The sequence below is a fragment of the Diadema antillarum genome, unplaced genomic scaffold, assembly GCF_040938485.1.
Source record: "Diadema antillarum isolate AM-2024a unplaced genomic scaffold, OU_Dant_1.0 seq00000754_RagTag, whole genome shotgun sequence".
Classification (NCBI taxonomy): domain Eukaryota; kingdom Metazoa; phylum Echinodermata; class Echinoidea; order Diadematoida; family Diadematidae; genus Diadema; species Diadema antillarum.
The window spans coordinates 861,189-1,005,367 of NW_027271647.1; the positions used below are offsets into that span (position 1 = coordinate 861,189).

Sequence of the window (144,179 nt, forward strand, 5' to 3'; positions counted from 1 at the left end):
ATCAGGGGGGAAAAGGAAATTTCAATTTACCCAACTTGAATTTTCAACTTGTATGTCACAATTTCAGTCCCAACCCCATGGAATTGCCCTACTACAGTGTACAGATGTCACATGCGTACAATAATACAAAGAAAATAAAAAGAGAATTAACAAAACTTTACTTTTCGAATAAAGTGAACATTTCTTCAACTTGTTACTGACGTATGTTAAGGGTAATATTATTCCCCCTGCCTTTTGAAAGAGAGAAGTTGAGAGTTCTTTTGTTATGCGAGAAAATGGAAATATGTTGAATTTCCTTTACTCTTTCTTTATATTGTTGGACACATGTGACATCACAAACTATAATAGTCTTTTCATCCAGCCGTGACTGAGCAGACACTTCAACAATTCATAACTTTTGAACGAAGGGTCCGATTTTCCTCAAACTCTCACTGATGCGTTCTACTAGTATGGCTGCATTAACTCAACCCACATGTCTATGAAGGTGAACTTGTCCTTTAAATTATCAGGTCCTTGATATTGTGGTGGAGGTATTAAAATGCTGAGAGTGCCTGGATGCTGGAGACTAGCAGTAAAAATGTCAACTTGTTGACAACCTTGGAATGTGTTATTATCAAGCCATCCAGTTTTTCACTGCAGACAGGTGTGAAAGACAGGATGTGTTTGTGTTGATCAATATCATATCCCCTTGAATGAAGTCTAAGTAGCTTTCCTGAAATAGGAATAGATCTATTCACATGCATTATGGTCTCCTTTTTGCCTTTAAAATATCATTCATCATTTCATTCTATAGCATACCTCTGAATATGTGTTGATTGAGAAGGAGTACCAAAACATTTCTGACAGACTTAAGAGCAATAATTGCTAACCTTGATCAACAAAGCCTGCATACCACATGATGATGAAACATGCACTTATAAGCGTTAGTGTGTAAAAGCTGAGCACATGCACGTAGATGGTTACCATGGTAATACCACATATATTACCATATCAAGGTTGAACATTCAACATATCATACGGCTGGCAACTACATTGTATCTACTGACATTGGTGTGGTTCAAAATTGGTGGCATGTTGGGCGGCTTGATTTATTACACTCCTGCCATTTACCAACATAAAAACTCAATTGCATGGTTGTTGAATGCAAGTCTTCATCCACATCATGTTATTTGTTATCAACACTTAACAAATGGTGCAAATTTTCCCCATTTGAAAATTGGCGATATTTCTTGTATTTACATACTCTAAAGCAGAAAGAACAAGAGTACACAATGAGGAAAAAAAAAAACTATACTTGGGCATCCAGTATTTTAAGCAGTTATGATCATCTTAATATATTTGAATGTATTTTTCTTTCTCCTGGACTTTATTCTAAGCTTAAATCAAGGGCTATGAAAAAAGTTCTGTAAAAAAGCATTTTGATAAAATGGAGAGGAATTTACAAAATCAAGTGTTGTTCAAAATGATATCATTGCATGCAGGAAAAGGAGTTAGAATAGCAATTTGATCATCAGTGAGTGAATGTTTTGTATGCTACTCGTATCACAGGCACCCCAAGATGGCAGATCGTAGGTGCAGTGTCAAAGTATATTTCTATAGTCATGTATCATAAAGATTATAATTTAGGAGAGCAATCAATTATGCTCTTTGAGGTGATATACAGATAATGATGTGAGTTTATTGCTTGATCACTTGCTTACTTTCCTGTAATGCACATTCTACTGATCTGCTGCTTTCCTTTAACAACTATGGGACACATCTCTTGTTTAGTTGACCTTTGTCCTCTACAACTTGCTCAGAATTGTACTAGACTAAATGAGGGTTGTAGACATAAGAGAAAACAAATGTAACAAACTGATAATGGATCTAAAGTTATCAATTGATTTCTTTTTTTAGTGTGTACTGCAAATTAATCCTGCATGTACCAATCAGGTAAACCTAGACTAAGTTAACACTTAAGTGAATTTGTGGTAGTGTGTCGGCCTCTTTTTTTTTCTTTTTCTGCTGTTGCCCAAAGCAACATTCTGCATCCCACTGAGTTAGAGCTCTGGATAAGATTACTGAGAATATGCTATACATGAGAAGAAACATTCGTGCAAAATGCAAAATGCGAAGAGAGTCGGCATGCCTAATCTATCACGGGGGCACAGTTCAAGTCCCATTGCGACACACTGCCTCCAAAAATTTAGGGGGCTCATTTCTCATTTCTCCCCCTCTCTACATTGGATGCATGCATGTAATATTTGGGGGCACCACTTTCTTTTCTCTATCATCTAACAGAGGTTAATCCATGTGAATTCCATGAATACACTTAACAGTCATAGTGCTGCAGAAGAGGGGGAGTTAGACCCCATTTACAGTGCTGGGCTGGGCCGAGCCGCGGCCGAGCCCAGCCTCAATTGCGAGGCCGGGCCCCGCAATTTTGTCCGTTTACGCTGCCGGGCTCGGCCGCGCTTTTGATTTAAATCTTTCAATATGTTGTCGTAGTGGCTCTCTGCATGTAAACAAATGCAATTTGTTATTGTCTGGTTTTCAGACCCTTTGCCAAATGAATTCCGTGGCGATGAAGTCGCCGTTCCGGCAAAGGCCTTTGCTGAAGGAAAAAATCCTTTGCAGGACAAAACCACCTTAAATTATACTAGTTTTCGATGTTGAGAGGGTTAATATCCTGAACAGCAAAATAGTACAGGCAGAGGGTTTGGAAGCCAGACTAAAATTGGCCGCGCATTTGGCCCAGTTTACGTTTACACTGAGAAAAGGCCGAGACCACCTCCAGAGCGAGGCCAAATGCGAGGCCAATTTTGGCCTCGCATTTGGCCTTTTGCGCGTTTACACTGAAGCGGGGCTGGGCCGAGCCGTGGCCGAGCCGTGGCCGAGCCTCACACTGTAAACGGGGTCCTACAGCAGCAAGGAGGTGGGGTGGTATACACTCAGCTTTTGAAATAGCACAACAATATACATGTACATCATTCTGTATTGTACAAGTATATCTGTTCACAATAATCTGCAGTGTTGAAGGAGTTAAATCAGAGTTTACCCAACATATTTACAATACACTATCATGAAAAGGCTGAATGAAATCAGGCTGTCATTGAGTCATTTTGGTGACATTACATTGCTTGTATAGGACATACAAATATACCAAGCCTGAGAGGTTCTATTAAATTAATGCCATTAACTATTACCATGGCAGTGGAATATATCTTTTTTTTTCCAGCTATTTCCCTTGGGAAATAGTTGGAATTGGATTTTCGTGATGCAAATTTTATGTTTTATCACTTTAAATGCTCTCGACCAATCAGAGGACAAGAAATAATTTGTGAGGGATATAATAAAATATAATGTGAATAAAATATAACATAAATGCAGTTCATCATCATCATCATCGACTGGACACCGACTGTGTGAACATAGTGCAAATCATGAGTATGATGTCTCTTGCATCATGCTCTCTGGTACAAAACCACTAAAACACATATATGAATACATTTTAGCAGCAGATCCAAAGGGGGGCGCATCGGGCACACGCCCCCTCTTTAGTTTTGGTTAAAACAAAAGAAATAAAAAGAAAAAAATGGGGGGGGTGCGTGCACCCCCTTTAATTTTGCAAAGGGGCCCCTTTAAGGAATTCCTAGATCCATCTCTGCATTATATGGGGAAAAAAAGTTGGGCACGAAAGAACTCAATTTTCAGCAGGACAGATGAAAATTATTTGCAAATCTATGCAGCTAGAGCGGGCCGGGGAGCATGGTGATGGGAGATCTCCTACCAAAAGTCTGATCTGATAGCATAGGCCTCTGCATTTGATTAAAAAAGTGATTAAAGTATGATGAAAAACTAACTCTACCAAGCCTGGCCCAAAGGTTTCCACTTAAAGGACAAGTCCACCTTCATATACATGTGGTGTGAGTGAATGCAATACCTAATATTAGTAGAACACATCAGTGAAAGTTTGGGGAAAATCTGACAATCCATTCAAAAGTTATGAATTCTTAAAGTATTTGTGCAGTCACTGCTGGATGAAAAGACTACTACAGTGTCTGATGTCACATGCGTACAACGATATAAGGAAAATAAAAAGAGAATGTCACAAAACTTTACTTTTTGAATAAAGTGCACATTTCTTCCACTTGTTACCGACGTATGTTAAGCGGTAAGGGTAATATTATTCCCCCTGTCTTCTGAAAGAGAGAAGTAGAGTATTCTTTTGTTATGAGAGGAAAGTGAAAATATGTTGAATTTTCTTTATTCTTTCTTTATATCGTTGTACACATGTGACATCACAAGCTATAGTAGTCTTCTCATCCAGCTGTGACTGAGCAGGAACTTCAAAAATTCATAACTTTTGAACAGATTGTCCGATTTTCCTGACATTCTCACTGATGTGTTCTACTAGTATTGCTGCATTCTCTCAACCCACATGTCTATGAAGGTGAACTTGTCCTTTAACCCATTGAGGACAGTTTGATTTTGCTACAACACGCATTTCCCATAGACACCTGCCCGAGTATACTCGGGACTCGTCCTCAACGCCCAACGGGTTAATGATGCTAAGCTGACAGTTGTGTCAGTAACAGTAACTCACACCCCTTGCCCTAGATCACCCCCCCCCCCCCCCCCCCCCCGTGATGTACAGCTAATTTTGTCCAGCTCAGATACCAACAGGTGTCTATCATTAAAAGCTATAGTCTAGACAGTTTGTCATTGTCAAGTTTGTCAGTTGTCATTACGGAAACCAGCAGCCCACAACCAACACCCACAAATACCCTATCACACAAGCAAAACCGTAAAGAGAAACACAAACGAACTCATACCAGTTACAAGTGTTGCTAAAAACAAGGCTAAAAACAAACACGGTGCGATTTGTAAAAATGGTGGAACATGCAATAATTACTCCAGTCTCTAGTCTACATACACTGTCACTGTAAGCGTTCTTCGCGAGTATATTCTCAAACTGAATGAAGCTGACGAAATTCCAAGAAAAACACATGATATTAAATCTCACCATTTGTTAAGTCACTTCAGGTTTTAATGGTTGTTGGCAGCAGATCTGTCACAACACTTTCAGTACTCGTCGATTGTTGGAGGCTGTTTCGAAAAGCGCGCTGATGTACGGAGCAAGGATACACACATAGCATATCCAGGGGTTGTGGATCGCTCTCTTCGTTTACTCAACGTACTGGGTGCACCACGGTGTGTATGGTATACGGAGTAACGAGGGAAGTAGAACACACCCCTCTGAATGCCGTCTGCCAATGCGCTGTAATTTCTAGCGCCGTGATGCGCCGCAGGTGGTGGTAGCAGTCAAACATTGGTGGCATCAATAATAACACAAGCAGAGCTACCAGCGGCGGCTGGTAGCGGATGGCGCCCTTTCACGTAGCCATTGGGGGTAATTATTGATACTTGAGTAGAAGTGGCGAGCGGTGGTACCCGGTGAGTTGCTCCATTCCAAATAATCAGAGAGGTGCGACTCACCCCTTGCATTAACATTACAGATCCATAAGTGGCGTGGAGGTCTGAATCAAGGAGGTGAGACTCACCTCCCCGAGGTAATCATCTGACTATCTATTGATTTGTTTATCTTTTTATTTATTTGAAGAGTTTTAACACAAAATGAGGTAACTCCATTCTTGTTACATTGAGATATTTGTGATTAAAGCTGCTAAAAAAAGAAAATAAGAAGAAAATACAAGATATTTTTAATCAAAACTTCTAATATATTCCTTGATGTATTTATGTATTCATTATGCATGCATGTATGTATGTATGTATGTATGTTTGTATGTATGTATTTATTTATTCATTCAATTATTTGTTTATTCATATGTATATTCATTTATGCAATTATTTGATTCTTTATTTATGTTTGTATGTATTTATTTATCTTAAAGTTTGGCTCAGGTATAATAGTCTATGCAAAGGAGAGCATGGTACAGTAACATCTTATTTAGAACATCATTCTCATGCTAGAAGTATGTATTTGAATACATTATTACAAAATGAAGAACTTATTCCTCGGGCCTGCAAGTGGAGCCATATAGGGTTCACAACTGTATGTGGAGGTAGACTGTTAATATACTCATATGCAGACACACACCTAAACTCACAAATGTAAATGTTTTTTTGCATTTTGAAAATAATGTTAGTATATGTATTTATGTACATATATCATACATAGGCCTACACTCAAAAATATGTACATACACTCAAGCATATACATATATATATATATATATATATATATATATATATATGTACCGACATCAAAGGACTTAACCACAACATGGCGGGGCGGTGCAAGGACAGTATATCTATTGACAGCAAATCTTGCAAATATGTTATTTTTTTGAGATTATTAGAATATTTGTTAGATTATTTGAATGTTAGTATATGATAAATATGTTATTGTTTGAGAAGGTTAGATATATTTTAGTTAGATAGAATTAGTGATTGATGTAAATGTAGGTAGATATATAATAGGTAATGTAATAATGGTATATATATTTTTGGGATAGTTGAATTGTAGTTAAAGTAATGTGGGTGTAGGTATGTAAGTATTTGGATAAATAGATTTATGTGTATGAATTATATTATGTATGCAGATATGTATGCTTGTATGTATTATAAGAGGTGTATTAATATGTAGAAATTGTAATGGTAATTTGGAAGTTTTTTTATATTGTTGGATGGTGAAAAAATGTGAGTATTGGTAGTTTATGATTGATTAAATGAGAACGAGCCTTAGTACAGGAACGCCCCCCCCCCATATATACGCAAATACATATAAGATACACCCGACCATAACTTTCACACAGACAACACTGCAAGACCACACTCAGCACCAACACAATAAGTTTTGTTTTGAGATTGTATTTAGTAATAGTATGCTGATTAGTTTTTTGTTACAAAATGCGCTGAATAGAGGTATGTTTTATGTTGAGTATATTTTGAAATGTATAGTATATGAGGTTAGTTAAGTTTAGTATGATTTTATACCTAGGTTGATTTTATCTATACGTTGTTGTCATTGACTGTGTAGATCCTGAAGAAGGGCTTTTCGCCCGAAAGCTCGATGATTAAAGGGGTGCTACCCAACACCAGCCACGTCTATATGTGCAAGATTTGCTGTCAATATATATATATGTATGTATATATATATATATATATATATATATATATATATATATACATACATACATACAAAATATATATATACATACATGCATACAAAATATAAATCATAATCAATATCATTCCAGTTCAAAGCAAGAAATTGGAGCCACTAGCACGGGATTGAAGTTTGGAAAAATAAGTTGGGGTCATTTCAGAGACAACGTTATTGTGAATGAAAATGGTGGAATCGAGGAGACCCTTAAAATATAAACAAAAAGAAATAAACAGGCAAACACATTGAAACTGTGATATCAAAAAAATGTACTCTCAATGATGTTCTCAATCTTCTGGTACTCAATTTGGAAATGTCCATATCATATTGTCGCTGGGGCAACAAGACCTCGTATCTACAAAATGTCAAATGTTCAGGAGAGCCAAAAAAACATGGCAGCCAAAGCACTATAGGGCTCACACCTGTAAATAAAATGGACTGTCCCAGACCCCTTCACAAATTCGTACCAAAGATACCAAAATAAATGAAGAAAAAAATTAATTAAAAATCAGTGATGTAGTTTGGCAAAAAACTGAATAGCTGTAGATATTGAGTATGAATTCCTCTACAAACTGCATTTTGGTTGGAAGATGAAAGCTTTTCTGATGGAATTTGAGGGGACTATATTTCATTGGGTACGTGTACGGAAAATAGGTGATTTTTTGAGTGACAAGAACTCGTAGTCTGGCTTTGCGGACCCCTGGACAGAATTAAAGCAGAACAACCCACCCTGGCAATCTGATGGATGAAAGGTAATATCTCACTTATTTAGGTTAGTGAAGATGAAACACCTCATTTCTCCCAGCTATTTTACAGAATTTTTTGAAATTTGAATTTTAACACACGTCTCTATGGGGAATTATTTACCCGTGTGAGCCCTATAGAGAATGCACGCAATACATGCAAGTCTATGGGAAGTATTCATCCCATACAAGCTCTGCTGGTTTATGTTGATCTTGTATTGTGTCAGATCTCTCTTCCTCCCTCCCCTTCTCCTCCCTACTCCCCCCCCCCCTCCCTCTATACCTCTCTCCTCTACTCCCCCCCCCCCAACTCTATCTTGCTACAATTTCTTTTCTTAATATTATGTTCTTGTGGTACTAGATCTTAGTAAATAGCAGTTATCATCTGAGTATCACACAACTTTGAATGACTTCTTGTATTGTGTATCTTGTATTGTGTCAGATGTCTTCCTCCCTCCCCCTTCTGCTCCCTACCCCCCTCCCTCTACCTCTCTCCTCTACTCCCCCCCCCCCCCCCCACTCTTCCTTGCTTCAATTTCTTTTCTTAATATTATGTTCTTGTGGTACTAGATCTTAGTAAATAGCAGTCATCAGTACCAGGTATCACACAACTTTGAATGACTGTGTTAATCTTGTATTGTGTATCTTGTATTGTGTCAGATCTCTTCCTCCCTCCCCTTCCCCTCCCTACCCCCTCTCTCTACCTCTCTCCTCTACTCCCCCCCCCCTCCTCAACTCTGCCTTGCTACTATTTCTTTTCTTAATATTATGTTCTTGTCACTAGATCTTAGTACATAGCAGTCAGTCATCAGTATCACACAACTTTGAATGACTGAGTTATTTTAATGTATTTCTTTGTTTTGGCTACCACTGAAACAGCTCAAAATACATAAAGTTAGTCTGTTTGACAAAACAAAGTCTTATCAAGTACTTTGTAGGCTATAAGGTGATGATGACACACCCACAATCAAGGATAACTGCCTGGATCTATGTATTCATCTTATGAAGAACTGATCAAAACTGCAAGATTTATTAAAAAAAAACCCTAAAGGGCATGATTTTCTAAAAGTGTCCCTTTGAGAAGCTTTATAATCCTTGAAAGTGTAATTTCTCATATGATGTAGGGGCAAATATCATAAAAAACACAATTATGATGTTTAAAAGTCAAATAGGAAATATGACCTCCACTATAGGGCTCACACCTGTAAATAAAATGGACTGTCCCAGACCCCTTCACAAATTCGTACCAAAGATACCAAAATAAATGAAGAAAAAAATTAATTAAAAATCAGTGATGTAGTTTGGCAAAAAACTGAATAGCTGTAGATATTGAGTATGAATTCCTCTACAAACTGCATTTTGGTTGGAAGATGAAAGCTTTTCTGATGGAATTTGAGGGGACTATATTTCATTGGGTACGTGTACGGAAAATAGGTGATTTTTTGAGTGACAAGAACTCGTAGTCTGGCTTTGCGGACCCCTGGACAGAATTAAAGCAGAACAACCCACCCTGGCAATCTGATGGATGAAAGGTAATATCTCACTTATTTAGGTTAGTGAAGATGAAACACCTCATTTCTCCCAGCTATTTTACAGAATTTTTTGAAATTTGAATTTTAACACACGTCTCCATGGGGAATTATTTACCAGTGTGAGCCCTATAGCGAATGGGATAGCCTTTCCTTTGACATGCCATGGTGGCTTCATTTTTGGAGTAAGACAGTTTGGATTTGGACAGGACATCAATTAGCCCATTATTTGGCCATTAATCGAAAAAAGTCATTTTCATCAAAATTGCAGATAAAGGTCTTGTCACCCCAGCGACGATATACTGTTCTTGTACATCCAGTGTTTGTACTGTAAAGGGACATAAAACAAAGTTTTGTCTCTAGAAGTGTGGAGATAATATTATATTTGTGCGTTTGTTTTTAAATTGCAATACGCTGCACTCCCGTTACAACATCAGTTCCCAAAATTGTTACCTATTTATCTTTATATACTTTATTTGGCCAGCTAGAATGAAATTTCAATAAAATGAAAGAAAATTGCTGGTCCCCAGTCATAACAACATGCACTATGAACAGATAGTCAAACACATAATCACACACACAAACACACATGGTGGAAACCGAGGACCTGTTTTACCCACAAGAATTTTACCACATAACCGAGGACCTGTGCGTTAGTAGGACTCTTGTCAACCGAGGACTCGTTCGTTTATTACCATCCAACCGAGCACTTATTACAATAATGCTAATCGAGGACCTACAAACACGTACCCCAACATGCAAAAGCAGACCGTTTGGAATGGTGTGCAAAGCGAGGATGTCCTCGGTTCTCTGTGTGTCCTCAGTTTAAATGTAAAGTTTTTGTGTGTGTCCTCGTTTTCCACCATGGGTAAGTGCACACACACACACACACACACACACACACACACATATATCTATACATACATGTATTTATATGCAAACAATATAATACAAAGGAATTGAAATAATAACTAGAAATGTCGCTATGGCGACTGGTATGCCTCCGCCATAATACATGATTCTCCTAATAGGTCTGTAGTACATGTGGACAATGTGTGATTACATTTTCACAAAATTGGCAAAATATTAAAATGACATGTTTGTCACAAATGTATTGAATGTTCACCTTCCTTGACCTATGTTTAATTGGATGAATAGGAGAGCATGTATTTGAGGATTTAAGAACTTTAACTTGACTTTGACCCTTTCATAAGTTTATGCTCTGAGTAATTTTCAAGGTATGTGGAAAAAGTGCAATTTCTGTATTGAACAGTAAATTGTTATCATTTTCATCTGGCCTTTGATTTATAACAGAATATAAGAGAATCACAGTCAGGCAGAACATACATAAATATGTACTAAGTTTCAAGATAACTTGAGCCACTTCCGAGATATGGAGAAAGAAGTAAGTTCAGCACTTTCACTTGATCTTTGACCTTTTGACCTTTGACCTTCTTGGCAAAAAAAAAAAAAATCCCAGAGAATCTCTATTGGGTTATACATGCATACATAAAGTTAAAAAAAATAATCCTGCTGGCATTGCATAAATATAAGGAAAATAGTAAAATTTTGAAGTATTGACATTGACCTTTGACCCCTGACCTTTGACCCCATGAACCCCAAATTCCCTAGATAACCACTGCCAGTCAGTACATGCATATATACTATGTTCTATGAAGATACCTTGAACAATTTCCAAGATACAGAGAAAAAAGTGAAATTCTAACATTTTACTTGACCTTTTGACCTTTGACCTTTTGACCTCATGACCCCAAACTTTCACCAGAGAATCTTAATTGGGTAATACATGTATACACTAAGTTTCAAGAAAATATCTTCAGGCATTGCATAGATATGGGGGAAATAGTGAGATTTTAAGCATTTGACCTTGACCTTTTGACCTTTGACCTTGAGCATGTGCACCCAAAAGTTGATAGGCACAACTTCACCCCCTAATACATATACATGCCAAGTTTCATTAGGATACCTCAAAAGGTTTTTTAGTTACGCTGTCCACAAAATTCATTACGGACGGACGGAAGGACGGACGGACAACCCGAAAACAGAATGCCTCCAGCACCACTTCGTGGCGGAGGCATAAAAATGTAATTAACAAACAAAAACAAAAATAAACATTTCTTCCTCTTTTTTGTGCGCATGCAGAATTGGCAAAAAAAAAAAAATGAGACAAGCAAAGCTGAATGTGTGTGGTTCTCTTTTTGACCAAGTTTAATCTCATTCCTATGCTATTGCACACAGTACAAAAGAGAAGCAGATAATATATGGGTGGCACACTGTTACCAGCTGCACTGAGAATCTCACAATGGAACGAGCTGGGTTACATAACACTAACACGGGATCGATGACAGGCTGCTTTGATAAAAGTCATCACACATGGTACTTGCAAAAAGGAGCTGCACGTGAATCATAACATACAGCTCCCACAAATACTGGAATGTTTCTGTGAAGAGGTTGAGGGAGTGGTACAAAATGTATAAAGCATTTACCTGGATGTAACAGAAAACTAACATTAAAAGTTGTACCATGACAATATTTTGAATACAAACTGATAATGCATCGACATTCGTGCTCCCCTGAGCCAATATCTTTGACAGCAATACACAAGGATATCACACAACTGCAACTGACCTAAGATATGACAAATTTCTTACATAAAACCAAGGAGGTTTAAGAGTTGGAGTTCCAACTGGCTGTAATTATTCAAACAGTTGTCAGATTTCTATTGATGTACAAAAGAATTTCACAGGTGCATTTGTGCCTTTGATGATCGATGTTCGAAGCCGCCGTCTTGCTGAGCAATCTGAAGATTCATTTTGAATGTTAACATAATATTGGCCATATTTTGCTTATTTATTTATCAAATGAAATGAAATTTCACTCACTGATAAAGCATGTAAAACAAAAATCAATCCCGTGCAGAAATTTGTGCAAAAGTGTAAATCAGAGCTGTATCATGTGAAAATGTTTAAAACTGTACCATACTGGAAAGCCGGTTTTATCACTTTTCCGCTTAATTCCGACAAATAAAACTGACCTGGAATAATCTTCAAATATAATTCTTTATTGATAGATAATTCAGATTAGTGCCCGGGTATGCCCAGTCGAGTAATTTTCATCTTTATTTCAGCATTTTTTGCGCAATTTCTATTCGCACATCCTCGTGTCTGTACCACCTACCTTGTATAAGAAGGGATAGCGAAAAGTAATTACCATCACAAAGACATATCTTCCTTAGAAAGTGGCTGGTGATTATGTAATGAGACACGAGTCAATTGTCTTCCTATCTGCGTGGCAGATCCTGTTTGGCACATGCTTCAAATATTTCTGAGCGGCGGCATCGAACATCTAGCAAAGGAAATAAGACAGTTGTGACTCCATTCTCTTGTACCTCCTTGATAAAACCAATGGATTACAAGCACCAGATCTACTTAGTATAATACTATGCCTGTCTTCCAATCATGTGCTATGTAAATCTCAGAGTCCATCGTGATCTGTAGCCATGTTACCGCTGAACTAGTAACAAATGATAGGGTGGCCATACAGGTACATGGTGTACTTCAAAAATTAACAGAAAGACAAAAAAAAAAAGGAAAACAAAAAGAAAGAAATGATCTGGTAGATGTCTTGCATAAAATCACTCCAACATGTCTGGAACAGTTTGAACAAAAATTCTGACAAATAATATAAGAACATTATGATAGATACAACAGTTTGGTGTCTTCGACATCACATGACTATCATATTGCTTTGTGTGATAACATCATCAAATGTTTGGCACAGGCATCAATCAATATAACTATTTTCTGCTTTTAAAGGCGAAAAAAAAAAGACTTTATCTTCTTGGTTATGCAATATGACCTGATAGCTTTACTACACTTTGAGGACAGTTTGTCAAGACAAATGTTATGTAGAATATGGGACATTTGGTACATCTGAGGTGTGGTAAGTCCCTACAAAATTCATAAATGGTACCCCTGGTTCCCCTCACCGTTATTATGATGGGTTATAACTTGTATGTGCTGAATTTGTTCAAACTTTCCCTGTGCAGTTGCTCATACATTTCTGCATTCAGGCTTCACAAATCTCTTCCAGGGTAAATATTTTCAATGATGTAACGGACGTAAATGAAACATATACCTCAGAAATTAATGCACAATCACACAAATATAAGTATAGAAACTGAATGTTTTCCTTCGAGAATCGATTTCAGTGAATTATACCACAACGAGTTTAGGGACCTTTTCCATTTCCTTCATCCTTTTCACTACCATAGACAAAATAACACAGATTTTCTATGATTATAATAGCTGTCACCTCACACATTGCAGTTTATCTAGATATTTCTCCGCAAACTTGTAGATCAATGTATTGTCAGTAAAAGAAAGCTGCCATTACTTTCACCAATTGCTTCATTAGAGTGGCTGGTCTCCTGCAACAGTTCAAAACTCCTGGTTCATAGATTACTGAGCTGACATTGCCACTACCTTTTCTGCAAGCTTTTTTTTTCAGAATGGGGCGACATTCAGAAAACAAAATGATTCTCCACTCTGACATTCTACAGCCCTCACGTTTCAAAATCTTGTCACATAGCTTACTGTCCGGCTGTCTGCAAAATCATACCTTTACGGTGTCTCTTTGCCATCTCAGGAACAGATCATTTCGAACTTTGCCATGACTATCAAAGGTATTGCTTACTGTATACGCCAAATATTTCGCGAGGTTTTTATTTTCGCAAATTTTGCGAGTCAGGTGCTATTCGCAAAATTAAAAACACGCGAAAATATTGGCTCTGATCCCGATGTGGATGTGATGTACGCATGTACATTTCTCCGTTCATTACAAGACTCCACGATCGCGAATTTAACCACTCGCGAAATCGTCGGGAATTCCCGTTTCGCGAATATTTAGACTCGTGAAATATATGGCGTATACAGTATTCCCTGACTAGTAATGAATGACGTCAAAAGACATTTTGAAGGACAAAGAATGAAGTATTGCAATGACTTTTACATCATGCTATGTTTTGTTTATGGTCTGCTTACACCAATATAATACAATTATCATATCAAAATTTTGATATGACATTGTGACATGAACACTTGCTTCTGCAGTTGGTTTTGCTGGCTGTGAACAGATACAACCATCTGCTGCAAGAAGAAAGAAAGACCTGAAAGGTAATAGAAAGGTTAAAAAAATCACTAATCTGTACCTAGAGATATACCTTTGAATGTTTGCTTGCGAAAAACAAAGTGTGGTCTTGCCTGTTACATGTACAGAACAAATGAATTTTGTTCACATTTTCTTTATATTGTTCTTCATACGTGATGTCAAAAACTGTAGTAGTCTTCTCATTCATCGATGGCTGCAACAAAATTTAGAAAACTCATAAACTTTCGAACGGATTGTCTGATTTTCCTCAAACTTTCATTGATGTGTTCTACTAATATTGCTGCATTTACTCAACCCACAAGTACAGCATATTTGGGTTCCATTTTCCTTTTAATGCCAGTAGCATGACGGAGAAACATTGTTCTCCGTTCAACCATCGTGACAGATGAAAACCATTTGCAAATCTACAGCCACTCTCTTGTGTGGTAACAGCTCTATGAGCGAAACGTCAAGACAAAACTGCAACAAAAAAACAACAAAATACAAATAATCATCATTTAAACAGAACCTGGAAGGAGAGCATGTCACATGCTCTAATGCATATCACATTCATGTTGGTAACAAAACAACCTAAGTATACAAGACATTTCTACTGTGGCCTTTACAGTTTCTATTCGATACTTTTTCTGACGTACATATGTACATTATACTTTTCTATAAATATTTTGACACATACTTTTTATTTAAACAATACTTATGTCTAACACTTAAAAAAAAGACATTGTCATACAAATATATGGATAATGGGATAAGATAGCCATACAATAGGAATTACATTACACAAGGTCAAAAACAATGTGGTATTCGGCGATTAAATATAATATCTTGGGTAACTGGTGGGCTACACTGCACAATGTTTCACATTTACATGTAGAGATGTATCATCCCAATCGCTATAAGTACTACCTTTGCTTCTTCCTTGACTACGCAGTACTACTACTGCTCACTGATCAATTCCTACAAACTTGATAACACTTGTCTGAGAGTATCATTCAGATTCCAAAGTTGCCAATTTGGCAAAGCTCCAATAAATGGATCCCTGTACAGGAACTGTATTTGACATATGAGTAACAAGTATGCATGCTTTTTATCTTTCATTTTACTAAATGCTGAAAAAAGAAAAACATAATAATCAACTACTATGACTCCATATTATGCATAAGCCTTTATTATTTCATTTATTTATTTTTTTATTTTTTTTTTTTTTTTGATAGCACAGAATAGTCCATGTACTGTTCTTGCACAGATTAGCAAATTCAAACAAAAGCCCTGGTTATAAATATGGCACCATCAAAGTTAAATTTCGACCTTACTTATGATGATACTTGACCATTGCTTCCCAGGGAAATCAACCTCGGTAAAGACAAATAATGTTTAAGACAGTAGTTTCTCTTTCTTTTTTATTTTCATTTTCATCTATTTATTTATTTTTTCAGATATGTTTTCTCAACACTGTGTTTATTTGAATTGAAATGTGATTTCAATCCTTTATATGATTATAATGCTTGAACACATATTACAGAAAATTGGCATGTCTAATCTCATGCATTGTACATCACCTCCATACTACACTATAAAGAGCATTGCATTTTCACTTTCAAAAACCTCTTGACATCAATGCTGTCAAAGACAACCAATAGGGACTTTTCGATTTCACCTCCCGAGCGTGGCCGTCGCAGAAATGATGTCATTTAAAGGAACTGTGCATGCTCAAGGTGCTCCAGCACGTCCAATGCCAGAATCTCTAACACGTCTTCGAGGGATTTCATGGCCACCAAGATTCACGATGTGATGACGGCATCGCATGGTGCAACCAATCGCCAGCTCGTTGGAGGGGACGGGGCCCCGACGTCATAGCCGTACGTCGTGAACGGCGTGTACTGAAAATCAAAATGGGTTGATAACACCACAGACGTGACGAATGGACTGCAGCCATTAGGAGCCGCTCTCGTACGAGACTGGCGGCCACGTCGACACAATCAAAAAGTCATTATTACCTGCTCAGTACATATGCAGTTTCAGCTACAACTTTCAAATTGCAAGTTTTGGTAGGTCAAATTCTTTCGAGAAAGCTACAAGCCGTAATTATTCTGGTTGACGTCAACTGTTCTTGTCACAAATAATTCCTTGACTGCAACTCATTCTGCCTTGGTAGTTTCATCCTCGAAATACATCCCTCACTTCTTGCATTGCATGCATGAACTACTGAAGGAATAAAATTGTATGCTGTATCTCATCTTCAACCCGAGACAAAAGAGGGGTAGTTCTATTTTTGGCAAAGCCCCAAAACAGTTTGGTCTTCTTATCTTCCTTTAAAGGTCCTGTTTACCTTTGGGAACAGTGATTTTAAAAATGTTCAAGATATCACATTTGATGCATATGTGTAGGTCTGTTGTATCACAAAACATCCTACCATATAAAATTTTGGCAATAAAGCCTAAAATATAAGGAGATATCAGTATTTTTCTCATTAAACCATAACTGTAGACGGTTTAGTCTGGAAACATTTTTATTATTACTATTGTTCAAATTTTGTGTATTGAACAATACTTAACATTGATTATACGGATTCAAATTTTTACAGTGGTTGTTTCTATCCCAAACTCACATTTTAGAACTACTTTAAAGAACTACTGCTGGGTTTTTGTTTCATCTGCAAATGGTAAATTATGCCTTTAAACACAATTCTATTTCACTTGACTGGGAACGAAAAAGCTCCAGTATCATGCACCCATTTCATCAGCAAACTTGTAGAATTCACACATCATGCAACCGAGTGGATCCCGCAGCTTGAAGATAAAGCAATCTCTAGGGAGGGTCACTTTTTCCTCTGGGGGGACAGCAAACTTTCCATGGAAACATTGGTTGAGAAAATGTTCCATTTGGGGGGGGGGGGGGGATGCCCCCAAAAAGACTGATCTTTCACATAATACCAAATATGACGAATTATGCATGGGACTAAATACATATTGCATTTGACATTAGATCAACGGTAAAGTTGCATGCGTGCATCTCTTTTCCAATGCTTGTGTCCTGTCTCTTTTCGGAGCGCAGCTCAGAGATTCACACGATGGGAGGAGAACAGTAGATAGACGCCGGGCAAGGAATGTGTGTGACTACCAAGTTTAATTCCCCATGTCTCCCCTCACAGCTCAAGTCTGCAGAAAGAAATGAGAGAATGCGAGAAAATGAGTCCTTTGGCAAAATCACATTGATAGGAACACAAGGAAACATGTGACCCTGCATCACAAAACCGACAAAAAGTCGCCAGGTATGAATCTTTACGAAAGCACAGATTCTGAATTTGAGCAGACTCTAAGCTTTAAAATGATGTATAACTCAATACAAATGGGCTTTCCTAACTTATATAAATAATGGAATGAAGGTACACAGTCTGGAAAAGTGTTTACAGAGAAAAGAGGCTTCAAAGTCTGTTTGAGTACTTGACCATAACATGCTGTCCTCTGTGAAACGAATGGGACAAAAGACAGGACTTAAGACACTGTAACAACCTTAATGAAGGGATTATCAGATTGTGCTGGAATTTAGCACTCTATTAGCACGGTCTATTAATGACCAATACTAACTTTCAGAGCAGTAGCATCATCCTTTCAAAGGTTATAGAGTTATAAAGTGTGTGTAAAGGGTTTTTAAGAAATGAACACAGCCTCTCAGACATACCTTATCACACTATTCTAATAAAAACTAGAAATGTTGCTATGGCGACTGGTATGCCTCTGCCATAAAGCATGGTTCTCTAAATAGGTCTATAGTACATCTCGACAATGTGACGACAGTTTCATACGAGTGGCAAAAAGTTGAAATGACATGTTTGTCACAAATGTCAATTATAATAATTATGTAAAGAGTGATGATGTAATTACCTCATAGCGACAGGGAAGAGAAAGAGAAGGATGAGGAGATTGACAAATTATGGTAACAATAACAAGATGATGAAAAGAGGAGAATGATGATGATGTTGAAGAAACAATCCATGACAAAGGAGGAGGAGGAAGAATATGACGATGTCTGAATTAATTTACACACCCTCCTTCTTCCTCCATGAGGCTGAGGAATTTGGGTATTCTGTAGGTCTCCTCCGTCTGCCGGACGATCTCCAGCAGGACCAGAAGTTTCTTGATGCCAATCATCAGGGACTTCCCCTCCGTCTTGGTCCGAATTCTCTGCCGCTCCTCAGGGGTGAAGACTTGCAGCTCCTATAGAGGTTTGAATTCAAAACATATGCGAAATGAACTGATGAGCTCCACTACTTCTCCAATCTCCAATGGGTAAATTACATTCAAGATATTTGTAAATACTGCTGAACTTGTCATCTCTCTTTGTTTCCATCTTTTAAAAGGATGGAGGGGGGTAGGGGATGAGGAGCGAAGAAGGCATGTGTTTTCAAAGTAGTATCATCAATACTGGAATCCTCAGGGAGATTGATGCCTTTTCTGGTCTTGTTCTGACAAAAGCAACAATGCACACCCATGAAAAGATAATAAACAATTATACTAACAGCACCAGTATATTCTAGCGGTATTGATGATCCTGGAGAGCACCCGATATGAGTTTTGTTACACCTCATGTCATTTCCTACTTTACAAAACTTGCAACTGATTGAGAAATAGCCCTACATCGACATAAAATAAGCACTGCATTGATCAGTGTTTTAGGAGCAGCCATGACAAAAGAAATCATGGGCATGCATACTCGAGCAGGTTTCCTGCCTACGGCCTCATGATCACTGGACAGGCATCTTATCCACTAGACAATTGAGCTTCGCTGAACAGCAAGTGCTGGTTCTAATCCTTATGATGTTTAAAGGACAAGTTCACCTTCAAAGACATGTGGGTTGAGTGAATGCTGCAATATTAGTAGAACACATCAGTGAGAGTTTGAGGAAAATCGGACAATCCGTTCAAAAGTTATGAATTTTTGAAGTTTCTGCTCAGTCACGGCTGGATGAAAAGACTAAGTAAGCTTGTGATGTCACATGAGTACAACGATATAAAGAAAGAATAAAGAAAATTTAACATATTTCCATTTTTCTCGTATAACAAAAGAACACTCGACTTCTCTCTTTCAGAAGGTAGGGGGAATAATATTACCCTTAACATATGTCAGTAGCAAGTTGAAGAAATGTGCACTTAATTCAAAAAGTAAAGTTTTGTGAAATTCTCTTTTTATTTTCCTTATATAGTTGTACGCATGTGACATCATACACTGTAGTAGTCTTCTCATCCAGCAGTGACTGCACAGATACTTAAAATATTCATAACTTTTGAATGGATTGTGCGATTTTCCTCAAACTTTCACTGATGTGTTCTACTAATATTGCTGCATTCTCTCAATCCTAATGTATATGAAGGTGGACTTGTCCTTTAACAACAGATGGAAAGGGTCTCATCACATGGGAGCCCCTACCTACCTCGAGCACTTTGCAGAGGTGTTCGGACGTCGAGAGGCTGGACACCCTGATGTGTGTGTTGAAGATGTCCGTCATCTTCATTTCCTGCAGCACGTCGTGGGTACTTGTGGTGCCGATTATCAGCAACTTTCGACCCTAGGGGGCAGCATATGCGAACGTGGACCCCAAATCGGAAGCAGGAAAAGTCATCAAATGAAATAAGATTAATAACTATCAGCAGAGGTAGCACTGTCTTGGATTAAAGATGTTGGTACTGCTTTCTAGCAATGGAAATACTGTATACGCCATATATTTTGCAAGGTTTTTATCTTTGGGATATTTGTGAGATGGGTGCTATTTGCAAATTTAACAATGCACAAAAATATCACTTCTAACCTGATATGATGTGATGTGCACACATACATTTATCCATTCATTTACTGTACTCCACGATTGTGAATTTTACCACTCGCAAAATTGTCAGGAAGTTTCGATTTGCAAAAAAAAACCTCATTCTAATATTCTAACATTTCTTGGCCTCCTCCAGTAAATCTTCTGTGAAGATTTCTCAAACATAATTTTTCATTATGATACATGAAGTGACTGCAAACCAACCATGCAAAGCTATTTTGTACATCTGAGTGGAAGTTGGATATGATATACTGTGGCAACTACAATGTGAAAGCTTCTGTTACATGGTGACACAAAATTTTTCCTCAGCAGCTGTGGCAACATGCTCTGTGGCATGGACACTTGGCTGAAAAACTGCTTTTTGGGCTTATACACTATGTAGGTCTAGGCAAGGCTGCACAATAACCCATTTTTTTTCTACTGGTCCAACCTGTCTGTTGGACTAGTAGGCACCCAGCGTTTCTACTTTTTACTGGTCCATTCCTCGAAAAGTTGCTGGTCAAACAGTGATTTTTACTGGTCAGGGACGATCGGACCAGTGCCAGTGTGCAGCGTTGGTTTAGGGCTGGTTGATTCATTCAAGTACAACATATAGCAAGTTTGTGTTCATCTAATTATTCTGCATTTTGTGTGTATTCTGCTAAGTAAATTCTGTTTATATCCTCTGAATATAGGTATAAAATCCATAAGAAAACGATGCAAAGATGAAGTATAAGGATTACGGTGGAAAGTTGCATGTGTGCAGGTATATATGGTGTCTTGCACCATTCTTCTAAGATTGCCCACGTTGGACCAAACAGCAAAAAGATGAATTGAAGAAGAGTGATTCTTACCTTGGGAGGTGCTTTCTTGAGCAGGACAAGCAGTGCTTGTAGAACAAGATTTGAAAAGCGAGGACCTATAGGAACATAGTCTAAGAAAGGACCACAAAAAAAAAAAAAATAAACGAGAGTTAAGCCATGTCTGCTTTGGATAAACTGCAATGTATACAAAAGAGTAGCATTCTTTATTGCTCTAAAGCAAGCCACTGTCCACTCCCTCTCTCCCAAAAGACTATAAGTAGAAGACAAAAGCATTCACAGAGCACTGTTTTGAGATACATATGACAACCATACATATGTAATACTGTAAAACATGATATATTCGCGGCATGAAATTTTCGCGAATTGGAGCTGACAACCTTTTTCGCGGCATGAAATTTTCGCGAATTGCCACTGGCGTTCAATGCATGTAGTGTAGACAAAAACTTTCGCGTGCATTTTAATTTCGTGAATTTTGGCGCTCGCGAAATTCGCGAAATTCGCATGCATGCGAAAATTTCTCGTTTTACAGTAACACATAAATTGGATGACCTACTTGTATAAATAGAAAAGTGGCTTTATTGTCTAATAACTCAAATAGATATATGCATTTTTTAAAGACATAAAACAATACTTATAATTTTGTGGTCATGCTTTCATGGATGTGTTATTTTCTTTTTATCAAAGTCCTTTCACATGTCTCCTTCTTTCTTTGAGACAAATTCAACTTGCAAAAACTAAATGGTTTCTTCTTAAGGCATACCAGGGAGGCTTTTGATATCACATGCAAACAAAAAATTAATCTGAGGAACAAATAACTTTGGTGCAAAACTGCCAAAACACTTCACATAATCTAAACACTTCATACCACCTAAGAATGGCAGTAGACAGATGTGATTAGAAAGGGAAATTACCTCTATTAGAGTTAACACATTGTCCGTCAATTCTCCAAGTACTTACCCAGAAGTCGTTCGATGTCATCGACCACCACACAGCTGACCTGAGATTTGTATGCATCCTCAAAGATCTACAAGGCAGAACATGTGACAAAGTTATGTGAAGAAAACTAGACATCAGTGACATGGCGATGCAGGAAACTGAATAATGGCTGGAAACTGAAACTCGGTGACAAATCACAATTATGCACTTGTGTATGGGTCAATATGGGTCAGATATGGAAAGGGAGGTTTACGATTCTTCTACAATTCCAAAGACAATATCCTTCTGGTTCTGAATACTGGATTGTATTTGATGTCACAACATGATTAACATTGTGGAATTTCATGGAAGTTACTGATCATTTAGCACGAGTTCGATGATGAAATGTACACATGAAGTGATGACATGCTCAATAATTGATACGTGTGAGACACATCACTAGAATAAAACTGATGCACGCTTATCTAACAGTCAGAAACAATCATGATGGAATTGGACTAGAAGGCTGAACAATAACACAAGGTTTGACTTTTTTATAGCTGTGATATCATCAAAATAACTTCACTGCTAAACCTCATGAGAAATTTGTCACATAAAGTCCACCATTCACTAAAGCTGAACAGCTTTGTAGCAACTCTTTTCTCTTTACACCGCCCCACACTCCCTTCTTAAGCATGTAGGGTATAGTGTGACTGAAAAGTTCCAGGTCAATGATGGCACACTTACCTTCTTGATTGCCTGGCATTTTGCCGACTCAGAAAATCCAACCATGTCCTCCGGTGAGCAGATTTTAATGAAGGGAAAGCCTGATTCCAAGGCTAGCCTTGCTGCTAGTGCAGTCTTTCCACTGCCTGGACGGCCTGTGGGTGTGGGTTCAGAAAAATTTCATTAAAAGTGTACATTTCCTCAACTTGTCACTGGCGTATGTTAAGGGTAATATCAATCCCCCTCCTTCTGAAAGAAGCAAATCAAGTGTTCTTTTATTATGCGAGAAAAGTGAAAATATGTTGAATTATCTTTATATCGTTCTACACATGTGACACTCCACCTATGGTAGCCTCTTAGCCCATTGAGGGCGGTTAAATTTTGGAACATGTATTTCCCATAGACACCTGCCCGAGTATACTCCGGACTCGTCCTCAAAGGGTTAAGGTTAGCACTGCCCTTGCTGTATTAATTCTCACCATTATCAAAGGGTACTGTAAAGCATGATATCTATGGGAAAGGACCTCATTTCTGCTAGACAGATACATATCTTACCCCTAGGTATATATCACAGATATTTTCATCTCCACATTCCTACTGACTCCACAAAAAGATAATTCATGCAATTATTTGCCGGGTTGATGGTCTGTAACAATATATCGCTCGATGTGAGTGATGCAACATAGAGCAATAAATCGCTGGCCATTGCATGTGCCCAGTGTGCTAATCGCGCACACGATGAATGAATATGTGTGCAGCCGATGCTTTACTATTATCGCTATGGTGGACAGGATAAATTACAATCAATGAGAACTGAACATATGCGTATTATGAAACCTCTTTGGTATTACCTGGTAGTGGCCTTGATAGAGGGCCCTGTCATTATCATCACCCCAGCATAACCAGATACCCATTTTTATGCCCGAGTTGGGTAGGGAATTTGCAGGTAGACTATCTTGTTCACAGATGCATGTACTCTACTGGAAAAGTTTTACACTTATATCCTGTTTTAAGAATCAAGTTTAGGAATGAAGTATAAGAATCAAGTTTAAAGAATCCACCATGCCATAATGCTCATGCCTTTCTGGTTGTGGAAAACCATCAATCTGAAGAGTTAAGGAATTGTGCTTGGTCCTACCTGCCATAAGCATGCTGGCCAGAGGTACCCGGTCACTGGCCTTAGTCTGTCTGACCACCAGGGCTCCGTCGTCCAGCACTCTCTGGACTGGCTCTCCCCAGTTGATGATGTCGTTCAGAATGTACTTGTCAAAGTTCTCACTGCTCACACCAAAGGACTGCATGGGTTAGACAAGATATCCTCCTTTAAATACACAATAATGTGATGCAACTCCATGCCACCTCTTTGGCCTGAATTCACGAAGGTGGTTTAAACATAGACCATGGTACAGATTTAGACCATGGTCTAAAATAAGCATGAAATAGGTGAACCTTTGACATGCGCGTATCAATACGAGTTTGTTACTGGACGTCTGTTGGCGTACTCAATCTGTCAATCGCATTTACGAAAGAAGAAATTTGCATAAACCATGGTTAAAACCATGATTTCAATTGTACCACCTTCGTGAATTCTGGCCTTTAAGTCACAGACAATGAAGGTAAGAAACTTGTAAAACAAGTGTGATTCAAATGACAAAAAAACAAAACAAACCAAAACAGATTTTTGTTTAAAATCTCAACTATCTCATGAGTAAAATAGACTGTTCTGTAATACATAACAATTCAGGGATGTTTCCTTTCCTACAGGCCAGTAACAAACCATCTCATTCACCTTCTCTCTCCAATCATGTTCCTCAGGCAGGAATTCACTTGATTGTTGCTAGGTGGGGCAAGGCTCAAGCAAGTATGGTGGTTATTGAGGGCAACTTTTCAGAACAAAGAATGCATAGCATGTGCATAAAATATTTCAAAAACTGGTTCAAATTCTACCAGGACATTTGAAGTTGCAGGATTTCAGATTCCAGTAACAATTCAGACATGTTTTATTTGGAAAGTCAGAGAGATAGAAAGGGGGGGGGGGGAATTAATGAGAGAATATCCCTATGTTCAGACAATCCCCAGCTTTGCAGGGGCAGTTTGGAGAGTTTTACGGTAGACAGTCCACACGTGCATTGAAATCCCCTGCTGAAAGGGTTACAAAATCATGGCTGGTGGTTTCCGCAAGTGTTAGGTCACCGTACGTGGCACAGTAGGGTGCGCGATTGCAAATTTATACGATAGCACAGTGTACAGCGCCTGATTGTCTACTTCACCACCACATGTCTAGCATGCGCACTTCTGATGAAAACAGCTGCGCGAGAGATATCTTGGTCAGTCCCCGCCAGAATTTTGTTGCCGGACTCGACAAGCTTGCAGGGGGAGCATGGAATGTCCCACCAAGCGTTCACAAGATGGGATTGCCGGGGAAAGTCCTGCCAAACGGGACATTCCCCGCGAAGCGGGAGATCGTCTGAACGCAGTGATCGGAAGATATATAAATAGTACACAAGCACAACTCAGGCATGCACCAATAGAGTGTTGAATGCACTTAATTAAAGGAACTGGTCAATAAAAATAGAACTCACTGGTTTGATGTCAGTGTCCATGGCACACATGAAGTGCTCCCGGCTGACTTGCATCTTTTCTGCCTTGTCGTAGTCCACCTCAACCTTGGTTGCTGCCTGGATCCAACAAACATTCACACTTAGTACGTTAACACAACAACTTTAAGAACATTATATATTACATGACAAACCTCCTAAAACTCTTGAGCTCCAAAAATACGTAAATAGAGAAAAAAAACCTGTTGTTGAGTATTAACATGAATAACAAGGGCATCATTCCAATACTGTAAGCAAGTTTAATTACTAGACTCAGATATTCATTTTGATGGATTGGTGCTAGCTTGCAATGCATCATGGGGAAATCATGTTTAAGACTACTAGTACTGATTTATTCTTTGCTTGATTAAAACCGGGGAAGTTATGTAACTCTAAGGGCACAAATTCTTCAGTAAAACCACATAAAAACAAAAACAGAGAAAATAAAATAAAAGCATGGGAGCCCTTACTGTCCTCCCACACAGAGCAGTGTATATTATCTACAAACCATTTTACTTCCTACCACACAAGACCTGGCACTTCACTAACATAATTATACGTTTTGACTTAAAACACTGCCACCAACATATCAAATTTTGTGTGAATATGTTTGGATTGGGCAGTTACCAGGGAAGGGGGGGGGGGGGGGTGGGTGGTATGGGGACTTGAGACACCACTCAAGGGGACTCTTTGTTACAGTTTGAAGATGAAACAACCATGTCACGATTGTCTTGTTACAGTACACTCACCGTAATGAGGCTGTTCATAGCCATGGACTGGGCGGCCCGCACCAACCCCGCGATCTCCGCCCCGCTGTAGTTCTTGGTCAGCGCTGCCAGCTCGTTGACGTTGACGTCAGCGTTGAGCTTCTTGTTCTCCCGCATCTTGGCCAGGTAGATTTCCAGGATCTGCAGGCGACCCTCTTCGTTCGGCAGACCTGTGATGCAAGTCAAGGCGGCAGAACAACACTGACCCATCCATCCTTGCATAGCTGATAATGTTATTTCACTTACAACACAGAATAATTCTTCAACATGGGCAACTTATATATCAAAGTAAATGGGAGACTGTCATTGCCTTTGTTAGCAGCACAGGTCAGTAAGCCTAAATATTTCAAGTAACAATTAATAACATGCATAATTCAGATCAACCTTGACTCAGAAAATATCCTGATATGACTAATTTGTGAAAGCAAATAAATACCAAGATGCCAAGGCAAGTAAATGCTACAATTGGGATTGATAAAATTGGAGGCTCTTTAGAGAAATCACAGCATTTATGGATTGGAAATGTATTCTATTATAGCATGACATGTGATCACGAGGCTCTTGACTTTTACTTTCACTGAAACTGTCATCTTCACACATGTAGAAATTTTGTTGCACACATGATGGGAGGAATTACCGATTTCCATCTGGACCTCCAGCCTGCCCGGTCGTAAGAGGGCATCATCAATGAGATCCTTTCGGTTGGTCATACCTGGCGGGGAAAAAGGGAAGAGGGAAAGGTCAAGGGTCAGAGGTCAGTGGTTAGTTAACGTCACAGTCTGCATTCTTACAGTGAAAATATACACTTGTATCTACTGATCAAGTATAATATTGATCACATTGACTAGAAAAGTTTGTGCAAGGTCATATTGACCATGTACAACTTGTACAACTAGCATGCATTACATAGGGCCAACTGTTACAGATCCATGCCAATACCACTGTATGGCCAGCATGTCATATTTGGTTTCAGAGCAAAGCAAGAATTGAAATGCATACACATGACTATATCATGTTTTCACGCGAGTAATTTTTCGCGCTCGGCCGGGTAAGGTGAATTCTTCTTTTTAATTCCGCGGAATCAGGACACTATCTACTGGAAGGTATGGCAAGCAAAAATATTGTTGTGCTTTTATTTTCGCGCTAGCTTCTAGTTACACAATAGAGTGTATGTTGAAGGTAGAAATAACATGTCTCTTTTGATAAAATTTGTGAACTGCTGCAAAGAATTATCTTCATCTGCAAAATCGTCACAGAGATGATCGACACCATCATACGGACAACAAACCCACTCTCACCATTATCACCAAAACTAACGTCATATTATACCAGTAGTCTTTATCATTCCCCAAGTCGTCATTCTCATCATTATTGGTGATATCGAGATTGTCAACATCATCATCATCATCATAATTACTGTTGTCATGATTTCCATTACCATGATGAAACTGTAATATAATCAGCTTAATCACTACCATCATCATTGGAATGGACAGCTTTAATCTCAGCAGTGTAATCACAGTCATCTTTGTATAAGCCACAGTATCGTTCTATCCAATATCATAGCAGTTACACGTATACTGTATCACAACATTTATCATAATTAGTCCTGGCCATCCTCATCACCATGGTAACAAGCAATATAACGCTAACATTATTGTCATCATCATTATCACAGTCCTATTCGATAAATCAGGATCATTTCGTCGGATGAGAATGATAAGGGTGTTACTAAAGGTGCCTCGAACACTACGGCTGTAGTGGTAACTTAACGCCCTTATCAGTCTCTGCCGACGATTTGTCATTACTAGCATCGAGGTCGATAATGTCCTCATCCCTCAACTGACTTACCAATGAGAAGGACATTGTTGAGCTGCTCCACACCGTCAATCTTAGAGAGGAGCTGGTTGACAACGGTGTCGTGCACGCCTGTACCACCGGTCTGAAACCAGACAAAGAATTATCCATTCACAAACAACACATAACTATAAATCGTGCTACCATCGTGTTGTCATGGCAACAGAAGGGGTGGGATCAATGACCTTAAAACTATTACAAACGGAAGTTTTTTTGGCCTTTTTTTTTCTTGAGATGCCAACCTCCACTGACTGAGGGAAGAGTATAAAAGTTCACATCATATTACATGGAATTAGACAAAGTATTTGAGTATTTATAAAGATTAAATAATTGCCAAGTAGGGTTATAAAGTAAAGTTATGAAGAAGGCAAAGACAAGGGACAAAAATGTTTACACACCGCACCCACCCACCTACGCATGTACACACGCAAGGATGGCTTTGTGCAGTTCAGTGATTAACTTTGTCGGTGGGGCGTCGGCGGGTGGTTAGGGGCAGCAGGGTAAGAGTAAGAGAGAAACTCACCATGGATCCTCTCTGTTTACAGATGGCGTCGATTTCATCAAAGATGATGATGTGGAGACCACTGTTCGGACCAAGCTAAACAGGAGAGAGGGAGAGATCAGAGAGGTGAAAACGCATTGACACATCTGACTTGCAGCAAAGCAGAGTTGAGTGCTTCAAAGAGCTTTAGATCATCCCATGATGACAGAATTGTCCCAGCTGGATGTGATAGTGAGTGGTCCTCACTACCTTCCAAAACAATGAATGTACTACAAGTGGTTCTCGCTGTATTGAGATGACTATAACTGGCTTTATTTTTGTAGTATACCATGCTTCATTGGCACAGACTTTCTCCAGCCAAGGCACTAAACCTCCAGTAGCTAACAAAAAAGTGACTGTGATATAGGAAGACATGCTTTAATGCTAACAAGGCTGTACATCATCTGATAATGAACAGATCAGCAAAACTTGAAAATGAAATTATTTTAACAGGAAATATGCTTTATATCTTACAGCAATCCAGGTCTCCTTTAAGTAAACTAATACAAGTGACTTATCACAAATTATAACTTTCAGATGGTATGTGAATTTGATGAAATGCTTGCATGCTTACACCACCCCCCCCCCAAAAAAAAAAAAAAAAACCACAACAACAACTTTTAGAACCTAATTTTTGTCATTCCTGGAAAGCTTCACATATTCCCATTTTTGCCATGCACCGAAAAATTATCATCTCTTCATTTTCCATCTACCTTACACAGCGACAGGGTACCTTTGATGATTAGATAGCAAGTTCTCTCAGAAAACTACGGCTCCTTACCTTCTTCTGCTCTTCTTCTGCAGCGGCAAACAGCTTCCGGATGTTGGCCTCCGACTCGCCGACGAACTTGTTGAGGATCTCCGGCCCATTCACGATCTGGGGCTCCCTGGAGTTCAGCATCTTACCGATGGTTCTCGCCATCAGCGTCTTGCCAGTACCTGTCGAGGATCGACAGACGATAGGAAGCCATGATGGTCCGCAGAGAGATTTAAAGGCATAATTTACCATTTGCAGATGAAACAAAAACCCAGCATTAGCGCTTTAAAATAGTTCTAGAATGTGAGTTAGGGATAGAAACAACCACTGTAAAAATTTGAATCCGTATAATCAATGTTAAGCATTGTTAAATACACAAAATGTGAACAGTATTTATAATAATAATGTTTCCAGACTAAACCGTCTACAGTTATGGATTATTGAGAAAAATACTGATATCTCCTTATATTATAGGCTTTATTGCTGAAATTGTATATGGTAGGATGTTTTGTGATACAAAAGACATACACATATGCATCAAATGTGATATCTTGAACATTTCTAAATCACTGCTCCCAAAGGTAAACAGGACCTTTAAGAGAAAACTATTCCCACTTGAAAGTTTGCTCAAAGGCAGTTTAATCCTTATATATCACCCTTTCATTCGCAAAGACAAGATTTTCTTGTATAACAACAATAATCTGGGGAAAATAAACAACAACTGAAAACAAAAGCAGCTGTTGTAGCAAGAGTTGCTCGCAACTTATTGGGTATAGATAGGCAATACTTAAATATTGTAATTACTATGATCATTGAATATTCGCCAAACCTTTGCTTCTGTTACACTGCAGTCAATCAAAGATAACATTGCTCTACAATGGCTAAACATTTCACCAGAACAAGCATGGCTTGACTCTGAAATCTTACCAGGTGGTCCGAACAGCAGAATTCCTTTCACGTGCTGGGCACCTGTCAAGAGACAGACCAGAAAGAAAAAAAGAGATTACAAACAAAATTCAAACCTCTTTGCTTTTGCAAAGACTACAGTGGACTCCCATTATAACGAAGTCCTCGGGACCGGCAGTTTCCTTTCGTTATATCAAAATTTCGTCGTAAGCGAACAGATAAACAATAAAAGTACATAAAGTGGATAATGTTGCGGCCTGAATTTTTACTTCGTTGTAACCAGAATTTCGTTATAACCATGTTCGTTATAACGGGAGTGCTCTGTATTAAAAATGGAGAACATCAAACACGAACAGCAACACAATATTAAACAAGGAAAAGTCACAGACATATCTGCCAATATTCAAACATAATTTTATAGATTATGATATAAAATTTTTAAAAATGAACAACTGTCTATTAAAAAGACTTCTCAAAGAATGGATCCATCTCAAAGACAAACAGATATATGAAGACAAGAAAAATATTGTTTGCTTCACATATAAAATATGCGACAAGATGACATTTTTTAGGTCTTTTAATATTGCATCAATGCAGGCACACCTTTCTAGGTATTGATTCAAAAGATCAAAGTCCACTTTCGCTTGTCAACATGGAAGGAAACTTCTGAGATCTGTTTATCAACTTACCGATTTGTTCTACAAACTCGGGTGGGAAAACTCTTGAAGCAAAGGCCCTCCTGAAAATATCTGAGAATTCCTGGATAATTTGAGAAAAGTAAATGGATGTGGTAATTAATATCATAATACCATTTAGTGTGAAGTTTGACATGCAATTACAAGCAGATTTAATCACAATAAAATATAGTTTAAGAAGAATAAGAATAGAAGATAATAATAAAACATAAGAATAAAATTGCGGGTGATTTTGTATCAAACTATTGAGTCTTTTAACAGAACCAGACAAGGTTCCTTTTGGCGCATCACAGCAAAAAACCAGACCGTTGCTGTTACCATGCTGGGTGTTCCAAGACCTTAAAGGGAACGTAAACCCAAAGAGCAATGTGGATTGAGTGAAAGCGGCAACATTAGTAGAACACATCAGTGAAAGTTTGAAGAAAATCGGACAATCGATGCAAAAGTTATGAATTTTTAAAGTTTCGGTGTTGAAACCACTGGATGAGGAGACTACTAGAGGTTATGACGTATGAGTGGACAACAATATAAAGAAAATATAAAGAAAATTCCACAAAAACTCAGTTTTCATGAAAATTACAAATTCCATCAACTTGATACTGACATAATGTTAAGGGCAGCAATTATTCCCCCTGCTTTCTGAAAGTGGTTAGTCAAGTGCCCTTTCATAAGGCTAGAAAAGTGAATTTTTGTTCAATTTCCTTTATATTTTCTTAGTATTGTTTTCCACTCATACGTCATAACCTCTAGTAGTCTCCTCATCCAGCGGTTCCAACACCAAAACTTTAAAAATTCATAACTTTTGCATCGATTGCCCTATTTTCCTCAAACTTTCACTGATGTGTTCTACTAATGTTGCTGCTTTCACTCAATCCACATTGCTCTTTGGGTTTACGTTCCCTTTAAGTCAGTAAGTAGATACACGTACACAAGCCTGATTCAATGGTCATCTCTTACCTTGTCCAGGCCACCGATGCCCATCCTCCTGAAATCCCAGTCAGGGTTGATGATGGATTGCCTTGCACTATGACTGAGTGAAAACAAGGGGTACGAGAAATAGAGTAAAATACCCTTTTTTAGGCTTTGTACAAGGAGCCTATTTGTAGGTCTGCCAACATTCCCACATCCAAATCAGGGAGATTCCACACAGCAATCAGGGAGATATCTGTGTGTTAATGCATTTCAATGGGCAAAATAATTCCCAAATCAGGGAGATTTTAATATTCTCTGATTCAGACATGAACAGATTTGACATTTTCAGGGAGACTCCTGCAGAATCGGGGAAACTTGGCAGCTCTGTATTTGTGGCAGGGGCCATTTCATTTACTGATGAAAAGGCCCAATCAGGCGTCACTTCCCACAACACTTGCAAGAAACTCCTGCTTGTGTTCTAAAGTGGGACTAAGCACACATGATGTTCATTGGCTATTTTATTGATGAATGAAAGTGCCCCTGCCATAAAAAGGCACCCTGCTAATAACCCAGTGTACAGCAATGAAGATAAAATAAATCAATAAAGTGGCCAATTTCTGTTTGTTACTCTAGGGTAACAAAAACCATAATCCCATATACAACACACTGGTGTCTTCAATACATTTCCTCTTAACTATGTCTCTGAGATTTGTTTTTTTCTTTTTTATTAATTTTTTTCTATGTTCTCAATTCTGTTTGGCAAGTAACCTTTGAACTCTGTCCGAAAGAAACATATTAGTGCCTTTATGAATCCAATGTCATTGCACTCTGCCACCAGGGCAGCCAACAGTCACACAATAAAATCAGGCAGGTTCCAAAACAGCTACCAGGAAGATATTTATTTATTTCTTACATGTACATCAAAAGATGATAATAATGCACAAATCCATAGAAGGGTTTCTTTTTTGTTTACCTCATATTTTGTTTTTTGGGCATGACAATAGAGTTGATTATTTTCAGGAAGACTCTCACAGAAATCGGGATACACAGCTGGTCTGCATTGTGACTAAACAAATCTAATGAGAAGCAGAGGTGCTCACAAGCATTGATGCCATTACTGCTACTTGCTAGTTTTCCACTTGTTTAAATTATCTCACAACTTACAAGTGGTTTGACAATTTACTGTATACACCATATATTTAGCAGGGTTTCTAGTTTTGCAAATTTCACGCATTGTGCGCTTTGCGCAATTTAAGAACGTGCGAAAACATTAACCCTGATCCAGACATAAATGTGACAGATGAACAAGGAGCAAGAACACACAGTACTCCATGATCACAAATTTAAACACTCGCGAGACTCAACTGTCAAGAAGTCCTGATTCATGAAAAATTTAGACTTGCCAGATGACATATACAGTACTCTGCTGGAGAGGACAGATATATATTTTACTATCTCCATGTACAAAGGTGCACACTGGCACTGGTATGATGGTCCTTGACCAGTAAAAATTACTGTTGGACCAGTAAGTTTCTCAGGAATGTACCAGTTTAAAAAAAACAAAAAACGGAAAAACTGGGTGCTAGTCCGAGAGACAGGTCAGACCAGTAGAAAAAATAAGTTAGTATGCAGCCCTGCCATACAGTTTCACTGTGAAAACCTCCTTCAGCCTGACTCACCCTTTTGCTTTGCCAATGAGGTTGAGAGGAGATTCGTCCGCCTTCTCAAAAATGACCTGAGTATTCTGCATCAGCACACCACACCTCACATCCTGAGCAAGGATTTAAATAAGAATTAAAAAAAAAAAAAAAAAAACTGTAACAGAGAATGACAAAGATTACAAAGTCGGGAAAGACATACTGTGCATTGCAGATTTCCTTACATCAACGGCTGTATTACTATTTGATGTCATTGGTTTTAAATGCATGTGCTCTATCTCCTCAATCTACCTGTTCTTCCTCTCTCTTTTTTTCCGCTGTTTTCATTTGCTCCTCCTTATTCTTGACATAACAATGTACTCTTACAGTGAAAATTTTCTCACACAACCAGGGAAAATAAATTAAGGTGTGTTTCTAATTCTGCAGAATCAAAGAAATCAAATAATACTACACATAACGAGCAAATGATTTGTGCGCTTTTATTCTTGCGTGAATCTCATGTCATGCACATAATGCATGAAAATTTCCATTCCATTTCCAGACATGCTCAAAATGAATGTGCTTTTGCACACTGTTCCTTCCTTTTCCAGATATGACTATGAGAGCATTCTTTTGATTCAGTGTGTTTATACATGCCTTATTTCATTTTAAAATTTGCTGAAATTGCATCAAGAAAACAACACTCAATCTCCTGTCTGCCAAGATTGAGAATGAAATTTGAGATCAAATTTTCCTACACTGTCTCAGATTTTTAAGAAGACCACATGCTATAACTCTGCAGTCCCTTGGGTGAAGAAGTGTTTGCTCTTTATTTTTTCCAAATCAATTTCAGAGGATGATACATTGTATGCAGTTATTAATGGTTTCTCCCAAAGCTCTAAACATTATGATTCTTCTTCCTACCAATGTCAGCAGAGGGTAATTTGTTAACAGCACCAACGGAAAACTTAATTTTGTAGTAAATATTTACTATCAGATCAATTTCTGCAGATAGTGTGTCAACATACTAATCTTGTGGTAAGAACCTGCAAGGGCATTCTGTAATGGGCTAGAGGCTAAAAAATTGTGAGGGTAAGTAATATTGTAATCATGATGAAATGGGCCACATGTACAATAGATATTGAAATTCCTATGTACAAGAGGAAGTTTAAGTTTTTAAAAACAGAGGTCAGCAAAATGGCATCACAGCATATCTGTATCTTTCAGGAACCCAGAGAGGTTAATTTCAAGTCTAAATTACATATAAGATTTACATGATTCTACCTTAGCTGGCTTGGCCGCCTTCCCTCCCTTCAAAATAGCAGCATCGGCAACTGAAACAAAACATAGAAAAAGACACATTAAAGTCTGGCCTCGTAAGCTGCGGCGGTGGTGGACCCAAAACTGAGTGTGAAGTGGCAACAAACCCTTACAAGATAATTTAGCACTTTGCATTTTACAGGGTTGAAATACAAAATTGTACATTGCAAATCTACATGCAAGTACATATCAACCAAATCACTAAGCAGCACATATCTTTCACAGCTTCAGGTCAAAATTAACACATTCTAAATCAAATCTTGGTAACTGTGAGAGTAAAGTCCAATCATCTGATATTATGATTGATCCTGGTGATTTTCTTTATTCTTGTTCTTTCTACAAGACCCCCACTTTGTCAGAGCTTTGCCAGAGCTATAAAAAAATTCATGCAAAAAGTGATCCTGAAGATGTTCTCAAATACTCCCCATGTCCCCCTCTCCCCCCCCCCCCCCCCCCCCATGATGCAAGACCATGCACAGAAGACCTCATGTAATCAATAAAATATACAAGTATGACATGCAACAAATGGTACAGTTTGTATTAATTTGTTTATTTATCTTTGGTCATGTGATGTACTTCTTTGATATCACACAGATTCTAACAATAGCACTCTGCAACTTGTGAAAACAAGCACAGAGAGAGAGAAAGATACAGAGAGAGTGAAAGTGGGGGGAGGAGAAATGAATGCATCATACACTTATGCCACTTTTACAAAACAATCTGGGGGTGTTTCATAAAGCTGTTCATAAAGTTACGAACGACTTACGAGCGACTGGTGATCAATTCTTGTGCTGAATTATGGAAATTCTGATAAGTATAGCACATCAGAACTGATCACCAGTCGCTCGTAAGTTGTTCGTAACTTTACGAACAGCTTTATGAAACACCCCCCCCCCCCCCCCCCCCCTGGTGGTGCATGCAAAAAAATGTGATGAGTATTTAACAAAGGGATGATATAGTTTTGCTTGAGATGGTGATTCAGGTTTAATCTTTTTTTTTTTTTTTGCAAGATAATGAGAAACCACTTATATGAAATATCAAAGAGCATACAATTCTAAGAAGAATTAAAAGTTTATTTGATGGAAATCAGTTTTGAAATGGTTGAGATAGCCATGAGATATCCAAAAAACAAAACAAAGCAAAGATGGGCCCCATCTTTGATTAGCACTGCTTTGTTTGGCTTTGTACTAAAATATCTCAGCTATTGCAAAACCAAGTTTCATCACATTAACTTTTAATTCCTCTTAGAATCATATGCTCTGCAATATTTCATATAAGTGGTTTCTCATTATCTCATAAAAAAGATAAGACCTGAATCACCACCTCTACCAAAACTACGCCATCCCTTTAACCTTTCCTGTGCCAGAGACTTAGGACAGTGTGTACAATGCTATGGAGTTTTCTGTGTCCATCAGCACTCAGAGCATACTAGGGGTTAAAACTCCTCACCAGTTATCCCCTTGACCACGAGACCCATGAGCTTCTTGTTGTAGAAGCTGCACACGAGTTGCTGCTCCACGGTGAAAGCAATGCGGTCAAACGCAGCCAGAAAGTCCAGCACCATCTTGTCGGAGTCGAACGCCTCTGTGGTGACACTGTTCGGAGATAGGGAGCAAGGGGAAACACATGGTACTGGAAGTGATAGCATTTGAGAGGAGTATCAACTACTTTTTACACTACCCGTGGGCTTGGCTTGATGTACACAGCTACATGAACTAAAATATTGTGAACAATGTTGCCTTCAGCACTTTTTTTTTCCAATGATTGAATTCAAAACTGGACAACTATCCATAACACATGTATGACTCATATGAATAAGAACACTGCTTAAATATTTCTGAAACACAGCTGACAAGCTAACTCTACACTTAACCCTAAAAGGGCCAAGGGCAGAATCCCTCAATGTTTCGCAGTATAATTTTGTAACACGATTAAAGGCCTTGTTATGATGCTTCTTGACTTTCTTTGTTCAAGTCTCACACAGCTTTTGAGACCAAATTTGCAACATCCGTGCATACTTTTGCAGAGCCATGCCCATTTTTGTAACCTTCTGCATGTCACCCCAAAACAGGCACAATTTTGTGAATTTGTGTACATTTCCTATGGAAAACACTGCTCTGTCATTAAACTCATAAAAACCTGATTATTTTTACAATTAATCACTTTGATTGATCAATTTTATGCTAATAATGGTAGAAAAATGGTCAGTGACAAATTTCTCATAACAAAACAAAGAAAAAAACGAAAGTAAAAAAACAAATAGATACAGAAGATATCTGCCCCCTCTAGTTTTGGCATAGCCAAAAAAGCCCAGCCTGATTAGAGTTTTCGATTTTCTTTCAAAGGAAGGCATTTTTCAGTGTAAATCTTAGTTTCTATCTAAAATATGTTCAAAGAAAACTCAATCTGTCATTTTCCCCAGCTTAAATGGTGTCCTGCTCATTCTTCTGTCACTGAAAAAAAAAGAACTGGTTATATCCTGCACCAAAATTACACACCTTTATTTGCCACATCTTGCGATTGTGCCATTTATGGCACAAACTTCACAACCCAAAATCATATTACATACATACTGTATTCCTTTAAAATTTGTGTTATAAGCACATTGTGCATCATTTTCTGTTTACCCTTCTGATTTGTTTTCAACTGTTGTGACACAACCAAGGTTACATTATATCCATCCCTCCTCACTACATTCAGCATTATGATTTTATCCTACAGTCTCCTTTTTCTGAGAACAAAGGGTTTACATTCTGCTGATCGAAAACTTTTTTCGGCTAAAAGGAAATGATAGGCTACATACATGTAAGTAGACTTTAATTGCTCTGTAATGATATTGCAGTCTAACTGTGGTGTGATCTCCCTTACTTCTTCTTCTGTAGGAAATCAACTTCCAGCGTTATGGTGCTTAGGAACTGGCAGCTTGGATCAAACCTGTATTGGCTCACTGAAACAAACAAACAAACAAACAAACACAAAGTAAACATTTATATTAAACTAAGCAGAAATAAATGGAGTCAAAAGGGGCCTGAGCTTTCCATCCTAGCAGAATCTTTGTCAGAGGCAAAATGACAAACATTTTTGCCTTTGACGAAGATTCGGCTAGGATCGTAAGCTCAGGCCCCTTTTGACTCCGTTTTACTCCATTAGCTCGCCACTATTGGATATTAAGCAGTTTTCAGCAGCCTCTTTTGCTAAACAGAAATAAGATAAGAATATGACCATACCCATGCCTTGAGCATTCAACTTCATACTGTACATGCATGCACAACACTGCAACAACAAAATAGGCGCAGTCAGACTGGCAAAAGATAGAGAAGTTTACGATTGCGTAGTCTTCACGATCTTTTGTCCTCTGATCACACTGGCAGCCAAACTTCATAATCTTTGGATCAAGAAGTTTGGGTCATTCGTGCACAAGGAAGAAGAAAGATTGTGCCATCCGATGGCTAGTGACTGTGATGTAACAATGAGCACCTGTAAAACACAATAGCTGTGCGCTTCAGAGGCACTGCCCGCAAACAGGTGGTGGACTGGTCATGTGACATAGATCAAGAAGTTTCCATTTCTGGCAGTCACATTGGCAAAAGATTGAGATGTTTGGCGGGGCTGAGGGAACCCTAGTTGGAGTGGGAAGTTTTGTGGAAAGTTTCGTGGGAAGTTTGCGGTTACACCGGCAAAACACTGAGATCTTGAAGATCACCGTCTTAAACTCCTCGATCTTTTGCAAGTCTGATCGCGCCTAATATGATTGTTTAAGGTAGATGCACGCATACCATGCATACCAAGATAGATGCCTTGAAGGTGGGCATCACTCCTGTTTTTATTCTTTTTCAAAATCAAGTTCAACAGACATACATGTACCACATCATATTGATTGTTACTCACTGACAAACCAAAACAACCCACTCATTTTCTGCAGACAAATTGCACGGACCATCCAAACATTTTGATGGAATTTGATAAAATTAGTGACATATTTCACAGTATTGTAAATGGGGAAGTAATTTTTTGCTTCATGAAAATTTGTCAGAATATAATGACATCAGCTGATAGCCCTGTGTCAAAAATATAGACGTGACAGATATCAAGTACGCATTAATTTGAGCAATATGAATGCATACAAATTGCACTGACAGGATTTAGGCAATATATGTGAGCAAGATCCTCATCAAATCATAAATGGAAAATTCTGAGCACAGTCCTTGCAGATGCAGTCCTGAGTATTTCCCCACTCAGCATTATGATAATGATCCCCTGCAAGTAATTTCCCACTTCTTTTCCTTCATAATAATTTCATCAAAAATGCCTGGATACGATAATTCAGTGATTGAATGTCTTCTGGCATCAATACGAATTTACACCACAAGATGCTTCTTCAAAATATTTCTTGATTGCTTCTGAAAGTCATCAATTGCCTCCCAAATGCCTGCCAGGTTCAGGCTAGGGTGAGCTGGTGCTCGCACTAATTTGACTTCGCGCCACACTAATATATGCCCCCTAAACCCAATTATGCACAATTTACCCTACCCCCTGCCATGCCTCTAAGAAGGCAGTATAAAGGGGGGTTTTCTCGTTGGTGAGCTGGGCGCAAATTAAAATGCATCGACACTGACAACAGCGAGGTTATTATCGCATGTACCTCTCTGCAGCTATAAAGGAAGGTCGTCCCTCTGTCCTGTTATTCCTATATTTTGGACAGATTAAAGCTGAGATGCGATATGTACAGCACTCCGGTATACAGTGGATATTTCAACATCATTAACATATTTATGAAGATGACATCACGATGAATCCGAAGAGCTGATAACTTTCAGGAAAACTACAATGTTTGACAGCTTTGACTTCCAACCATCTTCGGATTTGCGACCTTTGGGTCATATACATATGTAATTTGAAAATGCGTACAACTGTACATTTAATTTTTTTTTTTGTCTTCTGTGACGAAGTGTGAGTGATATAAATTCAACAAGCAGACAAAAAGAATGTTCGTGTGTGTGCATGTGTGTATGTTTGAGAAAGAGAGGGAAGGAGACACAGAGAGAGAGAGAGAGAGAGAGAGAGGATGTGAGAGTTGTTTCAATTTGATTTTTCCATGGAGAAATCATTAGTCACCAAATTGATTCTAGAATTCTGCATCATGGAATGAAGTATTGTCTCTCATATTAGAACAAAGTACTGGTGTACCACTGAACACAGAATCTATTAAATAATTTACTCTTTCCCAATATTTGGCAATCTATGCAATACAGTCCAACTGTGTACATTGTGTAGGTAAATTTGTGTTTTGTAGTAAAAAACAAACAAACATATATTGTAATGTACACTGTACTAAAGACCACTTCAACTGTTACAAGTTTTGCCATGACATATTTCAATGGAAATGAGAGAACAGTCACAGTGCATGTGACTGGGTAACCTTTACAGCAGGTTTGTATGATCTACTTTAGATGTGAACAGATCCTATAATACAGGATTTCAATCCACTCTCTTCTTATCCCTCTCTGAGCCCTACTATACAATTACTGTAACGCTATATCATTATACTTATTTCATGAGGTCTTCATTTTTGCAAATTACATGAGTAGGGTGCTACTACATATCGTACATTTGGGAATTGAACAAGACACAAGAGAATCGTAATCTCAATATTATACAGGTAATTCTGATACCGACATAAAAGAGACGTGCACATGTAACAGTACATTCATAAACCCTACTCCATGATTGCGAATTTAACCACTTTTGTGAAATTGTCGCAAAATTCCGATAGTTGTGAAAATTTTGACTTGCTATAAAAATAATATGGCATACAATGTACAGTATATTGTAGATATCAAAATACCAGCCCTACATATAACATACAATACATGTTGGTTACTCTGCTTCAGAAATGTTGGCAACTCTCACATGGACAAAGAGTTTAGATGTGAACACAGCCTTCTGGACACTTTTGTGAAGGAAAAATACAGTGTACCATACTCCCCATCTGCCTGCTTGCCCTGGGCATCTAACACTTCATCTAAGGCTCATGTGGGATATATCTAGGTCACCTGTCCAATAGATCTTGGATCCTAGCATTAACTGCTCTTTTAAGTGAGCAAAAAATGAAAGCTGACTGGCATACTGATTCTTAAAAATGCCCTTTGAATGTATTAAAATTAATTCCCCTTCATGGGTGGCAGATGATTGATTCAGCACATGTGTGAACACAGCCCCAACTAGCACTTGGTTCTCTAATCTCATTCTTCTCCCTGTCTTTCTTTCTCTCTGCTCTCATCCTGTGCGTACTCACGACATTTGAGAGCCCTGGGCACTGCAATAGAGAGGTCAGTCTCCCAATCAAACCCATGGACTGTGTCGTGAAAGGGCATTCGCCGACATAAATTGTCATTTCAGAGGCCAGCGGGCATTTATATCAAACCAAATATCCACCAACTCTGTAATGGTGCTGAGTCCCTGTTGCTTTTCAATTGAAAACATGTGACCAACACCTCTTGCAAGAACAAATTGTAAACTGAAAAAAAAAAAAATCTTAAATGTTATACTGAATCCACATGACAACACACAGGCTTGAATTCCACTGAGCCCAAGGCACCACATTCTGTGCTTTGGAGCTCATCTTTTTCATAAACAATAATTTGTTCTGTTTATGAACCATATTCAAGGGGTAAATTTATACCCCTCTCAAAAAAAAAAAAAAAAAAAAAAAAAAAAAAACCTCTTGTTAGAGCCTTCAGTTGCTCTTTGACAACGTACATGCAGGCCTACCGTGTACGTCTTTACCTTAACCTGTTGAGAACAAGATGATTTTGCTACAACACGCATTTCTCATAGATATTTGCCCGAGTATACTTGGGACTCGTCCTCAATGGCTTAATATCACTCATCAATCACTTGAAGTCAAATCTCTTGCAAAATGCAATGTGTAGCAATCTTAATTTACATACGTACTAATAGACAGCTGGGTAGAAGCTTGCAATAAACTTAAATCTTCAATATCAAATGTATAGGACAATTTGACAAGTTTGTTACAGACTGTATAGAGTTGTGTCAAAATGGCTCCCCTTCCATTGTAACATTGCATCAATCTTGCACTAAACACCGGACTTATCATGGCAAATATCCCTATAATTTATGTCTCCCATTTTAATATAGACAATAGTCTTGAGAAATTTGTAATGACATCCGTGAGTAATTCAGCAGTCCAGAGAGAATGGATAGAAACCTGTTTTTTCTGGTGGTCGATAAATGGTATACACCTATGTTCTGGTAGTATGCATCACGCCCATTTTAAATCTATTTGGTGCCCTGCACTACTGGCACAACTAAATTGTAACCCTCTTCTCAATATCAGGTCATATTTCATCAGCCAAGAACCAGATGGGCACTAGATAGCAGTCTAAGGTTTGAGTGTAAATAAAAACAAAATAATTAATTTTCATGAAATAAAGAATTCTAATTAAAAACACAAGGGTAGATTCACAAGTATTGTTCCAAATATAGAGTAAAATAGTGCCCTTGTGGTTTGAATTTTCAACATTTTTCTTAAAATGAAAATAATCTAAAATTGACACCAATTGTAGAGGAGATTGAGCTCTACAACATGATACCAATAAATACCCCCCAAAATTGCGATAAAGCCCTTCTGGTTCCCAGCCGACTACTTGGGAGGCAATCTTGCGATGCATTTCAACATTGTTTACATTCTGCTTGTCTTCCTATTAACAGACACCTTTGCATTTACAGATTTGATACACCTATGAGCAAGGTATGCTAAATGTACAAAAACTAGGAAAATATTGTGACTCAGCTACATACAATTAGTGTGCATTGTTCTTCATATGGCAAATTATCACAGCCTGCAAGTCTGCATATAATACTGTAGGTTCAGGTATATAGAGGACAATGTATTTGCCACAGTACTTGATAAACATATTAATGTACAGTGTACTCGAGTACACACCCCTTCTTTGTAATGCATGCCAGTCTACGGTATCTACTCAAACATACACAAATACACATACATTGTACACACATATATGCGCAAACACATGCAAAATACACACACAATACATCATACATGGTGCGCAGTGTACATAAATCACAAGTACCGGTATTACATGTACCAGGGCAATATTGATCATCACAAGCAGTGCACCGAGGATCCTACAATATAGGATCTGTCCAACATTAGTATTTCCTACATGTACAGTACACCTCACATGCTCTTGGTCATGTGCGCTCAGCTGGCCTGCGTTAAAGAGGACTGCCAACATTCATACACATCAAATCAGGCATGTGCCCCATAGCAATCAGTGAGAGACTGTGGGATACAATGTACAATGTATTTGTGTTACATGCATCCCAAAGGCCGTTAAGATCTTTCCAATATCCGGGAGGCATTCAAATTCTCATGTCAGAGAAGAGAGAGAAAAAAAAGTATCATACCTACACACTCTTGCCATCCCTTCTTGAATTAATACAATGTACTCTAAATTTTGGTTCTGTATGTTCATATGTTTTGCTGTGATGCAGGTGTTGAGATACATGTACCAAACAAGTCAATACAGTACATGTACCAGGAATATTGACAGGTGTAGATATGATGACATAAATGGTACCCTGGGGTACCAAATAAAAATCAGCCATTCTGTTGAATTATTATTATTATTTTTATGGTTGTACCCTGGGTTGTCAATAAGTGGGAAATTATTTTGGTGTGATTTTTTTTTTTTTTTTTTTTTTTTTTTTGGTACTGAAGCACACGCTATTGCTAGCACAGCATACCATGCATGCATAGTGTAACATGCAGTGGCATGGGAATGACTATGTACACGCACACACACTTGCATGCATTTCTCTGCGGCTGTCCTCGAGTGGACGTTAGGTGGTGCTAAACAACATGGTACCCCGGGGTAATGCGTGATGCATCATATGAGTACATGTATACAGTTTAACCCGTTGAGGACGAGTCCTGAGTATACTTGGGCAACTGTGGGAAATGCGTGTCATAATAAAATCAGCCCATCCTCAACGAATTAATAGAACATTGGAAAGCAAGTAATCCCATCATACAGTGGAAATGATTCCGGGTATTTTGATGACCACTGGTGACAGTTTATATGGGTAAAATTTTGTGTTTGGATAGGGCCTGTAGACAGCAAGCATCTGATTTTAAATATCTGAATTATGTGATTGTATGGTTTAATGTTTGGTCACTTTGCCATGGTTTTGAATGAAAGTTTGAATGTTCTCTTTGAGTTGAAAACTTTAAGAACATAGTGTATGGAACTTTGTGTTACGAATTGACAGCATTCCTTTCAAGACATTAATATGAACACTTTATTACTTTACATGTATATTCTTTAGAATGCAACAAGGCAAGTGCCAAAATGTGTCTCGCCCACTCACGTAAAAGAAATTCATTTTCTAAATTCTGGAAGTTCATTGACCCCACCTTTGACCTTTGACCTTGTGGTGACCTTCAACTCCCCAAGGGACATTTACCAGCCAAGTTTGGTCACAAACGGACATATGGATCAAAAGTTGTGAGCCATTTAATCGAAACGCGCCATAAAAACTTAACATTGGGCCTTAAAAGTTTGTTGACCCCTGTCTGTGACCTTTGACCTTGTGATGACCTTCACCTCCCCAAGGGACATCTACCATCCAAGATTTTTCACAAACAGAGATATACATCAAAAGTTATGAGCCATAATTGAAATGCGCCGTAAAAACTAAACATTAGGCACTAAAAGTTTGACCCCTGTCTGTGACCTTTGACCTTGTGGTGACCTTGAACTCCCTAAGGGACATCTACCATCCAAGTTTGGTCACAAACAGACATATGGATCAAAAGTTATGAGTCATAATCAAGACAGGCTGTAAAAACTTAACATTGGGCCCTAAAAGTTTGTTGACCCCTGTCTGTGACCTTTGACCTTGTGGTCACCTTCAACTCCCCAAGGGATATCTACCATTCAAGTTTGGTCACAAACAGACATATACATCAAAAGTTATAAGCCATAATCGAAACGCGCCTTAAAAACTTAACATTGGGCCATAAAGTTCATCGACCCCTGCCCGTGACCTTTGACCTTGAGGTGCCCTTTATGTTTGGTAATTGTGTAAATTTGTATAACCACTCTTCCTTCCATGTTTGATTGAAATTAAAGTCCTCAGTAAAGAGTTATTCAAGTTTCTGTAGCATTACGGACGGATGACGGACGGATGACAGAGGGACAGACGCCGCAGGCGATCCCTTTTAGTCTCCCCGCACCTCCGGTGGGCTCAACAAAAATGAATGCCATATCTACGAGTCTTGTGCTCTGTGAATGATTATCAATTAGATGGGTGTGGCTGGATGCTGCCATCATACAGAATAAAAGCTGTTTTGATGAATGAAATGTGGAATGAAGAGGAAACAAATAGATGAATAAAGAAATAGGCAGAATTGACACATTGAAATCCATAATACATGGGTGACATTTTTTTTTCCTAAATCACAGTACCCCAGAAACATGCTTTGGAAAAGGGGATATTCTGCTCTAACAATTACATGGAGTGATAAACAGGACTTACCACGAACTATTTGGTCGATTGAGAGTCTTGCCCACTTCCTCTGAAAAAGAAAAAACAAAACAAAACAGAATGGTATATTATATATATATATACACACACACACACATATATAGATATTTAGATAATCATATGACGTTGCTCAATATCCATTGCAAATACCGTTCAAAAGTAAAATATAGAAATACCATTTACAAGCCATGTTTTGTGGTGGTTTTGTGGTTTCATGAATTCTCATCAGTATTTTGACAAATGAAAAGCATGCCAATACACACAAACAAATACGACACATCATATCATACAATGTGTATCTGATTCAAAAGTGGAAATTGCTAACTTTGTTTCTTGAAAATAGATCATGTACAAAAATACAAAGAAACCTTCGTTTCGAAAATCGAATACACTTCTCCAAATATCCAATTTGATTGCTACCTACATACAGCTGTTATTCTATTCATTTCATCACCGTGTTTCTTGAACTGAACAAAGCGGATGTTACGAAATTATCTTCCAAGTCCCTAATCAAAACATATCATGCTCGCAATATATTTAAAGGTGCATGGTCCTGGTATTTTAGTCAAATGTGTACGCGGGCACACAGTGCAAGTTTCCTATAGAGACCTACGCTATCGACTCCTCTTTAGCGCTTACGCTTTGGCCCACTTCCCCGAGTCCGAAGAAGTCCGATTCACTGTAGTCCGTGGTCCGATCACAGTTCGGCTCATGATTCGGCTGAGGGGGATGACAGCTCTAGCAAACTTCTTTTGTGATGTCATAATAACAAGCACATATGCACGCACCCTGGCATTACTACAGACTGCGCGATGCAGAGAGAAGACAACGAAGGCAACGTTACTTAGCAACACCTACACACTTTACTCTTGATGACAGCTCAACTTCGGTAATCTTCATATCAATGCTAACGGTGATCGGCGGTATCATCAACAGCGCCCTCTACACTACCGGGACTATGCACCTTTAATGGTATACTATATACACCTGTACAGTATAAAGTGCACAATGATCTAAATGTGTCATCCACTGTAACCATGGTTACCAGTGTCACATATGTCATCATAGGCTGACCTCTTGCAATATTCAAAAGTGAAATAAAATGGTAAACAATATGATGTTTGCAGAGAAAAAAAAAGAACAACAAAGAGCATTTAAAGTCTTTAAAACAAACCTTGGTCTGTCATATCGGAATTCAATACATTATCAAGGCACATTCTTGATATTTATAATTCTAGCTTTGATCTGTATTATTTTGTTCACGTATAAATTACAAATGTATAACACACACTTGAAAACAATGATTATCATCATGCTTACAATTTTCTTTGTCAATCAATCTATTGTAAACTTTAAAAAAAAAATGTTGAAATATTGTATACAGGTATTTCAGTATTGGTTGAGAAGTCACAATGATACCTTCACAGTTCAACACATGGTAAAATTTATATGACAAAATGTTGTATTTTTAAAGATAGGAATGAGTGGTCACTCATTGCTATTTTTCATCTGATTACTGAACATATAGGTCATGGGTTCTGACGCATGCAGAGTTTCATCTGAAATCGCACACGATACTAAAACAGAATTCAAGTCTTTTTTTTAATGCAGCTGTACAATGTACCTGTACACATACAGCTGTACATCTAGGCTCTGGCTTAGAGTCCAATTACAATCAATTTCTTAGGTTTTAGCTGATTTTTTTTTCTTGTAAAAGACCGAGTGGAATTTGTAAAATACACACAAAGTCAAAAGTACTATTAAAGGTTTTTTATTATGTTTGTCAACAAAGAAAAACAAAACAAGCTGTGCATTTTCATGCCGTAAACCGACAATATATAAGTTCACTACAAACAAGTAACATTTTGTCAGAATCCTGACCTTTTTACAACACCAGAATATGCATGTACACATGGGGTGTAGTATTACAGTAGAGTACATGGAATACTGCTGCACAACCAGAAAGGAAGGCTAGAAGTCAAAATTCCATTACTTAGTGTAGGATGCGAGAATAAAAGGGTGGCCTCTGTTTACATTTACTGTTGGGGGAGATATTGATCAATCTGGTTGCAATCGAGACATGGTGCCTCCCCAGGGCTCCAGGCAATCTAGCTTGATTTCAAGACTGATACTCTTTTTTTTTTAAATCTAGAATACCATTGTCATGTCATTGACTCATACCTTCCAGACTACATACATTGATTGGATATAAAAAAAAAAAGACATTAAAAATCTCTATGAGATTTGGAAGAAATGCTACGATTAAATGTACTCAAAATCTTGAGAAAATTCACCTCAGGGCATAGCAGTTGCATATTGTATGCTCACAGCTACGGTTGTACAACCTAGTTTGGAGAAACATTCATTCCATTAGCTTTCTGGGAATTGGAACAAGACTATTATACAAAGAAGCAATATACAGCTCTATGGTTGTGTACAACAGATATGCCCATCAACCTTATAGTATTAAATTCATTGAACAGGAAGTTCAAAAATAGATCTTATAAGTCAGTCACATCACTACACAAAAAATCATGCCAGTATTTACAGTAAGGAGATACTGCTCTCTACACAAGCAAAAAATCAACATGATCTCTTTGTCACACACCCTTATCAGTCCCACTCAAATTATGCTATACAGTGCTGTAATACTGACATCAAATAGTGTAGGCTGTAGGTATTATCCTGTTCCTACACTACTATCTTCACATCTTCGCCAGATTAAGCACACTTGACTAATTAAAGGTCCTGTTTACCTTTGGGAGCAGTGATTTAAAAAATGTTCAAGATATCACATTTAATGCATACGTGTAGGTCTGTTGTATCACAAAACATCCTACCATATAAAATTTTCGAAATAAAGCCTAAAATATAAGGAGATATCAGTGTTTTTCTCATTAAACCGTAACTGTAGATGGTTAATAGTCTGGAAACATTTTTATTATAACTATTGTTCACATTTTGTGTAGTTAACAAGACTTAACATCGATTCAAATAGGGATTTTTTTTTACAGTGGTTGTTTCTATCTCTAACTCTCATTTTAGAGTACATGTTGTACTTCAAAGCACTAATGCTGGGTTTTTGTTTCATCTGCAAATGGTAAATTATGCCTTTAAGATCAGCACATGACTGCCTCACATACAAATTCAACGAAGACTCTGTATGAAGTCATTGAAGGGCATACAATAGAACGTACCGTTTTCTAAACACAATTTTCAGCAGCAAAATTTCAGCGAATTTCAAAAACCTGCTCTTACAGTATGAGAAATGTGGGAGAATGAAATTGCAATTATGCAAAGAAGTTGTCACATTGCAAAATCAAGACTATGACTTTAATCAGAAAGTTTGTTCGCTCTTTTTCATCCAGTGGTACATTGTATACTCTGCATCAAATACGTTGCGGCCAAACAAAGTGTCATTATCAGCAAAAGTACCATTCCATTTTTTGAGTGTTTTGTTTTTTTAAAGACACATATTTTAATACAAGACTTACTTTAGGTGATCGTAAAACATTACACGTGCATTTGAATCTGCAGGCCTGTGATACTGTCAAGTTTGTGCACAGTGTTTCTGGGGTTAAAGGTCAGGACAAAACTTTTAATTCTCAGAAATCATGGACCCTCCAAACAATGTTAGTCAGTTTATTATTCGATCACTGTATAACAGTTTTCATTCATTTGTGTGTACACATGTCTTTGTAGGGAGCTAGTAAGTAAAGCATACAATTGTATATGGTGTGTAAATGCCATGCATAATTTAGAATGGTAATCTCTAATGATGATGGCAATTACAAAGTTAGGCCACAATTTCTGTCTTCATTGCCAAACACAAAATGTGATTCAATGCATAAAAGTAGCTCTACATTGAGCAGGACATCTAAAAATAACAATGTTATCAAAGACCTACTGAAATCAAGTATGAGATGATACTATTTTAAAGAAGGGAGAAGGGTAAAGTAGGTGGAGATAAGAAGGAACAAAAGCGAAATTGTAAATACGAAGGCATAAGAAGCAGGCAGTGGGAAGAAAGATTAAGAAAGTGAGTCTATTTTTCTGCCAAGCCGATAAAAAGGCAGGTGCATCTCTAAAATTGGTACCTTGGGCCCTGCATGCAACAATGGAGAATTAAAACAAAATACCTCCCATCCCCCCCCCCCCCACAAAAAAAAGTATTATTCAGCTTTACTTTAGGACTACAGCATGCTTTAAAGAAATCTATCATTGTTTGGCACAGTGTGTACATCATCATGTGCTACATACTGTACATGATATGCATGTCAATTAATTCTCGCTTCCCACTACAAGCGTGCAGTAGAGCAGTGCTCAGCTTTTAGAGGATTTCTCTTGTTTAAGTATCACTTCTACAAAGCAACTTTACATCCATGAAATAAGTTTGTTTCTTTTAAAGAATCATGGGTTTATTGAGAAATAGCAGAATCAAATGTAATTCTGAAACATTTTGTGATCGCCCATTAGAAATGTCCACTCCCTTCCACATATAAAATCACACGGCCAGATTGTAAAGCTGGATGCATGCAGTGTGTGTGACGCGAAGAAGAACATGTCTACATAATTAACTTCTAGCAAAAAAAAACAAAAACAAAAACCAAAACACAACAACAACAACAACTCATCCTTGATATTGAGATAACAGCTGGTAGTCTACAGAGATGCAATAATACCTCGTAGCTTATTTTAATAACAGTCAACCACTTGACCAGCTGAGTCTCTCTACATGTATGTGGATTCATTATACTAGCCATGTATCATATGCACTTGGTATTCACCACAACTGTTTGTAAACAGACACAATCACAATTTTGATGTTCATTTTGAATGACTGATGATGACAATTCCTATAATTTGGAAATCAATAGAACAGGGAGGATCAAAATTGGAATGCTAACTTGTGGATGCAGGTGTCATGTGGAGTTACTAATGAAATGAAAGAAAAAAAAGAGAACCCCAGTCCCAAACAAACTATTCTAAGATGGAGGAATAAACTATGCAGCACTAAAATCATGTCATATACTCTTCACAGTCACTTCAAAGGAACAGTTTGTCAGATGTAAATCAATTTCACCACAATGGTATGTTATACTTTTTACCTTTTGCAGAATAATTTTCTCTGTTGATCACTTGGTAATTCAGCTACAGCGGGAGTAAAGTAGTCACATCTTGACATCATGGCCTACAAGTATTTATTGCAACGTACATGCACTCAATGATATTCAGCATGTCTGCTACACTTCCATGATAAGTTATTGCTATGATAACCATTACATTCCTCCTCCTGTCATAGACACCCCATCCAGAATCAGCGCAAATGTAAATTTATAGCCCATCGAGTGACTGGGACTTGTGACTACAAAGATGACCATCTTATCATTAATATCAAAATCATCCCTGCCCCCCCCCCAAAAAAAACAACAACAACAACAACAACAACAAGAACACTATTTTGAGTGAAATGAGAACAGTAATAAAACTCTAACAATGTATTATATAAATTGCAATGAAAATATACAGCACCAATTCAAATTCATGAAATTCTAATCAGTTGCAATACAGCACCAAACCAAAAACATTTTAAGGTTTCAATTGCAGTTGCTGAGACAGAAAAATATATCTGATAGTTTATTATGGTGGGTGATATCATGGTTTGCATGCTGATTATGTTATTAGGCTTGCCCACAGGGATTTGGTGCTCAAAGGGCTAGAAATGCCAAGCTGGATGAAGTCAGTCAAATTATAATTTCATCCACGCAAGCAGACCCGTGCAACGCATGAGCTACTCCATCTCAGGAAGCGCTGACTTCGCTTGATGAAAATTACTACAAAGCCATGTAACTATATACAGGGGGGGGGGGGGGTATAGAAAGGTGGGAAAAAAGATGGAGAGAGAGGGGAGAGAAAGAGAGAAGGACTGTATCAGAAAGGAATAGAGAATAAGATGTAAGTATGAGAGAGTATAAGGATAGACAATAAACAGTGACAGAAAGATAGAAAGATAAAAAGAGATGGGGAGAGACAGGGAAGACAGAGAGAGAGAAATAAAAAGATGACCAAGTCAGAAGGGAAAGAGAAAAAAAAGGTTACTGAACAGAAAAAGGAAAGGGTATTATAAAGGGGATGAGAAACAGTGAGAGAAAGATAATACAGTGGAAAGAGAGAGAGAGAGAAGGGCCGAGTCAGAAAGGAAAAGAGGAAAAAAGAGAGAATATGGAACAAGGAAAAAAGAATGATACGGGAATGCACAAGTCAACAAACAGCAGATTTCAGCTAATGTATCGAGAAACATGAGACTAGGAAACCGTTCCAGTAGAAAGGTTGAGAGAGAAAGGGGGAAAAAAAAGAATATTGAGCAAAGAAAGAGAATAAGGGAAGACACATCGACAAACAGCAGATTCCATCTCTGCATGAAATGTAGAGAGCTTAGTACACAACAGACTTTTTTTTTTCTTCTGACATGATATTCATGTCAAAATCTAGTGTGCTTGCCTTCAACCTGTTTGTCTCAGTTGTTCAGATAGATTGGGAATAGTCTGCATTATGCAGACCCTTTGTCAAATGTGTGTAAAAATACCCTGAAGTTGCAAATGACCATAATTATACGCCACACATACCCATTTAAAGACACAAATCTCCTTTGATATCCCTATCAGTCACAGTGAACAAAGAATTCTCACTGAAACTTCTATTATCATCTATATAGGACGTTTTAGCGGCGCATTAAAAACGCGTATTGTAGTCCGCTCAATTTTTACCGTTCAATATCAGAGCATATTGAACGAATCGCATAGACCAACGCATTGATTTCCCCATAGGCTACCGTTGTTACTTCAGGGTTCGAAATTGGCGATGGTCCGCTGGCCATTGGCCACCCAAAATCATGTCGGACTAGCTAAAAATCATAAAATTCTGAAGTAACTAGTCCATCTGGCTAGCCAAAATATTACTTCAGTGTCAAAATTGATTCTAAGTAGTCCGCCTGGCTAGTTAAAAAAAAAAGTTAAGTGCGACCTCTAACTTGCCGTTCAAGATCACACCATATTCAATTCTGTCTCGTTTATTGCGTGAGCGCTTGCTGAATGCGCAAACGCTTGCTACTAGTGCGCGTCATTTTGTTACATTTTTCACAAGCGCGCAAACATCTTGCTAGTTGTTTGTTTCATACGCAGTTTTAGGGGCTTCCCCTTTTCAGCGCTGGGATGGGACTGCCGAGTCAACTTCAAAGACGAACTCGTAGAAGTTGGGTAATTTTGTGCAGTTCATGGTTGCTAATGCTGTACTTGATTGCATAGATGCTAATAATTATATTGGATGGTCTTCATTCATGGAATACCAGGGAACATTGCACTCGTTAGAGTCAATAAATTGCACTCATCTTCAATTCGCGCAATATTGGCCCTAACTTGTGCAATATTCCCTGGTAATTCATAGCCATCCAATACAAGGAAAAGTAGAAATTACGCGGTGCGTAAAATATGTCCCCGCCGGAAGTAGCATTTAGTATCAAAATGTACGATATAGGTCAAAAGATCAAGGTCAAAGGTCAGAGAAGTCAAAGGTCAACATTCTGTGTAGAAGTTTTGAAGCCCTCACCTAGTGCCATCACATAAAGCAAACGGAATCGAAATCGGGTAAGAAATGGCGAAGGAGTAGCATTTTGTAGCCAATGTACAATATAGGTAAAAAATCAAGGTCAAAGGTCAAAGAAGTCAAAGGTCAAAATTCTGTGTAGAAGTTTTGAAGCCCTCACCTAGTGCCATCACATAAAGCAAACGGAATCGAAATCGGGTTAGAAATGGCGAAGGAGTAGCATTTTGTAGCAAAATGTACAATATAGGTCAAAAAATCAAGGTCAAAGGTCAAAGAAGTCAAAGGTCAAAATTCTGTGTACAAGTTTTGAAGCCCTCACCTAGTGCCATCACATAAAGCAAACGGAATCGAAATCGGGTTAGAAATGGCGAAGGAGTAGCATTTTGTAGCAAAATGTACAATACAGGTCAAAAATCAAGGTCAAAGGTCAAAGAAGTCAAAGGTCAAAATTATGTGTATAAGTTTTGAAGCCCTCACCTAGTGCCATCACATAAAGCAAACGGAATCGAAATCGGGTTAGAAATGGCGAAGGAGTAGCATTTTGTAGCAAAATGTACAATATAGGTCAAAAAATCAAGGTCAAAGGTCAAAGAAGTCAAAGGTCAAAATTCTGTGTAGAAGTGTTGAAGCCCTCACCTAGTGCCATCACATAAAGCAAACGGAATCGAAATCAGGTTAGAAATGGCGAAGGAGTAGCATTTTGTAGCAAAATGTACAATACAGGTCAAAAATCAAGGTCAAAGGTCAAAGAAGTCAAAGGTCAAAATTCTGTGTAGAAGTTTTGAAGCCCTCACCTAGTGCCATCACATAAAGCAAACGGAATCGAAATCGGGTTAGAAATGGCGAAGGAGTAGCATTTTGTAGCAAAATGTACAATATAGGTCAAAGGTCAAGGTCAAAGGTCACGACTGAAATTCTGTGTAGAAGTTTCAAAGCTCCCATGTAGTGCTATCATATAAAGCAAACAGAATCAAAATTGGCTCATAAATGACAGAGAAGTAGCAAATTGAAGATTTTGATCACACACGGACGCACACACGAACACACGGACGGACACACACACGTACGGAGCCCGTTTCATAGTCCCCTGCTCGAACTCGTTCGGCGGGGACAATAATATAAATGTTGTTTCTGTAGTGACAAATCTTTGCGACAATGAGAGTAATTATGGTGATGGTGCAGTCAAAAAGTCATATACAGTAATCTTGAATTTTTTACATTATTATCATAAATTACTTCCACTACTAATATTATAACAACCATTATCATCATTACTTCAAGTTCTACTGCGACAATGTACAAACTACTGGTATCAATCTTACTAACTACTGCTACTTTGTACCTTTACTACCACAATGAAAAATAGTGGTAATTGGTAGCAAATTTTATTTCATTTCACTTCATCCGTATCACTTCCAACAAAGAAAAATACAAATTACAGTCAGACATTTAAATGTACACAATTAAATAGTTTCATACAGATGAAGGACTGACAATTATAACATGACAATAAAGACGAAAGGATTCAAACAGATCTACAGCTAAACACTGGTTTTTAGAATAACTATCTGTACATCTGCAAACCTCATAATAGATGAAATCATAAATTCTACTTCTTCAAGAAGGTTTGCTTCAAAATCTGGTAAGATTAGCATGGTACAATGTGTATCCTGTAGTCATGAATTGATGTGTTATGTACTTTGAAGGGGATGAATTTATACTATTAACATAGTAGATTTGAAGTACAAGACGTACAGCTTTACAATGCACTTTGATACTGTTGCATGGAGCTCTTCTTTGTCTTTAAATAATTTCTACACAAGCTATTTTTGATAGTCATGCATACTTTACTTGCTGCACCCATCAGCGATGCAAGTGTGTAATCGCTTTGCTCAGATTTCTAGTTCTATCAATGCATAATTAAATGTACAACTTGTATGATGTGGCCTTCAACTATCGCTTGCAAAGTTTTGTTATACATAAGAATCATAACATGCTGTACATTGTACATTTCCACATCTATAGTTTCATGGGACTATGATTTACATGTATGCTTCAAGATGGCCATTCTGTGCTAGATGTATATCCATCATTTTGTTTCAGTGCACACAGAGAAGCCACCTCTAGAGGCTTCTTAGGATGAAAAATGTGCCAATAATCACTGATTTCAAATAGTAGACAAAACTACATAAACTGCATTGTGGGAAAAAAAAATAAGGGAGGGGCACTCAATAGGCAGAACAACACAGATTTTTTAAATATCACTGGCTACAAACCAAGTCATTAAAATGCAGACTCTCCTAGGTACCACATGTCTCTAAACACTGATTACACCCTGGCAAAAACAAAATCGACATGAGAGCTTTTCGCTGTGTGGTAATTTTCACTGGCCGTTGGCAATTTATGAACTATACGCCATCCAAGATTTCCAACATACACGATCTTGATAGACTGATATTTCTTCTTTCTTTCTTCCTTTTTTGCTTTCATCTCTTCCTCTCTAAATCTCCCTATTTTCTCTCTCTCCCTTTCTTGTTCAGCTTTCTCATCTAGTTTTGCAATGTCTGTGCTCTCAATAAAAGCATTTGGGCTGAACCCCTACTACTCTGGGTTGGGGCTTGCTGCTATTAGACAGTGTGACAGTATAGATTTTGAGCAAGTCGTCTATGGAAGATGGTAAATTTTGAAGGAATGTACCTGGACACTGTGAATAAAGACATGCTACCTTAATGAGATTACCATTAAAAATTTGCATATTTCATCCACACACACAAAAAAAGCAAAATAATGATTTTGTATTCCCAGACCCTTATACATAACAATTACAGCCACAACATACTTTTTTTCCCACAATCAATATCAACATTCACAAGCCTTCATGTCTTTATGTACTCCTTTTGAATTCCATGATCTACATGTCTTTACAACTGTATGTACTCCTTGTGTATTCAGAGATCTTTGTGTCTTTATGCACTTCTTATGAACGCAAACATCTTCAAAACATGAGAAACTTCTGACATATAAAAATCTAATGCATGCTGCAGTGAGGAATATGAATTTTAAAACATTCATCCTTATGGTACGACAATTAAGCACTGCTGGTTTTGTTTGTTGTATCCTTTAAATACAGGACCATACTTTGCATGGAAGCATTGCATGACCTATGGTATGAGGTAATGGGCTGTCACACATAAAGTAAAATACACTGTATGAAAACAACATTTCCAGTACGTAACTTTCCTGCATTCTGCAAGTATGTTGAATATTGACAACCCAACATTTGGGAGTCATCAAAAATCAGCACAATCTGTCACACAAATTCAAACAAACAGTTTAATTGGCATTCACAGCTAACACAATTTCCAAAACTGGCATAGTTATCTTACCTGTGGCAGGCTGAATCCTATTTCACCAGGTTTGATGTCACTAAAAGAGCATGTTGTGAACACAAAACTCTGTCCAGGACCTGTGTACACTTCAATGAACCTGTTTGTGTATAAAACAAAACAATACAAAACAAAACAAAACATTTATATAAGAACAATAAAAACTTTGGTTCATTACGTACTGTAAAAGTGGAAATTTTCGCGGTGTTGAAATTTTCGCGCATTTCGCGCAACCAGAAACTAGCGCGAAAATAAAAGCACACGAATATTTTTGTTTGCCATTTGTTCCTGTGCGTGATGTCGTGATTCCGCGGAATTAAAAACACGCGAAACTCTTCTTACCCACCCGAGCGCGAAAAATTAGTCGCGCAAAAATATCCACTTTTACAGTATACACCTACAAATGTGTATTATTAAGTCAGATATTAAAGCACACTGTATACTTCCTCATAGATAACCCTTCAGGTCAGGCACCTTATTTGGACTTGACAGGCCTTTCTACATTATACATAAGGTGTTTTGGGGGGCTTTTTTCAACAAAAAAATTAATTCCATCACATACAATACATTTCTTCCTATTTTGTGATGCTAGAAAATATTGACAACCTTTGATCCTTGGCCAATAAAGATTGACAGCTGAGAGACAGAAAGAATTTCCCATTTATAGAAGAATCTACAGTACACATGAGCTGGTAAAACTGTGCCATATAATGTTTCTAAAATTGGCATATTAATAATGATTAGGTCAGACTTTGACCTTAAATTATGACTAGTGACAAGTTCAGAGTCTTAGCCAGAATCAATGTAGTAAATTACTCATTGCACCATAACCTTGGCCCAAATCTATTCAAATTCCATACATGCTCTGTAGCCTTTGAACAGAATTTCCCTATTAACTTCAATTAGCAAGTTTAGCCTATCGAGGAAGAGTTAATTTTGCTCTAACATCAGTTCCCATAGACACCTGTTCAAGTACATTCAGGACTAGTCCTCAACGGGTTAACTATGGAAGTATGCATATCTACACATTACATTGTATCTCATTAAAGGAAACCCAAACCCAAAGAGCAATGTGGATTGAGTGAAAGCAGCAACATTATCAGAACACATTTTATGACATCATGTGTGGACAACAATATAAGTAAATTAAAGAAAATTCAACATACTCTCACTTTTCTAGCTTAATGAAAGAGCACATGACTTACCTCTTTCAGAGAGCAAGGGGAATAATATTACCCTTAACTCATGCATGTATGTCAACACGTTGACTGAATGTGTAATTTTCATGAAAAATGAATTTTTGTGGAATTCTTCTTTTATTTTCTTTATATTGATGTACACATAAGCAAGATGTCATAAACTCTAGGGCCTGAATTCACGAAGGTGGTACAATTGAAACCATGGTTTAAACCATGGACAATTTGTATGGAGCGCCAAGTGTCGACGTCGAAATGCTATGCTATTCTAAAGCCCTAAATAGCACATACATGTAAATAAAGAGAGAGGTGTTCAATAACTTTTTGATATATCTGAGAAGTGCTGGGAAGTCAGCACATTGAATGATACCCTGGGAATCTGGAGATGACTCATACTCAATTGCATGGGGCAACTACATGTATACCCCTCCCTATAGGAACCTGGTATAAAAAAAAAAAAATCCTCTTAAAAAGTTGAGGAGTTTTTAAAGATCTCATAAAGAAAAGATTGACTGAGGGTCAACTTGGACATCCAACACAACTTAATTTTTTACCCTCAGTTCAATGCCCTATGGGACAGGAATTATGCAATGGACAGAGACACTGCAATACAAATGAAAAACACTTTCAACAAAATGTATTAAGCAAATAGTTTTAATAATGAAATATACTGGCATCATACGTTTATCATCTTGTCACACTTTAGGCCAAGTAAAAAAAGAAAGTAGTTTCTCGTCCGGGTTTTTTGAGCAAGGCGATGAGGGAGGTCCTTACTATTTGATATCTTACTATTTTTTCGAGGATTGTCAAAATGAAAGTAATATGTGTTTCTCGTCCGGTAATTCTGAGAAAAGTAACGAGAGAGGGCTTTACTATTTTCTATATCCAATTTATGAAATGAAATATCACTCTGTTAAGTGGTAGCTGTGTTATGAGAGACCAGGTCCCAAGTGTATGTCTTGCCTGCACTCTGTGCATTTTCAAACAAATAGATATAGCATACTTGAAATGAAACTTCATGCATGCAGAAATACATTTGCTTTTTCTTTCCATTACAGATGTCAAGGGAAAATGACCATCTTAATACTGGTATTTCGTGTTGTAATGGCATTTCTGATACCAGTGTACTTGCAATTCTGATGTATTGTGCTATAAATTGAAACAGGTATAAAACATGTCTTTCAACAAATGTACGACTGAAATAAATTCCATGATATTCAAAACACTGCTTTATTTATTATTGTGTTTGTGACATTTTGTGTCCACACAGCTGGTATACAGTGTATGTATAATTATGCATTTCTTCACAGGTATACAATTGTAGCACATTCAACTGGAAACTGGCTTGTACAATTGCAGATGGATGTCAAAATGATACGATTTATGGCTTTATAGCATTAAACAAAGATGTTTCTTCATGTTCTAAAAAGACATTTGATAATCACTCGTCATTTGGATGATGATTGTACAGGTGGAAACTCGATATAACGAGATGGTCGGGACCGGGTCGTTTTCCTCGTTATAGCCGATATCTCGTTATATCAGTAGGCATAAAAGAAGGCATAACATAAAGACATTAATTTGCACACGTGGGACTACCCATCATCTTTCAATCAATACCAGGTACTGATAACTGTGTCTTGGTAATGTGTGTGAGGTAATTACTCACCTTTATGGGTAAGAAGATGTTTTTTTCGCCAATGAAATCCGATATCAAGAATGTTTTTCTTATTAATTGTAGAATATATGTTTGAATTTGTAAATCTACATAGCTTGCGATTGTGTCAAGATCGTCTGTGGATTGGTATGTGGTTATGGTATGGGTGTTGTGTGTGGAAAGCTTGAATATGGTCTGCACAATGCTGTGTGTGTGTGTGTGACACATTCTGTATGTACATTATAACTGCATGTGTGTGTGTAGATGGGGAAGTCCCTACGTAGAAAGCCAATCACAGCATCAGATTGCCTCACACTTGCTAAATGTCATGATGATGTCATGTATACGGCCGTCCCGCCACATTTTCTGCATGTATCAGTGCGCAAACACACACATACATACGCGTACAACATGCGGGGCTAGCTGTAGAGTGAACTGTCATGAAGAAAATGTGTGTGTACAAGACAGTTTTTGGCGCATCGAGCTTTACAATCTCGGACCGTGATAGCACAGGCGAAGTTAAGCTTTACCCGAAGACATTTTGCTTTACCTCGCTATATCAGGTTTGTATTGGCTATGTTTTTCTTTGTTTGGAAATCACAAAATTTATCTCGTTATAGCAGTTATTTCGTTATTGCCGATCTCGCTATAAGAGTAGCATTTCACATGGACTTGTGTGGAAGGAAATTTGGGACCGGAAAATTTCCTCGTAATAACCGATATCTCGTTATAGCAGTGTTCGTTTTATATACCGAGCTTCCCCTGCCCTGTATACCACACTACAGATGTTACGATTCACGGCCGTGTCCGTGAATTTACGTCGTAAAGAAAAGTATCCCGCAGAAATACGATACAAACGAGAATCCGTGGAAAAGTTATTTATTTTGTAGATACACCCATTTTACAATTCCACATTTGCTGGAAAAGCGCACTCATTTTCTCTTCAAAATACATCGCCGTCACTGGAGATGCAACGTTACAGAGCAGAGTGTACGGGCCTCTACACATTCGAATGTGTTCATGCGTGCGATGGGGACCCGATTTGGACAGCTACAGACACGGCCGAAAAAATAGTAAATATAAAAAAAAAAGTCGATGCCGCAACTGAAAATCGATGCGGGCGGGCAGCGGGCTGGGACGAGAATTATGAATTTCTTGGTATTTTCAGCGCCATTTTGAAAATAGTAAATAGTAAAAAAATCGATGCGGCGGCCAAAATCGATGCGCGCGAGGACGAGAAACTGGTTTCTTTTTTTACTTGGCCTTATCAATTATCACTATCTTCATATTTATTCATTTTATTTTTTATTTTTTTTTTTTTTTTTGGGGGGGGGGAGGGGAATGGTCTGCTTTGTGTTGTTTCTGGATTTGACCCACTATGTTTTCATCTCTCTCTCTCTTTCATCTTCATCCATCCAACAGAAAAAATAAATAAATAAAAAATTGAGCATCATGTACTTACTCAGATCTGGAGAAGGGGTCTTTGTCTGAGAGCACAGCCCTGTTGGTAAGGGACAGCTTGTCCGTTGGGCAGCGGACAGCCTTCATCTCCTAACATGTTCATTAAAAGATGGAAAAGAGAGAGAGAATAGAAAGATTCCATCATGGGGGGATCAAAATGACCACAAATTTTTCATCTTCAAATGTGATATCTTGTTAAAATCAAGTACTACAATGTATACCTATACCTGTATGAATGCTATCAAAGCAAATTTTACACAATTTTGATATAAAGTCATCATTAAGCAGATTAAAGCAATGCCACACGACAGGTATGCAAGTATATAAATATATAATAAGCATACAGATGGGCAATTCCACGGTAAATGGGTAGTTTTATGCACTCTAGACATAGAGCAATTTCATTTGAATATATTTGTTTTTATCATCTTTTTTTGTTTATTTCGTGAATGAATGTGGCAAGGTGAAATAAAATATTCAACCTCGTTGAGTCTTTTTGTCATTTTTTTGTGATCTGCTGGTTTGTTTGTTTTTATTTAATATTGTTGATAATGTGCAAATTTGAAATAAAAATTGACATAAATTGTAACTTGTATAAAATAAATTTTCTTAGAAGACACGCACCCTGGATGGATTATAATTCAAAATTTATCGTCAATGCACCGAGAAATCATTTTCTTGTTCGCCCTGAACGATTACACGAGTTTTGAGAGAGTGGAAAGCAAGCTGGACCAAAAAGGTCGGCGTTCTGTCCTACTTCAGTTACGTACGTTCGGCCTCAATTTCGTTTGGTTTCCAGGCGTCAGAGTGCAGTTATTTTGTGTTACATACACTTTGCTGACCACAGTTTCAAGTTAGGTTTCACTAGTTCAACAGAAGATTAAATCAAATATTTAATATCCGTATTCAAAGTTACCAAATTCAATTTTCTGTCCACGCCGCGAACGTACGTAACTGCTGGTTGAGACACTCCAGAGTCGTTCGATTTAACACGGAAACGCCGACACTACCCTGAAGTTAGACATCTGCTTTCGGTTTCGCGCCAAAAGCATAGCTGTCTTTTCAGAACATTTAGTTATCTAGCTTCAGCTTCCGTTTCTAATTCTGTCCAGTATGTTACGTGCGTTCAGTGGGTACGCTCCGCTTGGTGGGACGCACGAACGGTGGACAGAATCGACAATCGGTCTTCGTTACGTGTGTTCGCACGCGCGTAACTCAGACAGATCGTTCCCATGTCTTGCTTACCTGCTCGTTTCGCGCCGTTCTGTCCGAGGTTGCGTATCGTTCGCATGAAATTTCCCGTGTTATGTGACTTATGTCTGCATTGCGTACAATCCAGCATCGACTGCTCAGATCTGAATATGACGGAGGTGATTACGACTCTCGCTGACAAAAGGTAAATTTTGCATTCTAGAGTAGAATCTTCCGTATTTTTAGGATTAATGGCCCTGCTGGCATTATTAGAAATTCTTTTGAGATTCTCTGTATGCTTGCTTTCACTACTCGTTTTCGAGTTCACACGGACGATAACTGAGCCAAGTCCCACATGTGTTATTTTTTGTCAGTAAATTCTTCGTTGCTTCCAGCTTCAAACAATCTTTCTTTTCATCTTTTCGTAATATTTTTTCCTCAAAATAAAACCAAAATGACAGTGACAGAACAGCAGTGAACGAAAGCTAAGTCAAGAGTGGTACTTAAAATGGCTGAATACAAGTTTAACTCCACTGTCCATCGTGAGCTGACGCACTGTAACCGTGTTAACGTTAACTCGCTATTCAGTTTACGAAACGAGTGTAACTGTAACATTTTAATATTGAATTTCGAAAGCCAGGCTAGCGCTACGCTAGTGACATGAGTCCTAAGTGCAAGTGTAACCACACGATATCGTTAGTGTATGTAGACACCCATGATCAAACAAGTTAGAAAAGAAAATTTACCAGGCCTACATCGGGACTTGGCTTGATTTATTTCTGCCTAAGCAAAGTGCAAACTCGACTTCTAACGTTGTTAATGTTGTCCTTCATCCACATGAGCTCATGGATTGCAGTTCTCTCATGATATGATTAATTTATTTAGATTCTATTTCTATGTTTTGATATAGACTAGACAACTAGCAACTGATGTGAGAAGCTGTGCTGCCCTGTTCTGCACCTTTTAGTAGTGATTCAATCTGTGTCTTGAGTGACCAGAGCGTCCCTTTGATCATCATGCTGATGCCCAGCCTGTCTGCTTTCCAGTGTTACGGTGAGGTGTATATACATATTTTTGTGATTTTGCGGGAGGGCTCGTTGGAGCTGAGTGACCCTGACTCAATGTACAATATGTCCATAACACCCTGTCTTTTGTGGCCTGGACAGTTATCTGTGCAGAGCCTCATTCCAGCTGTCGCACCATCCACCATGCATGTTTGCTCTTTGCTGGCCTGTGTCGTGTCCTAAAAACGATCCCTGTCATGAAATCAGCCCCAAATCTTTCTGCTCTAATAAATATATGACATGACCAAAGTTCCGCAACTTCACTTCGCAGAAATTCTGCGATGTTATGTTTATTTACAGAACTATTTTGTATTTATTTAATGAAGATTATAAATTTGTATTGCATACATGAATTAATGACCACTAAGCAAATTGTGTAGGAGATATTAAATCTCTTTCTACAGTGGAAAACAAACATTACAAGTAACAGTAATACCTTTCAAAGAAGCCATGACCTCCATATTTTTAATGCCATGCTATTATGTATTGTAAATATTTTATTTGTAGATGTCATAGAACTGGTACATGTGTAGTCTTCATTTTGTTGTCTTCCATGATATTTTGGTCCATTGTCATGTAGCCACATGTGTGCATGCACTGTATTTGGGGTTTTCTTCTGATACGATTATCACTATAGAAGCTGCGTGGCCCTGTTCTACAGCTCGTGGTGGAGATTTTCTGAGTGCCCAGAGCATCCCTTCATCATGACTAGCCTGTCTGCTTTTCAGTGATAAGGTGTGAATGCATATTTTAATTTCATTATGTAATCTTCCTTTTTTTTTTTTTGGCCAAAAAGGCTGCTACATTGGCACTCTTAAATATATTAAGGGTGCATAATATATATATATATATATATATTTTTTTTTTTCCAGACCATGACAAAAAAAAAGAAGTTCCTTTTATGTACATGACTAGTTCTTATTCATTTTTAAAGTATATAAATTTATAGTGCATACATGAATAAATGATTGCAGAGCAATTTGTGTAGGATGTTTGTAGGAGATATTGAATTGCTTTCTACAGTGTGAAACAAACAGTGATTGTTACCCTTCAAAGATAGAAGCCATGGCCTCCATATTTTTTGACACTATGGCATATTCTTTTTTATTATAAAGATTTTATCATAGATATCTTTTTGAATGATTATGTACAATTATAGTTAGCCCTCCTTTTGTTGTTTTTGGTAATATCTTTATCCGTTGTCGTGTAGCCATATCTGTGGTTATCGGGGTTTTCACCCTATGTTACTATCATTCTATTTATAGAAGCTGCATTGCCGTGTTCTACAGCTTTTGGTGGAAATTTTTTAAATCTCTGAGTGCCCAGAGCATCTTTTCATCATGCCAAGCATGTTTGCTTTCCAGTGATAAGGTATGTATGCATATTTTCATGAAGTTGCAATCAATTCTCGGTATCGCCAGTGCGCAAAAAAATTCTGTGCATGCTGAAGAGCTCTGTCACAGATACACTTTGGGATTCTTTTGTGCCCTTGTTCACTTCTGGTTGTCTCACGCTAAGAGGTCGCAGTTCCCATATGATTCAATGGAGTTAATTGTCTGCTTTTCCATTGCCATCCCTTTTTTCTTGGTTAAAATTCAGCTTAAAAGAGTTGGAAGTTTTTAAGTTTTACTGATTCAATGTGCTGGTCACATGATGGAAAGCGAAGAAATCTTCAACAAAAATACCTCTGGATAAAGATAGAGCATGATCTGAGTGCATGAGCAGCCAAAACCAGGTCAAGTTTGTCCTGTAAGCTATCTCATAATGCATCTAAAACACTGCTCTCCGCACGGCAACTAGGTATTGGCGATACCAAGAATTACACCTATCCTTTTTTTTTTTTTGAAACTTTGGCCAGGAAAGGTTGCTAGGTGGGTTGATAGATTGGAGGTCAACTTTTATTTTTCTATGATAAACATACATTGCTTTTATGTACAGAAGTATTCTGTATTTATTTCCCAAAATCTATAAATATTGCGTACATTACTAAATAATCAAACAGAAAAGAAATTCAAGAGGGCAAACATTGTGCAGAGGTGTTGATACTCAATTGCTGTCTGCAGCAAAAAATAAATATTACACATTACCTTTCGAAGATAGCGATAACTCACGGCCTCCTCCAAATTTCTATAATCCTATACAAGTGTATTCAAAACTTACTGGAAATGTTTTATTATTAGATGTCTTTGAATGAAGATTGTTAGATAAAACACAGCTCTTCAAATTGGATGGCTACACATACTTTTGTTGTCTACAGTAACAGTTTTTTTTTTCTAAAATTCCATTTTTTTAAAAAATAAGAGTCTACTGTATTTGTAGTTTGTGTATTTTATTGCTTGGTTTACGGAATAACTATGCAGCAAAATGTTTTAACTATATTTCAATTGCGGGTGACATGTACATGGCTTTTGAACAATCTTTTATCTGCACTCAGTATGTAGGAATATTCCAAACTTTCAAAAATTGTGATAAAACGAACTCAATATATGTATTTGTTGATTATGTATGTATAATTTTTTTTTTTTTGACAGGTAAAAGACATCCTGGATGATGACTTGATGGGGAAACCAAGGCATGGAGTTTTCAAGTGGTTGTTCAAAGACAACCTCTCCGGAGAATCTACAAACAATATCCTGTGCAGAATGCCTGATCCCATTCTCTTGGAGGAGCAAAGCACCACAAGACAGCAGTTGCTGTTTTTTCTTCAAGTTGTAAACTATATCAGATATGACTTGAGCTTTTAATTTTTTGCAAGATACAATGTACTAAGAAACCACTTATGAAATTTTTATGAGCATACAATTCTACAAGGAATTCAAATTTTAGCTTATGAAACATGGTCTTCAAATGGCTGAGGTATGAAACCACAAATTAAACCAATGTTAATTAAATAGAAGATCTGGGTTTCAACTTTTATGGGGATCACTTTGTTCAACTTTCTTTTTGGATATCTCAGCCTTTTCAAAACTGATTTTCACTTAAGTAAACTTTCAATGCCTTTAAGAGAACCTATATGCTATTTCAAAAAGTTAAAAGCTGAGTCATCACCTAAATCAATACTTACCATCCCTTTTGTTGTAAAGGAAGATATAAACAGGGATACAACTGAATAAAAAAGTTGTTACATTAGCTGCTTTGTTTCTTACTGTGGCTGATGAACATTAAGGCGATACAAGAACGAACAATGTATGTTGATTGAGTTTGGAATATGATGACTGAAATTCCAGGATGGGCCTTATACACCATTTGAATGCATATGTATCGAATGGGCGGGCACATAAAAAGGGTGGGTTTTTTTGTGCGTGTGTTTTTTTTTTTTTTTGTCTAATTTACAAATCAACGCATAGATTGTAAAGTTAAGAGTTCTCCGACAGTACCTGAACATTTCGGAAAGTGTTATTCTTCGAAAACAGTTGATGGCACATTAACTTTTTTATGTTTCTTACTGTGACTGATTTACATTAAAGGTCCAGTTTACCTTTGGGAGCAGTGATTTGAAATATGTTCAAGATATCACATTTGATGCATATAGTGTCAGTCTGTTGTATCACAATATCCTACCATTTAAAATGTTTGCAATAAAGCCGAAAGTATAAGGAGATATCAGTATTATTCTTGATAAACCATATGTTTCTTAACTATGGCTGATGGACATTAAGGCGATGAAAGAGTGAACAATGCAAGTTTAATTCTTGTTTATGGAGCCTGTATGAGCCTAGATACACCATATAAAAATGTACACTGCATTGAATTGGCAGGCAAAGAAAAGGGTGCTTTCAAATTCATGGAATTTTTCTGTCAAGATGTTTTCACTGCTGTCAGGCAGAAGCTTGGTGGTCTAGTGGAGATGACGCCTGTCCGGAGATCAGGGGGTCGTAGGTTCAAATCCTGCTCGAGTATGTACGTCCATGATTTATTATTTTTTTTTTCTGCTGTCAGGCAGAAACTCGATGGTCTAGTGGAGATGACGCCTGTCCGGAGATCAGGGGGTCGTAGGTTCAAATCCTGCTCGAGTATGTATGCCCATGATTTTTTATATCATGGCTACTATAGAAACACTGAACAATTCAGAAAGTGTCATTCTTTGTGTATTGATTTCCTATTAGGATTATTTCCTTAATGAATGTTACAACTATTCATTTTCAAATGAATGTAAATTGAAATGAACAGATTTAACTGTTGCACTAGTTATCAAATAACAGTTTCTTTTCACATTGATATCAGCTATTGGTACATTAACTGCTTTATGTTTCTGACTGTGGCTGATGGACATTAAATGCAATAGAAAAATGAACAATGCAAGTTTTAATTCTTGTTTCCAAAGCCTGTGTGTTGATTGAGTTTGGGATGTGATGACTGAAATTCTAGTTAATTCCTTATAAACTGTATCAATACATTTGTATGTAATTTTGTATCAGTAAAAAAAAAAATCACTTTAGTTTTAAATTTGGACAGGCAAATACAATCCACTTGATTTACATGTATGTGTATGTAGGAATATCAATTCAAGGTGTAATGGACACGAAATGGTAACTGCTGACCCAATGACAACAGCAAAATGCTCCTTTGCATACAGTATTTCGATATTTCAGCCTTTGTATATGCTGCACATTGTGGTTTAAAATGAACTACACAATATACTGGAGAATGGGAGTGTATTGTATACCTTGGAAATTAAAAAACTCTGTAAAGTTCAAGTTTCTGTCCTACTCTTGTGTTACATACGTTCACCACTAATGCAGTGATACATGTCATATCATGTACTTTGGAATTTCAAGAAACTCTATGCCAATGAAGCTTTGGCTTTTCCTCACACACACATGCACCCATACAGATATGAATATGACAACAGTTTGCCCGATTATGGAGGAACTTAGTACAAACATGATCTCACCTTTCGGATATGATGCACAAATTTTCTGGCATTAATCATGAATGCACACTTCAAAATGACACAAATAATGAATGTTTTCACAAATATGGACACCCTAAATTGTTCTTATCATAATGTATCAGCACAATAAATAGTGTCAGATGATTTGAAATCAATATTTGTATTCTTTGTATGAGGAATCCATCATTCCAATATTTCTGTCCTACTCTATGTGTTACACGCGTTCGCCCCATAGCTATTACACATGTCTTACTTACATACCCACTCAAGCTCTATTTGAATACAAAGTTATCTTTTCCTACTTAAAAATATTTAATATAGGTATTAGGCAACCAAACTCTGAAATATGGATACTCTGAAGACAATTTTAATTTTTCATGTTTTTCCAACCTAAAACTACCCATTTACTGTGGAAATGCCCAGATGCATTTGCCTGGCTGTTGTGTCCATACTGGTGTCAAATTTATGGAAGCTACTTGAAATGTACTGATTTGCCTGAATGCATGTACAACAGAATGGCTGAGCCATAAGAAGCTACTTTTGAGTGCCAAAATGCTGCATGCGTTATAAGAGCCGCATAATATGTGAAGTCTCATGTATGTCATACATTGAATCTATTGCCTATTAGATCTCCATACTTGCCAGTCGATGAATTGCACCAGTACAGGATGTTCTTACAATATTCATACAAAAGTGACACTGAAATGAATCAATTCCATCCATTTGATGTACATGCTAAATGCAATCGCTCCATGCACTCTACGAAATCACCATGATGATCTCAAAATTGCCTAAATATCTAAAATATTCATTGCAAGCGTAGATGCAATCTCTGAGCTCATCAAAACAAAAACACACAAACAAACAAACAAAAAACCACCGAAAGACAAAACCAATGCAGAGTAATAAATTCAAGTAAAACAGACAGATTTAAAAAAAGAGAAAGAAAAAAAAAAGACTTAGTTGTTGATGAGGAGCAAGTATATGCTGCTTCAAAAAATAAAAACAAATTGGTACTGGCACTGATGGAGATGAACTTCCTCTTCAGAGCTTGAGTTTTTTGTGTGTGGGGGGAAGAAAAATGCTCTATACCACAACAGTCGTCATGCACTCTTACACATCCAGATCCAGAAATGGAATTCATATGCAGCAGCAGTCAACACACAGTACTCAGTAGAGAGGCAAAATTTTACTATTACACTGAGCTGATTCTCCATTCTGTTCATTTAACACCTAACTTCTAATATTGTTAGTTTGGCTTGAAACTTGTTCGTTCACACACACACACACACACACACACACACACACACACACACACACACACACAAACCAACAACAACAAACCTCATCCTCCCCAGCCTAACCCCCCACAAAAACCCCACATAAAACAAAAGCAAAAAAACAAAACAAAAACAAAACATGAACAAAGCTATTTACAGTCGAAGCAAACTACATGCACATCATATACATTCAGACTCAGTGTAAAGTTTGGTATCAGGTAACTTACCCTCATAGACATGACTAATTAACTGCACGATCCGTGCCTGAACCTGAAAATATAAACAGAGTAGAGACACATCTGAAAAACATATTGTAGAATTCTACACCTACTAAGTAGAAATGAACACAACATTTACCAGACGACAATTGGAAGGGGTCTGGATCATGCAACATTTCAATTTGAAAGCAATTCTCACCATCTCATACAGTAATTTCCAAAATGGTATTCCATCAAACTTATGTAGGCCTACAGTAGGCTACACTTGTACGTCTCCATTGATGCAAATATTAAGCTAGGGTGAGTAACTCTTCTCTCTCACCTGAATGCTGCACAGTACAGGAATGTGCATGTAGACAGTATGCCTTTATGAGGTATCTTACTGTGGAATATGTGAGTGGAAAGGCATATTGTGCAATGTCTTCAAGTAAGAAAGGGAGCAAACTTCAAACGGACGGATTTGGATATTCGGCCTTGAGTGTTGTAAACATAGGCAACAATTTTGAAACAGACTGTTTATTAGGTTTGTTTGTTTGTTTTTCCAAGAGTGAACTGCAAATCTTAGTTCCTACATTGGACTATTAAGCACTAACTCTCAAGTCCACGCTATGATACTGTAAAACGAGGAATGTTCGCGTGCATTTTAATTTCACGAATTTCGCGAAAATTTCATGCCACGAAAAAGACTGTCGGCTCCAATTCGTGAAAATTTCGTGCCGCAAATATATCATGTTTTACAACTAGTCCCTTTGTAAGTGGAGGGAATGCACAGCAGCAAATTTATATGTGACCAAGCCACTGATAGACAGTGGACGAAGGAGAGATCTGGATAAGATTATGGTGACTGCATGCTGTCAATGAATTGAATTTCCACCCATTGATAATAAAAAACATAAGTAAAAATATTGTCGTCTCCATGTCCATTTCTCCTGCATTACAACAACTAGAAAAGCACTCTGAGAGCGCAGACCTCCGCCAAGCAGCTAATTTCCACCGATGATCTTGCTCGTCTACAGTGATCAGTGATTTCCACCCACACAGCTTATACACTTGTACATCCATCGCCCCATTTCCCAATAGAAGCCTTTGTTACGTCATAAACCCTCTATTGCACGGCGCACCTCGCCCTACCAGAAACTAGGGCACATACTTTATTGCGTGTATGAAAACCTCAAAAATGCACAGCTTGAACTCTTTAACGCAATAAGTTCATTGACCCTACCTATCAAAATATCAAAAATCCTTGATAAAATCCATAAAAGCTTCTGGATCACTACCAAAATTTAATAATTTGTTCCTTGTGTCATTCTCAACCTTCCCTGCAAGTTTCATCTAAATCCGTTCCCAACTTTTTGATCATTTTGCACATGGAAAAACAAACGGTAACGAAAACATGAAACCTCCCCCCTGGGCCTTGGCGGAGGTCATTATTATTGCACCATTCTAGATTTCTATAGCTACAAGTTACAACTTGTAGTTTACTGGCCTATATTCTGCATCTATGGTAGAGTCTACTTTTATAACAGTTAACACACAATTATGGTCGACTCTGAGTCTCACCATCAATATTAGCTGCAAAAGAGGAAAATGAATCACAGTGGCCAGTGCACTCAAATACAGTCAAAATGAACAGGAGAAATAACACATTTTTTTTTTTCACTTGATCTCGATTTTAGTATTTACTATTACTATTAGATAACAAGGTTACAGATACAGCACTCCCTGGCCTTAGAATCAGCAGTTTGAGTTGAGGTCTCCCAGCATATGTCTCTTTTAGTCTTACAGTAGAAATTGAACAGCACTTAGGCCCCAGGTCAGGGGTTTCTCTCTAAGATGACTCTACCATAGCTAGACAGTCAGTTGTCCTGCGCTGTGGATGCGCGGGACGTGGTTGTAGTTGTACCTGTCTGTGACTTCAATCGGTTTCCTGTACACCTTATGAAGAGTTGACGTCTCGTGTATAACAAGCCAGAGAAACAGATGGCTGCATCTTGCTCATGAATGTGCAATGGCTAGACATATACTAGTAAAACTAACGGTGTTGGCCAGTTGTACTACGCCGCTATGCCGGCGTGCCTCAGTCTACGTCAGATGTCATTGATCTGTCCGCCACGCTACCGGCTGTACGTGGATGCAGCGACGTGGCTGAGCTGACGCCCACTAGGACCGAGGCAGGCAGAAAAGATCACGTTTGGTCTGCACAATCGCAGCTGCAAGCAAGCGGAACCTGATGTCATTAATAGCATTTTAGTAGCGGCAACGAGTGAACAAACATCCTGTTGCAAAAATCATATGCATAATAAAACAAGAATGGAATTATGCAAGTTTTCACTTACCAGAATGGATGAGAAATTGACGAAACAAATCAGGAGAATATTTACTGCTAAATGATCTAGCAAGCAATCGCAAGCCCTGTGATAGGCGCCTGGGAAATGTACGTGTTGTACGTATTCGTACAGTACCAAACGTACGGGTTTGGTTTAGCCCGGCGGCGTCTGCCTCCTTCCACCTTATATGTTATGGAACGCCATTGAAATGTTCCAAAAACCGAACCCTTTTTATTTGATTTTTCTTTCTTTCTTTCTTTCTTTCTTTCTTTCTTTCTTTCTTTCTTTCTTTCTTTCTTTCTTTCTTTCTTTCTTTCTTTCTTTCTTTCTTTCTTTCTTTCTTTCTTTCTTTCTTTCTTTCTTTCTTTCTTTCTTTCTTTCTTTCTTTCTTTCTTTCTTTCTTTCTTTCTTCTTTCTTTCTTTCTTTCTTTCTTTCTTTCTTTCCTTCTTTCTTTCTTTCTTTCTTTCTCTCTCTTTCTTTCTTTCTTTCTCTCTTTCTTCTTTCTTTCTTTCTTTCTTTGTTTCTTTCTTTCTTTATTTATTTCTTTCTTTCTTCTTTCTTTCTTTTTTTCTCTCTTTCTTTCCTTGTTTCTTTGTTTGTTTGCTTCTTTTTTCTTTTTTATTCTTTTTTTTTAGTGCTGTAGGGTGTCACTTTCTGGTTTCTTCAGCTAACAAGCAAAAAAAAAAAAAGTCTTCAGTGCAAAACCAAAGCCTTACCGCGCTCACACTTAGAGGTTTCTATCTTTTTCTTTTTTATATGTACTTCCGGGGAGAAAAAAAAAGTGGGGGCCCAAAGTGGTGACACCTTATGTATTCCTTTGTATGGTGCAAAAAAAAAAAGTGGGGGCGATACCCCTCCCCCCCCCCCCCCCCCCCTCCGGTTCTGCCGGCCCTGTCACTTGTTTTCAAAGTGACACATAATTATTATGAACTGGCTTATTGTGATTGAGCAAATCTGCAGCAGATGGACCAATTAGCAGATTTTCTGAAATCACGAATCATAAGAATTTGTTCTCTTGGACACCTCATTATTCAAAAAGTAGTTGTCAAGATCCTGACACCATGGCAATTATACCCTACCTGATGAGTGCTGGGGAGTTGACTCACCTGATCTATCCCCACCCTCACCCTCCCTTTACAGGGGGTTGCGGCGGATCCTGGTGGGGGTGCACCAAGTGCGCCCCCTTTTTTGTTAAAACAAAATAGATAAAAAGAACAAAATGAAACTGTGAAACCTGGAAGTAGCACCATACATTGTGTGTGTGTGTGTGTGTGTGTGTGCCCCTCCCCTTTACAGAATCACTGGATCCGCCCCTGCAGGGGATATACTGTATTTGGAGAACCTAATAGAGGGCTTTTTACACTTGTGTTTCTTAACCCCGGACTTTCTCTGACCCAGGACTATCGTTAGTCCCGTACCAATTTTTTCAGCTTTTTACACTCGCCAATTAGTCCCGTACTATCTCTTGTCCGGGGCTAAGGAGAAAACTGACCTTTTTACACTCGTATTTCTTAGCCCCGGACTTTCCAAACCACATGAATATTCATAATTACGCTGTGTACTGTACACGTACACGCACGCGCCGGCAGCACTTGATTACCTCGTTTCTGATTGGTCAGTGAGGGTCGGACTTCGTCTCCGTCGCTTAGCCCAGGATTATTTTTTCGTTCTGTTTACACTCACTTGCTTGGCACCGCAATTGCGGTGCTAGCACCGCAATTGCGGTGCTAACCCCTGCTATTTTGCAGGGCCAGATAGTACCGTACTATCGGTGGGGCTAGCCCACTTTGGCAAAAACGAGTGTAAACAGAAAGTGGGCTAAGGATAGTCCCGTACCAACGGTGGGGCTAAGGCCCCCCCTTAGCCCCACCGTTGGTCCGGGGCTAAGCAAAATTTTACAAGTGTAAAAAGCCCTTATGTGTGTGTCCACTCGCTGTTGTGAATGGAAATTCTCTTGTTATGTTTTTCTGTATAAGTTTTTCTTTTGTTATGTCATGAAGTTCTTAACCAAAGTGGATAATTGTGCTGTACAAGTTTCATGTATTATCAATGTTAATAATTCTTTAACGTGATAATTCCAGGTCAAATGCTATATAGCATTGACATTCAAATGACTTTAAAGAATCAATGGGTCCCTCCATGGCAAAACAAAATATAGGCTACTGCGTTTATTTATTTATTTATTTATTTGTTTATTTATTTATTTATTTTATTTCAATATTCTTTTAGCAGGGTAGCCCTTTCAGTTGGTTAACTGTTCTACCAAGGGGCCCTGCTCACATTATGTAGAGATAAAAATGTCATGAACGTCAGCATTGATTCTCAATGGGGTGAGGTATGTTGAATTCTTCATATCAAAGGTTAGTGAATGTCGATGATATTCAATTTCTTTTGATGATTTCATTGATTTGATTTTTAAACTACGGGATTCTTGCTTGGGGTAATACATATCAGATGTTACTTGATAAACTTCTTTTACTGCAAAAGAAAGCGCTTAGAATTGTTTTTAATTTACATACCCGAGAACATACAGATGCTTTATTTTCTGACCATAAAATATTAAAAGTAAATGATTTGTATGTGTTTCAACTTGGCCAGTTTATGTTTAATTACAACAGTAACTTTTTACCTAAAATATTCCATGATTCATTTCATCGAAATAGTCATGTTCATAACTATCCCACGCGACGATCCGACGAATTTCATCTTCCATTAATGAGAACCGCACATGCCCAAAATACATTTCTTTATACCGGACCCAGACTTTGGAATAATTTAGATAATAGTTTAAAAGATTCCCCCAAATTTGTTACATTTAAATACAAACTCAGAAAATATTTACTTTCTACTTATAATCTTAGATAATCTAAATTGTTTTGATTCATGCTTGAGCCTTCACCTGTCCTGATGTCGCAGCACTTGGCGTGTTCTGTGTGCAGACTTCTCTTCTTTCTTCTCTCCTCTTCCTTTCCTGTCTTTTGTTCTTCGTAGACTTGTATTGTTACCGTCTTTTGTTCTTCGTAGACTTGTATTGTTACCGTCTTTTGTTCTTCGTAGACTTGTATTGTTACCGTCTTCTCTCCTCTGTCTCTGTCTCTCTCTCCTACTGTCTCGCGTCTTACAGTGTATACGTGTGGGTAATCGAATGTGTGTACGAACGTGTTGTCCTTGTCATAATTTTCCCGGTACACTACACGTGGTTCAGTGAGCAGTGTCCGGGCACTAGCATTGGTATTCTATATTTTTTTCCCAACCGGTGTATCTCAAAATAATTACATGTATATTGTTATAGAATAGTATATAATTTACTCATTTTGTCTAGCGATCCACGTCCGACAAGCTATACTTTTTTAGTGGATCACTATTTTCCATAATCGAATATTTTCCGCTCGCCCACGAAGTATTTATACAATGTTTTCCTAAATATTGTACATGTTATATGTTGTTCTATAATTTGTCTCGTATATATATTACATGAATCTTTTGCAAACGTTTGAACAATATTTGAAGAGTTTGTTTCCAAAAACCGATAAGTCCATATTTGCCAAATGGAGATATTTGCGATTAAAGGTCAAGAAAAATAAAGAGAATAATAAGAAAATTTTGGCTTCTTTTGACCATAACTTCAAAAATATACCTTTATATGTAGTGACCAATATATCATTTAAAAGGTATTATTTTGTACTTTGTACTTTGTACAGAGATCATACCTCGAAATCTTCAAAAATGGACTTATCGGTTTTTGCAAACAAACCCTTCATTTCATCACATGTATACTTTGTACTATGTTTTTTGATTTTCGATTATTGGAAATAAACTATGATTGAATTGAATTGAAAAAAAAATACTGATCAGGGGTTTAGCTATGTATATTTGGATAGAAAATCCTGATAAGAGATCTACCCTCAGCGTGTGCAAAGTCAAAACTACTCAACATCAGTTTCATGTTTCATTTGAAGTGCAGAGTTCAAACCCTGGTCAGGAGTTTATACTAAGTCGTCGCTTTCAACGAACAAGAACTGTTTTGTGTTTGTTTGTTGTGTTTTATCCTCTCTCTCCCTCTCTCCCCCTCTCCCTCTTTCTATTTCTAATTTTTGCATAGCATGGCGTTCCATAGTATTAACAAAGGTCTTGCTCAATGCACTCTCCCCTCAATCTACTCTTGCCTTCTCCGTATTCCCGTCATTCTTTGTTCAACTTATCGTATGTAGGTATACAGCATACTTCCGTACATCTTTGCATTTTTGTTTGTTTTTTCCCCCATTTTCTTTTTCTGAATTTACATGTCACTCGCACCCTTTTTGTGCATCTTTTTTTTACTCTTCCCTGCGGCTCCTTCCCTCCATTTCTTCCCCTTCTCTCTCTCTCTCTCATCATATTTTCGTTCCGTTGCTTTTTTTGTATCGTATATATATATTATATATTTCTGTAGGCCTACATTTTCTTCTTTTTTTTTCCCCTCTTCATCGATCGCGTTTCACTCTTGTATACTTCATTATACTTCATTGTACACTTAAGTTTTCAAGTAATTTGAAACTCACTGTATTATTGAATAGATAATGTGAAATATGTTTTTACATTGGACTCCGATACCCAAGATATGGGTTGTTGAGTACTCGTGTATAACAAACTTTCAACTTTCAACTTTCTCCCACACAGAGTGTTTGCATGCGTAACGACCGGTCGTTATTCAAATGGACCACAGAAGGTGGCATCAAACCATAGAGCTGTATGGCACAGCTTTATGCATCAACGCACTAACCGAGCTGATCGTGAAAAGCGCCATCTTTCACCCATGGCACACCAACGTCACAACAGCAGCCAGCAGACTGCTGGTCAAGATGTTATAAATATACCGATTAATTATAATGCCCACAAATATTATGTATACGTCTAAGTACCGAGCGAACCATTAATAAATCTTTCAGCAGAGAAAAATGGTATTAAAAGATTCAACACACACGCACACATATACATACACACAATCTAAAAAGGGAACTAACTACTAGGCCTAACATGTGAAAATCTTTTGTGAAATTTCGTAGAAATAACCATTTTGAAATAAGCTTGACTAATGTTGCGGTGATTTTATGTGTAACTTATATGTACCATGTACTATATGTTGGAGGATTTTTTTTTTCGAATAAACAAAGATGCCGAAAAAAAGATAATAACCTACTTTGAGGGTGCTGAATCTGAATGTGTATACCTAGGCTATCAATGATGCAGCTTTTGCATTCTTGAGGATTTTGAGATATTGCAAAGATGGCCACCAAAAATGAAAATTCCCGTAGCTATATTTTGTAATAAAAAATGGTGAAAAATTTTAAAAGATTTGATGATGCGACCCTATTTTGAGGGTGCTGAATCCAAAACTGGGTGATGCGACTAATGAATCCCGGGGGGGGGGGGTTGAGATATTCAAGATTTTTTTATTTTTTATTTATCTACTTTTTTTTGGGGGGGGAGCCATTTTGGCGTCGAAAGAGCGTTGAGACAACGCAATGTATTATTCTCAAGTGCAAGCAGCGCAGCAACAGAGCAACAATTAAAAGTGTTCCTAAAATTCAAATTTTCTTGTAACTTTATCTCTCGCTGAGTTGATAATTTCCGAACGTTCTTGGCTTAGCCTCCAACGCATCATACATCACCCAAATTCATTCATTCATTCATTCATTCATTCATTCATTCATTCATTCATTCATTCATTCATTCATTTTTCAATTTCCAACAGAAACATATAAATATTTTACAGAAATTAAATACTAGTAGGTGTACCATCATTTCGACTGATCTGTTTGTCGGAGGGTTATGTTTCTTTCTTTTTTTATCAGGAGGTGTTATATTCATTTGTAGAGTAGAAATTACTGCTCTTCTTTGGTGTCATGTTCAACAACGTCAAGAAGTTTTGGTGGTACCCACGTGCTTTTGCAAAAGATCGCATCAATAATCAAGTAATATATAAAGACTAGCGCACCACCTCCCTTGCTGTTGTTTGATCTCTCTTTAAATGTGCTGGTAACAATGAATGCGTGTATTTTGAATAGACCGTTTCTTTGATGCAGCCCAACTATATTGTGGATATATAGTCTTTTCCTACAGCCTAAGTAGTAACGAAGCGTTTCATTCACCTGCTCCCTCCCATTAAGTTCCATGTATAGTTGTTGTCAGGTATATAGGGCAAACCCCAGTAAACTTTGTGGTTATACACAACTTTTGTGAACAAAGCATGCATGCATAAAATCTCAATACATTACAGAACCATTCTTTTGCAGCAATGAATCAAAATGCAGTGCAAGGATTACGCCCTTGATGCAAAAAGTAAAAAAAAAAGCACTTTGGAACACGCTCCAGCGGAGCACTATATTTGAAGTGTTAAAATATGCCAAGTTTAAAGAAAGGAAACTAACAAGCGCAAAGGTGCGCATCATATTATGGAGAATAATGAATAAGCTTGTATAAGGGGACCAGGGGGGCATTTCATGAAGCATTTTGGTCGGATATTTTTCTGACAAATTGTTACAAGCTATCGAAATCCTTGCATCTGATTGGCTGAGAGCCCAATTTGTCCGACAACTTGTCGGACAAAATGCTTCATGAAATGCCCCCCTGTTCGGTTTGGTTGTGTTGTTGTTGTTGTTGTTGTTGTTGTTGTTGTTGTTGTTGTTGTTGTTGTTGAGTTTTTTGGCGTTTTTCAGTCAGACTTGACTATTTACGCCACTCTGTACGGTGCGTTTGCAGTTGTGCTTGTGTACAGTGGCTGACTGACTGGGCTGAGGCTGGGGGTTGTATGGGTTGGCTTGTCGAGTCCTGGTTCGTGTGTGTCACGTCGTCACTGCTGGTTGAAGTCGTTTGATGGCGCTCTTTATTCTGTGTCCTTGCTGCGCAAAAGCTCCCGGCAAATATATTGTATATTGTATATATTAGCATGAATAACTTAATTTTTGTGGTTAATTAAAACAAATTGCTGTCAACCTGAAACAGATTTTGGTTTTGAGGCATACACACCGGGCACTTTTATCATTATGGATGCTATTCCATAAACAACTAGTGTTAACATATCAATACAAACTATAATATCCAATATTTACCAGTGCATCTAACAAAACAAATTTTTGTTGAGGATGATTCAATATATTACCTATAGTAAGATTACTTACTCCAAGATAACTTTGCAACTGATTTCTGTATTCTTTGTAACCCGGACATTCTAGGAGGAAATGTTGCACCGTTTCTAATGTACCGCACTGAGAACATTTACCATCAGTATGTTTTCCTAATTTAAACAATGTTTCATTCAGTTAACAGCTTCCTACTCTTAATCTGTAAGGAATGTTCTCATCAAGTTTGCAATACAGATTGCTTTTACATGTTTGCGTTATGTTTGGTTATATGTGAAATAAAAATCGATCTCTTTCCGAGTTTTCCCATTGTAATTGCCACTGTTTCATATAATGATTGAATATAATAATATTCGTCTCACTTATGCTGCTACAGACTTCCGTTTCATGAGTGTTTTTCAGCGCGTTTTTTGCTAACGTGTCGACTTTGTCATTCCCTCTGATGTCACAGTGGGAGGGGATCCATTCAAAATTGACTTTAATTTGTTGTTTTGTTAATGCGTATAATTTCTGTCTAATCTCAATAGTAAAAGGGGATGTATTTGAATCTTTCAAGTCACACAAAACGCCCAAAGAATCACAAAAAAAAAAATGACTGAGTCGGTTATTTTGCTCTCTTCAATCCAATCTATAATGCTAATATTGTTCGGCTCGGAATATTGAAATTGGTGAAAGTTTATGAGCGATTTTTACTTCGTGCTTTGGTATGTATACTGCTGCGCTGGTGTTCTGGTGTTGGTCTTTTGATCCATCTGTATAGATGTGTGTGTATTTGTTCCATTTTTCGTGAATAATGTTGAGCGTTATAGGTTCGTTATGGCTGCGGTGGGGTGTGTTTCTTTTCTATTTCGTCATGGAGTTCGGTGGATGCTAATGGGGGAGGCATGAGCCAGGGTGGTACATTTGCATGGGTTGACATGCGGCTTTCAGTTTCCCGAGTGAGATGAAGGACTCTTTTGATAAAAGGAGATTCGTCTTTGAAATTTAAAAGTTCGTATTGCCAGCAAGGTAATATGGGTTCCCTGATTTAGTGATTTACTGGGTAGCTTTTTAACTTTGCTAAAAATTTCGAACTCAACATTTTCCTTCTTAAGTCCAATGGCATCTCACCACACTCTGTTTGAAGTGCTGAAAGAGAGGTGAAAAACGTTGTTCCGCAGCAAACTTTTAATGCTGAGTATTGTATAGTGTCTAATGTCTTGGTTGTAGTGGTTTTCGCCGAGTCGTATACTTCACAACCGTAATCTAAAACGGGCCTTATAAGGGCGCGGTAAAGTAGGAGCATTATGTTGATGTGGTGTATCATGTGTAGGCCTATGTGTATTATGTGTATGTGTATTATTGTGGTGTATTATGTTGATGTCTTTTTTAAAGATTATGTTTACCTTTGGGAGCAGTGATTTTAAAAATGTTCAAGATTATCACTTTTGATGTATGTGTAGGTCAGTTGTATCACAAAACATCCTACCAAATAATTTTTTTTTTTTTTTTTTTGCAAGAAAGCCTAAAATAATTATAAGGAGGTATCACCTTTTTCTCATTAAACCATACTGTAGACAGTTTAGTCCGGAAACATTTTTATTATAACTATTGTTCACATTTTGTGTATTTTAACAATACTTAACATCGATTATACTGGTTCAAAATGTTGCATTGGTTGATTCTATCCCTAACTCACATTTTAGAACTATTTTGAAGCACTAATGCCGGTTTTTTGTTTCATCTGCAAATGGTAAATTATGCCTTTAAATGTGGGGCTTGAAGTTAGTATGTATAGCAAGTGAATAGATTTATGCACTAACCCAGCGATACATAGTCATGCACATGACTCATTACACAGTCCAATGAATCTTATCTTCTTCCCAATTTGGAAGCTCTTCCTCCCTCCCCTCCCCGCCCCTAGATATACAATGGATGACGTAGGTTAGTGTTTCAAAACTAAATAGGTCTTTAGCACCCATTCTTATGCTTTAACACAGCATGGGATTACACTTATAATAGGTGATTCTGGATCCGTAGACCTGTGGACAGGTTTCAGACGATGACAGACCCTAGTTGTTCTGTACTGGTTTCAAGAAACTGACTTTGACTCGTCGTATAGATGGGGTAGTGGCAAAATCACGGTTGAAGATGCTCCTGTATAGTCCTAGTGCAGTGGCGGATCAGTCTACGGAGGGGGTGGTGAGGGGGTGTTCAACCCTCCCCCCTCCCCCCTTTTGGGCTGCCAAGTGAACAAGTGAAGAGTTTGTTTGCAAAAACCGATAAGTCCATATTGTCAAATGGAGATATTTGCGATTAAAGGTCAAGAAAAATAAAGAGAATAATAAGAAATTTTTTTGCTTCTTTTGACCATAACTTCAAAAATGTACATTTATGTGTAGTGACCAACATATCATTTAAAACGTATTATTTTGTATTTTATGACAGATACCGTACTTCAAAATCTTCAAAAATTGACTTATCGGTTTTTGCAAACAAACTCTTCAAGTGAAAATGTAATATAGAGAATTGGCGATTTGTCGGTAGAACTGGCAGCCCAAAATGTGAAGACTCCTCTCTCCTCGCTTCTTCTTTTTTCTTCTCGTCAGTCGATTGGTGAGAGAACCGGTAGAATAAAAACTGTTGGGGGGGGGGGGGAGGGGGAGTAAAAGCTAGTCCCATCCCTGCAGTGTCTATCTTGAATGGTGACTAGTAGTTGGACAACCTCAGAAGGTGCATATACCCCAGCATGCCACTCCTTTTCTATTGTCTCCATTCTTGATTGTTTTTTCTTATTATTCGTCTTCTTCTTCTTCTTGTCCTGCTTTTCTCATATTTCTACTCTTTTGCTCGTACCCATTTGGGAGGGAAATGAATAATATAATTATGCCCCTCGCCCTTTGACCATTTTAGATGATTATAGGTTTCATTAGAGTTGAATTCGACTTTGTGAGTGGGCGTTCGAAAAGTTAGTTCAAATAATTTTCGTCGACTTTCTGCTCTCGTGGTTCATTTTCATCTTTTTTAGCATTTCATTCTAAACGAAAGAAATAAAATGAAAGCGGCGCCCGCTTTTTGATTTTTGAGGAAACCATCTTTGTTAGCCGATTGTAGTGGCAGCAGAAATTTGTGCTGAGTCCTTTTCTTTTTTCTTTTTTTTTTTTTACTTGTCAGCCGATGAAACCCGGAAGTGGCACCAGAAATATTTTTTGCGTCCCCCCCCCCTTTTCGGAATTCCTGGATCCGCCCCTGCTGCATCCATTCTGTCAGAGATGTATCCACATTATTAGAGAACAAAATAAAATGGAATAAAAAGCTTGGAAAACAAGGGGAAAAGGTGAATGTGACGTGTAAGAATGCGGATGAATAATATGGAACGACGGAAATTACTTATTTGAATTTAATTTAATCTTTGAAAGTACAACGGTGTGGGCCTAGTGCAATTAAAATTGATACCATATATTTAAGAAAAAAATTAAAATCTATCCAACTGGTGCCAAATTATAAGGATAACTTCACATCGTTGAATTAACGAATTTATCTCCTGAATGAAATAAAGTCAGAAAGGAGAGATTTAAAAAAAAAAAATAGGGGCGAGCGCCCGGGGCGCCCCCTCTGGATCCGCTTATGTGCGGGTTATATTTTCTCCTTTTTTTCAGGATAGGCCCTATAGGCCTATTGTCCCATGAGACACGCCCTGATTGGGGTAACTGCTAATGCTCTAGAGAACATGTTATAGGCATAATTTGCCAAAACCTTTCCAGAAATTTTACTCTGTACATTAATTCACAAATCACTCGCGGCGGAAATATCATGAGATGACAATTATACAAACGCATATTTTTTTTTCATGCTATCATTATACACCGTCAAAAAAAAAACACGAAAAGAAAACCTGTTTTCATAAATTTTTGCCTTTTATATTAAACGCTGTATAATTTCATTCACTGTGAATCTGTGCAATGTAATATACTACTCCGTCAATGACATGTAGAATACAATGTCAGATTTCTTTTCCTCAAAGCCAGAACCAAATTGTTACGACAAACAGCAATCCATAAGTTTCCAGCAATCTGGGAACGCCTCTCTTCAGGTAAGAGAATATACAAGTTCTTAAAAGTACAATTCTGAAGAGGGTTTAACTTGTAGTTTTGAAATTATTTCAGAGAATGACGGTCATGTAAGCCCAATAAATACATCATGTTGCCCTCCTCATATCCCCATTTTGTTCCTGTATGACTGCATGTTTAATTCACTCTGACTGATACAATGTAAGTGCTATTTTATGTACAGATTTTGTCATAGTTCATGGGGTGTGGTGCAGAAGACCTGAGTGTCATGGTAATTAAGTTTACCTTTTCTTGCCCCTGGCAGCCCTGTTTTCTATGTCACAATCTAGGTGTTTTTTTTCTCTCTCTCATTGGTGCTTTGTCTCGGCGTTATAATTTATCTTATCTTTGTTATGCTGAATCAAATGTGTTTTGTGTTTACCCATGTACACATGTCTGAAATGCCGAATAAATAATAATGATAATGATGATAATGATAATAATAATAATAATAATAATAATAATAATAATAATAATAATAACAATAATACAGTCACTTACATTTTAATTACAAAATATAATCCCTGACTTTACAAACATATTGTTTTAATCCAGAATCATACAGTATATATCATATCACAAATTTAATGCGCCCTTTTTTTTTTTCACTTACAGGGTCGATAAAACTAAGAATACCCCGGCAAAGTAAATATGAATTTACGTACAGGGTAAACAAACAAGCAGAGAAATATCAACTCCCGAATGCACAAGGATCCATTAATATGTAAAATTACCCCAGTGGCATGATCGCATTCAGGACAACAACCCCCCCCCCCCCCCCCCCCCCCCACACACACACATACATACACACACGCACTGCTCACACATACACACATATTTAGTATACGCACACACATAAAATAAACGCATTTGGGATAGTTGCTTCATGTGTAAACGTTTAATTTACTTCACCTAGCTTTGAGGAATGCGTAGGTTATTTGTTAATTATATGGGTATATACCTTCTGCGGTAATAACATGAATTTTGTCAAAATAATGACAGATTTGTTTTGATGAAAGCGACCTTTTCGCCTTGTTTCGCCACCAATGTAAATTTAGCAGAGACGTCATTGCATAGGACCTCATTATAATATAACGTCACATAATATATGCCGTTGTCGGAAGTCATCATCCTACCATGATATACTATCTATAGCTTTATGTAGCACCTTTGAAGAATACAAGGGCATTAACAAAATCTATTTTGAACCATACTATTTTGTAGTGTTTGACACTGAATGTTAGAAATGTGTAAAGCAGAACTATTCTGAGAACTCTTGATTATTCTCGCTTTTCCAGAGGGAGTACGCCAAGTGGCGAACACCGAATATCTAATTAGATGAATCGGATCGGCTACTTTTCAGAGAATTGCGCGTGTATGCTGGAGAGCCCTGAAAACCTATGGAACCATATCCACCGTGCGTGCACGCGTAATGGGACCGATTGCATGGTGGTACTGTATTGAGAGGGGGAAAAGAAGCTGGTGTCGGAAAAAAAGCCGCAAGGATACAGGTGCAGCGGTGCGCGTGTGCCGTAAAGTGTACGGCTGTTTCGGCTTCTGGGTTGTGGTGTGGCCCTGTCCATAGAACGAATGTTTGCAGAGGTTTCGAAGGAGCGATGACCGAATAAATGGACCAAGGTTTTCAAGATTTTGTGCTCCTGATGGGGCGGTTGACGAGGGACTAAAGAAATCAGAGGTAAATGTTAGGACAAAAATTCCATTTTGATAGTGTTCATGTGATATGTGCGTGTGTATAATATGTTATCCTTCCGTTTCGGTGCGGTGAGAGTTATAATCACAGTATATTTCTGTCTGTACCATTGCTTGTGTGTGTACTGTATGTGCGAAGGTGGTTGTAAATAAAACAGTGGACCGACTGTCTTGCTTACAGTCTCCATACACGATAAAACAAGATCCTGTCTTCAAGTGATTTCACTGCCACTGGGAGAGGAGAGCTCTCGATGAAAACACGGACTCAAGTAAAACCTTTGAGACACTATGCCGACACTATTGTACAATAGAACTTAGCTGAATTTTTATTCAGTGCTCTGTCAAGAAACGAATGGACATGGACATAGTGCCGGTGCTGTAGTGAAGTTTGTGTGATATTCACTAGCTAGCACAGTAGCAGCATGCTAAAGAATAAATAAATTGATGAGGAATGCAGGTTTCGCAGACTTCTAGCAGCTAAGTCCTAACAGTACACTACAGCCTACAGTAACACAATTGCCAGATTCGGCACAATCATTAGCAAACTCAAATTTGACAATTTGTAATGATTTGATTACTGTAAACATGGAAATACGGTATATTCACTGTAGTTACATACAAATTTCATAGGCTGGTAAGCCTATTTCTCATTTTTGGCCTGCACAAATTTTAGTACAGCTCGGGGAAATATCTTTGCAATTTTCATTGCTCATTTTGATTGGGTTGGATTGGTTACTTTACTTAATCAGTACGTTAATGCCTCCCTGGTACTTGATGAATACTATACTAACACAGCCCTGTCGCTGTACACAAGTGTCGCACGACGTTTGGTCGGCCTAGATGAATACTTGTGTGTGTGTGTGTGTGTGTGTGTGTGTGTGTGTGTGTGTGTGTGAATGTGTGTGTGCATGTGCCCTAGTAGAAATGGGTCTACATGTAGTAGTAGTATTCATTCGAACACATTTATAATGCTTGTACTAGTAGTAGTGTAGCGTCTTATGTGCAAGCCATAAATTTTGATGGATCAGTCAGCAAAATGTAAAATTATTTTTTTTTTAATGAATATGTATGAGAAAGCAATTGCGTACCGCAAATTCAAGAACCTGCAAGTTCAAGAACCCTCAAATATGTTTCTGAGCCGCTGAGTGCAAAAAATTAATTCTGCAAAAATTGTATGTAAAAACAGTATTAGATTCTAGTAGGCTAGATGTCAACCCTTTTATAATTCAGAAGACATTGCAGACTTTTAGACGTGAACAGATATAAACTAGAATGATTTAAACAAGGACCTGGGAGAAATGACATCATGTATTATTTATGGTCATGGCAGGATTTCTTATTAAAGTTGAAATGTATGTACCTTGACCTGCATAAAGGCATGAAGTTATTGAGAATTTTATGTGCAGCACAGGAGAGAATGCTCATGTTAACTTGATATAGATTGTACAAGTGTATGTCAGTATTGAAATGCAATTCAGTGCCATTATCGAAGTTGATACATGCCATGAAAATGAGTTGTCTATAGAAGATATCCATTGTAACAAATAGAAATTTCATCCGAACAGACACACTGAGAGAGTTGTGGAATTTCGAAATTTTATGTTTTTGCTAAATCTGCACCAACTGGAAGAGGTGATATTATCAGTACATTACCGCTTCCCACTGGCTTGTACATACCCACTGACACACACACACACACAAACACACAAATAACTATTGAAATCATTGTTTCAGTCAAACTTGCAAAGGATATTTGTACATTGATCTGTAATTCATGCAGATGTCATGTCAAAAAGAAAAAGAGAGAAATTTAGCTAGTGGAGATTTACCAGATATATGAGAGACTTTTTTTTAAACTGAACAAATAACATGAAGATGTTGTATGTTACATAAATACAATGTACAAAGTGTAATAAGAACCAAACAAACAAGAAGTATCGCTGTCACAAATATCATGATACTATGTGCTCACCTTTGGGTATCAGGTATTGCAACAACTGTAAAGCTCTTATTTTTGCATATCATATTTACAAGAATGAAGAGGTCACAGACATTTTCGCGAGATGTTGTTTCTGCGAATTGACAGTGAGGCCATTATCAGTGCACTATCTATTAGCCCAGTGCATGGCGACATATTCACATGTGAATATTGCAGTCCAAAAGTGAATTGCAAAGTTCGCGATAATAACAGCTTATATACAGTACTCTGGGTTTCCACACCCCTGCAAAATATGGGAGACTTGTGATGTGATGATGATGTCACATAGGCCAGTTTGAATATTTATTGTCGTAACTCAAAGACAACTTCCTCTTTTACATGTATTATAAATGTTGCCCTTGGCATACCATTTTAAAATTCTTCATTGGCTTCCTATTGTAGAAAATGACCGGATTTTTTTTGCCCTTTACTAAAGGAAGAAAAGAAAAAAATGTGCATGAGCCATGAGTTGTGTTTGAATGAAAAGCTGTTTTCAAATACAATGTAGCAGTCTTTTTGTCTGACTTGTCTCAAAAAGTTGATCCAAAAGAATTTGGTTTCAAGGGATTTCTCTGCTTTCTTTTTTTTTTTTTAAAGACCTACATAAATATGTATTGAGTCTCAGTGAAGTCTTGGGAAATCACTATCTCGATGCCAAGAAAAAAAATAATGATAATTGAGTATATGAATATAAGAACGACCCAAGTCCAATTTTTGGCCAAATTCAGTTTGACATGGGAAATTGTAGCTTATGCATGGACTCATCTTGTGTATAAATGATAAATCCTAATTACCCCCGGAAGTGACTGAAATAAATGAGTTAAATCTTATATGAATGTAAGAATGAAGGACTTGGGTCATTCTTACATTCATATTATAGCGCCCTCTCTCGTCCTTCTCTCATCTCTATAGCAGAATATCATGTATATGAATCAAAGAACGACCCAAGTCCATATGAATCAAAGAACGACCCAAGTCCATCACACAAAATGGCCTCTCCACAATTAATGTTAATGTTAATTGTCATAATAATATATGTTCTAATTTGTATCCAATGTTGCCATCCCATCACAGTTAAATAGAATATTATTGGACAAACAAAAAAGATATGAAGTTATTTTTAGTTTACTCGAAATGGTCTTCCATGGACTTGGGTCGTTCTTATATTCATATACTCAATTGTCGGTCAACAGAATAGAGAAGAGGTTGAAATTTTGATAATGATTGAATTTTACACATGTATACTTTGCAAATAATTTGTTTTGGAAGGAGATAGTAATAGCATTGAATAATGGGCATATTTGAACATATACAGTTGTTCATGACTGATTCAACTCAGCATACCATGTACATACAATTAACCGGAGTTCCCCACTTTTACTACAAGAGAACTGACTGATACAGAAATATGTTTAGAACCAGGCTTCATGCTCATTGAGCTGTTTTAGAACACATACTAGAGTCATGTTTCTTCTGGACTGTATTAAATTATTTCTCAAATCATATTTTGTCAGTTGTGACATGTGTTTCCAGCAGCAGCAGACTTTGTTGAGTCTGGGTGTGTGTTGGCTGCTTGACAGTTAATTTGACCTCAAGGACACAAGCGAGGAGGTGGAGCTGAGATTGACCTTGTATTCCCTCCCCCCCCCCCCCCCCCCCCCCCATTCAGGATGCAAGCTACAATTGTATGTACCGTCTGTGCTGATGCAGGAGTGAGAGTTATGTGGTGGATTGGCAAGCTATTAAATGCTATTTGCAGTCAGCAATCAGCGAGGGTGTTCATTTTAGCATCTGAAGTCTGGAAGTCCAGACATCTGTTGAAAATGTGATGATATTGATAAAGACTTCTTTTGCAAGTCTGAAAACCCTCATAGAGAAAGCAATTCTTCATTCATTCATACATTTGATGTACATGTATGTGATGTGAAGATTTACCCAGATGAAAGTGGTCTTCCGTTCATGTGAGATCGTATCACAGTGTACATGTACATGATGGAATGCGGAGCCTGCCCTCTTAGAGAGGTGTTTGTTGCTCTTAATCACTTCCAGGATATGTCATCCAACCGGAAGGGGGTTGTCTGTCACCACAAACTTGTCTATTGAAACCATCGAGGTAATCTTTCCGGATGATACGTATCATCTGTCTTTGCTTCTTAGATTTCATCTCTCTTAAACCAACTCTGTACTTCTTTGACCCTGTTAGTCTTTGGCGCTTTGATCGAGACAGTTGCACTCTTTAACACTTGAAGTTCCAATATTGTGTGGGTGTGTGTATGTGTGTTTGTGATTGGTCCAAAGTGAAGGAAAAATCATGAAATCTTCTAGATCCACTGTGCTTCAAGAAACGTTGGTATCCCTTGAACTTTGTTCTGTAAACATTTATGAGGACTTACTGTACTTGTGTTTAATAAATAGTCAGTATTTTTTTATGCCATTATTTGCATCTCAAGCAATTGACCCGTTGCCATAGTCAATTACTGTATGTTCTGATAATATACTGACACAGACACATACAATACATTATGTAAGAAGCAACCAAAGTTAATTTACCGACATACAGTGTATTGTTACTACATTATAGTATTGTGTGTGTGTGTGTTTGTCATGCACATTGTGGGAAATAATGAGTTCTACAGAATAATACCATAGGCCTAATGACATGCCCTAAACAACCAAAACAAGAGTCATGAATTAGACAATATTTTTGGATGACATGTCAATGACATTGTATTACTTTTTGTGTTGGGTATTACAAAATTTCACATCATTTGGGTAGCAGACAATACTCTGGTACCGTAAATAACGGGTGCCACAACATTTTACTAAATGCAACAAGATTGATTGCCTTAATCAAGCAGTCGTGTGGATGTGCAAAAAGCATACTTAAATTACATTTCACTCAATCTTTTTTTTCTTTTTTTTTTGCAGTTCCGTTGCTTTGTATTTAACTTCCATTTGCTTTGAGTGGATTTACCTTCAAGGATTGTGCTTCAGAGTATGCCTGTGGAAGTGTTTTTGTTATTTTGTACCGATATTAATTACCGGAGACCAGCAGTATACTATCAATCTCATACCAATACAGAGTTGCTAAAGGCATAATTTACCATTTGCAGATGAAACAAAAATCCAGCATTAGTGCTTTAAAATAGTTCTAAAATGTGAGTTAGAGATAGAAACAACCACTGTAAAAAATTGAATTTGTATTACTGATGTTCCCAGTATTCTTAAATACACAAAATGTGAACAATAGTTATGATTAAAATGTTTCCAGACTAAACCATCTACAGTTATGGTTTATTGAGAAAAATACTGATGACTCCTTATATTTTAGGCTTTATTGCAAAAAAAAATGATATAGTAGGATATTTTGTGATACAACAAACCTACACATATTCATCAAATGTGATATCTTGAAAGAAAAATCACTGCTCCCAAAGGTAAACTGGACCTTTAGATATTACCATCAGTGAACAGAACTGTGATAATGGTATTCAGACTAATCAAATTTCCTACATGTAGATCCAATGTGTATGGACAAAATATACAGGCAGTCCAATTGTTTAATGTCCAAAATGAATACAAAAGCAAGCCGTGTCTTTGTTAGAGGCAGTGTGGGAACAAATCACACACACACACATACACACACACACACACACACACACACACTCACACACATATTATGTCGTTGATAATTTGATATACTGTAAAAGTGGACATTTTCGTGGTGGTGAAATTTTTGCGCATTTCGCGCAACGAGAAACTAGCGCGAAAATAAAAGCACGCAAATATTTTTGCTTGCCATATGTTCCTGTGCATGATGTCTTGATTCCGCGGAATTAAAAACAAGCGAAACTCTTCTTACCCGGCCAAACGCAAAAAATTAGTTGCGCGAAAATATCCACGTTTACAGTACCGGTTGTTTTCCTTGTACAGCTACATAAAGCAATACCATGTTTTTTTCCGTGGAGTTCAGTTGTGCAAAGATGCCAATCATAAGATATAAAGTCTGATGTTTGTTTTCATACTGTGCATTATTGACAAGTTTTTCATGGAAACTCACAGGCAGTGTTTGCAGAAATTTTTTATGTGCATTTGTGTGTGTATGTGTGTGTATGTGTGTAAAGGCATATCATGACAGCTGAAACTAAAACAATCAGCAGTATTACAAGGTAGTCACTTTGAAAGGAGAAATGTGATATAGCTATCATCATGTTTTCCATGTTCCAAGTGCAAACAGCTATACATTTCTTTCTGATATTAATTACCGAGAAAGACAGTTTGTAATCTTTGTGCTTAGATCTGTATTGGCAATTGACGTTATGATTCAAGACATTGTGTTAGTTCTTGGTAATGACAATTGATTGATTTGTGTGATGGACAGATGGGAACAGCACCTCTTAGTGCTAGGCAGTTGTAAACATGATGATACATTTTCTAACCTCATCCCTCTCTCTCACTCCCCCTTCCTGTCCCTCCCTTTCTCTTCCTCCCTGTCTCTTTCCTTCTCTCTTTCCCTTCTGCATTAAAGATATTACTGGAAATTCAGTGTGGGATTTTTACATACTCGGTATGTAAATGACACCAGTGCTTAGATTAAAAAATCAAACAGAACAAAACAAAATACATCGAGAACACGAAATAATACATCATGAATAAATACCTGTACATACATACAAAATCAAATTGAAAGAAACAATGGTTTGAAAGCATGACATAAAAGTGACTCAGTTGACATAATGTTAAAGACTCCAGAAATCTTTCTCTGTTGCCTACATTTAAAACTGTTCCCAGTCCCAGTGCCCCACTCCTCTTTTCAACCCATGATAGATGTTGTTAGTGAGCAAAGTATCGACTCTTATCCCGACATGAATGTACCAGTAGAATCATACATTTCTCCGTTAATTATTTGTACTACATTATCTCGAATTTAACCACTCTCAAAAATTTTGTAAGGCCCTAATCGCAGAAGATTCGACTTGCTAAATGCATGTACAGTATCTCTACCATTCTCTCTCTCTCTCTCCCTGTCTACTTACATGTATCTCTTTTTCATGTACTTCCTATCTCTACCTCTATACCTCTCCCTCCCTCTCTGTGTTTCCTAACCCTCTCTATACTTCTCCTCTGTATGTCTCTCTTCCATGTATCTCTCTCCCTCTTTTACTCCGTCGTCTTTCTCAGTAGCAAGGTGCTTCTCTGTCACCGTCATCGGAGAAAGAGGAAGTTGTTTGTTATTAGTGGCTCTTCAATGATGTGAGCTTGAGTGTAGCATGCCATCATACTGCATCATGTTACTTCTTGAACACGGGGAGGGTATTCGATATTATAAGGTACGGGGGTCATCACGCTATACAGCGTGTTACTTCTTGAACACCGGAGGGTATTACAAGGTATTGGGGTCGGCTCTTCCGGCTCACAATGTCAGCAGCTGTTGAAGTAATAGGCCTAATCTTGTGTTAAGCATCTTTGTGGAGTCGCATTACCCCAACTGTTATGAGCGGATGTACAAACAAATGATGGATGTGCCTTTTTAAAACAGAAGGCAAGGAGTTGACAACATGATGGGCCACAAAATTACAGGACAACTTAAAATTCACAATTGATTTCAGTCAAAATTGCAATACCAGGTACATATGGACTTGAGTGTCCCATGCAAAGCTAATCAGCACTTTAATACAAGTGTACCAGTAGGCACCTACATTGTGTATATCTCCTGTTTGGAAAGGTTTTTCTGTTAGTTCGTTTTTCCTCCAAAATGATAAACAAACTGAGGTTCCAGAAGGCGATCATGTGTATTTTTAGAATTACTAATTTATAAAGAAAGAAAAGCAAATCAGCAAGAAATTGTGGGGGGAAAAACAACAAACATGCCATAGTCTATATGATATGTAATTACTGATATAAAAAGGTTGAATAGTGAATCTCCAGTGCAGTTTAAGATGGTGCTGTGCAGGTTGTCAAGTACGTGAGCTCCCTGCACAAGTGATTTATTTGTTGTTGCATTAAATGAATAAGCCTGCCATATTTTTCATGCTGGGATTAAGACTGATACAAATACTGACATCTTGGGGCCAATTATGTGGCTGACTCATTTTGATGCTGCTGCCCTTTTCTAGTCGAAGAGCCATTTGGGTCATGGGATCAAAGAAGAATAACAAGAAGACCTACAACCCTGCTTTTGACTTAATTGGCTTAATCAAGATACCTTAATGGGACAGTTCAACTCTTTAGTGCACTCTTTTCTGCAACAAGAAAGACCTATAATGAATTCATTCTCGATTCTTTTTTTTTTTCGTATTCCTTTCTCGTGTGTGCCAGTGCGATGACAAAGCTAGCACTTGGGAGGGGGCCATTTTGCAGTAGCATGATTCACAAAGCTCCCCTCCACTGCTGTTTCTTAAATGTCATACGGGGAAAGTGATGAGATGTACACATGCCGGGCAATGGCTCATATTAGGCTGACAGTGTGTCGCTTTTGCTTCATATTTCTTCCGCAGTAAAGCAAGGCAGAAATTGAATTAGGCTGTGTATTGCAAAGGCAGCAGTGTATGGAAGCCGGTGAGTCAGATTGGAAAATGGGACGCAAAATATCCACATCTCGCTGAGATAAAGCAATATCGCCATCTCGAAGTGGGACATCAACCATAGTAAGCAAGACATATTTGTCCAAATCTAGGGATTGGATTAGCTGGAAGAATATGGGTAGCTGCTCTTAGATAACCTCCTTTACTTCAGTGACACGGTGATCAATCAACGGAGAGGATTATTTCTGAAAGGTTATAGCCCTTATTGCTGATATGACCTCGAGGATCTTGAAACAAAGAGGGGGCCTAGGCATGTGTTGCTGTGTGCTCTAATCCCACTTGTTTGCTGGTCTAGGGCAAGTAAAACTCACTGTTGGGCAAATGATCCAAATACTCAGTAGCCTAGGCTCTTGCCTGTTGTAAAGTTTGACCCGCATTGCAATGCTTAATCAATCCAGCTTTATTTTATTTATATTTATATTAATTTGTTTGTTTGTTTGTTTTTTTTTTTTTTGGGGGGGGGGGAGGGACTTATAATTTGCCCTGTGGTATGTGTGTGAATGGCACTCTGAGACTTTATTTATTTTTTAATCCCCATAATGCAACTCGCCACAGTAGGTCTGCACACTTGGATCCGAGGATAATGTTTCCATCGCTGTTGATAGTTTGTTTTTTCTTGAAACTTGCAATGATTTTGTCCTGTGCAGCATGTGTATTAAAATGGTGGCAAAAAACCAAAAATCAATTTTTGCATTGTGATGCAATAACTGATAACTCCCATGTGTGAATGCCGCTGTTGAGCTGTCTTTTGCCCATTCAATGTGATACATAGAGAGCCCTTGCCCAAATACCCATTCAAGGCAAGTGAGAGGAATATGCTCTCTAATGCCCTGCTGTGACTGAAGTTTGATTGAAATGAATGTGCTCTTAAAAGAAGCCATGCTATCTGTAGAAACCTGCCACTTAAAGACATTATTTACCATTTGCAGATGAAACAAAAATGCAGCTTTAGTGCTTCAAAATACTTCTAAAATATGAGTTGGGGATAGAAACAACCAATGTAAACATGTTAATCAGCATAATCATTGTTGTAAGTATTGTTAAATATACAAAAATGTGAACAATAGTTACATATAATACAATTGTTTCTAGACTAAACCATATACAGGTATGGTTTATTGAGAAAAATAGTGATATCTTTATGTTTTAGGCTTGATCGCAAAATTTTTATATGGTTTGATGTTTTGTGATACAACTGACTGTACACTGTATGTGTATCAAATGTGATAACTCGAAAATTTTGTTAATTACTGCTCCCAATGGTAAACAATACCTTTAAAGAGATTGGTAAAGCTAATCTTTTGTTGATATTCGTATGATAGTAGATTTATGTTTATTTACTGTTAAAAGCTGTTGGGAGACCAGGGCCCTGTTTTATGAAGAGTTATAATTGATTAAAACAAGTTGATTTCTATCATAAGTCTATGGTAGCCTGTGCAGTAAGGAAATTTATAATCGATTATATCTTTTGATAAAACGGGGCCCTGGACTGTTTTGTGGCTGATGTGTATCATTGTCATTTTCAAAGTCAATACCTACATGTAATTTCCTTATGAGAGGAATGTTAATTTGTATGCTTGATCATTAAAGCCGTAATTTATCATTTGCAGAAGAAACAAAAACCCAGCATTAGTGTTTCAAAATAGTTCTGAAATGTGAGTTAGGGATAGAAATAACCACTGTAAAAATTTGAATCCATATAATCGATGTTAAGTATTGCTAAACACACAAAATGTGTACAATAGTTATAATAAAAATGTTTCCAGACTAAACTGTCTACAGTTACGGTTTAATGAGAAAAATGCTGATATCTCCTTTAATATATTAGGCTTTATTGCAAGAATTTTATATGGTAGGATGTTTTGTGATACAATTGACCTTGCTAGACTCATGCATCAAATGTGATATCTTGAACATTTGTTAAAATCATTGCTCCCAAAGGTAAACGGGACCTTTAAGAGGAATGAAAGAAATGTGGGAAGTGTAGTGCCAGAGGTACTGTTGTCAAGCAATGCTAATGTGGTCGCTGTTTTGAAAGCTCACAAGATGCCCGCTACTTTGTACATGTCGATATTGTCATTTTTGATAGCATGCAGTCATATGTGATATCAGACTCAGTGCATTTCAAATTTCTACTATTTCATTAAAAGGAAGCCAAAGAAACAAATCAATTCATATCAAGGGAGTTTGAAGGCACCTCCATACAGAGAGCCAGTGACAAAATGTAATAGTCAAAACAACTACCTGTACACTGAACAGAGCATGATTATAGCCTATACCAGGCAATATCAAGAATACATTTGTGCATATATTTTTACCACAGAGAGATCTTTTATGCCATTCACACGTGCAAGTCTCTCCAGGTACACGTGACCTTTTGCTGCATGAAAGGTGCAGCTATTGCAGCATGCACTGCTGCCCTGCTGCATGCTTACTTACAGTATACATTATCTCGTCTTCCCAGCGGTGGAGGCAGTATGATGAGAATTAATGTAATGTTTGGTTAATCCACTTACCACACACCGGTGGTATCATGATTAAATTATGCACTTGGGCCCTGTACCACACGGCTGGCTAGATGAACTTCCCCGCTGTAGTATAAAGGTGTTCAGACTGCTGAGTATTCCCGCGTGCTGCACTGTGGGTACAATTATAATAATATGATGGCAAATTGATAAAATTGTAAAAGATCACTTGCTTTTGATAGGACCACGATAAAGTGATTTGCCATACATTCTGATTTTGGATCATACAATGTTTACAATTTGAAGGGATTCTTCAGTTATTTTCCTTTTCTTTGATTTCATTAGGCAGTTGCAGTTCTGCATACTGTGAAAGCGGAAATATTTGCATGATTAATTTTTAGCACTTGGCCAGGTAAGATGAATTTTGCATGTTATATTTTGCGGACAGTAATCAAAGAGCTCCCCGCTGCCACAGCAGGCTCAGAGCTTTGTACACGTATACTACGGTAAAAGCTAAACTGGTTAGCATTACAAATTGAAGTCCTTTCATCTTAGTGCTGGTTTCATGTTGCACAAAAAGCACGAAAATATCTACAACGGGAAAATTTCCACTTTAACAGTGACTATAATCCCATATTAATGTTGTGGTCATGGCTTGAAATGCTTTTCCCCCCTTTTCTTGTCCACAATGTATAGGGCAAGTGTTTGATGAATTTTAAAATCTTTCTTTTGTTATTATGTTCAGAAATTTGAATTGCAGAATTCACCCGCAGTTTTGAAGATATTGTCCAAAATGATGCAGTGAGTACAATTATACCCGTGCCTCTGCCCCTCCCCCCCCCCAAAAAAAAGAAAAAAATCATAATAGATAGATAGAATTATGTTAGAAATGAATGAAATTTGTTAGAAATAGAGAAAATTAAAATAAATAATGGAAAACTAATAGTAGGCCAAATAATTGACCAATCCCATTTAGTGTCTGAGGAGTGTTTCTATTTAATTATTTCTGTGATTTTTTCCTTCATTGCAGGTCAGGTAATGTCTTCATTAGGTTGTGCTCCCAAAAACTGTGCTCTGTCTTCTTATCCATTGAATCTTGATGATTGAAATTCAAGGTGTCCCATCATGAAAATGATCTCTTCAGTTAGACCCAATGCAATAACATTCAAACTAGAAAATATACCAACCTCTGCAGAAATCTCTCCTTCCAAATCATTCCTTTTCTCTCTAGTGTAAGGACATCTCAATACCTCTATCGCTTGTATAAATACTGCAAAGAACATTATTGAAAGGTTGTTTGTGTGGTACATGTAGTGGTACACATTTGTACGTGTTTGTAGTATATTCACAAGGATGTGTATGCCTCACGTTTAGTAGTTCTTGCCTCACATACATAAGTATTACATTAGATTCCAGTCCTTGTGAGTGTAATGCACTCCACTACTGGTCAAAGTTTATCAAATTATGTCTCGCTGAAAGCAAAGACAACCAATCAAACTGGCAAGGATAAGCATTAATTTGATCATCATTAGCGTTCATTGAGTAGTGGTAGAATTGGGTAGATGGCAAAATTGGTACAGTGGCCCCTGATTAATAAAGATGAGACTGGGGACAAGCCATCCTCCCTTGTAAGTGATATTTCATTAAGGGGGGGGGGGGGGGAGTGGAGGTGTAGGAGATGGCATTAATCCAATGCATATTAACCCATGTGCAACCTTATATCTTGAGAAAAAGTCATAGAATACATTTATCAGCACAATGCAATCGATTGCAAAAGCATTGCTGTCATGTTGCTGCAAGTTTTGTATCAAAACACTCGGCCTATTCTAGATGGTAACTCTGTCGTACGTTTGTGATGTTACCATAGTGTAACAACATGTAGAAAATATGAAAAGATTTTCACAATCGCTCATGCTTTAATATGAAAAGTACACAGTCACTTGTTACTTACATGTGACATAGATACCGGTACATGTATCTGGACGTGATATAGAATTTCCACGTAGAGTGGATGGCATATGGAATGAAGCAATATATAAAAAAATCTATGATGTTTGAACAAATGAAGAGTTTGTTCGCAAAAACGGATAAGTCCATATTTGCCAAATGGAGATATTTGCGATTGAAGGTCAAGAAAAATAGAGAGAATAATAAGAAAAGTTTTGCTTCTTTTGACCATAACTTCAAAAATGTACCTTTATATGTAGTTACCAATATATCATTTAAAAGGTATCATTTTGTACTTTATGACAGAGACCGTACTTCAAAATCTTCAATAATGGACTTATCGGTTTTTGCGAACAAACTCTTCATATATTCCTCAAACATCTACAACGTATTGAGTATTTCGCTAAAATCGTTCTACATTTTAATACTGAGTTGTTCCCTTTGATCAATTATTTACATGGATATTTGTATTGAATGAAGTACCATTGATTTTATGAACCTATACCGTCTTATAATCCACTTTGCATGTAGCTATTGCTATGTGTGGCAAGTCTCAGGCAAGCTTTCTAGTCAGGGACAACCTGTCATATTATGGTATACATGCAACAAATTACTTAGGTTTTGACCAGTGTATTGTCATGTAGGGTACTTTTCCCAAAGTTCTTACCTGTGTTGCAGGCCTGTATATTGGTAAATCACTGGATGTATCACCTGATAAAAGTAAACTCAATAGTTAGTGAATTGAAAAAAAAAGGCAATATTGTTCACAGGTCAAAATTTATTTCATTTTTGGAGGAAATCAGTGTGATGGTTGAATATGATGCATCATGATTAGCAAAGTTGATATGTGCATACAAACCTTAGGCATAGCAAGAGGTATATGACCAAATGTTCCTCTCATATGAAATGTTTTGAAAAGTTCTAATGTCAGAGGTGCTACATCTAAAAATTAACAGTAGTTGTTGTTTTTTTATCTGTTACCATAACCACCATCATGTCGCTCAGCTTCATGTGAGTATGCACTCATACACATGAAGCCCTGTAGTGATCGCAGAGTACCTCTGCCAGCGAGAAGCGTGCACATTGCAAACCAATTTGTGGTTGTAGGCACAAAACAAGCCACTAATAAATTGACCAAGACCCAGGGGACGGAGAGCATGTTTTGCAAGGATAGCTGTCTCTCAGCCATCCACAGCATAATGAACGCAGCATATCCAATGTAATTATGGCACCGTACCGGTGCATGCAAGAGAGTTACTCTTGCATTTTATGCGACAGTACCGTCCTATACATGTACAAAGCGCAATCAAGATTCTTCAAGATGGAAATAGGAATCAGGGTGTGTCTGCATGTTCCTCGCTGTCATGTCGCTGGTCGTGTTTGAAACGGAGTTTTCTCCTAAACGAATATAAGTAAGCTACTTTATATCAGGTACAGAAGGCATCCAATCTCTCTTAAAAAAACCCCCCAAACCAAAAAGCAGACATGATCAAGAAATAAAGGTTTACGTATCTGAATTATGAACAGTATGAATACACATAGGCAGTGCTCCAAAAATTTCGCTTGAAGGTTACTTTGTATGCCATTTATTTTGCGGTGGTTATATTGATCTAGAAAAACATGTCAAAATATTACTTCTTGTAGCACTTGAAATTACAGTGTAATTTGCATTCAGCACTACAGGTTGTAGGTAGTAGGGCTCACCAAGCTGCATATTACCCAAGGTGACTATTCTGTGTATTTTCATTTAAAAAATGGGGGTGCAAGAGAGGGTAGAAATTCTTTGTTTGAAACAAAAACAAAAACAAAACTGGGTTCATTGTTTGTTTAAGATACATACAGTATTTCCAATGTAAAAACAAGAGGAGAAAAAAAAAATGTGATGGAACAAAAATGTAAGGGATTTCACTCAAAACATAAAAAATGTCCTCTTGATGCATGCATATTACATGTTCATGTACATTATAGAAATTTGTTCAGTGTATGAAGGACAAATTATGTGAAAGGGCATTAGACACTACTCCCAAGAACACTTCTTCCCAGATGCAACCAGGCTTTGGAACTCATTATCCCAGGCCGCTGTCTCCTGTACCTCTCTGTCAAGCTTTAAGAGAGAGGTATCTCAAGATCCAGCTCCGTTAAGACACGGATGCCTGTTTTTTAGCCGCACATAGTTCCATGTATATTTCTCTTAATCCAGATACTGTACATACATGTACAGTACATTGTATGCCTGCACAGCACAACAGTACGAAAATACGGTAGCCTGTACTTAATAGTGAAGAAGAAGACACCTACATGTACATGTACCTCATGTGTACATGTACAATATAGTTTAGTTTCATTTTGTTTGACTGTCTTAACCCAAGTTGTACTGTACAACCGATGTACATATACCGTGCATGACCAAGGTGATTGTGTGAAAATTAGGCATGTAAACTAGAGATTAACACTTTGGTCACCCATTTCAAGATTTTTTAGATGGTAATGAAAAGAATTGTTAGGCTTTATACAGTGTATAGGACCTACATGTTATTGTAATACTCAAATTGTATGTATTGGTTCATAGTGTTAAAAGACTACTGTGAGTGGTTTCTTTTAACAGGTTTTTATAGGTCTGCAGGTCTCTTGTCTTACTTTTTCATACAGTTTTGCCTCTCATACATATATTCTGAAGAAAGGAGATGTACCCACATTGTATACCTTTGTACCTGTGTACACAGAAATGTATTTGATCAGACATTGAAAATAAGCAAGCTCTGCTTGTTTCTTTATGAGAAATTGAGTTAACCAAAACTGATGTGGCTTGAATGTCAGTTCATTATACACCAGACGTGGGTTCCTTACATAGCAGCCGTTATGTTGCATATTACAATTTCAGTACAGCAGAAAACATTCAGAAGACAACAGAAATAGAAACAAAGAGGAAAGGTATGTCCGCCAAGGAAACTGTCATGCCGCTCTCCGTAGAATAGAATAAATGGGGGTGCCTTTTGTTGTGTCTTTTGTTTATGTGAAAGTTGCCCCGGGACCCTGGGCAGGCCAGATCCTCCATATGGTACATGGATGATTGAAATTGAACTGTGACATTTACGAAAAGCTAGTTCCATTTTCATTTGATTGTGGAGTGATATGCGATACAAGGACTCTTTGATGCATAGATGCTGCGAGATGCATTCCTGTGTGCAATATTTCTCCCGCTTTCAACAATCTTTTATTACTTGTGTACGGCCTACAGTACAATATTTTCTGTCTCGGCTACTACATGTGACCTGCATGACCTGTACAAGTTTTGTTTTGTTTTATTTATTTTATGTTTTTGCTGTTTTTTCTGCTCTACACCTGTTTTTTTTTTTCTTCAAAATATTGAATACGTACTATTAGTCTTGGTGTTTGCTTGTTTTGAACTGACTTGTCTCCATTGAACAGTGGACCTTTGAAGAAATCATTGTCTACAGGCTTTATATATTTCTGTATTTATAAAGCATTGTGTTATGTTTCAAATAAGGGTGGCTCCCTCTGTCAACTTAGTACATGCGTAGGTCAACATGCGTTTATTTTCCTCCATATTATCCGCAGAGTGATGGCGGAGACATACATGTAAACACACAGAGCTGCTAGGTCTCTGTGATTCTTAAGGGTGCCTTTGAAAAAGCAACTTGATAACATCCATTACACACAGTATACCCAGGTCAAAAAGAATTTTCATCTGGGAAATGCAGGTTATTTTGCATTCAAGGTTCACCTTTATTTCTCACTTTGATGGTGTGAGCTCATATGGGACAAATTCAAGAACACGTAAGATGACTGCCCAACTCTTTGTGAGCAGCAGTGCCATACAGTGTTTCAACCTCAAGGTTCTTTTTGAGTATTAGAACAACTTTGCACCTTACCAAAATACCAGTGCATTTTCATCTGACCTGTATTAGCCTGCATACAATTGTACAGAACTTTTATATTTTCTACTGACAAAGAAAATGTGTCAAGTCAAAATGCATACAGTATTGCCATTAGACATTTGATGGATTTGCTTTTGTTGATGTGATTTTTTTTTTTTAATTTTAGAATGAGGGCAGGCAAAGCAAGACCACTCAAACCCTTCCCCAGTAATTGTTAAATTGTACAGCAGGCCTCTTAGATTTACGGATGGCTTCTAATTGCTCCACCAGCTCATTATGTAGCTAGGAGAGATATTACACCTTCATCAACTCAGTGCAGAAATATTGATTATCACGTCACACTAGGGGCACATGTGGTACCAAGGACAGCAGATGCATTAGTCTTCAATGTCTAGACCCACGATTGCGCTTTGTCCGCCAACTTTGCCTCATTTACAATCATGCATTTTCATCTTTATATATGATCTATTCTAAGAACAACAGTTCAGTGATTACAGGGATTTGAGCTTGAAAAGCAGTGATAAATAGTTTAATAGCCAACTTTTTATACTGACTTTTTGTGCAGATTCACCCAAGAAAGACTATTCTGAAATCATTGGTATTGTAGACACAATTAGAGATGTTGGTGCTTAAAAAAAACAAACACATGTGATCCCTTACATGTATGTTTACCTCATATTTCTCTCTAAAGATGGTATTCTTTTATCATTTTGAAACATGTTTTGACAATCAGTTTGTTATGACTTGAAGTGACTCAGCAAAACAAAACACAGTTTTGAGTACAAGACTATCTTTCTTTAAAAAAAAAAAAAAATTATTTCCCCAGTCTCATGCTTAAAATGGCATTATGCCAGTGCAGCACTGCTTTGAGCTGCAGATTAATCTGCTTTCATTGTAACATATGCAGGGTGTGGCTCGGATAACTAGACAAAGTGAGGGTGGGGTTTGGGGTTTCTAAAGAGAAGGATAGAGCCCATATACCCTGACAGACAATTATTCCAAAACAATTGTGGTTGATTTCCATTACCCATCAAAGAAAAGACTCGCTGCGCATGGTTTTACCACTGAAGTGTACCGCATTCACAGAAACTGGTAGCTCCTCGTTCTCACGCTCACTGTCAAATAGAGAAAATGCTCTATTTGACAGCCAAACAAATGATACTTTTGGCTAAAGAACGCAAACAATGAAAAGTCATCGGACCATACTGTACAAATACCATTCAAGACAAGATCATATAGGCCCTACAAAGTGTAGTTTCAATTATTCACAAGTTCTGAGAAGGATAAAGGTGCATATCAAATGTGAAATTTGACTTCGGCAGCCCACTTTTTAATACCTTGGCAATCAGGTCAAATATAGTGTACATGTACAGTAGTTGATAAGTATCTCAGATCCAAATGGTATCTAATGGTAACAAGGTTGGTTTGTTAGCATATTGTTTTATCACAGTGAGACAGCTTCACATAAATCTACCTTGTGTAAAACTTTATTTCAAGATGGGTCCTAGAAGAGACTGCTGTAGGTGGATTTTATAGTGATGCAATACACAGTTTGGAAAGTGATGATATTTATATATAGCTTGCCTTTACCCCAGAATGTCAAATTCTAAAGTTGCATAATGAGTAACAATTTGACAATCATTAACTACTAATGTAAAGTATCTTCTTGTGACCTCTAACGTAAATACAGTATAACTATTGAAGTGTTCACACTGTACATTGCATAAAGTCTGTGTAAAGTCTGTTTCCAAGGTTTTGGTTATTTATTGGATTTCCTAATTATTATTTAGTCCTGTGAGACTTTCATAACACAATGTACACGCAATTCCTCTCTATAAGCCAAATGCTGCTTGAATACTGTAGCAGCTATTCTGGATGAATAAGATGTTCTCTTTACACACATGTTCAGAGACTCCAACCCCAATCACCTTCTGATCGGGAGATTCTCCCGCCTGAAACCCCTAGCAAACGGGAGACTCCAATTTGATGTGCGCGAAATTCCTTGCTTTAGGGTTCTAGATGCTCTCTCGTGCTATCTAAGGCTTATTTTTTCAACATACAATGATATTAAGTAAGAAATCATTTCAAGCGGGAGACACAGAGCCAGGGCGGGAGAAACTAAATCTCAAGCGGGAGAACAGGAGATTTTGCAAAAAAGGGATTTCGGCGGGAGATCTCCCGTCGAAAACGGGAGGGTTGGAGTCTCTGCATGTTTTTAACTTGTGAAAGTCATGCTGAACAAGTTGGATCAAATTGGCAAATAAATAAACTATCTCAAAGCAAGAAAATCCTATGTGTTCCGAAAAGTTGCCCATCAGCTCTTAACACAGGGATTTTCTTCCTGCCCACACCCCATCTAAAGAGGAACAAAGAAAGAACATGTTTTATTATTCTGGACACAATATGCGTATAACCTGCAACATTTCAAAAATGATTTTGTGTGACATACATGTATTCACATACTCCTCGGAAGTATATTGTTGGGCAATTTGCGAATTCTCCCTCTTAACACGGCCTCTTTTATCTGGGTGCATGATAGTGTAGAGATACGGTCTTCAGCCCTTCTTTGTTGAATATCTTGTGACCATGACGATTATTATTCAGGCAAATATAGTCACACATATTCTGTGAGATTCTTATGCAGTGAGTCATTGTGCAGCAGTTCGGCTGCATGGCCAGGGTGTTCCCCCCACAAGTTCCAAAGTACAACGTACATACACTGTAAGCCACCTGTTGGCTTTAACTGATGGTGACACCTATTATAGTGCAGGGCAATTTGTTAAAATACATGCTGTGGCTTTTGTCTGGTTTTGTTGTGACTGTTTGAAGTTGATTGTTATGATTTATGGTTCAAAAAGGCACAGGTCGTCATTCCTGGGCCAAACAAAAGACTAGATAGCTCGATAAAAGCAATTTGCATGAGGATGATTTACACTGTGAAGGGTGTAAAGTCCTTTGGAGGAACTTCAAACCATTGATTCCATGTTTGCGTGCTATTAAGCATACATTGCTTCCTAATAGTGGCCCTGTAAAACATCATATTTCAGTTCAAGTCAATTTCGTTGCTCTCAGTTGTTTATATGGACAAAATGTACCATAAATTGTCATAAATTGTCAAGAATAATGCATTCTAATTGCTTTTATCAAGATATACAATCCTTTCTGTTAGCCTTAAAAAGGGCAAAAGGGCAAAAGCTTTATGCTTGATACCTTTTGATACAATATAAAGTTCAGTCTGCAACAAGACTAATGTTTATTCACCCTAGTCATTTAATTTTTTTTCCTGAATCCATAAAATTCAAGCTCTTAGTAGAGACATAAGCTGTCAAAAACAGAAAAATGACATCTATTTGTAGTAGCCTACATGGTACTGGTTTGTTGCCTGTGGCTTGTGGGAGTGTGTATATGTGTTGCTCAGGAGCATGAATGCAGTCAGATATCAGTCTTTGAAGATAGATATTTCTTGATTTACAGGAACTTTTTTCGAAGGTCTGCAAGCATTTTGAAAGCACAGCATTTTAAGAAATATGTGTGCATAAATTTTGTACACTAGATGTAGAAACATGGAGAAAGCTCAGGTGTGCATAGTATTAGAGAACCTTTGCGAGTAAGTGATTGAGTGCTTTTTAGTAGACTTACGGTTCTGTATTCATGTTCTTGTTTGAGATATGTTGACTTGTTTGTGCTTGTTTCCTGTAGGTTGTCATTTCCATCACTGCTTTCTTTCATGGTCTACCACTAAAGTCTTCACAAAGGATGTTTGCTTCCATCGTATGAATAGTGGCACTGGTTGATGGTTAGCCTGAACAATTACCATCATTTCAGGACAGAAATAGGTTGAAAAGGTTATCAATAGGTTCAAGAGAAAGAAAATGAAGATAGGGAGATTAAGGAACAGTACATATACCTGCTTCTGATTGGCTGATGACATTGATAAGTTCACCCCTCCCCTCCCTCTTTTGTCTGGCTTTTTGCCAATCAGCTCAGTCATGTCCCTCAGGCATGACTTCTCTCTGCTGTGCTCCACCCCCTTTTTCAATCTAAGCATTCTCATTGGACAATGGCATTGAATTATGTCATGCTGAGGAAGGGGAATGCCCTGATCAGAATGAGGTCATCTCATAGGCATTTTGATAAACACACTGGACATCTGCAAGTTTCTACAGGTAAACATGTTATTTGAAAGGCTTGTTTTTAGTAGATAGCAGTCAATAATGGCATGGGTGGAAACTTTGTTTGCAAGCTTACACAATGTATTCACAAGCTCAGAAAAAGAGAGGGAAGGGGGGGGGGGGAAGAGAAAAGGTGGAGGGGTAGTTGAAGAGAATGAATGAAGAGAGGAAGCACAAAGTGAAAGATCATTTTATTCTCTTGTTTGATTCTTAGTTTACAGATTACAATGCCTTCTCTGTTGCTTTTGAAAGGGAAATTTAATAAAGGTTAGACTTGGGTCAGGGAGCATGCAAAGAAGTATTGATTTATTCAAATGAAGCTCTTTTAAAGAAGCCGACCAAGAGAGATAACTGACTGTAGATATTGCACAGCGGCTCAGAGCTGTGGGACTGCATGGAGCTTGCAGGTGGGTGGCAAGTATTGTGCTGTGGTATTGAAATCATACCAGGGATGCAGATCTGTCGTCGTGTGTCATCATATTGCTTACCTTTGGTCAGTTGTGATATCAACTCTCTCCTTTGATAATAAGTGAGAGATTTGTGATACTAATTAGTCTAGCTCTAATCGTCATCGTGAAGAGGGAGTGCCATCATCTTTGAAAGTTTTAGCTTAGTAGAAAAATGCTCTTGTACTAACTGTATGCCTCCAGTCTGCACAAGCTGAGAGAAAGCCACAACTGTCATGGTGAGACTTCACGTGGTTGACCGTGTTAAAACATTAATGTTGTTGCTTACAAGTGATCCCAGCAAAGAAAAATCCATCCATTCATCTGAAATTTTTTTTTTTTTTTTTTTTAATGTGTAAGATTTTTTATGGCTAGGAAATATATTTCAGTGACGAAATTGCTGTGATATTAACAAAGTGTGTACACTATCCCTTATATCTTGCTCAAAAAAAAAAAAAAAAAGGATGGCACCAAACTTGCTGCTTTTACAGGACTTTACATGTATAGGGAGTGTGTTTATATTCATCTTGTGTTTTTATTTTTGTTTTAGGATTCTGCTCTGTGTGTGTGTGTGTTTGTTGTGCATAATTCTGTGTAGTGCATACATTGCAATTTACAGTGTGTATCTTTGAGTTTGGTATTTTTTGTTCCTCTTCATATGGAAAGTTCTGGTTTTAACAACATTGATGCCTCTGTGAGATGCTTATCACTGTGTACTGACTGAAAATGTGGTACATGTACTTTGAATTACAAGCATATCATGTTGAGTTTCTTGTGGTATTGTATATTCAAGTTTGTTTGTACCCAGCATACATGTACATGCATGTCGTGGAGCATTGATCTGGATAGGTACAATGTATCACCTTCAAGTACTTAGGCAAATGCACATTACATGACCTTAAAACAGGGAGAGCTAGAGAAAAAACTGTGATAAAGCAACATTTGTGTGTGTGTGTGTGTGTGTGTGTGTGTGTGTGTGTGTGTGTGTGTGTGGGTGTTAGAATATTAAAGGAGCATTAGGAGGAATAGTTTTTTTCTCTGTGTGTGTGTGTGTGTGTGTGTGTGTGTGTGTGTGTGTTTGTGTGGGTGTTAGAATGTTAAAGGAGCATTAGGAGGAATAGAACAATTGGCATTTTGAAAGAATTGCAATTGTTGTCTTTTTTGCATGTTAACCCATTGAGGACGAGTCCCAAGTATACACAGGCAGGTATCTATGGGAGTTGCGTGTTGTAGCAAAATCAGTCCGTCCTCAGAGAGTTAAGGTGAACTATCCATACTTTTGAGTGATGTACTGTATATTACTAGTGGTTGCTGTTTTACATTGTAAAGTCATAAAGGTACAGTTTTAGTCTGGAAGATTTATTTCTACATTACGTCTGAAATCTCTAGTGTGATGGATGACTGTCCCAATGCAGCACACCACATTTTGCTTAATTTACTCAAAATTTCTCATTTTCATTGCATTTCTATACTGTCTAGGGACACTTGATGTGCTTTTAACTCCATGGCTCATTCCTTTAGTTTTTGATGTGTGTGTGTGTGTGTGTGTGTGTGTGTGTGTGTGTGCATTTAATGTTAAACAAGCAATGTATGAATCATTGATTTGGTTTTGCTCTCTAGCTAAATCTCTGTCATATTGATTTTATTGATACCTGCCTTGAGTAGACTACCCTGGCACTTACAAGACGTCCATGACCCGAATGCAGGGAGAGACATCCTTTGCATAGGATGCGTCACTTGAAAGTTTGTATCCGCGCAGAATGAATTTGCAGAAGTAAGACAAAAAGATGCACTGGGTGTCACGCAGTCAGATGTCTTCTATGCATTTATGTAGCCTCTAAATCCAAGTAATGCTGTATATATTGATCATGCATTTGTATCTGGTTGCTGTTCATATGTACATCAAAATTTCCAGCTCGAGAAGAATGTGCTTGAAGAAGAGAATATTCAAAATGATTAACACATTCTATGTAGTACATTTTATGAAGTTTAGGTTTTTGTATTCAAAATGTCATCAAAGACTTAATAAAGACTGTTAGAAATCCCTGTTCTGCCTTGATGAACACACACACACACACACACACACACACCAAAAAAACCCCCAAAAAACAAACAAACGTGCATTAAGGGCATTATGTAGTTTGCTGTTGGCTGTGGCTGTAGAGGCATTCATATGATATTAACAGTGTGTGGTTTACTGCACAGAATGACGGGTCAAGATGCATCACATTTTAGTACTTTGGGATAGGGAGGGGGAAGGACAAACATCTCTGAAACAGGAAACCAGTGTGTGTTTTGCAGTGGCCCCTGCTCTCTGCTGCATCTCTGATTTCTTCCCTGGCCATCTCTCAGGAGCTAAAGGCTGGCGACATCCCCTCAAGCTCTCTCGCTCTTCTCGGTGGCGGAGGCTTGAGCCGTGGTGCCGGGCTGTCGCGCAAACCCCCCTAATGTTCAATTCATGAGGCTTTCATGGCACACTGCTTCCCGCTACGTGCTTCCCCTGTTAGCGATGCTGCAGATTGTGGCTGGAGCCATGCAATTACCAAGGTGCACGGCCCATGGCCGCCGAAACTCCAAAGGCCCTTATTAACGATTTGGGGCTCAAAGTTTCGCTGCCAGAGACAGAAATACTGCCCTGTAATTTGATGAATTTCGAATTCAGGCTTTCTGGCTTGCTGCAATAGTTTGCCATGCCCATATTGTGTAAATGTGCGTGTGTGTGTGCGTGTGTGTGTCTGTATTGACAGTAGGAGTTTTTGGAAATGCGGAGAGGAAGAGAAAGAAAAAAAAAGCTGCCTAACCCAGCAAGCTACAACAACAACAGACTTTTTGCCTGGAAGCGGCATTGCCCAAAAGCATCGGAAATGCTGAAACAAGAACCCCATTCCGATCTGCTTGTGCCGCCAATGCGAACCCGTAGAGTGTGCAGTCTCTAATATCACCCCTAAAAACCCATTTTACTCAGTATGTGCCATGGTGGTTAGCAGGTGGAAGAGGGAAATTGTGTTAATTAACAGCGGAAGTGCATGGAATATACACATATGCATGGCATATTTTGGTACCATTAAGAGTTCTCCCTTTACTGTTGCTGTAAATTGCGCTGGAATTATGCCTCACTTATCCTTGAATGCTGCACGCATTTGAATTGAATGAAAATAGCACGAGCTGTGCAAATGGCAGTTCTGCCCTTCCAGCGCAAGCAGAAAACGGATGTAAGCAAATGAGTTTTAATCTGCGATAAAGTGATGATTACCTGTAGTCAAGTGCTTGACCCTTTAAATTTTATTGTAGGCTAAGAATACTAGTATGTACATTACCGGCACTCCTGCAGTTTTATCTAAGATGAAGGGTTTTATTAGAAAAAAGAGGACACTTTCAAGTCACTCAGTAACTCACTGATATTGGATCAGTCACTGTATTATGTTTTAAAACTGTTTCTATGCGTAAAAAAGTTGTGATGTGTTTGATTGATTGATTTTGTGCACATGGTGACTCCTTATCTGCTAAAAACAAGTATGGGATACACCAGGCCAAAATTTTCATCATTTCTGAAAAGAAGAGTGAAACATGGAGGATACTTTTTTGGACTGAACGCTTTGAAAAAAAAAGGAGAACAACAACATGGTGACATACATTTGTTGATATGATTACTTTCATAAATCTTTGATGCTATTCTATTTACCCAAGATGATTTGTCATGCAATTCTGTATTTACCTGTGGGTGATTCTAAAATATTTTTGTAGCAGAGTGCTGCAAAACCCATATATGCCTGCATATCAAGGACAATTAAAATTCACACTCAGGCATGTAAACTGATTGGGCCTGGCTTTTCAAATGTGTAGCACACTTGCATAATTGCCCATTTCTGCAGATGGGGGGAAAAATGTGTAGTGTCTTGTTTGTTTACAAATTTGTATGAAATGAAAGAGCAAGCATGGGACTTCCAGATTCGATAATATACACTGGGGTTGCCCAGATCATGTTTTGTTGCTTCACAAAAATTTGTTCTGGCATTCAGATGAATAAAAGTGATGGTAGTAAGAATAAAGGTGTGGAATCAAGACATTACACAGTGGTACATATGACAAGCAAAAGTATTCCTGTGCTCTTTTTTTTTTCGTGTGTTTCTGATGGCGCTAAATTAAATGCACAAAAATCGTATTTTGTACACATGTGTCGAAGGAGTGTGTGTGATGAACCGATTGAAAAGCGCGGGGAGAAATTCTAGACGTCCGATATCACCACGAATTTCGCTACCCGGTGTGTTTCTACTGAGAATCGTCCTTCGCGTCACCACGCATCGACCACCTCAATAGATGGACGACGGAGCACCTCGCATCAGCCGGCATCGGCCACTACCCGATCTGTTTCTACTGAGGAAAAATTCGAGGTGTCACCACGCATCGGCCGGTATCGGCTGGCATCGGCCGGTATCACCACACATCGGCTGGCATCACCTCGAATTTCCGTCGCTCAATAGAAACACGCTCAATGTCAGTGTCTGTGGTATTGGCATTATGCTGTTGGGGCAACAAAACCTTGAATCTAAAAAATGTCAGATGTTCAGGACAGGGAAAAACATGGCAGCCAAAGCGCTATTAAAACAGTTGGATCACCTTTTAAAGGGTGTGTACAGTTCTGGTTGAGGTAAGGATTTAGCTTGTAACATTTTGCAAGATATTCAGAAACCACTCTATGAGATGTCAAAGAGCATGCAATTCTAAGAGGTATCAAAAGTTTATGTGGTGAAAATCGGTTTTGAAATGGCTGAGATATCCAAAAACAAGGTGGAACAAAGAGATCCTAATAAAAGGTGTGGCCTGTCGCCTTTTATTGTTATCACTTTTTGGGATATCTCAGCCATCTAAAAACCAATTTTCATCAAATAAACGTTGAATCCTTCTTAAAATTACATGCTCTTTCATATTTCATAAGAGGTTTCTCATTATCTCACTTAGGATTGTTCAAAACATGAATCCCCACCTCAACCAGTTCTGTACAGTTCCTTTAACATGCCGGGGTGGCTTCATTTTGAGGGTAAAACAGCTGTATGTAGGATTTTGACAGTACTTCACTGAACTGATTATATCTCACAGTTAATCCAACAAAAGAGATTTTCAACAAAATTTAAGATATCATTTATGCTTTTGTCACACAGTGACAGTCCTTCAGTTAAATCTAGTGAAACGTGAGCGTAGAGTAAGTAAGAGAGAGGAAGAGAGAATGTGTGTTGTGTTATGTTAATTATGTATTTGTAAATTGTAGGTATGCAGGGTAATCTGTCTTCTAGGTAAACACACTAAATGTACATTGCTGCATGGTCTGCACCGTTCCAAAGGCGAATGTGTGAACACCATCTGGCTTTGTGCATCTTCCGTACATTGGAGGTTACACTGGGCTGTATGTGGATGGTGAACGCGGAGCTATTTGCACGGCATTACGTCATATGCCTTTCTTACACTCTATCCTGCAGTGGGGAGTGCGAACGGTGGCCAGTACTAGCATCAATTCATCGACGAACTGGAGCATTCAGCCCACTCTCCTCTGTTCCGTGCGGCCGGTGCTGTGTGTGCGTGTGTGTATCCCCCTTTGATATACCCGGTACTGTGCTTGAGCACATACACAGCCTCAATGATGTATGATGTATGCATAGCTGCGTGAACCTAGCGGCTTCAGTCGGAGCAGATGCAAGCAGCATAGAGTAACTACTGTAAGTGAGGCAACCTTCAGCCGTAGTGGATTACGACTGTGCTGCTCCCATTGCTCTATCACTGTATGGGTTGCTAGCTACTATATGGGGTAGCATGGATTGAAATATACTACTGTGTGGCGCCTACTGCTGTGTGTGTTTGCACAGGCATGTGTCTTAATGTGAATTCCCGTTCTTACCTCGTGTGTGTATGTATGGTGGTTCTTCACATTGGCATGTACACACACACACATAGCTGCCCTTGAATCCTGTGTGTACTTGTATATACACACACACACACCTACATCTGACGGAAGTTATAATCTGCATGTGGAGTTTAATATTTATCTCTCCTGCCGATATTTTGGAATCTTAATGTGTGGATCTCTTATTGGTGCAATGCTGCAGCATGTCATACTATTTCTGGAACTGTTTTGGATTATACCTTGGATTTAATCTTTCTTCCGATTGTATGGAGTCATTGTATGGCCATGCAGCTCTGCCCATTTTCAAATGAATTCAATTGCTTTGCCGTCATGCGAGTTTATGCATGCAGTATGGTCATTATAGATCAAGTGCACAACTGGTATCACATTTTGACAGAGGAAAAGGAAATGAAATTGCGTGATTGAATTTGGCAAGTATAGTGTGAGATATGTATGATTGATATTTATATGATTATTCGTACATGGTTTTTGTTATCTAGTGTTTGTCGTACAAATTTTCTGTTACCAGTTTGTAGGCCTACAGTGTAATTTGAAAGAGTGAATGTTCCTGTGCATTATCATGTGTTACCTTATGTATTTTATGCAGTAAATTGGCATTTCTGAATTGTCTTTGAGTTTTTTTGTCAGGATTCTTAATGATTACAGATGTATGTGTAAGATATGAAATTATAAATGCAAACGCAGTGTTTCAGTATTTTCTCTCGTCTTTTTAGCATGAACAGATATAGTGTGTTATATATTTTTTGCTTGATATTGTAAATGGTGTGAGATGGTACTGTAAATGGCTACGAGCTCCTAACTATTGACTATTCATGGGTAGAGCAACCTATTTGTCTTTAGATGTGAGAGGATGTGATGAATTGTTATAAAGTTTGAGCAACATTGATGAGAATTTTGCAAACTGTATTTGTACGAATTGATTCAATGATCGCTGTGTGTTCTGCAGATCTTCTTTTGTACAGTTGTACTTGTGATTTTGCTGAAATGCTCTATTATGTATTGCATCGTACCTCTTGGATATGACACCAAAAGGATTCTTTAATATCACAAAGCAACTCTAAATGCAACTTTGTTGAGCCACCGCAAAGAATGATGTAGACTCTGTGTCATTGCAGGTACAATTGTAAATTTTATACCTAGATTGTACATGTAGCAAGCTCACAGTCACCACAATGTATTTAGTTCTAGAGAGAATGCTCCAAATATCTTGCTTCAAAAGCCACAATTTTGTCAAATTTTGTAAAGTAGTCAAAGCCTTTAATTTGGTATTGTCCTTTCAAATTTTCCTTGTGTGCTACAGGAAGTAGACTGAACAACTAGCTGCAGGTCAGCGAGGAAATACCATATCTTCTCCACTTCTGTTGCACCTGCTGGTTGACTCGGGCACCTTGCGTCATTTGAGGGGCACGCCATCGTTGGGCCCCACACATCCCTCCACCAATGCCTAGTCCCCAGAGCATGGCCACGCTGTCCGTGACAGACTGCGGGAGTCACCAGCTGTACGCCATGAAGGACGAGCCAATCACGAGTCAGAATGCGCCCATGCGCGTCACCGTGACAACCAACCCCGAAGGTGAAAAGTTTTCGAATTGGTGAGCTCTCTTCTTATTCGCTTCTTACCGGCTACGCACATGACCAGGAGCATTGAATTTCAGTCTGTTTTTAAATATGTCAATTGTACAGAATGCTGGTGCATATGTTTTGATAGTTTCCAATTTCCTTTTTAGCACATACCTGGCACACTGTACTTCTAGTCTTCAAAAGCCAATATTTTGTGAAAACATCTTAACTCCGATTGAAGCACATTCTTCCCCTTTAGCTCTTCCACGAGAGGATTTTGCTCAATTCTCAATCAACTTTGTCACATCTGACATTTAAGTCTCCCATGGACCTGTTTACCAGAGTACCATCAAAAGGTGGACTCCCAAAATGAAAGCCATCCAAATGTCAATAATTGTGTTCCAAAAGGACCTCTTATTCAGCAGTTTTGAAAAAAAAATGTAGTTGTCATGGTTATATCAGACATGCCTGCTTACAAACTGTGGTGTTCATCTGAAAGAAAACTTTCTTAGCACTACACAAAGGAATCTTTAGAAAAAAAGGGGAAAAAAATCAGAATGCTGTTTTCTGTGCAAGATGGTGCAACAAAGTCTGCACGTAATAATACGAGAAAGGCTCTGAAATTCAGAGGTAGAGTTCCAACAAGTTAGCTGAATGTTAACCCCAGTATCCTTGTTTATGATGTAGAGACAAACTTCCATGTTGGCCTTGGTGTGTGTTTTTCAGCTTGCTGCAGCTGGAAAGTTGCGACGAGGAGATTGACCTCTCGACCCCCAAGCAGAGCATCCCCCGCAAGAGCGACACCATCAACAACAACAACAACGGCAGCGGCGGTGGAGGTGCCTGCGAGACCCTGGCACGGAACGAGGCGTCAGTCAACTTCCGGGGGATCCAGCGCCGCAGTCTGCTAGAAGGCCTCTGGGGCTGCCTCAAGCCAGTGTGGAATATGATCGGCAAGGGCAACCAGGAAAAGCAGGTGGAAGGTGAGGGGGGCGTGGTCGAATGGAAGAATAGGGAAACTCCCCTTTTGAGGGAGCTACCAGGATGTATTTATACTCTGTGCTGCTGTAGATATCACTGTTTCTGGATGCTCGCTTGCTGTGAGTTATACTAATGTGATTATTGTGCCCGGTGCTAGAGAGGAAAAAGGTACATAATACTGGAATACATGCTTACATTTTTTCTTGAACAATCAAAATGAATAATGAGAGAACAAGTAAGCAGGCAAATACCCCATGAGTGTACATGCTGGACTGGAATGTGTGTTCTTTCTGTGTGTGTGTGTGTGTGTGTGTGTGTGTGTTTATTCTGAATAGCATCATACAGGACCCACATTGAAAACAATTGATTCACTACAAGTAGAAAAAAAAATCGTTTTTACCATTTTTTAAAGGACAAGTCCACCTTCATAATACATAAGGATTGAGAGAATGCAGCAATATTAGGAGAACACATCAGTGAAAGTTTGAGGAAAATTGGACAATCCGTTCAAAAGTTACGAATATTTTAAGTATCTGCGCAGTCACTGCTGGAAGAGAAGACTACTACAATGTATGATGTCACATGCGTACAACTATAAGGAAAATAAAAAGAGAATTTCACAAAACTCTACCTTTTGAATAAAGTGCACATTTCTTCGACTTGCTACTGACGTATGTTAAGGGTAATATTATTCCCCCTGCCTTCTGAAAGAGAGAAGTCGAGTGTCCTTTTGTTATGCAAGAAAAATGGGAATATGTTGAATTTTCTTTAATCTTTCTTTATATCGTTGTACTCATGTGACATCACAAGCTATAGTAGTCTTTTCATCCAGCCGTGACTGAGCAGAAAACTTCAAATATTCATAACTTTTTAACGGATTGTCCGATTTTACTCAAACTCTCACTGATGTATTCTACTAATATTGCTGCATTCACTCAACCCACATGTCTATGAAGGTGAACTTGTCCTTTAAAACCAAAACATGGAGGATTCATAGGAAATACCCCCCCAACCCCCCCCCCCCCTCCCAAAAAAAAAAAAAAAAAAAAAAATCATATTCCTTCAGGTCTTTTGCAGGAAAGAAATACTGTTTTTTCACCAAAAATACTGTAAAGCATGATATTTTGGTGGCATAAAATTTTCGCAAATGGGAGCCAATGGTCATTTTCACGGCATGATATTTTCATGAATTACCACTGGCATTCAATGCAATATCTTTCGCAGGCATTTTTATCTTGCGACTCTTGGCTATCACGAAATTCACGAAGTCAAAATGCATGCGAACATTTCTTGTTTTACGATATTCCCTGCAATACTGTTTGCATGGTTGGCATCTATGCTAGTTGACATTTGAGTGTTTCTGGTTCCACCCAAATGCTTACTTGGTGACGTGTAGATGACTGGGAGGTACCGTTCGAGCACATCCGCAACCTGCAGTGGCTGGGTAGCGGCGCCCAGGGGGCCGTCTTCCTGGGCTGGCTGCGAACGGAGGCAGTCGCCGTCAAGAAGGTGCGGGACGAGAAGGAGACAGACATCAGGCACCTGCGGAAGCTCAACCACCAAAACATCGTCATGATCAAGTGAGTCGGATGAAAACTCGAGTCCAGTGAAAGCTCGAGTCTTACAGGCAGGGCTCGACACTAACCTTTTTTTCTAATGGCCTGTTTTGGCCGCTAATACCTTTAGATTTGAATTGGCCTGAAATAAAAGAAAACATAACAATCCATTAAAATCTTACTTGCCCGACCAGGCCACCAAAAGATAACCTTTTTGGAAATTTGGTGGCCCAATGTCAAGTTGTAGTGGCCCCAGGCCACCCGGCCGTTGCTAATGTCTAGCCCTGTTTGATGATTGACTCATCTTTCACTTTAGATATATTCAGACAGATGATGGGTATCACTGATAGTTGAAATATACACACACACACCGACATATTCAAAACAACAAACCAACAAGGATATTGAACCTTAAATTGTTCACAAGAAACTCATTCAGCTGTGTGGATGCCAGCGCACATGTACATACTTTCAAAGTAAGTACTACATCATAGTTCAGAATGACTCAAACAAAAATACTCCGAGAAGGAGTCCAAGAGACTTGGAATTGGGGCTTGCAGCTCTACACATTTGAATGACTGACATCATCTTTTTTGCTGTGGTCTAGAGATAGGTTTTGCTTAGTTGTTTTGTTCCCCCCCCCCCCCCCCCTCCCCCGAGGAGATGCATCAATTGGCACCTTGATTTAGTGGGAGCCTCCCAGGAATTGTGGTGCTGTCAATTTTTCTTGTGTAAGATTTATCATTTTCATTCAGAAAAAGTCAATTAAAAGACAAATGCGCTGCGGTCACCGTAACCGTCCACTGAGCGTAGACTGCCATGGTACGCTAAGCAAGAGTGATGAAGATTCGTTTGCAGTGAGGGAACGTGTTAGCAAAGTGCATCCATGATTTATTAATGAAGGAGCTTGAATGATTGATGAGTGGGAGATACCACTCTTTCCCAGGGGGAGTGGATGAGTGAGCTTTGAGTCAGAAGCAGAGAAGTGTTAGAATTATGAAAGCTTGAACACTGACAACGAATGTCCCTCTGAGGGATCCCCTTTATCAGCGGCATTTGCATCATTCAAAGTAAGCCACCACTACGACAAGAAAAAAGTAGGAATACAGTTGAGTTCTTCTTAGTCTGTTCAACAGTGAGATGATTAATATAGCTGTCCTTAGTAAAAGAGGGTGCATAATTTTAGGATATGTGATCATGCGGTGATCAATGTGTGCATGTCAAAATCGCTGTAATAAAAATCATCTAACAGAATGCGGCCACATTTAATAGAGGCCTGATATGTTATTTGATACAACTAGAATATGTTGGACTTAGGGTTGAATGCAAACAACACATTGCTACTGAAAATATATTTCTGATTTATGTGCAATCATTTGTTCTGTTTTGACATTGATTTGCCAGTGTGTGACTTCACTGATATTAGCTTCAAATGGCTGAATTTGTTTGTGCTTGGTTCATATGAATCTCATTAAAAGTGAACGGCTTGAAGATTATGATTTTGCTAAGTGTGTCTGCTTGTACAGATATGCAGGCCAACACAAATTTCTACGTATTGTCTGCGTTCATGTCCATTAATGTTTAATTTTTGTTTTGTCACCAGGGGCGTGTGCACACAGGCACCCTGCTATTGTATACTGATGGAGTACTGCCCCTTCGGCCAGCTGTATGAAGTGCTGAGGGATGGGCGAGAGATCCCCCCTCAGCTGATGATAGACTGGTCCAAGCAGATAGCTCAGGGCATGCACTACCTCCACAGCCACAAGATTATACACAGGGACCTGAAATCGCCAAAGTGAGTTCCGAAGTAGTCATCGCATCCTTGAACTATTGTGGTATTTTACGTGTGGCAAATCTGTGCTGAAAATTGTGAAAACGTGCATGTTTGGTGGTGAACGTAGCTAAAAGCACAAGAGACAATTTTTTTTTGGTTAATATCCATGGAAACAGCAGCTGTCAATACTAGTACATCACAGTTCTCTCTTCTGTGAAGCCGTGCAAAAAAAATTGCAACATGTTAGAAAAGTGCAACATGTTAGGAAAACTCCAGCTTTCTTCAGGATATTTTGCATCTACGGCGATGGCACATTCATATTTTGTTTTTCATTTTCCTTTAACAGCTACCATTATATACTTACCAGGCAGTGATGATGATGATGATGATGATATCGTGTGTTGGAATTGAGTATGTGGAACTATTCTTCTTCTGAACTATAGTGTCCTTGTGTCCAACAACGATATCCTGAAAATCTCTGACTTTGGCACGAGTCGAGAGTGGAACGAGAAGAGCACCAAGATGTCCTTTGCCGGCACTGTGGCCTGGATGGCGCCGGAGGTCATCCGCAACGAGCCCTGCTCGGAAAAAGTGGACGTCTGGTCCTTCGGGGTAGTCCTCTGGGAGTTGCTGACCGGCGAGATGCCTTACAAGGTGCGTTGAAGGCATGAAGAATCTAACCATTACAAGATAAAAAAGCCACCCATTCACAAAAGGAGCAGTGCATTCTCATCCTCAGATCAAGATGTAGGAGGACTGTTTGTGTGAGACAGCTTAGAGAATTGCAAATACAATATCCCACAGGATAGATGAAGGCCTCTTTCTTCCTAGCTGTGATGATGCTTACAAAAGAGAGACATCTGTAGATGTAAATAGCTTTAAGCAAATGTACAACCTATAACATCTTGGTGTTATTGCTCATTTGGTGTAAAATGTAATGGGATCCTGTTTAATGATATTGATATACCACCTCACAGGAACAGAAATAAAACAAAAACAACAAAAGAAACAAAAAAAAAAAACCCCCAAACCAACCAAACAAACAACCAATCAACCAAATAGAGACAAGCAAACCATGACATAGAGCAGTGATACCTTATCTTATTGCTTCATGGATGTTTCTTCCATCCAGGATGTTGATTCCTCAGCCATCATCTGGGGCGTGGGCAGCAACAGCCTGCAGCTCCCCATCCCGTCCACCTGCCCCGACGGCTTCAAGCTCCTCATGATGCAGTGCTGGAGCGCCAAGACCAAGAACCGTCCCTCCTTCCGCCAGATCCTCATGCACATTGACATCGCCGCCGTCGACTTCCTCTCCACCCCACAGGAGGCCTACTTTGACAAACAGGTACGTAATTGCCCCCCTATACCACTCCAGGCAGTCTTACACAATGCGAACCCATTGAGGATTCATTGACGAGATAATCTCTGCAGAGTAGTTCTTTTAGATGTTTGCATGTGGTAATCAAAACTGTAAACAGAGCTGCACACTAATCCACTTTTTCTACTGGTCTGACAAACAGGTCAGACCAGTAGGACCCCAGTTTTTCAAATCTTACTGGTTCATTCCTGAAAAAGTTACTGGTCCGACATTGATTTTTACTGGTCAAAGGCTGTCGGACCAGTGCCAGTGTGCAGTGCTGCTGTAAGGAAAATTCATGATAATTATGATATTCAAATTTATGATTAGGATATGTGTGCAAGGAAATGCAGAAAATAAGCATTAGAAACATGTATCATTTTCAACAGGCAGAAATGCTGAATATGCTTTATGCAGTGTAGGTCACTTTCTGTCCTTGCTTGTTGCAATGCAATTGCATTGAACTGATTAACATTATTTGTCTCTGTAATGTTTTGCATTATGTCTTTTTTTAATCATAATGTATCAGTTCATTCATATGCATTGTTTGAATTGAAAAATTAGTACTCTCTATCGCAGACTTTCTGTCTATGAGAAGAACTTTTGCGGGCCTTAATTGCTATTTGGCTTACCTTTATTTCACCACTTGATGTTGACACACTGTGGTCATTGTATTTTATGCCAGATAGATGGTAAGATTAATGCCTCCAAATTTTATGTGTTATTCCTTCAACATATGTTCATCGGGACATGTTCAGAAAGAGCACAAGAATGCTTCTCCGAGATGTTGCCAAGACGACATCTACTGCATGACTGATGCAGAAGGATTTTTCAACTAAATCATGTAGTAAAGCTGATAGAGTATAGATGTCACTGGGCTTTTCAGTCAGGAAATCTCCACAATATTTTTATACATTGCATAATTGGGCGTATTGATGTTGACACAGAAATCAATATTAACAGGTCTGCAGCATTCCTGGAATTCCATAGGGCTTTTCTATTGACATCAAATGTCGATATAGCCAATTTGAGTTGTGTTTAGAACTGATGCTAATTATTAACTAGTTACTTCAGATTGCACTGGATGGTTGCTGTGAAAGCAGCAGATGGTCAGAATGTGGGATCAATACCTAGATTATTGGAATTTTTCGCATTCCAATGTAAATATCACATACTTTTCCCTGTCATCACAATATGTGACAAGGAAATGTCTAACAAGATAACAATGCTTGTCTTCACATGATGGTACCAGTGAAATGAGCATGTCCAGTTTCCCACTTATAGTGTATTACAAAGTTGAATTGTCTTATATGGTGATGTATGTGAAGTGGAACAAGTCTTATTTATTGAGGTGGCATCCATGCATTATAGCAGTGTATCATATGTCAAATTTTTTGAGAGTAACCGGAGGTAGAACAAACCCATATTGATTGATGTGCTCTGCTGGCTTACCATGTGGAAAGCATAAACAGGCAAAAGGCACTTGTGCATTCAAATTTATAAGTACTTATCCCCAAGGATCAAGCAACAAATGAGTTCATTCACCTCCATTTCATAAATACATTACAGTTATATTTCTAGAATCCAGTTTGCATGGCTTAGTTGTTTCTATGTATTAAAGTTAAGTCTACAGCAAGCTTTCTGTTGTGGGGTGAAACCTGCTCAGTGGCAGATGGGGGGGGGGGGGGCACACTGGGCGCGCCCCCTCTTTATTTGTTGTTAAAACAAATGAAATAAAAAGAAAAAAAATGAGATAAAACCCGGAAGTACCACCACAAATATTGTTTGCGCCCCCCCCCCCCCCCCCCCCCCCCTTTACGGAATTCCTGGATTCACCCCTGCCTGCTATAAAGGCATGCATATGACTTTAAAGCTTGAGTAAACTGGTCTGTAGAAGAGCAGCAAGATGAAATAATAATCACCTCCTCCACCTCCCCCATTTGTTCTCGTTCTCACTTTGTAGGTGGATTGGAGAGAGGAGATCAAGCTCCAGTTTGAGAAGATGAAGAGCGAGGGCTCCCAGATGCATCACATCGATGAAGATCTCATCAGGAGACGCCAGGATGAATTGAGGTGAGAGATGTCCCGTCTGTCTCTGAAATGCACTTGCCATATGGAATGAAGCAACTATCTTGATTTACCCCACGAAAGCACTTAACGAATAAGTCAATTGATTTGATGTTCAGTTAAAAAAACAAAGAATATGTTTGTGTCATGTGTGTCAAATTTCATACCAGTACAAAAGTTGAAAGAAGGATATTATTCAGAGGGGTGAAGGTTCAGGTGCGATTTGTAGAGGGAGACAAAGTGAAGAAACTCGCACCAGTATAAAAGTTGTTTTTCATATCATATCAGGTTGTTACTATGTGCTATGTTACTATATGGGGTATCTTTATACCTCATTCTTACCGTTTCAGTGGTGATTTGCAAATGATGAGAGTTTGCTCAGCCCACTGGGTAAAGGAAAGAAATAGTTTGAAAGGAATGAATAGCATGATGTCATATCTGTCATTTCGTGTGGAGTGTTTAGGTCAGCGTATTATTCCTTACCCGGCTTCATGAGATTAAAGCATACACAGAGTTACTTGGCACAATCACTCAAGTAATCTAATAATGAAGTTACACGTGTATCAGAGCAAAGCGGTAAGCCTCCGTTGGCTCTGAGAATGAAATGACTTTGAGAATGAACTGTGCTGACGCCTGGCACTTACTTCTTTGTGGTGTCATCTCGCAGACACGCACAGGATATTCGGGAGCACTACGAGCGCAAGCTGCAGCGGGCCAACGACCTGTACATGGAGCTCCACTCCTGCCTCCTGCAGCTGGAGCAGCGGGAGAGGGAGCTGATGCGGAGGGAGAAGCAGCTAACGGAGATCGAGGCCAAGAAGAAGCGCTGCCTCAAGCCCATCCTCAAGGCCCGCACGGTCCAGAAGCTGATCGAGAAGTCCCTCCAGTCTCATGGTGGTTCCGCTACCCTCGGCAGGTCGGTAACGTTTCGCCTTCGCCATTGGCACAGATGAAAATTTTAACCCTCTGTGTTTTTCAAACCTTTTTTGATAGCCACTAGTTATCATTTGTGAAATGTGCCATAGTGTCGTCAAGAAAAGTGGTAGTGACTGAGATGCCAGGGATAACTTTTTGTAATTGAAGCACATATGAGATTTTTATCATTATACCAGCCTGTCATTTCCATGAGAAGCATAGTGTCTAATATGGTTTTGGCATTTCTATTTTCAACACTTCTTTGTTCAGGTCCCCCAGCCCGGGAAGCTCCTCAATTAGCCCAGAGCCAGAGAACAGATCGCCGGCAACGCTGCCACGAGCCAACCTGACCGCGAAAACTTCGCCCAACCGCGCCAAGACATTACCTCAGCGCAAATCGCGGCACAGACGCAATAACAGCCACGGGAGAGGCAGCTTTGGGAAAGCCGGAGTCTCCCCTTCCAAGGAGAGCCCGGATGCCAGCAAGACTGCCAAGGACAGTCCCAAGGCAGAGGACTCGGCAGCCGCCACTACCTCAGACTATGGCAAGCTCGATGCGGAGAGCGCCCGCTCCATGAAGCGCTCTCAGAGCGAGAGGACTGTGAGCAGGGAGGACGGAACGCTGCCCAGGAAGTTCGGTTGTCGGTACGGCATCCACTCGCCCGCCGAGATTGCCTGCGGGATCTGCAGGTGTAGTGGCAGGGGTTCAAAGCCCCGCCCGGGACACGTCCAGATCGTGAACGAAGGCCAACCGCCGCCGTTGCCACGGAAACACAAACACAGACAGAGGCAAGTGGGTAGCTTCACCAGTGACATTGATGTATTGAACAGCAATAGCGCAGTGCAAGGGGCAGCCTGCCAAAGCGGGCACGAAGCGGGCACAGCCCAGGACTTTTCGCACAGCCCCACCACTGCCACCTCTGAACTTGACACGACTTTTGCTTCGGATCATTCCACGGCCAGTGTTAGGCATGCAGGCATGGAAGTTATGGGACTCAAGTCATCCTACATAGGCCACCGTCTTGCCTCGGCCGACAGTCCCGTGCGCAGGAACCCTAGCTCTGCCAAAAAGGCAACAGGCATCACAAAGCGAAGTCCATCTCCAACCAAGAAAACAAAAGCTGTGATAGAGAAAGATAAGGTAAGAAAAAACTTGTTGTTTAGTTGTCTTTTATCTGTATTGAAATGCTTTCTTTCATTATGATTAGTGTTGGAAAAGTAAAGAAAAAGTAATAATGAAAGCATTCGGGGACTTAACATTTTAACTCTTTATGTATTGGCAGAACTTAAAATGTAACTGCAAGATTACAAATACATGCAAGCACTGTCTTCACAGAGCAGATCCCCCCCCCCTCGACGACAGTAATATTTTATTTCTTTAATGCATTATGTTACGCAGCATATGGTCAGATTTTGCTGCGTGATTAAATGAAGATTTGTGTTTCACTTAGATGTTCAGTGATTATTGTATAGATCTACATTTGATTTTCTTTGATGAAATATTAATTTCTGCAAATGATATTATTTATGATCAAGTCTCTTGTGCTCTGGGATGTTCTCTCTGGTAAACCTTTAATTTCTTAATGAATGGAGCAGAACTTGTGTGCGATGTATTCATATGAAGCATATATTGAATGCACTGATGCACATGTTCCAACTTTTGCAGGGAGGAGAAAGTTCCAGTGATAATGAAGAAGGTGTTCAAGACCATTCCAGTGATGAGGATACTTTGACAATACAGAATGAGAGGTAAATATGATACTGAACACAAGAAGAAAGAATTAAAAATAAAATGTGGTTCGTTATCTGTTTTATGAAACAATGCAATGTATGTGAAGTGATTTCATCTGCCATTTGGTAACCATAATAATGATGGAAATAGTGCTGTTATAAATCTGAACCCAGCAAGTCTCAGTGAAATTGTGCAGCAGAGATCATCCAAAGTGTTGTCATCAAATTGGCAACTCTGAATATCGCTGAATGTCTTATATTTGAGAAAGAGTAGGCAGAAATATCTGTAGTCATTAAATTTGCACTAAAACAAAAGAGAAAAGCACTCATACAAAATTTTTCCAGGTTAAGAGAGAAACAGGAATTTTAATCTTCTAAAGTGTGTCTTTAAATTAAGTGTCTTTTCACAATTGAGCCATTGATAGGCTTTTGAAAATTCTGCAGTTGAAACAAAATAATACATGTGAAAAATAAAGGGCGCAAATGGTGGAGAAGTTTCAAATCTTATGTCGTGAAACACAGAACCAAAATCATTAAAGATAAAGCGTGGAGATGTGGTTTCTGAGACCTGATGGTTTTAAATTCTATGTAGCTTCTCAATTCTCAGAGAAGAGAAAGGGCATTTAAGTGGTTGCAGAACTCAAAAATAGTGTCGGATTGCTTGCTGCATGGCAGCAATGGTTTCAAGACGGCTGATGTTCACGTAGCCCTGTGTGTATCATCCACCACTTGCAGGTTACGCCCCCAGAGCAGGCAGTCTTTCTCGACGGACCACTCCGACGGGCTCTTCTCAGAAGAGGACAACACCAGTGACCGCTCCCACGGCCCGACCCCTGACCCCGACCGCAGGGCCAGGACCACCACGCCCAGCAGTCTCACCTCGGTGTCCATCGCCATGACGACGGACCCCCACGACCTGGGCGCCATGACCTCAGATGGGCTCTCCGACAAGGAGAGGGTCGTGCGCAAAGTGATGAAGCAGATCTCTGGGGACAAGAACTATGAGGTAAGGATACCACTCTCTTTTAATTAACCCTTTCTGTGCTGGAGACTCTGATCAGTGTGTACAACATTGTGGAGTTTCCTGTGCCAAATGGCTCTGACAGTGCACAAAGGGTTAACAAAATTCACAAAATAGTGAATAGACCCAGATCTGGATCTGGATGTTTACGATGCAGGGCCCTACTGGGCATAACGCATTGGATGAGAGAGGGCGCAGGGGTGATTAGAAGGTTCCATCAATGGCCTTTTTGAATGAGGCGATTGATGGCGAGTTAATAGTGGCGTCACTCAGGTGGTTCCACTCGATGACAGTAGACGGGAAGAATGAGTTTCTGAATTGTTCTGTTTGTGCTCTTATTTGATTAAAGCACTTACTGTTATTTGTCACTTGTCTGTCTAAGATATTTACAGTATCGCAGTTTGTGAATTGCTTAACACGGATACGTCGTCTAAGTTTTTTAGGTTGAGCAAAGGTTTGAATTGGGAGAGCTAGCACCAGCCCCAGATGAAAGATATTCAAAGAATTTGAAAATGGTTACATGACAAAGAGTTTAATTCATGGACACTTGGCAAGTAGGTAAAGGGAATACAGTCTTTAGAAGTCATTGACATTTAGAGCAAACAGAATGACATTTCATTCATACAGGGCATATCCTGTATTGAGCTTCATTGGTGAGGGACTACTGTATACGCTATATATTTCGCGTGGGTTTTATTTTCGCGAATTTCGCGAGTCGGGAGCTATTCGCGAAATTAACAACACGCGAAAATATTACCTTCCAAAATGAATCCCTTGCCTTGATGATACGAACATTTCAGTACTAGTATACCATGTCACGGCTTACCGAACAGACCATACTGGCTAAGCTTGTTTACGCACGTCCACGTCTACTTACGAATACTGTAGAGAGCCAATCCATTATCGCAAGGGGACCACTCGTCAGAAATCTAGTGCGATGGACTTAACCACTTCAAAAATGTTGAATTCTGACTTACTAGTTCGCAGAGTTTGGTAAGTTTTTTTCATGCAGTGTATAACTAGTATCATTCTTATTTGCTAGTAAGTTGAAAATTCACACTTTCTTTGCCACTTCATATTTTCTCTGGTCCCCCAATCGCGAATTTAACCACTCGCGAAAATGTGTGACAGCGGCAATTCGCGAAAATTTATGTACGCGAAAATTATAGCGTATACAGTATTTAGGGCAAATATTGGTAACAGGTTATGGTGGAGAAACAATATGAAGGGAATACAAGCTAACAGTTGTTGGTTTCAATTACCTATTGTACAAACAAGGATATATGCAATTATTCTTTTCTTTCATGCATGTTTGGAATCTGCTTGTAAAGGTCAGAGTTGAACTATACATTCCATGCAAGTTTCCTAGATTACAGTGATGTGGAATATTCATGGTAACATATTTCTCCATTTCTCCATCACATAGAGCAAGCTTCACTACACGGAGACGGACTCAAGCAGTGATGAAGGTGGAGACTGATGAGAGGGTGCGTTGTGTCCCAGTCTTTTCTCCTAGTTCTGATGAGAAGCGTTACAGCAGTCAAAGCACGTCATGCAGCTCATTGAAGCTTTCGTACGATGGAGGAGACGACAGGACATGATAGGAATATTAATTCAAAGCGCAGCTTTTTGGCAATTGTTTTCATTTGATGTTACAAGTATAATTTGTATTCATATTTGCCACTTTTATTCATATGCAGTGTAGTTTTCTTGGCCAAACGTAAGTCAGGGGTATTGACATTAAAAATGTATTCTGTATTTCATCCAGTATGAAATCATCATGTTTTGATAAACAAAATGAATATATCTAACAATTCCATGCCCATGGCGTATAGGGAATATTCAGTATACATACAAGAAATTATGCCATATTTAATCATCTCGAAGAGGGTGTAACTGATTGTATAAGTCCTTGAAAAAATAGTAACCTGTAACTAGGCAAGAAGACAAATGGAAATGATGTGATTAAAACCTTGGAGCAGATTAACGTGACAATGACACTGGTTTTCCAATGAAGGGTATCCCTGAATGATGCACATGCATGTCGTAAGCATTGCTTTTGTTGGCAAGGTTTTGAAATTCGCATAGGATTAAGATTGAGGATTGTGAGTGCATATACTTGAAACATAGGCACAGAATTCCCCAAATTATTAAAACCCAGAAAGTAGAGAATGAATTTAAACCTAGGCATTTGTATTTTTCAGATTTTACAAAGTAGACCTCCAAAGAGAAAACCAGTGAAGTGCAATGTTCGAGATATATCTTGTCAATAATTATGTATGAGAGGACATATAGATTCATCATTTTAACCATGTCCGTAGTGTCCTGTCAGATTTATTAAACAATGCTGAGCGGTGTAATATAAGATTCTATTTTGGAAGAGTTTATGCAACATATGTGGTATGTGCAATGTTTTCGAACAGGTATAAATATCCTCAGTGATAGATAGATATATGTTCGTATGTCTTGGTTCGAATCATAGAGCTTGCATGCAATGTGGAAGAGAGGTTTCTCACAGCCTCCACACCTCTTGCTTATGGATAGACGTATATCGATTTTGGGTAACCATTACAAAAAAAAAACAAAACATGTTACTTTTGAGCTTATTATACAGTAATGCACATTCAATTATATATTATGCGAGTCTTTATATGCTAAGGAGAGAGAGAGAGAGAGAGAAAGAGAAAAAGAGAGAAAGTTCTAAATTTTAATGCTCCGATGACATTATCTCAGGTATCTCCCATTAGTACGAAAATTAAGTTCCCTCCTTATCACTGTTTGGTAGAGAGAGTACTGAACATTCAACTAGTACTTCCATTAATGTCATGTAACATATCAACAATCTGAATACTGTGTTTAATCTGCAAACTTACAATGAGCATCAGCAATTACGTGCCCATGGAATGCGTATAGGAGCAATTTTGATGGGATGGAGGCGTTGGAGGGGATATTTTACCTGAGTTGACTGTTTTTGCAGAACGTTTGGATTTTTATTACTGGTCCAACTTTGTGATGTACTACATCTGAATATTGCTACATACTTGTAAAGGATTTTGATGCCACATATGAAAGAATTCATTCAGAATTCCTTGTAATTTAATGTAAAAAAATATGAATTGTGTAGCAAATTTGTAATTATGAATGAAGTCTCACAATCACTGCCAAGAATGTGTAAATGTGACATATGTACAAACCCTCAAACAAAAATGTAATTGCCCTTCCACAGTAGCATTAGCCAGTTTAGGTATTTAGATATTCTTGTTATGAAACAGAGGCATTTGGCATCTGATGATAAAGACATTTCGAAAATGTCATATAAAGTATTTGGTTTCTCTCTCATATTTATTTGTGCTTTTAAGCCCTCATATTCCTTCTTGGATTATCATATCACAACATTAACGGAAACTATGATTCTGACTTAATCTCTCTGTATTCCACACAGTTCATCTCTCTGTATGCCATGCAGTTCATCCCCTTGTGGTTCACATGATGGATTATCATAGTAATCTTGAAAAAAAAAAAGTCTTGTCAACAGATAACAAATCATTTAATCCCAGATATAGTAATGGTTTATTATATGCAGGTGCTAAATGACACGTATATGAGTAAATATTCATATCACAATGTTTTCTTCAGTATATTGCTATAGAAATGGGAGAGAATGATAGAATCATGTCATATGCAGTTGTATTCAATACGTACACTGTACCATGAATTATTGGCAAGTTAAAGGTACCCATAACATACTGCCAACAAAGTCGCTTCATTCGTTAAAAAAAAAATTGTTTGTAATTCAAGATTTTTTTTTGTCTGCTGCATATACTGCTCTTTTTTCTTGCCCATTCATATTTGCAAATAAATCTCATTTTGCCATACATGGATTGTGAGAGCGTTGTTGACTTTTTAAGAGCCAGTTGATTTTGATGCTTCTCTTTTTCTTGTACTATCACTGAGTGTAAGTTATGTACAGCATATTATACTTTCAACCATTATTGAGGTTGATTTTGACGCTTGTATGCAGTATCTACACATATGTTGGAAGACAGCTTATGTAAAGTCTTTATTCAGGTTGTATATTACACTTTGCTGCTTATTTGAACTGTCTATACAGTTAGTAGTCAGATATTGATTTCTACCCCTATAGCCCTCTTTGTTACCCTTTCAAGTTTTACACCTGTGAGGTTATGTATTTTGTTGCACAAGGCATACTTAGAGTGGGAACTTTTTGGTTCATATGAGAAGGCCACTTGGTGTATATGCTTACAGACTGTTATGAATGATTCTGTTCGCAAGGATCTTTACAAAGATAGGACTATTAAGACGTGTTGACACAGAAGAGAAGATACTTCACGGTGGCATGTGTGCACGATTACAATGAACAGGCGTTGAGTTTACAGTGGAAAGAAGTTCTGTTTTTTTTACGACAGACTTGTAATATATATAGATATCTTTATTTCCTGTTCCATTTTAGTGACTTTCAGTAGTTTCATCAGATTTATGCAAGTGGAATCACAATTATCTCCTAGTTCACAATTATGTCTTTCACACATTACAGGTATTCTGTGATCATTTTATGCTCACTGTGAAACAACAGGCATTAAAAAATTACATGCTCAGATTTTTTGTTGTTGTGTTGTACAGCTGTCAAGGTTTGCCATGATTTCAGTTCAGATTTTGGCTGTCACTTTCGGACAGTCTTTAAGACCGCAAAGCAGCGAGTGGTCCCATGGCGGAAGACGTAACAACAGTATGTCATCAGACGTGAGAAATAATTCATCTCGGATCATTACTCTTTCAAGCAACAACACATGTGGCTGATCTAGTCATTTTGTTTGTGGGTATCGTGTAGGCCACCCCGTATGCTTCATGTTTCCCGTTACATAATGCGATATGATGTCATATGGTGTGAGCGTGGCTGTTATTGCAGCCAGTAAAAAGAATGTGTTAGGAACAGAATTGTCACAGGCTTTGTCCGGAGCAAACACCTCGTAGGCTCAAATCAAATTGCCAGCACTTTATTAACTTGTTGAAAACTAGCTGATTTTGCCGTAACATGCGTTCATTATGGACACCTGCCTGAATACACATATTCTCGGGACTAGTCTTCAACAGGTTAATTATTAATATTTTGGATGTAGAATAGCATGCTTGTCTTCCACCAAATGATTTGCATTGATCATGAGCTGTAAAATTAGTATCCCATATGCAAGTCGCCTAGACTCATATTCCTCCAACATTTGTTACAGCAGTGCCAACTTTTACAATAATTATGGTTGGGTTTGTTTACTTACTCCTTTGTTTATCAAACTTGAAACCTCAATATATTTTTGGAAGGAAAATCTTTGTTGATACACGGAGAGATATGAGCTAAATTTCGGTGTCATTTTTGCGCGTTTGCGATCATATTGACAAATGGAATTGAAATCTTGTTCAGAAAATTGCTCCCTACAGTATCCTCAAATGTCGCCGCTCCTCTTTGGATATATTGACATGCCAATGAGAATGTCCTGCTAGGGAGTCGTTATGTCAAAATTTCGGTTCTGAAAGATTCTTAATCTCCAGAACTTCTACACACATGTCAACACGTTGGGTCCCTCCCTCTCCTTTTCTCCCTCTATCTGTGTTTGTCTCTCTTTTTCTTTTTCATTTTTTTGGGAGGGGGGGGGGGGCGGGGAATTGTGAAAGGAAGGGCAAATTAACCCCAGTATGTTTGTTCCATGGAGTTTCTGAAAATCATATTTTGGCTATGATGATAAAATGGAAATTTTAATAATGTGCTCTTTTTTGTGGTAACCAGGAGATTTTGCAAAGTTTTCTTGTACAAATACAATCCAACATCAATGACATCAAACTGTTCTATGAAAAGGAAACTCTCTCTTCTATACGTGTACTCTCAGGAATGTAAAGTGAGGTTATTTTCAAGGTGCACACAAGGAAGAGAGGCTTCGTAAGCCAAATTCCTGTATTTCTTTTTTTTTCCTTTAACAATTTTAGAGCAGAGAATAGATGTGTGCCCACAAATATGGAGAAGATATTTAATATGATGGGACTGTAATGGGAGTGGTCAGAAATAGGTTGACTGTCTTATCTTGTGTTAATGTGAAAGACTTAGATGTGAGAAGACCCTTTGAAGTGGAAGTGGTTTGGTTTTTAAGATGAAATTGAAACAAAGGGACTGAAAATGCACCTCTGTTTCCTGTGTCGGATGTGCTTATCTGAAAGTCGAGACCGCCTCTTGGCTGTTAGGATAAAGTGGTGGATGTTGTCTGTGAAGTGTTGTATTCATGTTCTTGTGTGTGTGTGTCAAAGTGGTATTCATGTCTGTACTCCTGGTCGGGATTGTTGTTGTTGTTTTTTTATAAAGATGAGATTGTTTTTATTGAGATATTCGTATGAGATATTTTCACTCATTTTAGTTGATTCTTCTTAGTTTTGAAGATGCAAAATGTCTGATGTAACCCCAATTACAATGTTACATTCAGACACATAATAGCTTGCCTGAAACAAAAAAAGTCCAATACCTCTAGCCCTTAAACATATTGTTAAAGGCTGCATTCATTTAAATGCCACAGGTTTTTAGTATGACCTTAAAAATTCTGATGTTGCAATACTTAATAAGTACAGTCTGTTATTCAGAATTAAAGGGTTTTTTATATTTTTTTTTCTTTTTGTGTGTTTTGAATTTAAACAGTATTGTGGCCAAGTCATTGTTTGTTGGTGTGTTGTTGTTTTTTTTTGTCAAATGCATTGGAACTGAATGTAAAAGACACAGGAACAAAATTAAGGGTGTGTAGGACTGGCCAAAAATGCTCATCATACATAAAAACAACAAGTCCTCTGGACTGAAATAGATCAGATATTTGCTGATTCTTGAAACCAGGTGATTGTAATGACAGACTAGTCTGTGGAGGGATAGAAATTGTAAAGAGTGGTATTTAACTTACAGTCTATGAAAATTACAATGTCAAATTGGCATAGGTCGCCATTTGTCTCTTGACTTATTCTTTTGCAGTCTGTGAACAGAATTGATGAAACCTGTGTAACTGCAGAATGTTACCAAATTGTCATTGTCATAAAATGCTCTGAGCGGTCTTGGCAGGACTGTGTACACCAATTTGTGAAAAGAAAGGTGAACCAGGATTTTGCTTACATCCTCCATGTGTGAACTTGCTATATTTCTTTTCTTTTCTTTTGAAGTTGACTCATTGCTAGATCCATCATCAAAAACACTTTCATTGAAAATGGATATGAGGCCATATGCGAAAGATAGTTTTTGTAGAGATATTGTGTACAAAGTGTGTCAGTTTGATTGTAAGACTTGTGACCAGTTTGTTACTCACAGAACTGTTAAGATCTATAGGGGGTTTCCAGCACTCTTTCCCCCAAGACTGATTCTGATGGAATTACGTTGTCAACTATTAGGTTTGTGATTGGCCATCGGAATGCTTTGGAATCGCCGAAAAGCACTTCCGTTGCCAAAGAGGTATTATTGAAATTTCAACTGCAACCAGCAAAACACATTTAGTTTCTATGAGAGTGTATTCATCACTATAGGTTATTTTATTTCTCTGATTGTTTTGCTCATGTAGCCTCTGAATTGGCTTTCTTTGACAAAGGCTCGACAGAGTTGACATCTTGCTTTCTGATCAGTGGGAAAGGGCGATGACAGTTTCAAATGACAAGCGTTTGATCTCAAGTGTACAGATTATGTTTGCGACCAATTTACCCACTGTAAATAGTGTACTAGCTATACTGTGTAGTCTCGATTGGATGTTCTCTATGTGAACGCAAAGATCTGATGTGAGGTATGATGTATTTTGGCGTTGAACTCCCATCTGTATGATGATAGAGGTATGTATGATAAAGTGGAAAAAATAATAAAAAAATAGAAATTACTGTATGACCATTGTGCTGCCTTTCTTGCTATATATATATCAGATGTACAGTATGTGAGAGTGAATGAAAGTAGTGACAGATGAAAGTAGTGATAGTGTTCTGTGTGTTTGGTATAGCCATTAACAAACTGTTACCACAGATCTGAATTTTTAATACTCTACATCTATTATTCAGTAAGTGTGATGGTGATATGAGCTGGCTCTGCAATTAAAGTAACAGACACAATCTTGTCGGATAGCGTAAAATGGACTGTGATGGAGAGCAAAATTTTCAATCTGTATGTCTCCTTTTGCATATGCTTTTTGTCCTTTCCTTATTTGGCTAATGCATTCCTGCACGGTCAGATGAGGTCTATTGAAGCTGGTGAAAGTCTTCTTCTTTCTTTTCTTCATGTATAAGTATAAGAAGTGATTGTGTTGGAAGTGTGTATGTATGTGTGTGTGTTTGTGTGTGTGTAGTAAGTGTTTTGTGTTAGATTTGTGAATATGTAGTAGAAGTCACGTGGTTGTGTTAGATGCAAGTGGGCAATCTTTTAATTTTTCACTAACTCCTCTTCCTCCAGCACATTTTCTTGAAATTGGTCCAAAGAATGCAGGACAACTGATGTTTTATAGTGATTATCTCATGTTCTTTCCCAGGCACTTTCCAATAGCCTTCCACCACATCAATCAATTAGGCCCACTACCCTTGGTAGTAGGTCTACCAATTGGGGTGGCACATATGTACATATAGCATGGGATTTTATCTTTATTACACTTGGAGTGGGTTCATGGATGCAGAATAGTATTACCGGGTAGTTCAGTAGGCACCTACATCAGGGGCGGATCCAGGAATTTCGTAAGGGGGGGGGGGGATGCAAAGAATATTTTTGGTGCTACTTCTGGGTTTCATCTCATTTTTTGAAATAAAGAGGGGGCGCGCGCCCGGTGCGCCCCCCTCTGGATCCGCCACTGTATATGGAGCAGTTGATTCATTGCATCAAGAATCATTCATGTTAGGTGTATAAATTGTGTACAAGCTGTTCGCTATGTGTGTTTGTCAGAGATGCCAAGTTCAAAAAACTTTTATGAGTGAGACTTTTATGACTCCGCGTCTCGGCGCTCGCGCGCATGCGCACGCGAACGAGGAGGGTGTCCCCCTCCCATATGGTAGGGAGCTTTTTTAAATTATTAGCTCTTAATGATGCGATCTGGTGCAGCAATTAATGATTTTTTTACTAAGTTTGAAAGGCAAAAGGGAAATATACCTTCAATTGCAACTATCACTCTAATCCTTTGAGCTATGCTCCTTATTTTTGCAGAGACTCCAACCCAAAGTACCTTCTGATCTGGAGATTCTCCCGCCTGAAACCCCTAGCAAACGGGAGACTCAAAGTTGATGTGTGCGAAGCGCGAAATTCCCAGGGTTCTAGATGCTCTCTGGTGCTATCTAAGGCTTATTTTTTCAACATACGATATAAATATGTAAGAAATCCTTTCCAACGGGAGACAAAGAGCCAGGACGGGAGAAATTAAATCTCAAACGGGAGAACGGGAGATTTTGCAAAAAATGGGTTTTCGGCGGGAGATATCCCGTCAAAAACGGGAGAGTTGGAGTCTCTGTTTTTGGCCCAAATTGCAGACTTCACCAGATGCGTGAGAAAAATGGGTGCCATGCGTGAGATCGTGATCGAGACAGACCTTAAATGCTTGAGTCTCACGCAGAATGCGTGAGACTTGGTAGCTCTGGTTTGTGTGTGTGTGTGTGTGTGTGTGTGTGTGTGCGTGTATGTAGGCCCTACACATGAGTATATTTTGTAATGTATGCATATAATGTAGTAATATATGCTTTATGTAACACGTAATGTATGTATATGTATGTATATAATTTGTATCCTATGTACTTTCATATGTCTGCATGTATCTGTATGTGTGTATGACAGGGGCAGATGGTTTCTTTGAAAATAAAAGGGGGTGGTATGTGCACCCCCTGATCCCCCACTGTATTATAGTCCTAACAATTACAGCCAAATAAACAGACTGCATAGTGATAATAATTATATTATATTGGATGGCTATGAATGGGATACCAGGGATTATCATCTATATAGGACGTTTTAGCGGCGCATTAAAAACGCGTATTGTAGTCCGCTCAATTTTTACCGTTCAATATCAGAGCTTATTGAACAAATCGCATAGACCAACGTATTAATTCCCCATAGGCTACCGTTGTTACTTGCCGTTCAAGATCACACGATATTCAATTCTGTCTCGTTTATTGCGTGAGCGCTTGCTGAATGCGCAAACGCTTACTACTAGTGCGCGTCATTTTGTTACATTTTCACAAGCGCGCAAACATCTTGCTAGTTGTTTGTTTCATACGCAGTTTTAGGGGCTTCCCCTTTTCAGCGCTGGGATGGGACTGCCGAGTCAACTTCAAAGACGAGTAGAAGCCAGGTAATTTTGTGCAGTTTATGCTTGCTCTGCTTGATTGTGTAGATGATAATAATTATATTGGATGGCCTTGATTCATGGAAAACCAGGGAATATTGCACTCGTTAGGGTCAATATTGCACTCATCTTCGATTTGTGCAATATTGGCCCTAACTCATGCAATATCCCCTGGTATCCCATTCATAGCCATCCAATATAATATAAATATTGCACGAGTTAGGGCCAATATTGCACGAATCGAAGATGAGTGCAATATTGACCCTAACGAGTGCAATATTCCCCGGTATTCCATGAATCAAGGCCATCCAATATAATTATTTATCATCTATACATTCAAGCAGAACAAGCATAAAACGCGCAAAATTAGCCGGCTTCTATACATCCCAGCGCTGAAAAGGGGAAGCCCCTAAAACTGCGTATCAAACAAACAACTGGCAAGATGTTTGCGCGCTTGTGAATTGTAACAACATGACGCGCACTAGTAGCAAGCGTTTGCGCATTCAGCGAGCGCTCGCGCATTTAACAAGACAGAATTGAATATGGTGTGATCTTGAACGGCAAGTAACAACGGTAGCCTATGGGGAATTAATACGTTGGCCTATGCGTTTTGTTCAATATGCTCTGATATTGAACGGTAAAAATTGAGCGGACTATTTTACAATAAGCGTTTTTAATGCGCCGCTAAAACGTCCTATAGGCCCTATAGATGATAATAAACCATATTTATATAGTGCATATCACACACACCAAAAGAATGAATAGTGTCACAGTAGGCCTATTTATTGACACCTCTAGTATTGGTGTAAAAGTAATTTGTTGAACTATACAAGCCATAATGTTCTTGTCACAACTATTTTGTCTTATAGCCTTTCCTCTCCCAAGAAAAGGAAAAAAGAAAGAAGAAAGGAAGGCAGGAAGAAAGAAAAAAGAGAAAAAAGACAGAAAGAAAGAAGAAAGAAAAAGTGGGTAAGGGATAGTAGAAAACAGAAGAAAAGAAGAAAGAGCATGATCTAGATAAATTACTTCCGGGTAAGGACAAAAGTTTCTAGGCGTCTCGTAGAATTCTACCTGTGAGCCAAAGGTGAACGCGGTGTTAGTGTATGTGTGTAGCTTAGGTGTGTGTGTGTGTGTGTGTGAGTGTTCCGGAGAAAAAGTGGGCATACACAACATTCCTTGCTTGCAGGTGTAGCCGCTATGACCGTATGCTACGGCGCGCCGGTGTAGCAGCGGATACCAATGCCGTGTGTACATATAGTATACACAAACAGCTGAGCCAGTGCTGTATGTACGTACGGCATGTATGCACGGCACTGATCTGAGCGCTCGAGCTGCTAGCTGGCGCTATGCTGCTAGATCCATGCTAAACCTATCTACTGCTCGCTCGTGGGATGGTGGGCAAGAGGATTGGCGTGGCGAACAACGGGGAAGAATTACGAATCATTGCACCGTCAGCCGTGTTATTACAGCTGGGATTAGTATCTGTACTTTGGCATATCGGCACATCGCATGAATTGAAGTCATGGAAGGTGTTCTCTACAAATGGACGAATTATTTGGCAGGTAAATGTAAAATCAATTTTACTCCCCGACTTGTAAAGTTGTAGTGTACTATTTTATACACTCCATTCACCACCACGTAGCCAAAGCCCTAAGATATGCGTCATCTCCGTGCAGTGCAGTGATGGGCGATGGTGTGCTGATGGCAGCAGCTCACAGACAGCTGTCGCAGCCGCCTCGTCTGTAATCCCAGGCGCTCTCGCTACGTGGAACGATCAGCACCGAAAAATGTGTCCAGTAAAATTATCCAGTAGGCCTAGGCCACCTATATAGCCAGTGTGGTGCATATTATTGTGTTGATGTGATACCATTATACAATTTGCATTTATGAATTTAAAATACTAGAAGTAGAACCACATCTGCTCTGAAAGCTTGCAAAGGTGCTACATGCCACATAGATTCTAATGTCATATGACTGAGTTAGCCAACAAATACCGTAATCAATATTGGGTGCAAGTATCTCTTGGGTGTTGTCCATATTTGTGTGACTATAAATGATGTCGTTAAGTTGATGGCGAATAACCTGGTTTGGCTTTGATTCAGTATAAGATCCCATTCAAAATGAAGCTAGGATTTATAGAAACTCACAAATTACTGTAATTAGGAAGGTCTACACCATATTCTTCACAAGCACAATGACAATGTTTCTTAGATAATGAGATTGAGACATGTATGACAATGTTTTGAGTTCGAGGGGTTGTGTTTGCCTTCCTAATGCAAACGAGTACATGTAAACCTTTAAAGCTTGGTGGTACCTTGAGAACATAGTGAGTACCATACCTCAAAACAATGGAATTAGTCTTGCATGGAATCTAAACCACATCACAAAATCAACTGGTGTGGAGACACAGTTTGCAGTATGCTTAATATTGTGATGACACACGCACACACCACTCTATTGTAGCAAACGTGAAAGTGGTTCGCTGCACTGTGCAGCAGTGAGCGTGCGTATACTTTGTGTAGAAGGTGGCATAATAAAGGGGGTAAGGGCAGATTTATCTAAAATGGCTTTAGTTACTCCAAAGGAAATTGATAGTGAGAAATCAAACAGAATGGTGACAATTTGCTGTCTTCTGTATAAAGAGCTTCTCCATTGTTCTTTACAGCTCATAACACCAGAGACTCCAACTCTGGTCCGCTTTCGACAGGAGATCTCCCGCCGAAAGCCCATTTTTGCAGAATCTCCCGTTCTCCCGCTTGAGATCTGATTTCTCCCGCTTGAAATGATTTCTCACTTAATTTCATTGTATGTTGAAAAATAAGCATTAGAAAGCGCGAGAGAGCATCTAGAACCCTAGACTGCAAGGAACTTCGCGCTCGTGATGTGCCCTTCGCGCACATCAAGTTGGAGTCTCCCGTTTGCTCGGGCTTTCGGGCGGGAGAATCTCCAGATCAGAAGATGCTTGGGGTTGGAGTCTCTGTAACACAAACAGCATTTCCCTTAAAGGCATAATTTACCACTTGCATATGAACCAAAAACCCAGCATTAATGCTTCAAAATAGTTCTAAAATGTGAGTTCGGTATAGAAACAACCAATGTAAAAATTTGAACCACTATAATCGATGTTAAGTATTGTTAAATATACTAAATTTGAACAGTAGATAAATGTTTCGAGATAAAACCGTCTACAGTTATGGTTTGATTAGAAAAATAGTGATACATGTATCTCCTTAAAATAGTTTGGGCTTTATTGCAAAAAAAAATTATATGGTAGGATGTTTTGTGACACTACTGACCTACACATATATGAATCAAAAGTGATATTTTGAACATTCTTAAAATCACTGCTCCCAAAGGTAAACAGGACCTTTAAATTTGTGTTTGATTGTCTTCAATTCCTGTGCTGCGGAAGTATGAGAACTTGTAGCATTCAATGTAGACCCAGATTTTGCCCTCCCCGAGGATTGCCCTCTGATCCTTGCTTGACATATTTGGGGTGTAGGCCACCATGTCCTCAAGGTAATGATACCTTGTAACTTCTTCTATTTCTTTTGTTACATGATACCCTATGAAATGGCAACATTGAAAAAAGCATATAAAAGAGATACAGCACCAAACCAGAAAAACACAAAACAAAAACAAATAAGTTTCTTAGACTTGGTGTGGACCACACTGAAGCTACAGGCAGTGGAATATTTGGTAACTGGCAAACAAACAAACAAACTGAAATGTGGAGAACATCAGCAAAATAAAGTTATAGTGTATACTGCACAGACAATATTCAATCAAATGTGTATTTTACCCCATTTGGTTCTTTTCCCAAAGGAACATTTTTTTTTTCATGAAGTGTTTGCTGCTTTATGACATTATAATCAACAGGATGGCAGCCAAGGTGGTTCGTGCTAGAGAAGGGGATACTGACGTACTACAAGTCGCAGGATGAGATGTCTCAAGGTTGCAAGGGATCTGTTAAGATGGCATGCTGTGAAATTCAAGGTAACATACCAAGTATAGATATTCAGCCTCACACTAGGTTGAATCCATTTTGATTCTAATGTAGGTGAGCAAGGCTTTGGTCTCCAGTTACTGCAAAGCCAGAGCTTGTATTCATGTTTTTGAAAATGCATTTGTTTTTTCTACAAAGCTGATGGTACTTAGTAAGTTTATCTATTGGTTGAGCTATTTTTGTTTTTAAACTAATATTAGATTTATTGCTTTGAGATAAAAAAAAAAAATTAATGTAAGAACACAGAGTATGACCATATAAAACACTATAAATTGCAGTAAAGTGACTTATATACACACAGTAATATTATGCCTTTGGCCAGTCAATACATGACATAAAATTATGGAAATGTTGTAAACATGATCTTTTGTTCAAAAGCTGTTTTGCAGTTTTACAATAATTTGATTGTAAAGGAATAATGGGCAAATCAATGCTGAACACATATAATATGTGTTCAGCAAAATTAAGTTACAGTGTATACTGCACAGACAATATTCAAATGTGTGTATTACCCCATTCAGTTGAAAGTGAATGAAAGTTGTTTTTCAGTTGTAAAACTAAAAAACAGCTTTTGAACAAAAAGATCATGTTTACAACATTTCCATTTTTTTTTCCATATGTGCACACAGTCTACAATGTACATATTATGTACATTGTAAACTGTGTGCACGTATGAAAAAAAAAAAAGAAGAACTACGCAATCAGTGAATTCTGAAATTGAATAGTCTCGCGATCATTTCAGTTGAATCGGTTGGTTTTCGTAAGCTGATTCTGTTATAAAACATTTCGTCATGAGGCATCATTACCCTATTGAGGATGAGCTGAATTTGCTTAAAACACATTTCCCATAGACACCTGCCTGAGTATATTCAGGAGTTGTCTTCAACGGATTGAAATAAGGGTAATCTAGTGAGCTGAGCAACAGGAGGAGCCAGGGTCACCCTACAAATCTTCTACTCAACAGAAACCTTAATTAATTGTCATATGGTACTGGATTTTAACAGTGTGTATTTTGTCTTTGATTTTCAGTGCATCCGACAGATGAGACCAGACTAGATCTAATCATTCCGGGGTGAACAGCACTTCTATGTCCGAGGGGCGACACCAGCCGACCGGCAACGGTGGCTGGTGGCACTGGGGTCTGCCAAGGCCTGTCTTGCTGACTCAAAAATCCACCAAAGAAAGGTTTGTAAATAGCTAATGCTATTTTTTTTTTGTCATGATTTGGGTATCAGGAAAGAAAAAAACAAAGAAATGATGGGGAGAGGATAATTGATAAAACGGAAGATATTATGGAATGGGTTGCAAAAATTCTGCAATCTCATGAATTGTGAGCCATGCATCAATTTATTCTGGCTGCACATTCAATATCAAATAATCATTGTGATCACTGGCGATAGACACTGTAAGCATGGCTCGACACTAACTATTTTGTTTGGTGGCCCGATGGGGCCACCAAAATTATAAATTTCAAATTTTTGGTGGCCCGAGAGAAAAATTTGGTGTCCCGAAAAAAAAAAAAACAATAGAAAACATTAGAAGTTCTTTTTTTTTTAATGAGTCAAATATTTAAGTTTTGTGATAGTAAGAATTAGAAGTTGGACATATCTACTCATAAATAAACTTCAACAAACTTGCAACACTCACTCTCAGGCACTCAATCAGTTCTTTTCATCCATCCTTTAAACAAATTTAACTGCTAATTTCCGGTGCAAAAAGTTACGAATTTATTGACATACTTTTCAAACAATTTTGGTGGCCCGAGGCGGGCCACCAAAATTTGCCCTTTTTTGAAATTTGGTGGCCCGACTTTCATTTCTGGTGGCCCGGGGCCACCGGGCCACCGTTAGTGTCGAGCCCTGCTGTAAGCATGCTCTTATGCACTGGCAGCAAAAGAGTTTGCACATAATAGCAAGCGTTCTCGCACTTTAATAGCAAGAGATGGCTAGTCATGGATCCAGGAATAACTAGAAAAGCATACTGAGAGTGCAGACCTCCATCAAGCAGCTGCTTTCCACCGATGATCTTGCTCTTCCACAGTGATCAATGATTTCCACCCATACATATGCCAACAGATTTCCCAATATAGAAGCCTTTTGGTACGTCATCAACCCTCAGCTGCGGGGCGCGCCTCGCCCTAGCAGAAACCAGAACATGCACTTTAGTGTGCGTATGAAAACCTCAAAAATGGGCAGCTTGAACTCCCGAGTTCATTGACCCTACCTACCAAAATATATTGAAAATCCTTCATAAAAGCCATAAAAGTTTCTGGATCACTACCAAAATTTAATCTTTTGTTCCTTGTGTCATTCTCAACCTTCCCTGCAAGTTTCATTTAAATCCGTTCCCAACTTTTTGAGTTACACGGAGTTGAGTTTTGCACACAGACAAACAAACAGTAACAAAAACATACCCCCCCCCCCCCCCCCCCCCTTTGGCAGAGGTAACAAGTAGCATGAGTTCGCGCACTTCGCAAGAGTTTGCACTTTGCAATATGCTGCTTGAGATATTCAAAGCATACACAAGATGAAGAGTTCTTGTAAACACAACCACTTTTAGCATTACAGCACACTCAAAACAAAAGAAGATGGAAAATGTAGCTGTTTTGTCGCAGCCTATGGATTCCTGAATTCATTCTTCATTGGGCACAAGTCCATAGTTGCGTCTGCAGTATGTCTTGTGTCGTGTTTCTCCAAATTTTTTTATGCTTGCATTGCCCACTTGACATGGCTTTATTTTCTGATATCATGTTTCATGCATGTTGGCACTCTGTTATGCCATAACATTTAAAATAACTAACCTATCTGTTAGGCCCTAAATGCTTTAAAGGGATGGTACAGTTTCAGTTGAGATGGGGCTTCATGTTTTTAATGTTCTTTTACGATTTGTATGATGATTAAAAAAAAAAGATAATTAGAAACCTCTTATGAAAAAAAAAAGCAAACATAATCCTAAGAGGAATTCAAAGTTTATTTGAAGAAAATTGGTTTTGCAATGGCTGAAATATCAAAAAACAAAGAGTCCTAATAAAATGTGGGACCCACCTTTTATTTTGATCACTTTGTTCTACTTTGTTTTTGAATATCTCAGCCATTTCAAAACTGATTTTCATCAAATAGACTTTCAATTTCTCTCAGAATTGTATGCTCTTCAATATTTCACAGAGTGTTTTCTCAGTATGTCGCAAAAAGTTAAAAGCTGAATCCTCACCTCAACCAATACTATACCATCCCTTTAATTCACACCATCACAATTCCTGTTTTATAATCAGTTGACTGGAAATTTGCAATTGTGCAAATACATATATGTGATATAATTAACACTTCTTCAATTTGTATGTCGTGCTGTAGAGCATTGAGTATATACAGTAACATACACTTGTACATGTACATGGAAATTGCAAGTGTTTGTTGATAGCGAACAACACTTACATGAAAATTGAATATCCTGCATAAACCTAGTTTTGGCAAGGTTTGCCAGATCACATTCTCTATGAAAACATTTAAAAGTCCTTATATCATACTTGTGGCACACTGCCGAGAGCAATAAAGGGACTATTTCCCTTCCATGCATGTTTGACTGTACTTAAAATTTGTACTTCCTGCTAAAAATGTGTTTTGTTTTGTCATTACATTATATGTCTGATTGTTGGTTGTTTGGTTTCTTGTGTTTTTTTTCTTCTTCTTAGTTTTTGAAGTGAAATAAGAGTAAAAAAAAAAATAAAAAAAAACAGAAAAGAAGATCAGGTGCTTGAAGTGAGAGCAGTTCTGTTCTCTTCTGGCAAAAAGCAGAATGGTTTGATTTAAAGGGATGGTACAGTATTGCTGGAGATGAGAATTGGGCTTTTAACTTTTTGCGAGATACCAAGAAAACACTTGTGATATAGTACAGAGCATACCATTTTAAGAGGAATTCAAAGTTTATTTGATGAAAATCAGGTTTAGAATGACTGAAACATCCAAAAACAAAGTAAAACAAAGCGATCGTAGTAAAGTGTGGGTCCCACACTTTATTAGAATCGCTCTTTTTTGGATATCTCAGCCATTTCAAAACCAATTTTCATCAAATAAATGTTGAATTCCTCATAAAATTACATGCTCTTTCATATTTCATAAGAGGTTTCTCATTATCTCACCAAAAAATGTTAGAAACCTGAAATTAGGTCTCAACCAAGACTGTACGATCCCTTTAGCAGAGTGAACCCAGAAGAACTACTGTACCTCTTTGATGCCTTAGAGCACCACAGTGTGATGGCATAGCCATTCATTGCTGTGGAAACCGGTTCTAACAACCTCGCCTAGTTTGCTCTGGGAACTCTATTGTTGCTCAACATGCACCTGGTTCCAACCCAGAGGAAATCCACCCCAAAAATGAATAAACTTCAAAAGAATGAGAAATATATTCCATACAGAATGATACAACAATGACAAAAATCAGACAAGAAATAAGGAAAATATGACATTTTGAAATTTCACATTTTATCGGAAAACATTTCTTGGTCAGTCCTTATGAATATTCAAATGAGCAAGTTTATGATGTCCTACCTTCACAATTTTTCATGCACAATTGTATGTTATATATGAAATTCAGAAAAATGGCTATTTTTAGCTAATACAAGTAAAAGCATGCTCTCATACCAAGATATATCAAAGTTAACATTTGTTCTTTGTTATGTTGGGTGGTTTTAAGGCAAGTTTTATATTCATGCAGTTGAAATGTGAGATTTTAGTCATTTCTGTATTTGAAATGAATATGAAATTGTGAGAGCATTACATCGTCACTTTGCTCTTTTGAATATTCAA

General features: G+C 38.3%; 3 protein-coding genes and 1 long non-coding RNA gene across 4 annotated transcripts in view; 3 read left to right on the forward strand and 1 right to left on the reverse strand.

Moving 5' to 3' along the window:
- Positions 1-17,631: 17,631 nt before the first annotated feature.
- On the reverse strand, positions 17,632-71,850 carry LOC139738573 (vesicle-fusing ATPase-like). Its single transcript, XM_071649192.1, has 25 exons — positions 71,763-71,850; positions 69,436-69,478; positions 60,781-60,869; positions 56,466-56,565; positions 45,469-45,508; positions 37,753-37,831; positions 36,334-36,479; positions 34,849-34,898; positions 33,607-33,698; positions 31,973-32,045; positions 31,010-31,079; positions 30,342-30,383; positions 29,439-29,596; positions 28,640-28,714; positions 28,111-28,201; positions 26,897-26,971; positions 26,242-26,429; positions 25,478-25,573; positions 24,034-24,190; positions 22,917-23,050; positions 22,212-22,278; positions 21,285-21,364; positions 20,062-20,196; positions 18,678-18,847; positions 17,632-17,788 (listed from the first exon to the last, which is right to left on the reverse strand). The coding sequence occupies exons 2-25, from the start codon at positions 69,445-69,447 to the stop codon at positions 17,776-17,778; spliced, it is 2,232 nt and encodes a 743-aa protein (XP_071505293.1). The 5' UTR covers positions 69,448-69,478; positions 71,763-71,850; the 3' UTR covers positions 17,632-17,775.
- Positions 63,673-65,670, forward strand: LOC139738572 (uncharacterized). Its single transcript, XR_011711455.1, has 3 exons — positions 63,673-63,769; positions 64,300-64,405; positions 65,566-65,670. It is a non-coding gene; the product is annotated as an uncharacterized lncRNA (long non-coding RNA).
- Positions 71,851-84,545: 12,695 nt separating the features above from the next.
- LOC139738574 (mitogen-activated protein kinase kinase kinase 13-A-like) lies at positions 84,546-127,599 on the forward strand. Its single transcript, XM_071649193.1, has 13 exons — positions 84,546-84,659; positions 113,382-113,673; positions 114,368-114,624; positions 116,019-116,202; positions 117,782-117,973; positions 118,396-118,606; positions 119,085-119,300; positions 121,276-121,385; positions 122,047-122,295; positions 122,565-123,435; positions 123,961-124,043; positions 124,761-125,031; positions 126,473-127,599. Exons 2-13 carry the CDS (start codon positions 113,522-113,524, stop codon positions 126,524-126,526), a joined length of 2,850 nt encoding a protein of 949 aa, XP_071505294.1. The 5' UTR covers positions 84,546-84,659; positions 113,382-113,521; the 3' UTR covers positions 126,527-127,599.
- A 9,455-nt stretch (positions 127,600-137,054) lies between these two features.
- The window catches only part of LOC139738555 (pleckstrin homology domain-containing family A member 8-like), a 21,664-nt gene continuing 14,539 nt past the window's right edge, over positions 137,055-144,179 (forward strand). The window contains exons 1-2 of the mRNA XM_071649176.1: positions 137,055-137,109; positions 139,251-139,367. Of these exons, the coding sequence (XP_071505277.1) occupies positions 137,055-137,109; positions 139,251-139,367 (172 nt within the window). The remainder of the gene's footprint in view (positions 137,110-139,250; positions 139,368-144,179) is intronic.

What these genes read in the sequence shown, in the direction of transcription:
- LOC139738573 (XM_071649192.1), bottom strand. An exon ending in AATCGACCAAATAGTTCGTG is followed by an intron (nt 37,832 to 45,468) that starts GTAAGTCCTGTT and finishes TGTTTGTTTCAG; the next exon opens with TGAGCCAATACAGGTTTGAT. An exon ending in GATTTCCTACAGAAGAAGAA is followed by an intron (nt 36,480 to 37,752) that starts GTAAGGGAGATC and finishes ATCTCCGAACAG; the next exon opens with TGTCACCACAGAGGCGTTCG.
- LOC139738574 (XM_071649193.1), top strand. Translation starts at nt 113,522, where the DNA reads ATGCCTAGTCCCCAGAGCATGGCCACGCTGTCCGTGACAGACTGCGGG. An exon ending in CCGGCGAGATGCCTTACAAG is followed by an intron (nt 118,607 to 119,084) that starts GTGCGTTGAAGG and finishes TCTTCCATCCAG; the next exon opens with GATGTTGATTCCTCAGCCAT. An exon ending in TTGACAATACAGAATGAGAG is followed by an intron (nt 124,044 to 124,760) that starts GTAAATATGATA and finishes CACCACTTGCAG; the next exon opens with GTTACGCCCCCAGAGCAGGC.